The following is a 144,179-nucleotide window of genomic DNA, read 5'->3' on the forward strand; positions in this document are numbered from 1 at the left end:
CTTGATGTTGTAGAGCTGTTGTGTGTGTTGTTGTGGATGCTGGATGTTGTTTGATATTTTGTTTGTTGTAGAGCTGCTGCTGTGTGTTTTGGTTGATGCTTGATTGTACGCTGATTTGTTGTAGAGCTGCTGTGTGTGTTGTGGTGGGTGCTGGATTTTTTGTTACAATGGTGCTGTTGTGTGTGTTGTTGTAGATGCTGGATGTTGTTTGATATTTTGTTTGTTGTAGAGCTGCTGTGTGTGCTGGATTGTTTGTTTGTTTGTTGTTGAGCTGCTCTGTGTGTTGTGGTGGATGCTGGATTGTTTGTTTGTTTGTTGTAGGGCTGCTGTGTGTGTTGTAGTGGATGCTTGATTGTATGTTGTAGAGCTGCTGTGTGTGTTGTGGTGGATGCTGGATTGCTTGTTTGTTTGTTTGTCTGTTGTAGAGCTGCTGTGTGTGTTGTGGTTGATGCTGCTGGATCAAGTCCAGTCTAAAGCTCTGGATTTTGTTTGTAACGCTGAGGCTCGGCAGGTCCTGAACAAAGTGAAACATCTGGAGGAGAAACTGGTGAGAACCTTATCAGTTATTTGTGAATATATTATTTCTACTAATTTCTTTAAGCAGCTGAACTCAATATTTCAGATGTTACTTCATGGCCTGCTTTTCCTTCCTTTGATGCTCTCCTCTGTTTAAGGTGGACTGCAGCTCTGTGGCAACTCTCCCGGCTCCTGTACGTTTACCCTGCATCAAAGTACATAAGGCCACATGGACAAAGACTTCTGTGAGTCATTAAAGCAACAGTTCAGTAATTAAAGCAATGTCTGTGGAGTTTTGATTCATGAGGAAGAAATCACATTCACTCTTTCACTTTATTTATTAAAGATGCAATAAGCAATTTCGCCAGGGCACCAGTCTGTTATTGTATTTCAGGCATCAGGGGTCGCACATCCTAAATTCTATTGAACAATATTTAAGGCTAATTTATATCCCGTGGCCAAGCAGATGAACTACAACAACACAGACAGATGCTCTGTCCCTGAACTCACTTGAGATAATGTTGTTGAAAAAATAAGTGGTTAATCCTGTGGTTTTTTTTCATATTTTACAGTCATTTCTAAATAGTTAGAACATGAAATTGGAATTTATAATAGAAATACAATATAATAATAAGTGCAAGACTGAAACACGTAATGGACCATTTATCCCTCAGACAGGACTGCATTAAAATCAGCACATGCTTCTGTGATGAGTGTCATCACATGGGATAGTGGGCATTTTGACTGTAGTTGTTTGTGGTGTTGTTATTGTTGACTAAAGTGCAGCCAATAGATTTTCAGGTTGACCCTAATGTTTTAAAGTGCTTTATAAGTGAAGAAGAAAAAACACATACACCTACACGTGTGTGTGTGTGTGTGTGTGTGTGGCAGAATGCTGATCGTGTAGCTGAGATGCTGCAGTCGTTGGGTTCTCTGCTGAAGAATATGAGGAGCATGCAGACTCTGGTTCAGTCGAAGTGTGGAGAAAACCTTCTGGAGCGTTTAGAGCACAGCATCAATAACTACATCCACATACTAAGACAACTAGACAAGCAGGTAACACACATACACACCCACCCACACACACACACACACACACACACACAAAGTCTTCACAAAAGCCTTCTGTTCCAAACATGTTGCAAAGTTTTTACAATTTGGAAGTTCAAGTCTAGGTATGATAATGTATAAAACACACCTTAAAGATGCCATATGCAGTTTTATCTGTGTGCCTGTGTATGTTATCGTTATTGTAGTTAATCTATTTAGCCAGCAGAGGTTCTCGAATCTTGACAAGAGCACTAGTGCATTAATTAAGATGACCTCCAGTGGCCAAGCAGGAGAACCACAACAACACAGATGGGTTTCTCAGGTGCAGAACTCACTTGTATTGATGCCGTTGCTAAAATATCTTTTAAATCATGTTGTTCCAAAGACAGCAGACACCTTTGAGCTTAATCTGTCTCACTTTTTGTCATGGTGCTTATGGCTCGGTTACGGCACTGGCAAGTTCTGTGTGCACCGGATCTGGGACAAATATTATGAGCTGAGCTTGACTTGTGTTACTTCAGGTATTGTTTTGACCAGCCTTTTTTCCACAACAAATCTGACAACTGGCCAATATCAGATGGAGCTTTGGCTGAGGCGAGGCAGCAAAACTCACCTTCAATCAACACTGTTCAAGGCCATATGTGGGCCATAACAACTGCAGATGTGCCACATTTGGGCCAAGTATTCACTGCTGTCTGGGTTATATCGACGGTTTACTTGTTTTAAACCACATACTTCACCTTTAAACTAGACTTTTTGTCATGGTCTGGCAAAAAAAGATCCAGGAAGTCCAGGAAGGCTTTCTGAGCGAGGATGAGATGTGCCTCATTTGCCAATATCTTCCAAAGAATTTTTCTTATATTTTTTCCTTGAGGAAAGTCCTATTAAGTCTACATCAGATTCATCACATATTTTTAAACTACAGACTTGTTTGCAGCTGTATTCTTATAACAATGAATCACAAGTTTGATTAAACTACTGACTGATTAAACTACTGAATATTCTTTAGCCCCTAAATAAACCATCATGTATCTGGACACTAATAATTGGTACTCGTTAGTTAACTGATTACCTAAAAACTGATATGAACTAAGAAAATATCTGGGAATGTCAGAATCTTTGAAAAGACTTTTTAAAAGACTAAAGTCTGATACCCTCTCAGACTTCTTTTGCAAAGACTGCGGATCTTGCAGTGTCCCTATTTGCATGAGCTAAGACTATAAACATGGGATAATTGAGACCTAGTGTACTTTTTTGTTAAAGGTAAGACTTAAACCCCAAAAAAGTGACCTTCCATCCCTCAGACGGCACTGCATTTACCAGGTGTGCCACATAGAGTATTTCCAAAACCTTGCAGATAGCCCTCATACTGATTAAACTCAGCTATCTAGTTCACTCCTTCCTGATACTGGTGGTCAGTCTCACACCCACAGTATAATCTCAATAGAAAAGCAATGCTGTGTCAGAAATCACTCTTTATTCACTATTCCATACATTATTCACTATACATTGCACAGTGAGTGTATATGGGTTGTACACATCTTTTGTGGTGCACTGTGGAAATGTGTGAGTGCACTGAAAAGTCTGCACTGTTTTCGGACACGACTACAAACTAGCAGTAGTCTAAAATAATGCACTATATAATGAATAGGGTGCATCCTTTAACAAAGCACAAGGAAAGCGACCTCTATGTGCCATAAAGGGGTCTAAAGACCTCCAGCATTGTGCTGCAGAGCAGTGGACATGCATTCTCTGTTGAGGCTGTTTTAAGATGCATTCTGTTTCATCCAGAGCAGAACAGAGGAATATACAGTGAGCTGGAGTAAAGGCTGCACCTGAAGGGCATTTACTTTGTGCAAACAAAGGAAAAGTCCAGCCGAGGGGTCAATATATTCATACATCCCTCATAACGCTGACACCACAGCAGCCGTCAGATCAGATACAAGGTTTTACATAAGACATGCGGCCTGCTGTAAAACAGACATGAAAAATCAATACTGTAATACTTCATTGTATCCCCGCTTGCCTCACTTTGGAGACAGGAATCACACGTCTTTCACTTTTCCAACAAAGTTTCCGGCCTTCTCGGAATAATCTTGGATTGGTCCATTGGTCACATCCCCTGACACTGCCCGACCTTTGGCTTCCTTCCCAGGAAAGACGGAGATAAGAGGTGGTGTTTCTGGGATGGAAACGAGGCTTTGCTCCAAGGGACAGCACTGCCCTGCTCTCCTGATTAAATATACATGTTGGCTCTCACACTTCCAGCTAAATATGCACTCTGGAATGGGAAGAGTGCAGCGGCTTATTCTAGCTTGTTTAATCACATTTCAGCCTGTGACGCTCATCAAGAGTTTCCAATTATTCAAACACTTTTTGCTGACTCTGATCATATTCAATGACACAATGAGTGGCCACGAGGTTTGACTATACAGGCTTGCAAATTTTTTTAGATGTCCTTGATGATTACCATAACTTTTTCACAGGTGATATGTTTTATTCTTTTTTTCCCAGTATGTTAAATTCAGTAAATACTGTTTAAGAAATGCTGCTTATCTAATGTGGACCATTTTGCATGTTTGTATTTTTAAGTTTTTATTTATTTCCAACATTTCACAAATTTATTTCCCATGGTTTTAATAATTTTTGAAATTCATTCTATGTGTTTTTTTTATCCGGTTTCCTCCCACAGTCCAAAAACAGACATTGTTGGTTGGATTGGCTACTCAAAAGTGTCCATAGTTGTGAGTGTGTGAGTGAATGTGTGAGTGTGTGTTGCCCTGCAAAGGACTGACCCTGCCTCCAGGGTCATCATTGCACCCAATGATTACAGGTAGGCTCTGGACCCACCGTGACCCTGAATTGGATAAATGGTTACAGACAATGAATGAACGTATGATTTTCTATTTCTTGATGCATGTGGTTTATCTTAAGTTTAACATCCTCAGAAGTGTCTCTGAAAAACTAATAAATAATAAAACCTTAAGGCTGTTGATTAGAAGAAAAGAGGGATGATTGGTTTACAGTATATTTTAAGGTGTATATTTTTTCATACTAGACCCAGGAAACACTAACCCTAACCTGAACTTATTACAGCAATGCCTGTTTGTGTTTGCTCCAGCAGGGGGCGTCCGAGAGCTCTCCATCTCTGGTTTGTACTGGTCCAGACTCTCAGGATATGGGGTTTATTCTGAGACATTTCGGACGACTGATCTCTGGAAAACTGGAATGGCTGATTGCGGACATGGCTCAGGAGTGTTAGACCAGAGACTTCATAAAGGAGGGTAGACACGCCTCTGGTTAAAATATGAAGGGGAAAGCTCAGGTGTCGGTTTACAGAGCAAGGTCCCACGCTTCAAAATAAACAACCAGTCAGATCAAGTCAAGAGTCCTCTATCCATGGAGATACTCTAGGCACAAAAAGAAGACATCTTCTCCCCAAAATTATTTATATAAAAGTTTTTTCCTGTGATGTCAAATATACGGCACTGTCAGATCAAAACCTCCTATCTCCAAACTGTTGACTATAAGGATGTGTTCAGAATTGTCCACTTCATTTCAAATAAATCAAACCCTGGTGTGAATGCTCTGTTAGTGCAGCTCGTTAGAGTAATAACCTGGTGTGGTTTGTTTTGAGTGTGAACACAGTACGAACCAAATCTGAACCAAACTCAGGGTGTGACATCCCAAGAAGTGACAATAATTGCATGGTGAGGGAACAGTGTGTTAAAAACAGTGAGCTCAGGACAGACTCCTTACGTCTCTCTCTAAAGTGAAGCCATATTATAGTGGAAGATATTCCAGTAGAAGAATATCTAGCGCTGTTTTGACTCCTTTCATCTATTCTACTCTCTATTCATTTTATCAGCTCTCACCGTGTTTCTAGTTAGTAAAATGACTCCCAGGTAAACACACACAGACCTGATAAGTGCATTAAACACAGCTGACAATTGGCTCGCAAAATAAAAGTAATAAGCATGTCATATGTCACATTTTTCTTACTTAACTAGGTCTGAAATATATCAATGTTTCATTTTCTGGTTTGGACTGGACCAGGGGAACTGAATGACAAGTCTGAACACACCCTTAAAAAGAAGTGGGAAAAAAAATCTTAAAGGTGGAGTGAGTTATTTATTTTAGAAGCATTGTTTCTCTCATGTTTTTAATAGTCTTTGAATTGTTTAAAACAGTTGATTTCTGTGGAGCCACAGGACTGTAAACACCTCATCAAATCATTTCATGTGGATCCAATAATCAAATGATTGCACATGATGTCTACATGGCTTCTATACACACACTGCTGAATGATAGCAAACTAGCTGCACTAGAATGACAGAGAACTTTCCACCGCTCCCTTTAAGAGCTCACACTACTGAACAGAGAGAGAAATGAAAGAAGCTGAGAATGACACAGCATTACTTTCTTCCAAGATCTCTATCTCTCTCGCACGCTCTCTTTCTGGGATTCTACAAGCAGTAGTCTGGCAATATTTGGAAAGCTGTTTGAATATTAAATAGTTTTCGTCTGACTATCTTTAATTAAATACTGGATATCTACAACAGAGTTTTGACTAGTAACAATTATGAACTAGCCAGAATGACCATTTAAGATATGTGCATTTACTAGTAAGAACAGTAATTTAAGATATCTACTTATATTTTGAGCCTAAATGTCTTTTAAGATATCTCTAACAATTTCAGCAAAGTTGTCATATGGTGAGTCATGTATCCTGAATTAGTATTACAGAGATCTCAAATTCGAATTTGACTAGTCAAAATTACATTTTCAGATATCTGAATCGTAGTCATTGTGTGCATTAGTCACCCAATGTGCTGCCAAAGTTGCTAGGTGTGTTCATTTTAACTGATTCTGGGCTTTTTTTCTGTATGTCTATTACAAATATTAGTTGCAGGTTGCGTTTTCCCTCCTACCTTTCCCCACTTCCATAAAAACTAATCGTAATAACACCAGCCAATGCTCCATCAATGAGAAATGTTCATAAGTTTATTTACATGTTAAGGACTGGGGGAAATACAGGACAATCTACAACGCTTCTTATTCGGATTTTCTGTTCCACCTTAAATGGTGCAGTAATTGCATTCTAGTGAAAATTCAATTTTCACTAATGACAAATGAAAGCTTACTAAGACTTAAATTCTTACCAGTAAAATAGCGTTTTTACTAGTAACAATTGAATCTTCACATGTGCAAACTGAATTCTTGATATCAAGAAAACAATTACTAAAAGCGAAAAGCGCTTGCCACTAGTCACAATTCCAATTAAAGATATCTGAAATATATATTTAAAGATATCTGAAACTAAATTTTAGATATCTGAAATTAAATTCTATATATCTTGAGTGAAAGTAATGACTAGTCAAAACTAAGTTAGAGATATACAAAATTTTTTTTTTTGACTAGTCAGAATTCCTTTTAAGACATCTTCAAATAAATTACAGATATGTTGAGCTAATAATAATTTTGTTTTTCTGATATCTTAGATGATAATTCTGACTAGTTAGAATGTGATTGTAGATATATTAAATTATTTTGAGTAGTCAAAACGTACATGAATTACATAGCACATTTTTGCACCATGTAAAAGAAGTTTTTGTTTTTTCGCCTAGTAAAAACATAATTAGAGATATCTTAATTTAGAGTTGTGTCTAGTCGTAAATGAATTGCAGATATCTGTAATGTAAATCCAGTCGCATGGTTTAATGTTAAAACGTCGTTCCATAGGCAGTACGTCTCCATGAGGGCGAGTGGCTTTAAAAAGGGCTGAAAAAAGTAGGTGGGGTTTTTTGTTTGGATATTTTAAAAGACTATTTCACACTCGCTACTAACTTATATACTCCATCTTTACATTTGGTGAGAAAGAGCAGGTGTTGTTTTTAATAATGATTAAACATGAAGAGCCACAAAGAGGGGCATACGAGGTTTGGTTTGTGTTTATGGGTATCTCTCATTTTAGAGAGACCCGAGCCTGGTCTTGTACAAGTGGGTATAACGGGCTTTGGTTGAACACAAACACGATTCAACCTTTCCATCTTCTTCTAGACGCGTTCCTCTTTAAGTTTCGCAGATGGGATTTTCCCCACCAGCCTGAAGCCACCTTAAAGAAAATGGTGAGGCCTCAGTCTGCTGAGACTTTAAAGTAATAAATAGAGACACAGCGCCATCTTCTGGAGGAAGGAGCTCAGACTGAGTCACAGATGAGTCATGGAGCAGCTCAGAGGAACAGCTGATTACACAGAGATGAGGCGACCATTTCGGGAGGAGTGTAAACAGAATGCCTGGGCTTTCAATTTCCGTTAAATAAATATTGTTGCATTAAAGGGGACATATCTTAATAAAAAAATCAGTGGGCTGTGATTTTATCATTTTAGCCAGCGGGGCTGAGCATTAGTGTATGTGTGTGTCTACCAGGTCCGCAGGTTTCAATCTGGAGACTTCTAATCTGAGTTTCAAACTCAAGCTAGTGAAGAGTTTGTGTACAGTAAATGATAGACAGGCACAAAGATTGATAAATGAGTTAAGGGAAATTTTTATAAAATGGAGAGCTTATAATGGAATGGAAAATTAGAATAAATAAGCTCTAAGATCTGAAGTCTCTTTTTCTTTCTCCAGAGTCAGTGCTGTGACATAATCAGAAATCAGCACCGCAGCACACACCATCACTCCACAGTCAGAGAAGGGGATAGGGAGCTAAATGTGAATAAGAAAAGCCAAGCTGTGGAAGAACAACATTCAGCTGCTTTTGAGCCATGGTGATTTGGACTGTTGTTATTGCTTTGGACACTAGGTGACGACAAAGTTTACAAATGAAACTATGTCCATCTACAATTAAAACATACGTAAAACAACTTGAATTTTTTTGTTTATTATAAATTACTGTTAGGGGGGGGAGAGAGAGAGAGAGAGAGAGAGAGAGAGAGAGAGAGAGAGAGAGAGAGAGAGAGAGAGAGAGAGTTAGAGAGCATCTGTTTAACCTCCCAGCAGATGTGGCAACCTACTAGTGGAGTGAATTCATACAATCACTGGTTTAAAACATAAACCCACAGCAGTGACACTGAAGTGGTGGTGGTGGTGTGTTAGTGTGTGTTGTGCTGGTACAAGTCGATCAGACACAGCAGGTGCTGCTGGAGTTTTTAAACCCGGTGTCCACTCACTGTCCACTCTGTTAGACACTCCTGCCTCGTTGGTCCACTTTGTAATGTAAAGTCAGAGACAGTAGTTCATCTATTGCTGTATAGTTTGTGTTGGTCATCCTCTAGTCCATCAGTGGACACAGGACACTATCAGCTGGATGTTTATGGTTGCTGGATTATTCTCAGTCCAGCAGTGACACAGAGAGGGTTTAAAACCTTGAGGTCTCAGTCTCAACTTGATTTGTACCGTTTCCAGGTCTTATCTTAGATTGTATAAGTTTGGTCATTGTTTTGGTTTTGATTTGATGTATCTCTGTCTGTCTTGACTTACATTCTGATCTATGGCCTCTTTTCCACTGCAGGGCCAAATGGTTCCTAAGGAGTTTCCATATGTTTCTGTGCGGTTACAAACCTTTTAGCCTAGTTAAGGTTTATATTTCATTGCTAAATCAGGAACAGAATGTGCATGGCCTCTTATTATTCTCATAAAAAGTATACGATTTACCAGTATAAATAATTGGAGAACTGTGAATTCATGTGGTCAAGGTGTGTTATAGCTACTATATTACACATTTTTTAAAATATAGGAATTGTTCTATTTACTCAACTCTAAAAATGTTGTGTTGCAGAATAACTTTTTAGCAGCAAAAGGCTTAAAGGCAATGTCTATGATTGTGGGGAAACACTTCTCTGATTTGTTTACGTTTAGAATTTCCACGTCTTTTAAGGTGGAACTGTGTGTTTAAGAAAAAAAACACTGTTGTACATTTTAACTCACTGTTTGAATTACCAGAGGAACTCATTTGTAACTCTGTTTAGTTTTGTAGCTTACATGCTGTTAGCAGAGAGAAAGAAAGCCTAGCATACCGGACTGAGCCATTTTGTTATTTTACCCTTTTACAAACACTGGGGTTTCGTAAACACATTATACCTGTTTCCAGTGCAAACCGATTGGAGAGCAGCAAATGGCGAGGAAACACCCTAAGAATTTTATAAAAAGTGTTTTTTGATTAAAGTCGCGAACGTTACATTTTAAGAGCCAATCATCCGATGCCTATCTCGTTTAAGCCCCTCCCACAAAACAGCCTTTCCTTAACATGCTGAGAAAACTAGGCTCAGCTCGGTTTATAAGTCTGTCTTTACTCAGACTTGGTTACTATCTTGACAACTACATTTTTATAAAAATGATCGTCTCATGCCGCATACAAATAGTGTTGGTTTTATCGGAAAAACTAATTTCCCACCAGGAGGCAGCACATGAACACGCTCTGAAGTCAGAACCTGAAGTTGGACACATCGAAATTTTCACTGCAGCTCGAACTGCCCGAGCCACAACATAAACACTTTTCAGCACGATGGAACAGTCCATCAAAAGTAAATTATCAAATCATTATGTATGTATATTTGTACTTAAGTCCATGTTTTGTTGCTATATTTATGTTCAAAAACACCAGTAGGAAGGCTAAAATCAGCATCCATGTTTTTTTAACCGCCAACAAAAAACACACGAACACGATCATGTCCAAAGGGTTGGACCACGGAGGAATCCACCACCAGACATTCACTTGAAAACAGCATCACTGCAGGTTTGTTTTGAGGAACTCTGTCATACGTGGATTGTGATTGGATGAGAGGCGTCTCTATTCCGATTTTACTTACTGTTTTACCAATGTTCAAAAATAATAAACCGTCACAGCAGTAACGCCTATTTGCCCCGCCCATGTCAATTGATAAATGGGCGTGGTCTATGTTCATCAGCGTTGGTACGTAATAGCAGCTAACGATTCAAGTCCCGCCCCCGCCTGATGCTGTGGTGTAGCGGTGTTGAGTCGCTGTAGTTTAGAGGCCATCTTTACAGCTCATGGGCCTTTAGCGGAGATCTGGAGACCCACGGAGTATTCAACAACATACCCACCGCAGAGTGCACCTTGAGCGGCCACGCCGTCCACAGTGCCCCGCTGACGGATCCGGAGGAACCGGAGGAGACTAGTGGAGAAGATGGACACTGTGGTGGTGAGTTAAAATAAAGAGAAACAAAGGTGTGTGTTAACTATGTAATCATTCACCATGAAGCTAAAGTTGACTTCTTACTCGAATTTTCCGTTCCACCTTAAATGCTGCAGCAGTTGTCGTTAACGTTAATGGAGAACTAGTTGTGTGGATCTGTTGCCTGTTTGTTGTTACTCTAAAGGTGAGCGTTTTAAGAACAGAGACACAACACAAAAATGTTATTTTGGGAGTAAAATAAGTCATAAAGCTGAAGTTGGTTTGTTGCTCACATTTTTGAGGAGTCGTAACATCGTTCCACCTTAAATCCTGCAGCAGTTAACATTAATTCTTAAGAAGTCATAACTCTATACCATCTTAAATCCTGCAGCAGTTAACGTTAATATTTGAAAGATTTTAACTCCGTTCTACCTCATTTCCTGCATCAGTTAACGTTAATTTGGAGAGATTTGCACTCCGTACCACCTTAAATGCTGCAGCAGTTAACATTATAACACAGCCGAAGTTGTGTTGATTTGTTGGATTGTTATATTCGTTCAAGCTGTTTTTGTACAAAGATTCAACAGTTAAAGCTGATTTTGATAATGAAAGTCTCAAAGTATAATTTAATCTGAGACACAAATGTCACACTAACATTCACTGCTGCACTATTTAAGGTGGAACGGATAATAGCGTGACAAACCCGGACTAAATATCCAAGTTTATTTTGGGATGGTTTTATTCAATTGTAACATATTTTATTATCAAATTTCTTTTTGTTGGTTTATATTTGTCACTAAAAATCTTGAAGATAACTAACACTCAAATGAACAGCTATTGTGAAAGTAGTATTTGTCTATATGCTGCAGTATTTAAAGGTGCACTAAACATTTTCACTGGAGCTCCTATGTGTTGTTGTACTTCAGGTACTTAGCCTCCAAAGGTCGCACATCCTGGCCAGTGCACACATGCATTGTGTTAAACAATCTAAAAGACTTTGCACAGAAGTTGATTCTTGTCACAGACTGGTTTTGCAAAGACAAGTGTTTTGCAGTGTCAGTCTATACACAAGTTAAAGCTGAAATGGATTTTCAATGTGTATGATTTAATTGGAAGGCCGCTAGCAATACTGAGCACCTCACGTTAAGCAGTTGAGATGATGGGAGCACAAAAAACCTTCTGCAGAACTAGCATGATTTAATTCAGATATTGGAGATAAATCAGCGTCAGTAAAAACGCTTGAGTTCTTTTGGTGCAAGGCTAGCATAAGTCAGAGAGACCTCCAGTGGTCAAGCAGGTGAACAACAAAAACACAGACACGAGGCTGGTTTTAATATTGAGTGCGGTTTTAATGTTGCTTAAATGTCAATTAAAATATTGGCATCTTTAAATTCTGGTTATGTTCTCTCGTTTAATGTGGATGTATCTTTCCTCCTCTACAGAGTTCTGGTTCTTAATAATAATGACAATAATAATGTGAAGCGGGGCAGAATCAGAACAGCTAATTTTATACCATGTTTTCTGGCTTAGGCAACACACAACATACTGACTGGGTGGTCTTGTTTCACCGTGTGAGTGTTGGTGGGCTACAGATCCCTACATCAATGTACACATGTACTGAATCAGTGAGGTTTTCATAAAATATTCCATTAACACTGGTGTTTACTTGATCATACAGACAGGCTTTTTGTAATTTTCTCTCCAATAGGGAAATACTATCCATTGTATAATGTCAAATGCTGAATTTTTCTGCCTTTTAAATCTTTTTAAATAAAAGAATCTTTTCTTAATATTAATCTTCAGCAGCGGTGGAGATGTAAAAGAAGCACTTAACCTGTTTGAGACCCAGAACACACCTTTATTCTTCTGAGCCGCTGCCTGTTGCCTCAGCCATGTAGATGTCTGACCTCCTGTGATGCTGAAGTGTATTACATCACTTGTGATGAGAGAACAGTGGCTTTTTCCTCCTTCGTTTATATTCAGCTTCGGATCAAAGTGCTGGAAATCAAATCTCTGTCTTTGCTGATGTTCCAAGATGGTGTAGTAGACTTGTAATTCTCCTTGATTCAGAACTTCTGGTCTCCAGGAAATTTCAGCGCTTCGGAAGGAAATATACTGAGCTTTTATTTGCAATGTAAACAACGTGATGGAGAATTTTTACAATTCTGGGGAAATGCAGTTCTCTCAGGTTGTTTACTTTCAGCAGCTCTGTGTTTTTAAGTTGAAACAGTGTGTTTGGGTTGGGGGGAGGGTTAGGGATGACTGTTTGTACGTGGCTGACATTGGAACTTGTTCATGTTTTTGTTCACTGTTAGAAATACCACAGAAACTCATTTGTATCTAGAGTTGTTTAGTTTTGTAGCACTTTTGGCAATGCATTTAGCTGTCTCCCGAGTTTGGAGGCATTTCCACATCAATTCCACATTTGATCTGAAAAATCAAAAAATGCCAATATTACCCACATATGGAGCAGCAATACAGAAATATTCTCATTTTGGTTCATGATTTTCAACTTTCTCCATTGGGGGAGAGAGAGAGTTAGCCAGCCCACCCCAGCAAATGTTGAGAAAAAATCTTCTAAATTAAAAAAAAAATTAATATTACAATTGTGAACGTCCCCTATTGAGTCAGATTTTTTTTTTTACTGTTTATGAATGTAACCAGACATCTCATGTCTATAATACGCATCATTTTATCACTTCTCGACCATTAGCAGCTATTTTTTTTTGAGAATCATGGTATAACTTTGAGGAGGATTTAGAGGAGGACCTCTGGTTTCATACACCACCTCTGTCAACAGCTCTGACTACGTTTCTCTTGACCCCGCATTCTGTCACTGTGTTTACTTCTAAATTGGTTCATTATACAAACCCTGGTGGAACTGAAAGCTGTAAAGCAAGTGTGATTGTCTGTGAATTAAAGAAGTGAAACTCTGTGCCACGTGAGGAATGTCTCAATTTGGTTTCTCCGGTCACTTTTTGGATAAGAAAGTGGAAGTTCAGTTTTCCTAGAACACTTGACAAACTTGATGAAAGTGTACTTCCTGTCAACACTAGGCTGTCCGGAGCAGATATGAATTCAGAGCAGTGAACAAAAACAGGAACTGAGGTTGTATGAGATCTTAGAGTGGCTGATGCCTTACAGCATTCCACTTGCTGCCTTAAACCAGAATACACTGAGCGTGAGCTTGTGTTGGTGTTGGAAAGAGAATAGATACATGGATCACTATTTTTCCTTTATAGATTCTATGTCACTATAGAAAAAGTCATAAGTTAGCATTACATTTATATTGATTTTATTTATTACTGGCACTTAAACACGGTATCATATCGGATACAGACATCATCGATTCCATAGGTGTGTTGGAAAAGGCCTGCTACTCACTATTCCCTTCATTTATTACACAGGGCTCATTTTGGGGCACACCCAATGAAGCAGATACTGATGCACATGTGCGGCACTAGATGCAGCTCAAATTTAAAGTTGGAGCAGACTGGGTATTTCACACTACATTGTCGATTTTTACCAAGACTGGAAATATATCACACACCCTACACGACTGGGGATAACACACTACATGACCCCAAACTCCCCAACCAAACATGAAGCAAAAATCAAGAACTTTGTGTAGATCCACAAAGAAAAAAAAAAATCATGTAAAAATGTCTTTGGGTAATGGATGGGAAAACATAGTCAGCACGGTCTCTACATGCTACAGCAAGAGCTGGAGCTTAGTGGAATAGGACTTGTTTGCGGCTGCGTTCCACCTTAAATCGTTCAGAAACAGCGCTAGCTGTAGCACGTGCCAGTGTTGCATCATTTAACGTAGAATGGAGAATTAGAATAAAAGTTGTAACAGCATGTTGTGTGGTGCACCGTGTTCTCTTACAGGTAATACATGTTATTTGGGGACATGTGCATCCAGCATATATTGTAGTTTTTCATAGATTTACCGGTTAATCTGTCCTCAATTGTAGAGCTCCACTGCACATGCCTGTGTTTAATTTCTGTTCTCATTGGCTGTTGAAGGGGTTCATTCAGCTTTGAGTTGGTGTAGAAAACATCAAACGTTTGATATGCTGCAACTAGTCAGAAATGCGATTTCGAGGCAAAAGTATTTAAAGTCGGGCTAAAGGTAGTGTAGTGTAACCCCAGCTTAAGGCATGCCAAAGAACACTGACTTCATTCAAGCAATCACAAAGAAGCACACTAACACAGGTCAGCAGCAGTCCTTAGAGTGCATTTCACAGTCGTGACAAATATCCTCATGACAGTGTAAAAAGCTGTTCAGTCAGGCTATACTATGTCTTCCTATTTGTACTTGTTACAGCATTATTTACTTTTGGAAATATTTATTTTTTTCACGGCTCTAAAACTTGACGGTTTTTTTAAGTGCAGTTAATAAAGAAGTAAATATTGTTAATTTAAGCTTATTATATCTTATTAGTGATAGAGAACACTGCTTTAACAAAAAATCTGTAAGCATAGCAATATAAATATCTATAGGCACCTATTTAGTAGTTAAGATAGATAGAGTTGGTAGCGGTACTCGGTATTGGCAGATACTTGAACAGGAAATATTGGTATCGGAAGGGAAAAAGTGTTATCACATCTGTGGTTGAGTAGACAATTAAAAAAAAAATAACTGAACACAACCTGACTTTGTAAATGGACTCCTCCTTGTGTACAACATCAGGAAACGTTAAACTCAAAGCGCAGGTTTTATTATGTTTTTGTTGGAGTGTTTTTAAATGTTTGTGTTGAAAATTGCCTTACTTCTCCAGGAGGTTTACAGGTCTAAAAATACACCACCTTGGTTTACTGTGACTAGAGAATATATAATTCAAGGAATCCACAGGGTAATTAAATCTTAATCAGGTTTGGTCCCTGTCATTGTGGGGGGGCAGCAGAAATAACCAGAGCTGAATTAACTCCCACTGAGTTGGAATGAAATCCAGCATCAGCTCAGCATGAGGAGCTGTGGCCTTAGTGTGTTTTTACTGAACAGTGTGGTTGTGGCACACAAATGAATGGGTTCTGTTTGTATTTTCTAATTTATGTTCAGAATAAGTTACTTTCTTAATTTCAGTCCAAAGCCAGAAATGATTCGCTGATGTGTTTTCATGTCAGGAAACATGGGATAAAGACAAAGATTAGGTTAAACGCAGCAATACAGACACAACGAGCATGGAGCAATAAGAGCAAAGAGTACAACCGGAGAAAACGAGAACGTAGAAGAAAGAGAACTGAGCGAAAAAAGCCTCACTACTGTGCACTTGGGTCGGAGTAAACGGCGAGCAGCTCCTTATCATTTAAAGCAGTGGTTCCCAGACTTTTTCTCCCATGCCTCTAAAGCCTAAAACCCGCACATTGGCTCTCACAAACTTGTCCGTCTTTTGCTAGTGCTTAAACGCGTGTAGCTCATTTGCATTGCCACGCCCCCCATTTTGGGAACCACTTATTTAAAGGAACAGAAAGTGAGTGTTCTGAACAGGGCTGTTTAGAAAGAGGGATGACTCTGTTGTTGGGCTTGTGGATTTTTGACCAAAGCAGATCACAGATGTTTCATTAAGAACCGGAACTGTGTTCCACTGTGGAGAAGAAGGTGGGAGGGGTGGGATGTGCCACCTTTAATTATGTAAAGAATACATAAATAAAGAGAGAACAGATACACCACAAAACATCGGAGTGGCAAGTTTTGGTATGTTCAACTTTGTTTTCTGGAGGTATAATTATTTATTATGTGTTTGTTGAGGTCTAAACTCTTTGGGGTTCTGTTGATTTCTTCCCCTCATCTCTCAGTACCTTCTCCACTTTGTGCTGACACTGAAGCGAAGCTTGCATCTTTAACTAACTGGAAAATGTGTTGAATCGGCGTGTTCGCAGAGCCACTGCCTGGCGGATTCTCTGCTCTCTGCTGTATCTATCGTAACACCCATCCTCGTGTGTGACCAGCGCTCTGTAATATCCACTTTGTCAGTGATGCATTGTATGTGACAGTCTGTAGGAGTGTGTGCGGGTGGAGGTCATCAACTCACTAAGAACATCTTCCAACATTCATTTTTTTTAATTATCATCTCTCTTAGTGGCCCTCCTGCCTAGGTCCATCATCTTCCACACTGAAGGAATTCCCAGTCTTAGCTCGAGTCTAAACCTGCCCTCTTCACTGTTCCCTGCATTGGAAAATCTAGATCACTATATAGTGCACTATCATAGGGAGTAGTGTTAATGAAGGATGTGACTGATTTGGGATGTTAACTTGTACAGTTTTGTTCATCCCTGTGCCACAGTAGATTATCGCTTCAGAGAAGTTGTGTGAGTATTGTGTTCACTAGTGTAAGCATTATGTCCACTGCTTATTGCTGTCTGCACTGAATATATTTTTATTTAGAGATGTCACAAGAACCGATGCATCTGTACCAAGTCAATACCAATATTCTGAAAACAATACGGGTGTTCTTTCCTGTGGTACTGGATGTCCCGAAGGCTTCACAGATCTCCCAGACCACACGTGATCACCATAATAAACCTACATGCTAATAAGCTGAGAAAAATGCTGCATAATGAAGCCTGAAAAGTCCAGAAATGACTCGCCCACAAAGCATTCCAGCACTTACCTTAGACTGTCCCCTTCAAAATGAGACCAAATTTGAGTCTTTCTGTCAAACCCTTCATTAGTTATCCACATGTTTGTGGAAATAAAGGTTTAGAGAAAGTAGAAAAAAAAATCTAAAAGCAATTAAAATATTATCCCCATGACGTGTTCCAACAACACGTCAATCAAGTCTAGACCAATCAGGGGCCAAGTTATGGTGAAGTGCAACCAAGTAGAAGGGACAAACACACCCATAGTTCAGCAGGGTGCATTCGGTTTCAGCACCTGATGAACCCACACAGTGCGAGAGATGACACAGTGTTATTTGGCAGCCACAAGCTCAACAAACAATAATCAAGGCAATAAATGTTTTCAAAGCTTAGATTTCCTTCACTTGCCTTTCTCCCACTGAGACAATTTAAATACAGGTGGGGTTTGAGGGAGATTGCCTTGCTCAACAGCCAATCAGGGTGAAGTGCCCACCTTCCAACGTCTGGCAGAGTACTGAGTTAGAAACAGCAGTAAACATAATAAACAGGAATGACATGCAATAGTTTCATTGGTTTATTTTTTTGTTGTGGAATCGATTTGTATTGAGAATTGTGGAATTTTAGTGGTATTGGTCCAGACATTTTTGGTATTGTGACATTTCTGTTCTTATGTACATCTTTACAAAATGGAGCTTCAGTATCGTGCACTGTGTTGAGACTGGGCCACAGTTCTGATCGCAGCTTCTGACTCAAATGAATGAGAATTTATGAAATTGTTGCTATCCTGACCAGAAATAAAGAAAAAGAAGTTGCAAACAAATCATTTGCACTTTGTGCATTTTTCTGCTGAACGCCACTGCTCTGGAGGAGTCAAATATGGATGTGTCTGCTATTAAATTTCACCATTGTTATACACCAACAGCACTTTAGACTTTAAAATTGTAGACAAGAGCTGTGTGGGGGATTTTCAGGTGGTGTCCAGTCCACAATATCAATGCTGTTCAGTAAGTTCTGGATGTGGATATAATCTCCTAACCCTGCATGTAATTTTATAGCTTTTCTAGATGGTGACATTTTCAGAGTGATATAAAGAAAACATCGGCTCATTTCCAGCATTAATTTTGTTGAATCTCTGTGAAAACCAAACCATTCTGAGTAACACAAGTGTGTTGAGGAAACTTGAGCCTGGCGTTGTGTGAGACGGTGAACTCCAGGACATTAGTCTTCACCCTACAGCCCTAACTCAGCCCCAAGCAGTTTTTCTCTTTTTCTGGAAAGAGAAAATTATTATTTTTACAGTAAATTTGAAATGTATATATTTGTTCATGTGTTTTCCTTCATACCTAAACTGAGAGCTTATTGAACACCCATCGTATATTTTTAGTCATTGTAATTCTGAGGATAGAGTGATTTATTTGAGGGAAGCGGTGTAGGTTTTGAAGCTTCAAAGTCCAGTTCACTTTTGTCCATGAAATCCAGCTCTGACCTGGAAAATGCAGATGGTGCAATTGCAGAATAATGACACAACTCGCGGCATCATGTTTCCTGACGTACAATGTATTTGTTGTTTGTTTAATTTCATCAGACCTTTAGGAAAACAAAATATTGTGTTATTTGCCAAAGTACGTATTTTTACAGCAGCACTGATACTAATACAACCAGGCCCATGTGGACCTCTCTGCTGCTTTATTTTATGTTTATCCCTTTTTTTATTTCAGGTTTGGGCTTTTGGTGTGTGTGAGAGACGGGCTGAATCGAGGATTCTGATTGGCTTCTATAGGTTTTATGTGTTTCTCTGCTGCTGCTGAAGAGGACCTCTGTGCAGGTGAGGAGCAGATTATTGATTTGTGTGGGTGTGTGTGGTTCCCTAGAAATTATTTTAATGTGGATGGGAGTCATCATCCAGTCGTTGCAACTTGACTCACAGCACAGTACAGCATTTTTGTTATTGGAACCAGCAGCAGAACATGACATGACTGTCAAAATCTTCTAATCTCTTAATTTAAAGATTATAATAAATGAATTAACTGCAGCATGGTGGTGCAGCAGGTAGTGTCACAGTCACACAGCTCCAGGATTCAAGTCCTGCTCCGGGTGACTGTATGTGAGGAATATGGTTGTTCTCCTCATGTCTCCGTGGGTTTCCTCCGGGTGCTCCGGCTTCCACCCAATGTCCAAAAACACACATTGGTAGGTGGATTGGCGACTCAAAAACGTGTCCATAGGTGTGTGAGTGTGTGTTGCCCTGTGAAAGGCTGGCACCCCCTCCAGGGTGTGTTCCAGCATTGCACCCAGAGATTCCAGGTAGGCTCTGGACACACAGCCACCCTGAACTGGGTAAGCGTTTACAGACAATGAATGAATGAAATCAATTAACTGGTGTCTGTGGGCGAATGAACAGAACGATCTGTGAGAAGTGGAGGCTGTCAGTCACTTAATTGCTTAATGTAGCACCACCTTCTTATGATATGCTAATAATGTTTTAATGTTTTAAAAGTAATGTTTTAAAAATTGACTCCTCAGGAAAAGAATATGTACCAATATTTGCACAAGGAAACTGCAATTAGACCCTGGAGAGAAAAAGATGGGGAAAAATGATTTTATATGGGGAATATGGTGCATACTGCCACCAGAGATGCTAAAGCTGTTCTGAGCCCACTTTTGAGGAACAGTATGCTGTCCATTTGTGATGGGCGATATCCCCATTATCCATACCGTCATACAGTCGTCAAAATATTATGTATATGCTATTACTGTGGACTGGAGGTGAGGACAGGGGGTGTGCGTTGTCAGCCTGCATGAGCCTCATATCTATGAGTGTGGGTGGAGTGAAAGGTTTTGGTCGCTGTGCAGTTCATTGTGTTTCTGAAAGGGCAAATTTAAGAAAAGTCAAGATGGTTATACACTGTTTGAAGCACAGCTGGCCACACAGGCACTTGTTGTTTAGCAAAGCACAGCAGATGATTTCTTTTTTATTTTTTATTTATTTTTATTTTATTTTAGTAAAGTGAGGCTCAAACGCACATTTAGAGATAAAGTCTCATTTCTATGTGCACAAAGTCGAGTGAAGGGACTTCTGAGTATTTTTTCTGTTTTCAGCTTCATTCCTCTCTTTTAACCCAAACTCAGCACTAAACTCACAACTCTTAAATGCGCATGAATGGAAATTGGTCTTGTAATGAGACACACACAACGCAAATTTGACAAATCACACCCAGCCAAACAGAGGTGCTAGAGCTGTTCTGACCTCACTTTTGAGAGTCAGTGTGCTGACCATGTTTTCTGTATTCATTGAGTTTGACTAACTGTCGCAGTGGTGAGGAGCGCCCCCTGGGTTCACTGAGCATGTCACTGAGGCCTGATGTCTCACTATTTCTTCTGCAGGTTCACACTGCACTCGGCAGAGTGGAGCTTCCTGACCCATGGAGAATTACTTTCAGGCTGAGGCCTTTAACCTGGACAAGGTGCTGGACGAATTCGAGCAGAATGAAGGTGCGTGACCTCTGTTATTTAATTACAATAAGGATTTACCAGCCTGGCTTAGCCTCCGTACACCAGAGCAAGGGGTGCATGGATGAGGAAATGTAGTGGCTGCATTGTCACACACTGCGCTGCAAATTCAGATGTTGTTCGAATGCACTTTTGTAAATGAATATCTGTTTCACAAAGAAAGCAGTTAAGGATTTACAGGGCTGGCTTATACTTTTTAGATTTTATGAGCCATTTTAAAGAGTTTTAAAGCTTACATGTTTTGCTCTACAGTTTATCTGAGGTCTAGATATCACCCCAGGTGACGAGTGAATTCGAGCAGAATAAAAACACACTGGTACCGTCCTCTAAATCTGAGCTGAACAGATGGGAGGCTGCGTTATGTTTAGCTTGGTAAAAGCGAGTCTGCTGCAGCCTGCAGTCTAAACGGGGCTAATTGAATTAGCATTTCCCACAGGACTCCTGACTCTGTCTGTTTTTCTTGGAGATTTTAATTGGTGTCATACAGCCAAGTCCATGCGATTTTTACCAGGATAAGGTTAATTTGTATTTGTGCACATTACAGAGTGCGTTGTTTTTATTATATGGTTTTGTGACTTTTTAGATAGTGACCTTATTATTTACACAAGCATCAGCTTGTTGTGATATGAAGGTTGCATGCAGCTGTGTTATAGACTTACTGTGTATCAGCAGGGTGCAATGACTTTAACATAGTACTTAATGCTATAAAGAAGAGTGGAAGGCTAATCCTACACACACACATACTCACACACTAAAGATATACACACTCCAGCTCTTGGCATTTCTATTGAAAACTGGAATGAAAGAGTGCCTTCTTTGACATTGATCTTTGAAGATTAATAAGGGTGAACTGAAACTGTAGAACAGCTCAAAGAGAAGAGAGAAGGCTTTTGTCTCTCTCTGTCTGTCTGTTTATGGTATAAAAAAATGAGATTGTGCTTGTGTTGCCCTTTGTAAGTTACTGGGTAATTCCCACCCCCACATTTCAAAGCATTCATGTGTCAGCTTGAAAGACAGATCCCAAGGCGAGGACGTAAATTGGCCCACTTTTGGGGAAAAAAAAATTCCCAATCTGCTCTGACCCTGTTTCCTAATTTGTTCGCCACTTGTTTCATTCTTCTCAAAAGTCCTCCAGAGCATCTTATTCTTCTCCTTCTTCTAATTTTTCTTTTTGTTCTTCTTCCCTATTGTCCAGAGCACTTCTACTCCTCCTTCTTTTTCTCCTTCTTATGTCTACTTACTCTTTCTCCTTGTAAAAGTATAAATGTATGTATTTATACTTTTAATGTATGTATGTACAAATAAATGTATTTATTTATTTAACGTCTTTGTTTCCTTCTCATCATTGTCTCTTCTCTTTCTTTCTCTTCCCTTCTAATGACTTTCCTTCATTGTCATTGTCACTTACAGATGAGACGGACACCCCCACTCTTTCGGACGCTAAGTGGACCCAGATCCTGGCTCCACCAGCTCACCTCCTCTCCCTGAACCCTGCCTTGACCCATGCTGACCTCAGCCCGAGGGACAGCCCTATTAACTTCAAGCCTCTTTTGGAGGCTCCAAGCTCTGGCGACTCCTCTCTGTCGGAGGTTACCGTGCCAGATGTGAAACCAGAGGTTTGGAGTGAAGAACGTCCAGCGGACGTCCACAGTCCCCCTTTGCTTCAGCCCAACATTGGCAAACTGGTAAGTGCTGACGGTCAAGCTTTGGACTCTCCCACTTTCTATGGGAACGGTGGGCTGTCTGTTACGAATTGCAACGGAGTTACAGAGGTTTCTCAGCTCAGTGATGATCCAGATCTTCCTGCCACAGATGAACCCGGTCCTGTTGGATCGGGTCTTGGTTCCCTTAGGGATCAGAAGGATGCCCTCGTGGAAAGGGACTGCTCCTACCTCGATGCTCACTTCTCCTTTCCCGAGGAAGGACTTGGGCATCAGGGGCTGGTTTTGAAGAATGGTTCTTCACCATCTGAGATGGAAGCTTTAGAATCAGGCAAAAGAGAGGATGCTGGTGTCAAGGAATCCAGAAAAGAGGAATGTAATTTTGTGCTTCCGGAAGGTGGCAGTTCTGCAGAGACTTCTAGTGGCACTCAAGAACTTGTTGCTGACCAAGAGTGTCCGATAGGTGCCTTTCAGAATGGGCGCATGGACAAGACTGAAAGTGAGGAGGTTAACTGGGATGTGCATAAGGAAAGGGATGAAAGAAACCTTCCGGACGAGTCTTCTGTAGTTGAATCGTCAGAGAGCGAGAGGTCCCAGTCCAATGGTGTGATCGATGGACATGATGGAGTAAGATCTACCCAACTTTCAGCTCCTTCCAAAGAGGACTCTGTCACAGAAGAGAAGGAGATGGAAGAGAGCAAGCAGGAATGCTGCGAACCTGGACGAGGGTCTGAGATTAACGGAGGAGGAGGCGGCGGCAAACTCAACAACAGTCGCCATCAGCTCGTCAGTGTTCCCTATGGGGGCGCAAGGCCCAAGCAACCTGTTGGCCTCAAGCTGCAGATTCCTCGTCCTCTCTCGGGACAAGTCCAAAACGAACTGGGTTCCACTGGCAGGAACAAGAACCTGGAGGCGCAGTGCAGAGCTGGTAGTCTTGAATCTTCTTGTGGGAGTACAGACTCTGAGGCTGGGAGAATGAATGGAGAAAGTGTTGAGGGTTCCTCAGGCTTGCACATTTCATCAGAGAACCCTGACAATGACCTCCAGGCAGGACAGCAGGGGGCACTTTCAAGGAAACCCTACAGTTCCCTGGGGGAAGTGGCTCCTGTGTGGGTGCCAGACTCCCAAGCGCCCTTCTGCATGAAGTGTGAGGTCAAGTTCACCTTCACCAAGAGGAGGCACCACTGCCGAGCCTGCGGCAAGGTAAGAACATCTGGACTTTGATGTGCTTCACAATATTAACCCTTATTTTTCTGCACTGTTCAAATGAAACTTACTTGCTTTGCCATGAATTTAATTATACAATAATTGGCTGTAACATTAAAGCTGCCTCCTTGTTTCTAGACTCCTTGTCCTTCTATAACCATAGAGGAGCACTTTGTAGTTATAACATTAAACACTAGTCCTTCTGTTGCTCTGCATACTGTTAGTTCCCTCTCACTCTGTTCTTCAGTGCTCAGTACTCTCACAGAGCAGGTATGATTTGAGTGGTGTACCATCCCCAGCACCGCAGCGACACTGATGTAAGGGCTGCTAATGGATGTATACACATCTGTCATATTTATCTTTATTTCTGCTAATGTCTCTGCTTGTTTTAATTATCTATGAATAAATACTCTAATGATCTATGATTGATGCTGATCTGTCGGACCAAAAACAATACTGAACGTGAACATCCCGAACTAGCACAAAAACACAGCGGAGTGGTTGTAGGGTCTGTGTCAGAAGAGAAGTGTGATATCGCTCCGGGGGATTGAGTCTCTCTTTCTCCACTGTTCTCAGAAGTGTAAACCAGTCTTAATTAACTGTCAGCTTATTGATATTATTTTACATAGAATGTTTACAAACATTGTAACAACACTGTTAAGGAGAACTGGAAAGATTCAGCAGTTATGACCAATGATTCTTCTTCACTATTATACTGACATCTAGTGGCTTGGAGGTATTACATATTCAGTGTTAAGCATAAGCCATTACTAGGGTCTGTTCCTCTGAGTTAGATCTTACAGAACAGAAACGTGAAGATATTGAATAATCGCGTTCGTCCGTACTGTTTGCAGCTTTGCTTTGGTTTAAAAAAAAAAAAGGACTGACTGCTTCTTTTAAAGGATGTGTAGGTAATTGCTTTGTGGCTGAGGACGTCTGAAATTGTCGAAGGTCTTTGGGGAAAGGAAGGGCTGCTGATGATGCACTTTAAAATAGCTTCACTGCTGCTGGAAGCTGGCGGTAATTTCCCCTGGCGATAAACAAACGGCCGCTGGCCCTGTCAGGGACTCGGACAGAAACAATCGACGGGAGAGAAGTGAAAATGAAACTGAGACGAAGGTGTGGAGGGACCTCCACGGCATCTCTGTTAAAGGCCACATGTCTGTCTGGAGGAGGGGCGGATGTGTAAAATTATGACATGTTCTCCTTTGTTCTATCTTAGCGTTTGTGTGGTTTGTGATGGTGAGTAAGACCATGTCTGGGGTCTACTGTTTCACACTGGAGCAGTGTGGCTAACAAAAATTGCACACACGGCCTCATTCATGAAACGTGAGTAGAATGAATTTGCACGTAAATCATTCATAAATCACTTTTTTCGTAAATATCCAGATTCATTCATGTTCATAGGTCCAAAGAAATTTACACCTGCTCCTGAAAATGTGTAAAGTTAATAAAATGAATTAAAATACAACAGCTAAATTGGTAAACAATCAGTTAATGAATAATCAAACTAATACAGCCTGTTAAGAGCAATTTCCAGTAGCTAAAAAGCAATGGCTTGCTGAATTATTTTGTTACTCGTGTAGTCAGTTACTTCATGGGGATCACTGCAATATAAACGGGTTTTTGGTCTGTAACCTGTGCCAATAGCTGATGTTGTGCTGCTGCTGATTAACAGAAAGCTCTGCACAGAGAACTTTAACGTCTTTGGAGATGATACTGGTTTATTAGCTGAGCTCAGCTCACTACCAAGATCCATTCTTTTTTATTTGTGCAATATTTTAGAACCCCAAACCTGTGCATGGACTGTCCGCGTTTGGCTCATTGGACCCTGGAAGGTTTAAAGCATTCATTTTTAAGCCCTCATCCAAGCATCATCCCAGGAATTTTAAGCTATGTTATACTTGACACACTGTAACTGATACAAAATTATACAATCACAATATTTAAGTCTCGTGCGTTTACTCTGCGTGCTGTCATGCACCTCTGACGTTTTATAACATGCTTCATTGAAACATATTTAAAGCAACTCTTGCAAATCAGGAACAAATGCACAGGCATTTAACCCTCTGTCAGAGACTACAGAGAGGGTCAAATGGGCCAAAAGTCATAGAAGGAGCTTGTGTCAAAAATAAACACCTTTAGCTTCCTTGCAGATTCCCCCACCTTAAGCAGAATTGTGCAGGGTAACTTCAGTGGTCGTGCAGTAGTGTGCAAAAGTGTTAGACCTCTAAAATTATCATTATTTAAAATAATGTATCTTCTAAGTAAATGTTTTTACATTTATATAATAATTATAAATACAAAATAGGATATTCTTTTCTAAACTTGTGTTGTGAGCCAGTGTGAAAATATATTTCCAGATTTTCTTGTTTGTATGGATTTGTGAAATCAACAGCACACTTTATTTAGCATAATGAACTATAATAACCTCAAATAAAACTGCACTGCCACAAGCAGAGATGATAACACACAGAATATCACACTTACTTTAAAAATGTTTTTTGTTTTATTTCAGCGCACAATTTCGTACTGTTCAGATAACAGCTTCTCAAATTTTCTCAGCCTAAAAAAATTTGCACAGTACTATGTAATTTTTAGACAGCATAATCCTTCTAATGCCTTGCTATACTTTCCCATAAGTGAGCAAAAAATGTACATAGAATGAATCTAAAAAGAGCAGATTTGAATGCACTTCAATAACATTGATTTCCGCTCAGAACATTTGTTTTGTTTGTGACTTGTTGTAACTGTTCGTTACTGTAGAGATTTTAAGGCTTTTGTAGTGGCTTCTCATTCCGAGCGCTTTCTTATAAGGCTGTCATTTGAAATTCATGGGAGGGGATTATGGTAATAGCATGTTAATTGCAAAGTAACATGCACGTACACCCATTTTGTGAACATTTGGCATTCACTAATAGGGTTGCAAAGCGATGGAAAATTTTCAGATAAATATCCAGTAAATTACCAGTAACTTTCCTTGGGAACTTTAGCTTGAGAACTTTGGAAATATTCAGAAATGTAAACTTTCTGTGGAAATTTTGGGAACATTGGGAATTTATTGGAATTAATAGAAAATATTGGATAATTTAAAGGAAGTATATCATACACTCTCATCAATTTTTTTTGTCAACTGCAGACATGAAAGCATAACAATACAAATAATAACTGTGGGTTAATAATAGGTAACAGTTGATGCATAGTATTAATTCTTGGTTACAGAAACCAAGTAAACTGACCTGTTGCTAGCCTACTAGTCTGATTTACCAGATAGCAAGCATCTGTGAGATTACGCCTTGATTTAATACTTGTTTAAATATTTAAATGCTATTACTGTCAATAAAGGTAGTACTTGGATCCAAATATGAGTGTCAGGTTTCTAGAAATCAGCACATATGCTGTACATGTGATGGAGAAATGAACAATGCAGTTGGTGTTGTCTCAATAGCCTTTCTGTGTGCCATGTGCACGGGATTGAGGAGCAGCTTTGCTATTCAACTGTGTTGCTACTGTGTTTAAATATTTTAGCCAAGATGATGCTTCAGTATTTTTATTTGCAACTTTATGTAAGTTTCTCACCTTTAGCTTTGAATATTCCTGTTTTATTCCCGTTAATTCCCATGGTAAATTTCCCATTTTTGAAAATTCCCTGTTTACTAGTGTTCTACTAAAACAAATCTGGTGTTTACGCAGCTTTCATGAATCTGGTGGAAAATTTTTGGGAATGTCAATTTCTTCATATATTACGTGCAGTTTGCTTGTTTTTTTTACAAAGATTTCATGAATGTGGCCCCACTGCATGTAATCCCTGTAGAACAGTATTGAATGGGATGCTCTGGATCAGTTGATCCAGATGAGCCTAATGTCACCATTTCCAATGCCACCCATCAACCCTCTTAGCTTTGGAGAACTGTGTTTTCTGGAGTGATGGCGCTTCATTCAATGACTCTGGGATGTAGAACTAATTATCTGGCATTAGTACCTCAGTGATATTCTTGTAGTGGCCATCAAATCCTCACAGCAATGTTTCACATCTAGTCTAAAGCCTTCATAGAGGAGTAGAAACTGATGATTGCTCCTGATCATTAGTTTTAGAAGAGATTTGGGATGACTTGTTGGATACTGGTTTTATGATCTGTGTGTGTGTGCAGGTGTTCTGTGCTGCGTGTTGTAGTCTGAAGTCCAGGCTGATGTACATGGACAGGAAAGAGGCCCGGGTGTGTGTGACCTGTCACCACGCTCTGAATGGTGAGTGATTTCACAGGATTTTGTAAATGGCTGTTAGTGACTCAGTGGGGAGTGGAGATGTTGTGGGATTGCCCCTCTGTTTTTATGGGGGATGAATTGGGGTGGGTTTCTCCCTGCTTAGCCTACTTATATATATATATATATATATATATATATATATATATATATATATATATATATATATATATATATATATATATATATATATATATTTTATTTATTTTTTTTCATTTTTTTTTTTTTAACTCTTGCTCTTATGAGGAGGGACAGAGTCCTTACAGGACAGACTGTTTCTCTTTGTAATGGAGACTTGGGAGAATGGGAGATTTCCATTTGTTTGAAACTAGGGTCTTGTGTCTTTAACTGTGGAAAGACTCCAAATAAACTCCAAAGTGAAAGCCACAGTAACCTTTCAAAAAAATTATTTTACAGTAAAGCCCATAGCTTTTGGCTTAAAAGCTTCTCCTTTGTCTCTGTTTAGGAGATTTGGAGGACTATATAAAAGTAAAAAAATGATTTAGTTTTTTTGAACACATTGATTTATTTAATTAATTTATTTATTTATTTATTTATTTTGGGTGAAATAATTCTTTGTTATACTCTCCGGTGTAACTTTCCTGGTGCTGTATTCTTCTCCTCAGCTCAGTCATGGGAGAGTTTAGCTGCTGCCTCTAATCAGAGTCCGAACCCCAACAACCCAGCGGAGTACTGCTCCACTATCCCCCCGCTGCAGCAGGCCCAGGCTTCTGGGGCCCTGAGCTCTCCTCCTCCCACAGTCATGGTGCCTGTTGGAGTCCTCAAACAGCCTGGAAACGAAGGTAAAGCACTCACTACTTGGAGCCCTCTGGTTTACAACCACTTTAGTGAATAATATCCTAAAGTAATAATATCCTAAAATCCTTGGTCTGTCTCAACCCCTGCCCTAAGTAACTACTGAGTATCACAGTAGAAATGTTTGTTGTAGATTGGGCAGGGGAAACAAAATGACATAATAATGACAAATATTAGATATTTGAGTAAATGACAAATATCTACAGCAGATATCGAGGGTTAATAAATCACCCAATGCGAATGAAGACACTGGTTTCAGTCAGTGCTAGCAAGGGAGCAAGGAATCTAGTCATGCTAATATTATTAATGAGATAATGAGGATTCACTCAGGTGAGCAAAGCTATGGCACTATTAAAGAAGAAACTCTTTCAGAAGAGGATTTAACCAAAAGCTATATGCTACAGAAATAACTGATAGAGCTGAGAAAACGGAGCAGAGAATAGTTGAAGCTAAGCAGGGGCTCTTCCCCCAACCTGAAACTAGAGCAGAACATCCTAGACAGAACAAAAACTATACCTCTAGTCTGGTACTCACTCATTTTGTGTTTTTGACCTGATATCTGTTTTATTTTACTTTATTTTGAAGGGATAGATGTATCATGTTTTTGTTGTAGTCTTTGTGTGTGCTGTATTTTTCTGTCTGTGCTACATTTCTAAGGCTGGTGGCAGTGTCATTGTTCATGGTCTGTGTTTGTCTGCAGGTTCTCTTTCTCGTGAGCAGAGAAGGGTCTGGTTTGCAGACGGTATTTTACCAAACGGAGAGACTGCGGACTCCAAAGCACCAGCTCCAAACTCCAGCCAGTCACAGCCTCTCACTGTGTCCCAGTTCTCCAACAAATCTACAGCTGCCAGCACACACGAGGTGGGGTTAAACTGACCTAGACCACGTATTAAAAAAAAAAAAAAAAAATAAATAAATAAATAAAAACATTGGTACACAGCTGGGATTCACAATTGGTCTTTTTTTTTTAATTATTATTTTCAAAGTGTGTTCCTCTGGTGTGAAGAACAGTAATAAATAATGTTTTAAAATACATGCATTTAGTTAGTTATAGACATAAGGGCAACACAATCTGCTTCATCAGGATTGATTTATTACTGTCAAAGGTTCAGAAATATTTCTCAACCTGACTCATGTTTATTGGAGCAGAATATCTCCAAGACATGAATAAATTCATTTATAAAGTAGCACAGACCGGCCAGTTAGGAATGGCGTTCCCTTTGTTTTAATTACCTCTGTTGAGGGTGTGCGAGTCATTTCTAACAGGGACCAAGAAAACTCTTGACATAAATCACTCTGCTGAAGTGAAATTTACAGATGCAAAATAGTGATATGGACACTCAGGACTTTGTTCAGACTCACTTGTTTGTTAGCCCGAGTGACTGTGTAAAACCAGGCGTCAGCAATCATGGCCCACTTTATACGGAAATCAGAAACTCCACTATGTAACATATACTTCCCCCTCCCCCTTCATTTTGGGACAGTGCTGTAAATATGTATTACACTCTGCAACTCTAGGGGGAGCCCAGGAGCATAAATACCAAATCTTACCTAGTCTTGCTTTAACTTGGGTGACACAGCATGTTGTGCAAGTATTCTGACTGTTTTAAATGACAGAAAACCTCTCGCCATACTTATGATAAGCAGCATAGCATTGCTGGGACGTCTAGGAAGTGTTTGTTTTTGTGCAGTGTCACTGTGGTGTGGTAAATCAGTACTGCATTAAAAATAACAGTGATTAAAGTGCATTAACAGTAGGATATGTTTGCCAAGAAAAATAACTCACAGCACAGTCCATTTCAGTAAAATGCCACATTTCAGAACAGTTGTACTTTAGATTGTGCAAAGATTTCAGGTCTGTTTCCATAACTGATTTTTGCCCCTCTTGCCCCCTGTAGGCAGCCCATGCCCCTGCGGGTCCAGTGGGCAGCCCCGTTGGCTGCTCAGTCAGCCTGATCCCTGAGGACGGTCTTCCTCCCATTCTCATCTCCACTGGCGTCAAAGGAGGTACGGGAGGCCACATCTCAGGTGCTTGCTCATCCTCACCATTCAGCTTCTTCACTCTGGTTTATGCATGCCTGCGTGTGTCTGCGTTCATCTGCATTCGTCTGGGCGTTCGTATGCGTAAATGTGCTGAGGGGTGGGCAGTAGGACCATATCACTGTCACAAACTGTTGTATCATCGCTGTCTAAAGAAAAGCATGTCCAAAAAAGTAACTTTTCAGGAGAAGGTAAAACCTTCTTAAATTTTTCTGGAAGTCAATGTAAAAGGATTTTGGAGTATTTCCGTTAGTCCATTTTCTCACAATGTAAAGGATAGCTGTTGAACAGCGATAATATCACTCAAGTTTTTGAAATCACGTCTAAACTCTCACTCATTGTAACATGTATTTGTCTGCACATTTGTCTGAGAGTTTATCTACACACCAGTCTGCGATCTCGAAGTAAAAGTGGGGGGCAGTAGTTAATATTAAAATTGCAGATAATTTTAGTTACATTCTTTCCACACGCTTGAGTTATTTAAAGCCTTCGAGAAGTTGAGGGGGAAACCACCTTAAATTATACTTGAAAGTAGTGTTGTGTTTTGGTTTGAAATATTTTATTTATTTGTTTCACCCTAAAGAAATAAATGCTGTATTTCTCACAGTGCTTCTCCAGTTTTTTTTATATTTATGAACAGAATGATCAGATGTTTGCATAAAATATGCCAGATAACCACATCAGCACACACTTTCCAAAGCATCCTTCAAATTAAATTTTGTATTTAATTTGTAGTGAAAATTCCTTTGAATTTGGAAAACTGACCAGCCGTAAAGGTTTGTCTATTTTATCAGCTCAAAAGATCACTTTGTAGTGCAGTTTCTAAGTAGTTCTGTGTTGTACTGTATTAGCGGATCAGACACAGCAGGGCTGCTGGAGTTTTTAAACCATGTGTCCACCTAGATGTAAAGTCAGAGACTGTAGCCCATCTGTTGCTGCACAGGACACTGGACTATTTACAGTCTAGCAGTGACACTGAGGGGTTTAAAAACTCAAGCAGCATCTGCTGAGTCTGATCCAGTCGTACCAGCACAACACACACTAACACGCCACCACGTCAGTGTCATTTGGATGAAAGTGGCTAAAAAAAAAATATGCAGGAGCTTATCAAATGGACAGTTCATGTGGACACAAGGATGTCATTTTAATGTTTTGGCTGATCAGCCTATACCTGTATCTGTGTCATTTATCATTGTGTTTGTGCTTAAATATCAATCTCACTTTCTCAGGAGTGTCTCCATGCTAAAGTTCCTGATCTCTTTGGCTCAAGGAGAGATGATAGTGCGGGATGGTGTTAAAAGCAGTGTGTTTTGTATGTGTAGATTATGCAGTGGAGGAGAGACCATCAGAGATCCTGTTGCTGCAGCAGTTGGAGGAGGGGGGTCCAGACCCCCTGGTCTTTGTGCTGAACGCTAACCTGCTGGCGATGGTCAAACTGGTCAACTGTGAGTGCCTCTCTTTCTAATTTCTCTCTGGATCTTCATCGCTTTGTTGCGCAAACAGGTTTAAGTTGAAAACCTGACATTCATTCATTCATTCAAAGTAGTGGGAACATTTATCGTATTTTTTGAAGCACACGCCTTTAAAAATTTTAAAATCCGTTTGGTCTAAACATTGGCCCAAATTTCAGAGATCAGTGAGGCCTGGATCGGAGATCAGAGCATAGTTGGCTTCACTCTCTGGGTGGGTAGGATGGCCCTCCCCCTCAACAGTCTCTCTCAGATGTGAGCGGTGCGTTTTCTCCTCCTGTGTGTTAAACTGTTCAGGGGTGTTGCATTAGCCTCATTTAGAAAAGAGCTGGTGGGTTGCCCCCACTCTCCCAAGGCTAGAGGCACACTGTTAGATTCTGGGCTTTGCAGACAATTGATAATTTGGGGATAATAGGAGAAGTTTCAGCAGAAATGTTGGGATAAGCAACATTTTGGAGCTGCTGTTGATTTTGGGTTCTATTAGTTCAAAGTAGGGGCATAACTCCAAATTTACATTTTACAGCCCAGGTGTGTTTTGTTGATTTTTGTAGTGAATAATACGCTAACATCATCTACAATGATGAACAGATGCAAAAAGCCATGTGTCTTAATTTTTTTTTGGGCACAGACTAGAGATTAATTTATTTTGGGGTTAAAAAATAAAACAAAAACAAAGTATTATAACATGTTTCTTCATCTGCGTTAAAGTTAATTAATTGTGAATAGTTCTTATGTTAAAACTTTTAATGGGTTTAATTTAGGACATAAACTGCATTGAAATACAAATATTTTGTTTTAGAGTGGAAAAAAAAAAAAAAAAAAAAAAATATATATATATATATATATATATATATATATATATATATATATATATATATATTATTATTATTATTTTAAAATATAATATAATAATATTAAATATATTATTATTTTATATATATTATTATTATTATTATTTTTTTTTTTTAAAGATAATTTTATTGGAAATGATTTGATATAAATTACCATATATTCTGTGCCAACTTATGCTTCAAAAACTCCTTTAAATCAAAATGCTGCTACTTACACCACATCTACAATCTTTAAAACACTCTCAGCTTTAAGCATCTGCTGTTTTTAACTCCTCTATTCTTTGTCTCTCTCTTTTAAATTAACAGATGTGAACAGAAAGTGCTGGTATGTGGCGACTAAGGGCATGCATGCGGTGGGACAGGCCGAGCTGGTGGTCTTGCTGCAGTGTCTCCCAGATGAGAAGAGCGTCCCCAAAGACATCTTCACACACTTTGTGCAGCTCTATCAAGAGGCTCTCACAGGTAAAACACCTGTAAACCACAGTGGAGAGTGCAGACCATGTCAGATGTGTTCAGAAGCGTGTGGAGTGTTTTGCAACAGCTTTAAAAATGGCTCGGCCACTTGTTTAGAACCAGAACTGTGAAACTGGGTCTACCCGAACTGGTCATAGTGATATCAGTGTGTTTTCAGTGCTGTGGTGGTGTGTGTTTAGTAGGATCAAAGGCTGGAGTTAAAGGACAGTGGTGGTGAACACACACAACAAGCATGGAGAAATAAAAGCAATCAGTAAAATTGGAGAAAATGATAACAGAGAAAAAAGAGAACTGAGTGAAAATGGCAAAAAAAAAAAATAAAAAAAAACCCACAGATCTTCTGTTCCTCGCTCCTCACTGATGTGTACTCGGTTCGTGGTGAACAGTGAGCGGCTCATTATCATTTAAAAGAACAGGCGCTGAAAGCAGCCATGATGAACAGGGCTTTTCAAATGCGGGGAGAACCTTACTGTGGGATTTTGACCAAAGTATGTTTCCCGTGAGTAGTTAAATATTATAGTCTTTATAAAGAGTGCAGCATGTTCTGGTGCAGTATATATTTTTGAAACAATAATAGATTAACATGATTGTAAATGGAAGAAAAATTAATTAAAAATAAAAAAAACAAAGTACCCTCCCCATACAGTAAATAGAGCAGCATCTGTGTGTTAATAATCTCTCTCTCTCTCTCTCTCTCTCTCTGTAGGGAACGTGTTGAGTCACCTGGGTCACTCGTTCTTCACTCAGAGTTTTCTGGGGAGTAAAGAGCACGGAGGATTTCTCTACATCAGCCCCACATTCCAGTCTCTGCAGGACCTTCCTCTGCCCAACGCCCCGTACCTTTTCGGGGTCCTGCTGCAGAAGTGGGAGACGCCCTGGGCCAAAGTCTTCCCCCTGCGGCTGCTGCTGCGCCTTGGAGCTGAGTACAGATGTGAGTCTTGTTTTGATAATTGGGTGTGTAAATAATTTTTTAAAAGCAAAGATCTAAATTTACCAGTCAGTCTATGTACACATTCTTACCTATTGTCATGAGCTCTGAAAGAACGAGATTGTGGATATAAGCAGCCGAAATGATTTTCCTCTCTGTGATCGGGTGAGGAGTGCAGTGATTAGGGAGGAGCAAGGAGTCGAGTCACTGCTCCTTCACGTTGAGAGGAGCCAGTTGAGGTGGTTCAGGTGTCTAAGCCTTCTGGACACCTCCCACTGTAGGTATACCATGCATGTCCAACTGGATGGAGGTCCTTGGGTAGACGCTGGAGGGATTATATCTCCTGGCTGGCCTGGGAACGTCTGGGGATCCCCCAGGAGGAGCTGGTGGAAGTTGTGGAGGACAGAGATGCCTGGGCTTCTTGGGTTACACTGTTGCCACCCTGACCCTGAAATTAAGTGAAAAAAAAACGATGATAAATTCTAACAGTCTTCTGCTCTTTTGTCATTTTATGGTAACTGGTGCATAGTATTAAAAATGTCAATTGTGAGTTTATTAAAGTAAAAAATATTATTAAAGTATTAATATGCTAGGTTCTTGATGGCAAACCTCAAAATCATTATCTTTAAATCATCTATACCAAAATTCACACATACTTTTGGATACAATATTACCCCCAAGAACAGAACAAATCGCATCACATGCTTTTGCAGCACTCACGGATCTCATAAGAAATGCGGCGACTAATGAATTCTTCTCTTGCCGTTTTCGCTACTTTCCCCACTTTTTATTTTATTTTTGTTTGAATAAAATGATTCAAAACTGTCATAAAAGCGACATAAAATGACCATTTTTATATGTTTAAAATTTGAATTACAATTATACGCTACACAAAAATACTTTAAAACCTATTTGTACACTTAATAACAAACTGCAATTGACTTTAGATAATAATAAAATAGAAGCGGAGACATTTTTAATGCTCTATTTTCTGAGATTTCACTGCCACCTTCCCCTCCTCCTCCTCCTCCTCTTCTTCCTCTTCACTTGTTCTCAGATGCTCTTCTCTAAGCTGGAGCTAATCCCAGAGCATGTGAAGAGCTGAATATATTAACAAAGTGCCCCCTGCTGCGCTCCCTAAACTGTGAAATTAAAGCTCTGCTGCGATGACACAGTCCAAGGCTCTATCATGGTCCTGCTGCTCTGTTTGTTGGACAGAATGAGGTTTTCTAGCATGGACTACTTTTACTCGAGTGTTTTTTCACTGCATTTGCTGTTGGATTTATATTGGGAGACCCTGTGAAACACACAGATGTACATAAACACAAAACCGAGACATATAGCCTTGTGCAAATAACAAACATACAAGACCTGGGGGAGAATCCTACAAAGCACGATTTCAGATTCAACCAGATAATTTTATTTACTCATAATTGGATATGAGTAGTTCAGTAGGAATGTCCTGTTGCTCTTTCTCTTGGTTTAGCTTGAATTCTGGCTTAAGTTATGTGGTTAAATTTGTTCCAATGGTGTCACCAAACTCCTCATCAGATAAACAGCACTTAAAGTTCCATTCTTTCCTCAGATCTTTGAGTGCTGATAGCTCCCTCTTATGGAGAATCTGAAGCATACTTTAATTCATTTACTCATTCCTTTTTTCCTCTTTCTTTTTTTTCCCATCTTGAACTTTTCTTTATGTACTTGCTCATTGTCTCCTACCTTTTTTTACTGATCCTTTGAATGTTATTCATATGTAAATTTAAACTGTGTTGTTGTATTTGCAGTTTACCCCTGTCCTCTGTTCAGTGTCCGATTCAGAAAGCCTCTGTTTGGAGAAACTGGACACACTATCATTAACCTACTGGCGGTAAAGCAATTTATATATTTATATTTATCTCAAAAAATTACTTTTTTTTTCTTTTTAATATATCTGATTTGTACTCTGTATATATTTTATTGTTTGTTTTATAGACTCTATCATATGTCTGTTTCATTGAAGGAGTATTTATCAAAGCATTTCACTGCATAAACTTGGATTTGAAGACTTTAGATCTGTATCTCATAAAACCTGTATATAAGAGCATTTTATTTATATATATATATATATATATATATATATATATAATGTGTGTAATGTGTGTGTGCACTTGTCCTCATAGGATTTTCGGAATTATCAGTATACGCTGCCAGTGGTCCGAGGGCTGGTGGTGGATATGGAAGTGAGGAAAACCTGCATTAAAATTCCTAGCAATCGCTATAATGAGGTAAACACAAACTTTCTGGTCATTTTCACATGTCCATAGCCATGGCCACTTGGTACACCTTATTCACTCAATTCATATCTCATAAGATATTTCAGAGGAAATTTGATATAAGGTGTAACGTTCCTTTTAAACTATAACGAGCCCCTCACTGTTCAACCCGTTCCGAGTGCACAGCAGTGAGGAGCAACAGCTCTGGTTTTAGCCGTTTTTTCTCAGGTTCTCTTTCTTCTCTATCCTTGTTTTCTCTATTTTTAATGTGCCCTTATTTCTCTGCACTCGATGTTTGTTTTGTTGCATTTGACCTCGTCTTTGGGCTCTCACGTAGACTCAAGGCCAGCACTGTGATTGGACAGATTAAGACAGGGGGTGGGTCCTCTCTAAAATCTCTCCACTTGACGCAAGAAGCTGTGCAAAATCATTTTATGCCATGTTTTCAGACATGTTTTCAGTTGGGCGGCACACAGAAAACTGACTTGGGTGATCTTGTTTCACAGTGTGTGGGTTCATCTTTAATGTGGACATGTACTGAACAGGGGATTTATTTATTTATTTATTTTTAAATGTGGCCTTAAAATTCATTAACTCTTGATTAAAAATATTTGTGTGTGTGTTTATTCATTTCAGCTGATGAAGGCTATGAACAAGTCCAATGAACATGTGTTAGCAATGGGAGCATGTTTCAACGAGAGAGCCGACTCTCACCTCGTCTGTGTGCAGAACGATGATGGAAACTACCAAACACAGGCTATCAGCATTCACCACCAGCCTCGGAAAGGTGGGACACCAGCCTGGAGGCTTTAGAGCAGGGGTCCTTAAGCTTTTTGTGGCACCGTCAAATCTATTATTAAAAAAAAAAAAAACAATGAAAGAAAACTTTGGAATCCACTGTTGTATTTCTACAGGAGCAGTGAGTGTTATGTTTAGACTAATGGATTGGTCAGTAACTCACTATATCAGTGGTTCCTAAACTTTTTTCTGCAGTCCACCCCCAGTGTAGGTGAAAATACATTTGAGTCCCACCCTGAACTCTTACACACCCCTACACATCTTTTGCTTCCAACCTCCACTAGAATTTATTTTAAACATTGTAATTCAAAGAAAACTGAACAAAATATATTATTATTGAAATATTGTTAATTATTACTTTTATAGTGGAATTATTAGAAGAGACTTGTATTAATTTACATTACATCTGTTTTAATTTGCTATATCGGGTACACCCCCTACTTTGGGAACCACTGGACTATATCACGTTGCCTTATATTGAGGCTGTGATACATGATAAAAATGGAAATGGAAAGAAAGTTTTCACAAATAAAACACATTGTTCAAGGAAATCATCAGGCTTTGTTGTGATTAGCTTGTTAAGCTTTGTTTATTTTCATTTTCCAGTTACAGGAGCCTCGTTCTTTGTGTTCAGCGGTGCTCTGAAGACCTCGTCTGGATACTTAGCCAAGACCAGTATCGTTGAAGGTAGTGTTGAAACATAACGAGAGAATATAGGTCATCATTTCCCTCTGGAATATTCGCTAAACTAAGCATCATGTCCTATTAACTCCTTTTACCCAGGGCTCAGGATGAGTTATATTTATTTATTATTATACTGGTGTACAGAAATAGTTTTAGAGAGAGCTATAGAGGATTGCTGCTTTTTATAAACTAACCACTGAATACAGTGTAATTGTATTAATTAATTTAGGCCACCTATGTTCAGACGGCATGTTAAATGTGGCCTTCCCAAACGTTGTATTTGACAAATATAGTAAATAGAAACAGCATGCTGCACTTTGCAGAGGAATGCCATATATTTATAAGCCGCTTGTGTCCTGTAGAACATGTTAAAACAACTATAGATATTATTTTTACCACACAATTACAGCTTCAAAATCATTCTTATGCTCCACTGAGCACAATAGGACAATGCTGTAAAAGTGAATTCCACTCTGCAACTGTAGACTGTGCCCAGGAGCAATAATACCTAATCTAACCTAGTGATACTTTAATCTTATTTACAGTTCAAACATATTTTGTATGTTGTACTTCATTGAGAATATGTTTCATGCAGCTGATGTGCTGTTGATGTGTCTCAGACGGCGTGATGGTGCAGATCACGGCAGAAACGATGGAGTCTTTGCGGCAGGCTCTCAGAGAGATGAAGGATTTCAGGATTGTTTGTGGAAAAGCGGATCAAGAGGAGAATCAGGAGCACGTCCACATCCAGTGGATAGAGGACGACTTAAACTTCAACAAGGGGTAAAACACCAGCACATTCAGCACCGGACACATCTGTGATATTAGCCCTAGGGCTGACCGCTTTGGGGAAAATATCTAACTGCTGTTTAGGATTTAAATTATTTTCTATAAATGAAAGGGCAGACCTGTGTTTATTACAAGACCAATTACAAGATATCTGGTTGTAATTCTGAGCACTGAGTGCAGAGCAGCAGGTGGTCTGTCAGTTTGTGGGTTGTGGCCATGTCCACAGCACAGTACCCACCTGCCTCCAATTGGTCTAACTCCGTATAAGAAGCTAAACGACTCCCGTTTAAAATCAGTAAAGACACATGTCTGGATAACACAGGCTAGAAATTAAACTGCAGCTGCTTGGATTTGAAAATCAGACTCAAACTGTGATTCCAATAGTAATCTTTAATCCCTAATCTGTCCCAATATTATAGCTTCCATTGTTGTTGTGTATTTTTTTTTTTTTTGTATTGTTATAATACACTAAATATTTGTTTTAGTTTATAAACCCTCTAACGCACAGAAGCCCTTCATGAATTTTACTGAGAGAATTTTTACTGAATCTCTTGTATATAACACCAAGAACCAATTTTCCCAGGATTCCTGCTGTTTACCGTTTAAATCAGGGGTGGGCAATTATTTTTTCCATGGGGCCACATGAGAAACAGAAAATATTGTGGAGGGCCGGCCAAAAGGCTGATCTCAATTCTGCATAATATTAACTGTACTTCTTTGTAAAAAGCAGTAAATAGCATTGTTTTGACAAGCTGGTAAGAGTATATGTTATAATTAAGCAATGAAAACATGAGGTTGCCTTCCAAAAAATGTAATTTATTCAAGCGAATTTCACAAAACAATGGGAAAGGCAATTAATCACTAAAACGGCATCATAAAAACACGCTAAACATGCCAATAAAAATAACCACAATACAATTAAAAATCACAAAGCTGGTCTTGGTTGCTGCATCCCTGGATGTGTGAAGCTTGGTAAAAAAGTCTTGCTGCTTTTGCAGTTTAGCTAGCAAAGCTTCCGATGTCCGCGCCCTTTCAGCATCAGTCACGTTCTTGTATTTCTCCCCGTGTTTCGTCTCGTAATGCCGACTCAAATTGTAGTCCTTAAACACGGCGATCTGCTCCCCGCAAACTAAACACACGGCTTTACCTCTCACTTCAGTAAATAAATACTTAGCAGTCCAATTTTTGTTGAAAACCCTGCATTCGGCATCTACCTTTCTTTTTTTAGCATGAGCAGACATTTCTGAGGGCTAAAGTCGTCTTGTGACTTGCTAGTGACAACGATCAAATCACGCCCATGCCTCAATATACGTTTTGCGTCATCATGTACGTAAATAAAAAACAACTTCAAAATAAAAGCAATGCAGCTTCAGTCGATGCATCAGGTAAAATAAGAAAATATGTTTATTTTGTAATTTCCAATTAACGTTACACGGGCCGGTCAGAGTCAATCAAAGGGCCGTATGCGGCCCGGGGGCCGTACAATGCCCAGGTTTGGTTTAAATTCTAGCTGTTGTAAATATGTGTTTACTCTTCTGATAATAAAATGTATTCATAGAATAGTTTACATGTTGGTAGCAGCTCAGATTTATATATATATAAAGTTTATAAAGTGTGTACTGTTGAGATTCTAACTTTTTATATCTGTGTTTCCAGAGTGATCAGCCCCATTGATGGAAAATCCATGGAGTCCATCACAAGCGTTAAAATCTTCCATGGCTCAGAGTACAAAGCGAATGGGAAAGTGATCCGCTGGACGGAGGTAACTCTCTCTTTTTGAGTCTTCTACAGATGCAGAGCAGTGTCATTCTATAAGTTAACAGTAGCAAACAATGTTTAAGTCCAACTCACAGCTATGAAAAATCAGATATCTGTGTACCTTAACCAATGAGTTATCATAAAACTAATGGACGTTTCCTCAATGATGGTGGCTGAGCTCAGTTTTGCCCACTATGTTTACTGCGTGTTTGTTTGCATAAGAGTGAACATCACAAATATTTTAGCTGCTTGCTTTGTTCTGTTCTCTGGTTTTCTTTGGTCTCTCTGTTTTGGAGCCGTTATGTGAATACGTTTAAATCACATAAAATAAATTAAAACACATGCTCTGCGCTCCATTAGTGGCTGTGTGGACAGAGGCAATGGTGGAAATGTGTGATTTGCTTTGCTTCTTTAAATACCAAGAATTGCTTCATTTTTGTCGTGTTTCTGCTGGTCCCTGAGCCTTTGCTGCTGTAAGTCTGATTTAATGGAAATGGCTCCCTGCTCATGTTTTAGGGCACTATTGAATGCCTCACCAGTGTCTGAATCCTAAAGTCTGATTCACAGTGCAGTCGTAATTTATAGTGAACTACATGAGCTGAATGTGGACCAGAATTCACTGCATGTTTTTATTGTTACTAAGCAACAGACAATGGAAATATCAGAATTAACTTGTTTCTCGTCTACTTAGTGAACTAATGGTGCTTTTTCACAGCATGGAACCTACTCGATTCAACTTTAGATACTTAATCTTGCAGTGCGCTGATTGGCCAGCAAGACCTGTCAGTAACCACGGAAAGCAGAGCCCCAGCAAAAACTCGCTGTTTATAAATATATATAGGTTACAGCAGCTTTCACATTTTTTTTAAAATCTGACTCACAATGGCAGCTCGTATCACTACCCAAAGGCGTTTTGAAGAAGTTCAAATGCTTCTTGGGTCAGTGGCCGATGAAAATCTCCAGCTAAAGCCGAACGTGCAACAAGGAAATCTGATCTGTGAGCACTGGGGTGCAGAACTGTTTAAAAAATCAAAACAAAAAACAAATACACAACGAATAAGCAGTGCTTTACTTTACCGCTGTCGTTGTTGTGGTTTACAAAGCTCTCGTTAGACAGGGTTTCACAACCTCACCGGCTCCATTTTTCAAGGAGGTGTGCTAGTGGAAAAGCAACCAGCTAAAATCAAGATGAGTCGAGCTGATCCCATGTCGTGGAAAAGCACCATCTAATAGTGCCTCACTCCATAGCAAACTACTGAGGCATGAGGGAGCCATTTCGGTCACAGCCATTTTTGTTGTGTGCAGGTGTTCTTCCTGCAGAGTGATGACCAATCGAGTGGGCTGAGCGACCCTGCGGATCACAGTCGTCTGACAGAGAATGTGGCGAGGGCTTTCTGCACAGCACTCTGTCCTCACCTCAAACTGCTGAAAGAGGACGGCATGGCCAAGCTCGGCCTCAGAGTGACACTGGACTCAGATCAGGTCAGGACTGACCAGGGCTTGCTTTCATACCTGAACTGGACAAGAACAGCTGTCAAATGCCGTTACTGAAAACTGTAATAGGGCGAATAGTTTTTGTTTTTGTTGATTTTAGGTGGGCTACCTGGTGGGCAGTAATGGTCAGCCGCTCCTTCCGCAGTACCTGAGTGATTTGGACAGTGCCCTGATCCCAGTGATCCACAGTGGAACCTGTCAGCTTAGCGAGGGGCCCGTCGTCATGGAGCTCATCTTCTATATCCTCGAGATCATCAGCTAGAGAAGAATGTCTCCTCCATCCCTACATCTGCTGCTCTTCTTTTACTCTCTCTCCCTGTACTTAATCCCTCCATCTGCTGCTCTTCTCTGCTCTCTACTTCATCCCTCCTTTTGCTGCTGTTTTTTACACTCTCTTCTTCTGTATTTCATCCATCTGCTGCTTGTCTTTTACTTCTTGTCTCTCCCCTTCATCCCTCTAACTGGAACTCTGCTTTTACCACCCCCCACATCCCTCCACTGCTCTTCTCTCGCTCTCATTTGCACTTCTAAGAGCCTGAAAGCTGTGCTGGGAGAATTAAAACCGAGCAGCAGTGTTTTTCCTCCAGATTTTGCACCTATGCACATCATCTCCTCCTCCTGTGCCAGGTGGAACAGTGTTCTCCTCCTTCACTGTTCTGTTCCTCTTCACTGTGGCAAACCCGAGGTCATGCTGAGTCAGAAACTGGAGCAGAAATTACTTCTCCATCTTTTCCAAAGCTTCACTGTAGCACACAACGGCTTTCAGGGCTCAAAGTGGTCGGCACAGTCAAGGGTCTTGGCCAGAGAGGAAACCTAGGGCTGCATGATATAGACAGGACTGCAGGGTGGGGTTTGTATCCATAAATGACTATTTAAAAAAAATAATAAAAAAAAAAGGGGTGGGGGTGGCGTGATGAATCATTAACCACACACATTAAATATATTACCTGCTTTGTTTTGTCATTTACGTTTGTTGGAGTATACCTTCATCAAAACACACACAGAGCTTCATCCTGGAGCCCCAGACATGACCGAATCTGTGAATGGGATGGAGATTTCAGGAGTATTTCCAGATTCCACCATAGTACTGTGTGTGAGCTGAAATCAAAATGATGGAGAGTGTTTGGCATTTCTAGAGACTTAAGGCACTTTTCCACTGCATGGTACCTACGCTGCAAATCTGGTTCCTGGAATTGGGTTCTTTTTTTTAGTCCCTACACTCTTATGGTTCCTAAGCGAGCCAAGTAAGGACTATACCGCGGCATGGAAACCTTACAGAGCGCTGAATGTCCACAGAAGGTTGTCAATCTATGCCATACATTGCAGATGTCCAGCACAAACTCTCCATCTTTAAAATCTCCACCTACAGCAGAGATCACGTTTTTATCAGACTGTACGCCATGGCTTTTTGTAGGGGTTCAAATGCTCATTGGATCGGTGGCTGACGAAATAATCCAGCAAGAGCTGGACGCTGCAACAAGAAAAAACAAACTCTACTGATCTGTCTGAACTGATGACGGAGCTGTGTTGTTCCAAACAATAACATGCCAATATACGATGAGTGAACAACTCTTAACTTTACCGCAGCCTTTGTTGTAGTTTCCAAAGCCTGCTGTTCCCCTTAGAGGGAGTTTTTTTGCGACAACACTGGATACATTTCAGGAGGGGGAGCTGTGCCAATAGAAAAGTGACCAGGGACCGAATGGCATGTTGAGCCGTGGTAAGCCGAGCCAAGTAGGTACCATGCAATGGAAAAGCACGATTAGAGTCATCTCCAGTGGTGGTGAATGTAAACAGACACCTAAATGTCTCCAAAACACTCCCAGCATTTTATTCACATTCCACCACCAGCAGTGACCTCCTAAAGAGTTTTAATAAGAAATTTACTAAGGATTTTATTTCATACACTGAAGATGCCAGTATTTCTGAGACAGATATTGCAGTGGATATATCATGCAGCCCTATAGAAGACAGTTCTGACGGTCCAGAGAAGGCCCCAGGGTGAAAGAATGAAACAACAGGGATTTCTTTCTGTGAGGATTTCCCTCAGGTTCAGGAGCAGCTGTGGGATCGGAGACGACAAATAAACTCCTGAGCTTCAGTCTCACCTTTTTTAGCTTTACAAATCACCAGATGCTTTATTTCCCAAGTGTGGAGAACACGGACCTTGTGTTTCTTTTTCTGTTTGTATGTTGTTTTTTTATTTGTTACTGAGGTAAAATGCTCCAAAGCTGAATTGCTGTAGCTTTTTTAAAAATGCAAACATCAGATTTGGACCTGGATATGGACCGCTTTCACCCATTCTGGGAGGAATGTGAAGCGCATGTACTCTTTATTTATGGAGTTGACGTTTGATTACTAAAGAAACACTGTTAAAGAGCCCCAAAAATACCCAGCTGATGGATACGTATAATATTTGATGGACATTTCTGCAGGATTTCAACCAGGAAACACCTGACAATGATTTCTGTCTGTTTAAGGCAGAGTCTGCTCGAGTGAAAATGGATTCAGAGTCAAAAAGGGTGAAAACAATCCAGTTATTTTCACAAATGCAAGATGAACTCAGTCTTTCTGACTCGTCTCAGCTGGAAAAATGTTCCCCAGAAATTCCTATTTTAAAAAATACAATCAAGAACCATCCATCTCCATCAGAGCAGCTCATGTCTGTACAATTCTCATCCAAAAAACAAAACATTAAATTCCCTTTCAGAACAGAGATTATGTAAAAATGAGAAACAGACTTCTAATTTGCGATGCAGTGCACTGGAAACTAAGCCATTTCAAAGAAGACATGAGGACAGCGTTGCGAAAACGGCTGAGAGCTTTCCAGACGAACTTGAACAAAACCTGGATAATCAGTCCATCAGAAGAAAGCTGTGGGTTTCTGATGTACACACCATGCCCTTTGTTAGCTACTCTGCTCCTTTCCAGTCTGGAGGGTAGAAATCAATTCCATGTCTTTCCCCTATGTCCATTATGATCCTCTGAAAACTAATGATCCTCAAAGTTTATTTTGTTTCGGGCACAAAGCCTCTTTACAGTCGCAGTCGCCCGGCTGTATTTCCCCAGACATGTTCACCTCATTTTGTACAAGGATTCACTGTGGTGCGGAATTTGCTTTGCTTTAATTTTGTTTTCCTGCAGCGATGTGGAGAAAACCTGTCACTGATGGAACATGAGCTGCACGATATTGACACTATATCAGTATTGCGACATGCAATTTTTAATAAAATAATATTTAAAAGAATAATTTATCAAAAAGTTTTCAAAAACCAAATTAGGTTAAGGTTTCTCATGCTGTGTTATGAGAATATTATTCCCCCAAGGGGCTATGTTACTATTCACGTGTGTGTTCACAGGCAGCAGATGGGGCCTCTGTGGTGTTAAGGATTTGACCAATGAAATGGACACTGCTGCTCTTCTCGTTTGTATTGGTTGAGAAGAGTGGAGTGAAAACACCCTCATCCGTAGTCTGGTTCAGTAGCTGAACACTTACTCACTCAAATTATAATTATAGAGGTGTGAAGGGTCTGTGTCAGGAGGATACCAACACCTGATTCCTTAAATGTCAGTATTGCAAATCAAATATATCAATATTGATTTATAAACGATATATCGTGCAGATCTAGTTCACTACACATTTAAATGGAATTCCTTTCTCTCACTGTGGATGTGTTTATAGAGCTGCCCTGTGGATTAACTCTTTCAAACCCTTTTAAACTTTCTTGTTTACTGAATCATAGAAGGGGGAAAATGGGGGGCATCAGGGGGAGCCCAATCCTGATATTAACCTGAACACACTAAAATAAATAAGCTGTAATCAGGTTTAAAGAATAAATTGAGAGTATTATGACACTGACAGCTCCGGTTTCTTCCGACGGTCCAAAAACGTGTTGGTAGGTGGATTGGCGACTCAAGTGTCTGTAGGTGTGTGAGTGTGTAAAAGTGTGTTGTCCTGTTAAGGACCAGGGTGTATTTCTACCTTGTGCCCAGTGATTCCAGGTAGGCTCTGGACCCACCTGAACTGGATAAGCGGTTACAGATAATGAATGAATGCATGAATGACACTGACAATCCAACTGCAATTAACATCCTGGCTCTGCCCACAAGTGTTTTAACTTAGCGACAGTTGTTAGGGCACCAGAAATGCTTTATAGTGTGCACTAATCCGAACACTAATCATAGACTTCTCATAAGCAGGCCCTGGGTTGGGTTATGTTTTATTGATATACACTACAGCCAAAAGTTTGTGGACACCTGCTCATCCAGCTATGGGTGTTACTCCTCTTGGATGCTGGAAAATTTTCTGTGAGAATCTGATGGCTATCAGCATTCATGAGAGCATTAATGAGGTCAGATGCGGATGTCGGCCGGTTTGGTTCTACACCCCGACTACAGCCCCGTCGCTCCAGAGAACAAATTTTCACTGCTCCAGTCCAGTGCTGGGGGTCTTTATATCCCTCTAGCCCATGCTTGGTGTTGGGCATGGTCCCCTAGGCTTGTTGACTCGTGTGCAGCTGCTCTAGAGCATCTCTTTTCATTTTATATTTTCTTTAGAGAAAAGTTTACAAGAAGTGCATATTAAATGTAGCGGCATTGACTCAATGAGTGAGGTGTCTACAAACTTTTGGACACAGATTTTGCTGCAATTTTTTTTTGTTAATTTCTGTAAAGAATCACTCGATGAGTCTTTTATACTCAAGTGTCATTTTAAAGCTGGACGCTGCAGAACGACGACTGATAGGAGCTCAACATTTCCATGAAAACTGACGTGAGGAAGTTTAAAAAACAATTATTATTATTATTATTATTATTTTTTTTTTGGATAAAATAATCTTCATGACCATGTCTGGATCTGAGGAAGTGCTGTTACATTCAAACCTGGGTTAAAAAGCCAAAAAAGTCACATGTGCAGGTTTTCTTTGTCAATAAATGCAGAATTTATCCAAAACCTGTAGAATATGTAAAATAAAAGCTTCTAAATAAATAAATAAAAAAAACACTGAAATGCAGCTTGTTTTTTATGTATTTTAAATATGTGAATATTTTACAAATTCTTTATAAAGAAGAATGTTAAGAGAAAAGTTCTCTGACTTTTTGGTATTTATTGAATGATACATTTCACATTTGTTCAAACTGCGACTGCAGCACAAATGAAAAACTTTGCAGAAAAAAAAAGTTCAAGTTATAAATGCTGTATATTTATATTATATATTTTACATAAATATTAAAAGATAAATCTCTCTAAACCTGGTCTAGCTTTCCTGCAAAGCATCAAATTTCAGGCCAAAAATGAACAAACAAAAAATTATTTTAAAAATAAATTCCAGATATTACAGAAAATACAGCATTTTTCAAACTCATCTCCATCTGCTTCTGTTAAATGGTCAATAAGCACAAAATAACCAGTGACCACAGGAGAACTTAAATCATTATAGTTGGTATCTATAATAAATGCTTCAGTCGCAGCAGATAGAGGTGGTGATGTAAAATGCTGGAATTTTCCTTTAAACTAAAACAGTTAAGAAATGGAAGAACCGCAGTGTAGTGAAATAAGGCGGATCCCTTAAAGTCAGAAACCAACTCCAGTCCAAGATCTGAATAGAATAGCTACAGATAGAGCATCAGAATAATGGTGAGAATTCGCAATCTGTTACTCTGCATCTTTTGTTACCATTTTCACCCCGTACTTCAATGCTTAGGACCCCCACAGAGCAGGTATGATGTGAGTGGTGGATCATACTCGGTGCTGCAGTGACACTGACGTGGTGGTGTGTTAGTGTGTGTTGTGCTGGTACGAGTGGATCAGACACAGCAATGGTGCTGAAGTTTTTAAACATCTTGGTGTCACTGCTGAATTCAGAATATTCCACCAATAAAAAACATTCAGCCAACAGTGTACTGTATCCACTGATGAAGGACTAGTTGATGAACAACACACACTGAGCAGCAATCGATGAGCTACTGTCTCTAAATTTACATCTATAAGGTGGACCAATGTGGAGGAGTGTCTAACAGAGTGGACAGTGAGTGGATAATGTGTATTTAAAAACTTCAGCATCACTGCTGTGTCTGATCCACTCGTGCAGGCACAACACACACTAACGCCACCACCACCACATCAGTGTACACAGTGCTCTTGTGTGGTCAGGAGTTGAGAGAGTGGACAATGAGTGAGTCTTTTTTGAGTTGTGGCTGATCTGTGTTTATTTTCTTGTTTTATAAATATTTATGAGATCAGTTGGAAATGAGATAAGTGCTTTTAAATAAAGTGTATTTATATGGCAATCATTTTTCTTGGCAACTAGGGATCTATTATATCTTCTATCTTAAAAAAGGACAATAAGTAGAGCAGTAATAATCATACACCATTCTCTAGTTTCCACAATCCAATACGTAAACAAGAGCCTTAAAGGAACACTCCCGTGTTTGGTCAACCTTGGCTCTCTATGGGTATTTTCAGTAGTGTACACTCAGTTTACACATTTAATATGAAATACACATTTATATGAGTGTTTTTTTGAACTTGGAAAACTCATTTAGCTGAGCAGAATTACTATAGTACGCACAGTTGTTTTACAAATTGGTTTTAAGGTAAAATTAAGTGTCTTTTTAAAATTAAGTGCAAGAACAGCAGCTGAGTGATGTGAATCTTTAAATGTGCAGTCAATCATTCCAGCTACTGATTCTTTATATTATGACATCACCATTATATTAACACCTAGTGGCCACAATTTGTCAGATAATCTGTATTTAAACATGGCTGCGCCCATTTTGGGGCATTGCTCTGTAAAGCATGAACAGATGTGCATCTCCATTTTTTCCACATTTTTTTTCTCCCCAGTTATTAACAGCTGCCAGTTCCCCCCTCAGTGAGTCTTCCCTGATCCAACTGCCCTAAGGTGGGTGGGGGGGAAGCATGTTCATGTGACATGAAAAATTGACCAACTTCTGCTTTGCCATCTGCTGCTAACGCAAAAATGGACAGCTTTACACACCAGAGGAGAACACACACCGCCCAGATCCATCACATCACCCGTCAGACCCCAGCACATCCCACCCACCCAGAGAGCAAGGCCAGTTGAGCTCTATGACTTGAGTTAAACAAACAAATAAAAATTAACCACTGTAATAAATATTGTTTGCTAACTGTTCAGTGGTTAAAATGACTAACTGCACCTTAAAGGGCCTGTTCCAATCAGAGAGGCAGAACCTGGCAGGCTATATGCAAAGCTAATGAAGCTTCTCCCACATTAGGTATGGCTTTAAATGATGAGAATGGAGCTGTTCCGGGAATTATAGGGTTAACCCGTGTCTATCCGTGCAGTGAATCATATTTTAAAGATACAATCAAGTGTTGCAGTGTCTTAAAAAAAAAAAGTTCTAGGATTCAATGCATAGATTCATCCGTTGTAAATATTATTCCTAATCCCAACGAAACGGCAGCAACCTGCTTTATGAGAGGAACAGGTTTAGTAGCGGAACAACAGCAAAAGTGATCACTTTGGTTTTAGTGCATAGGTGCGTCTCAGAGCAACAGGACAAACTACACTTACATGTTTACAAGCCTACACCGTAAAGCGTTCACCTCTTATCCAGTGAAAACATCGTAAATCCAGTTACTACAGCTAATGATTTTTGAGATTATTGTAGGTATAATACAGTCATATTTCTAAGCCACTGGACTTCTTGTAGGTGATTTTATCCAGAGAGAGTGAGTACTGGTATGTGCCACTCTGTGGTTGGGTGTAGCTGTGGGTGGAGGGTCATAAACCAATAACACTAGCCTTTTGTCTGAGTTGGAGGAAACCAGGTAACAGTCATATTTACTGCTCTGCCTTTGTAGGAGTAGATTTGTTTGCAATGTGGCAGCAGAAGTTAGAAACAGCAGAACTCTGAGAGCCATGCATCCAGTTTCCTATATTGTATTTTACACCAACAAATTTTGTAAATCTGGGTTAAAGCAGCTTTATTCCACTGGGAGCAAAGCAAAACCTCTGGAAACTGGTTGAATAATCTCATAAAATACTTTCAACAACCTGAAAATTTAGAGTTATCCACTATATTTAAGACGATTTCACTGGCTAAGATTTTCTATTTCCAGTGTAGGCCGTTGTTCGTACTTTCATACAGCAACAGTCACTCAAAGACACTGAAAATTAAGAAATCCCATTTAAATCAATAAGAACATGTACTGTGAGACCTTCCCCAAAAACCCAGGGTTTAACTCGAACCTTAAGTGAAATTTTCTCTGTGGGCTGTTAACCTTCAGTCCAAAATTCTCAGGGGTGTTTCACACAGCCAGATCACTTAAGCCCAAAGTGATGGAGGTTATCTGGCTAAACTTAAACCCAGCTCTGTGAGACAACCCGATAAGATAAAAGTCTCTGAAGATGTGAGTGAAACTCTGTGACTCTTCGTGTGCAGTAACATGAGATTTCTTCTGAAATCATTTCGTAACCTAGGCAACAGCAGCATGAGAAATAGCCAATCAGAGCAGACCAAGGATAGCCGGGCTGATGACCTCACTTCCTGGAGAGAGAAAGGATAACATTTGTGGAGACCATAACACATTCATGCCTTGGTTATGGTGAGAAGGAAATAGCTTATAGTTCACACCCTCACTCACTGTTAGGAACTGTACCACAAGGGGTGCTATTGTGCTTTGCCACTTAATCATCATCAACATCTTTTCCGCTAAACCCATTTCAGGGTTGCGGTTCAATGACACTTAATATGCTTTTTATTTAAACTGACCAAGACTAATGTCTGCATGCCTTAGCTTTAAAACTGAAGTGTAAATCACATGGAACTGAGGGGGTGTCCATCAGTCAATGTATGTGAACCAAAGAAAGTGTGCAACATTTACTGACAACTTACAGATGAATGAATGAATAAATGAATGAATTAAAAGAAGGACTTACTCTCTGTTTAACTTCAGTCCCAGTATCCATTAAAGAGCACCCTGAGGCAAAAATACAAAGTCAGAATACAGTCTGTCAGAAAACACCATGCACTCAGATACAACAGCCTGATTGGACGGGGGGATATATATATATATATATAAATATAGATTTTAAAAATGCACATATACTAAATAAAAATATACAGAGGTAATATTACTACGGTAAATGCTTCATTACACAAGTGTTATAACACTGACCTGTGATTGGTCCAGCACTAACCAGCGCTCTGTAACCGCCTGGACGTCCTGTCCACTCAGCGGCTCTCTCAGACGAACCTTAACCTCCAGACGACCACCACTGGGCTTCCGGCCATCCATCACCTTAGAAGCATACACACATGCACAGTAAATCCAACCTGTCCTAATGTCTTATTAAGTTTGAACATTGCAAAGCATTTTTTTATCATCTTCTTCCATTAATTCTTCCTCCATTTTCTTATTTTTATGTCTGATTGTGCTCTCTAACTGAGTTCCTGCAGTCTGAGATATTGACACTGTTCCAGTTCCTGACTGTTCGGTCTGATTGTGTGATGTGTCCATGTATGCTGCCTTTTGACCTGATTGTACAGTTTCCCCGTTGCAGTTGAACGTTTGCCAAACATTTCAACTGTGTTTTACAGCTTTGAAACAGCAGATGTGTGTGTCTTAGTGAAATAACAGTGTTCACCTCCACAATCTCCCTCACTTCACTCTCAGTCTCCAGTTTCTCCAATTTCAGGAGAGCAGTTCCTACAGGTTTATCACTCCTCAGAAAGCCACTGACATACACACACACACACACACACACACAAAGAGAGAAAGAGGAGAGTCATTCTTAAGAAAAAAGTATTTTAGTCTTATAAAACGTTTAGGTTAAAATAAACCTAAATAATTTTCTCACCCTTTATGGAAGATTTCCAGTTTAAGACCTTTAGACTGAACAACTCTCCTGAAGCCGCGGTGGTTACGGTTTATATTCAGTGTGAAGCTCTGGTTATACTCTGTATACACACACACACACAGTAAGCTCTAGCACTGGCTCTACTTTTAGAAGATTTGAGTTCAACCCGTACTGAAGTAACAGAATTAGTCATTATTATTCTCCTCCAAGCGTGTTAAACTGTGTTAAGTAATTGAACTGACAATTACACCCACCTGGACTATTGGTGTTTTTGATGACTGCAGTTTTGTGTTTCTGAGGCTGATCCTATGAGTGCATGAACAACAATGTTCAGAAACTTCACCGTAACATTATTCACAATAAATTCACCATAAAGCCCAACCGTAATGGGATACTCACAGAGCTGGGGTAGGGGAAATCAAACTTCACAAACGCGTCCAGATCATTAGAGGAGACACCTTCACAGGAGGAGGACAAAATTAGATACTGAACGATACCCAAAAAAAAGTTAATGGACACCTAATCCAATGTTAATCCAACATTTCTTCTGAAATAAAGGACAATAATCCAGAGTTTGTTCCCACTTCACCGCAGTAACAGCTTCTGCTCTTCTGGGAGGGGGTTTACACTATATTTTGGAACACTGCTGTGAAAATTTGATTACATTCAGCCACATAAACTTCAGTGAGTTTGGGTGCTGATGTTCGATGCTCCACAGCACAGTGATGGGGGCTTTATTCACATCAGACTTTCACGTGTCACACCTGATTCTTTAACAGAGCATCCTATTTTATTTCATGTTCTTCTATAAAAATTAAACACGTACTGAATTCCTACCGTTCTCAGAAGACGTTTTCCTCTCAAATTTTTAAAAAATTATTATTTTATTATTATTATTTTGCTGATTTACTGTTTTATTTGTGACTATAGCCTGCATTTACTTTACAGTGAACATCAGTAGTCATGTAGTTCTATTAAGAGTGAGTGTATAGATATTAAAGGTACCATGAGGAGCAGGAAGGTTCATCCCTCGTACAATAGTCACCACCATATCAGTGCTGCTGAGCTCCGGAAATATTCTACAAAACACATGCAGAACCAAAAGATTAAAATCAATCACTTAATTTTAGATATTTAGAGTTATAGAATGATCCTGAGTTATCCTGTGGTGTCTCTTAAAGCCTGGATACAAACTCTTATAACAAAGTCACCACAACTCAAAGAGAACATGATAAAACAAATAATGCTAATGTTGACAATATTTTGTTTCACAAAGTGATCTAACTTTTCTGTGTGTCTAACAGCAGAGATTTTGTAAAATGATGATATCCCATGACATCACAACGTTGGACAACTTCAGCGCTGATTGTGTTCAAATGCAGATTATTTCAGTGGGTGTAACAGACCTGACGGTGCGATAGGTTCTCTCCTCAAAGTGATGCTTTGGAGGCTCTAGTCCTCGGTTCTGAGACAGTTTCAGGATCTCCAGACTCTTCTTACACCTCTCAGCCATCTTCTCAAACCTGGAGCAAGGTATAATCATCATCATCATCATCATCTTCATTATTATTACTGATATTGACTTGAGATCTGTGGCAGTGATGTTTTCAAGCTTGTCACACCCTAGTGTGACACTAGGCATACAACTACACAAAATACATTCATTCATTCGTTGTCTGTAAACGCTGATCCAGTTCAGGGTCACGGTGGGTCCAGAGCCTACCCGGAATCTCTGGGTGCAATGCAGGAACACACCCTGGAGGGGGTGCCAGCCCTTCACAGGCCGTCACACACACACCTATGGACAATTTTTTTGAATCGCCAATCCACCTATTAATGTGTGTTTTTGGACCGTGGGAGGAAGCCAGAGCAACCGTTTAAAAAAAAAAAAAAAACTTTAATTCCTTGTACCTTAACATATATACATGTCCAAGTTTATTTACATGTGTGTGTGTGTGTGTGTGTGTGTATTCTTACTTGGTGGTCTCTGCGATGTTCCCTGTGTGAGTAAACTGCTTGGAGAAAGTCATACATTTCTGAAAAGAAAAGATCACAAATTAAAAAATAAAAAAAAGACTAGTGTTCCAATAAGATGTTGGGAGATTTGTATCTTGGAAATATCTCCCACATGTCCAAGTCTAAACCAAGAGGAGTTTTAGGGGTTTAACTAAACATAAAATTAGCAATAACCTCTACACAGGACACATTTACACAGTTAACGTCCAGCTGTCAATACAGAAACACGTCCTGACTGGAGCTTTACCTCATATTGCTCCTTGAGAATTTTATTGAGTTGAGTGTACACTTCCTCGGATTTCTCAGACATCTGAACCTCACTGTGATGAACCACAACAAAGTCCTCATCTTCCTCCCCAGGAGGAGACGGCACCTGAAACAAACACAGAGGTTTACTGTAAACTTCCAGGAACATTTTTATTCATCCCTCAAATCATGGGAGAAACAAGCATCAAGTCACTGCTCTGTTCTGACTCTCAGATCAAGGAACAAACTCCCGCAGGACTTTATGGACTTTGTCTCTGTCTTTCATTGTCCCTCACCTCGCTGTCCTCAAACGCAGACTAAAGACTCAGCAGTAAATAAGCAATTATAATAATGCTGCTCTTAGTGAAATATCTTGAACTGCTGCATTTCTTTTTCACTTTTACAGCGTGGTCCTGAAATCAAGTGAGAGGTAGCAGGGTCGGGTATCCTACCTTCCTCGCCAAGTTATAGTGCAGTTTCTGAAGTGCTGAGTCTGGAGTAGCAACGACAGGGGCTTTATTTTCACTATTACAGCTCATTGGAGCATCACAATGATTTTGAAGCTGTAATTTCGAGGTAAAAATACTACCTAATGTTGCTTTAAATGTAAATGCAAACATACAAGTGTATTCTATTGCAAAGTTTTAGTTTCATCAAAATGATTCAGTGTTGCAGTTAATAAATAGTTATAATTCGTATGCATTACAATGTAAATACAAGTATGTGTTGGGTCAAAATAAAGTTAACAATAAGGTGAAATAAAGATGTAGTGCTGTCAAAGGCTATTTTGGCTCAAATTTGGGATTTGTTAACACTGAATTGTTTTTGATGTCTTATCTAAGAAACTTTTTTTTTAATACAGAGACAAATATAAGCTTTTAAAATTCTACAGATATGAGATGAATCCTTCCTCTTCCACCCATATAAAACCAAGTGTATCAGGTGTTTCCTGACCTTGCTGATGTCTACAGCTTTCCCGCTCTTTGCAGCCTCGATCATGGGTTCAAAGCTCTTTGCTGTTCTGAGGAAAATCTTAGCTTGCTCCATGTCGTTCTTCTGTTTCGCTGCCAGTGCTGCCTTCATGTACTGCTTCTTACGACCCTCCAGAAACTCCAGCTGCTGCACAGCTACAACAGAAATATACAGAACACTCTTAACTTTCACTGAAGTTAAGTCACTGAATATTTTAGTATTTTTTTGCAAAAGAAAATTGTTTGTAGTTAAAGACCTCCATGTTGAAAGAACAAAGACACACAGTGGCACTGATGAGAAGCAATACCGTGTTGAAGCATTACATTTAAATAAATAAAATAAATATTTTATTGCAATTGGCACCCCCTTGTGGAGAGAGTTTTCAGACTGTTAAACAAGAGTGAGTACGTTCATCTATTAGTTTGTTCTACAATCCATTCTTTAGTTAGTTAGTTTTCTAGTACATTCATTAGTTTGTCTGACATATTCATTGATGTCCTAGGCTGTTTTATTTCTTTATATGTTTATTATTGTGTATTTGCTATTTTATTTACTAGTGAGTTTGTTAGTTCTTTTATTTGTTACAAGTCAGACCAATGAAGTATTTAATGTCTAAATACGCTCATTGGAATCTGTTTTGACCTGTAGCTGAGAGATTCTCTTTCTTTGCCGTTCTGTCTGGAGAAGGTGAAGGACTTCTCTTCGGATGCTGAACCGTTGGAAGTACCGCCATCGTTGGCTTCTTCTGGCTATCTGGATCTGGGGGCTTAGTCTAGAGATAAAAAAATTACACACATATTAAGAAAGTTTCTAAAACACCTTCTCTGCAAGCTCAGAGACCCTACCACCCCACAACACAAAATAAAATTAATTTCCCCCTTTCACACAGTCTACAAGGAGGGGCTGATAAAATACAGACATCCTTGGTCTCTTTCTTCTCCCCCTCCTCTTCCTCATCGTCATCCCCAGCATCGGCTTCATTCGAAGCTAGTTTATTGGCTGCTTCGAGGACAGCAGCCAATCCCTGCTCAGGAGCAGCAGCCTGCTGGCCTGGGATGGGAGGAAAACCTGTTTGGGAAAACAAACCAACATTTATTTAAAAAAGCACTGCAAATAAAATCATTACTATGATTTGATCCTTTATATACCCCATAATGATTTATTTTTTAATGCAGATTACACTTTATTTAATTTCCAGCCAAAACTGCCATTAAATATGCGAAAAGATTGAGGAGGATCTATAATGAGCTGAAATGGAGTACACAACGTAAACATGTTCTCATAAGTGTTTAATTGTTTTAGCTTAAAAATGACTCTGCAGTTTCTGCAGTTGTAAGCCACAAAAAGCAACGACAGAGGATCTATTCTACTTATGACAGCTCAGTGCTTCACAATGATTTGAAGCAGGACATGGAGCTCCTGCACAGCAGGTAGTGTAGCTGTCATACAGCTCCAGGGACTTGGAGGTTGTGTGTCTGTGAGGAGTTTGGTTTGGTTTCCCGCGGGTGGTCCGGTTTCCTCCCATGGTCCAAAAAAACACGTTGTTAGGTGGATTAGTGGCTTGAACGTGTCCATAGGTGTGAATGTGTAATGTGAAGGACTGGCGCCCCCTCCAGGGTGTGTTCCTGCCTTGCGCCCAATGATTCCGGGTAGGCTCTGGACCCACCACCACCCTCAATTGGATAAGCGGTTACAGGCAGTGAATGAATGAATAAACAAATGGTGATCTCCAACTTAAGCACAATACTGTAAGAGAAGATTTTATTATTAATATTGTAATTAATATAAGCTAACAGCTCCAACATTAAACTATGTATTTGTTTTTTTATATTTTTACAGATGGTCACTGACCTGGGGGCACAGGCAGTTCATCGTAGTTGACCGGCCGTCCAGCTTTATGAGATCGGATGGCACCCTGGTATTGCTGTAAACACAAGAAAGACAAACTGAATACACTCAGGATGCTCAGGTCATGATTAACAAAATTGTGTTACTCTCCCCCCCCCACATTGTCCTTCAGAGACACTACCACCCCCCAGATTTCACACACAATACACAACAGACCACTATATAATTATTGGTTATGTCTAAATCTGGATCTAGACACTTTGTTAACTGTCATAAAAAAACACATAAGAACTAAGGTGTACCTTGGCGATACGGTCATGCATTCGGGCCTTTCGCTCATCTCCGCTGGCCTTGGCCTGAACACAAGCTTCTTTGTATTTGGCAAATCTCTGCTCCAAAGCCTCCAGGACTGTTTTGGGCTGAACTGGACCAGACTGACTCACAGGAGCTTCAGGAACTACATGAGAATCGTTGGATAATATAGAAAAATTGGGTTATCATTATCGTAATAGCATCAGACAAAATCTCTGAAATTACAACTTTTCTTAGAATTTATTAAATTCAAAGGAAGTTACTATAAAAGGATTTTATACCAAATCATTCTCTCTGTTCATCATGACACTTCAACAAACTAGTTAGGTTATATAATATTTAATTTTGTACTAGCAAGCTGTCGCTTCTGTATGTACTGGCAAAATAGATTAAAGTGGTTTTCAGCATTGAAATTGCAGTGTTCTCCTTTGAAAACAACAGAAAAATAACTCCCACAAATCTCTGAACTGACCCTGTCCCTCAGATACTGCAGGGGGTACTTTTCCTGCAGGCGGTGATGGTGCCTCCTTCACTAAAGCAGCAGCTGCTTAAGAAAAACACACAGATTATTAGGTTCAGAACTGAACACATAAAGGCATATGAGAAACATGGTGGTTATGGGAATAACACTCAATCCCATTTTACCCCCCAAGTCCACTTCCCACTTAATCCTACACCCCATTTTTCCTAGGGGAGGGGTCTTAGTTCTTGTTGGGATAGAAGGGTGGGATGAAGAGTGAGGGCTACCTGGCCCTTCAAACTGAGTTTCACACTCCAAACGAAGGTTTATGACACCTTGTGAATCACTAGTGAGAAGCTGCACAGCAACCAAAAAACCCCACAGTCTGCATTTTCTTCTATGATCACCAGTGTATTATCTTAGTTTAATGTAGTTTCAGTGGATTATGATACCTCAGAACAAGAAGAAAGCAGCACTAGTAGTAGTTGATGCCTCTGTATTTTAATTTAAATTTACAGTTCCACCTTAAATTAAGAAACAATTACATTCTGGTGCTTGATGCTACAGCAATATTTAAGGTGGGTTGAACTGGAAGGGTCAACCAAACAAACAATAAGAATCTGAATCCAGCTCCATATCCCAGAAGAGGAGGAGAGAATGATAATTTATGATTGTGGAACTCTTTTGAAGGAGGCCCTAAAAGTAACTAAAATACAGCAGCTCCTCTGATATCACTGCAGACTGGCAAAGCTGCTACAGAGCACCGCTAGTCGCTTGGGAATAAAGCGCTGCTCTTTTTTGTGTTCTGATAATGTTATCAAGTTCTTGAATGATTTTCACATTGTGTAGGGGAAGATTTTAAACACTGCACCCTGTAACTTAGCTCCAAGAGGCAAGAGGACATTCGACAACAAGAAACATGGGTGAAATGTGCTGTAAGGTGATTCCCCTCAATAAGAAATTATGTTCTGCAGTGTAGTGTTTACCTGCTGATGGTGATGGAGGGAGGCTGTTTAAATCCACTCTCTGCCCCTTTTCCAGTGCCTCAATCACTGCATCAAAACCCTGAACAAGAGAAAAACAACAACACAAACACACTCTGTTTAAAACTCACATTCCTCACTTAATCTTATCAGGCCCTACACTGGGTTTGTGTCTCTGTGAGGAGGGATGGGGGAGGGGCTGACCACACTGTAGGACTGAGCTAATGAAAAGAGGTATCTCTGACCACATGATGGAGAGGATAATAGAGAGATGCTAAAGTGGTGTACTGTCCAAGCACAGTGCGTTTTTTGGTCTTCAGCTTTGTTTTTGTTTCACAAATTTGGGGACGGAAAAGCCACAGCGTCTTCAGGGCCAGTGCACGGGTTCGGGGTTCTGTCCTCACTGTAATCCAGAGAGACAGTGAGTTGTGATGGCAATAAAGTCTTCAGTCTGCTATTGCTTTTTAGCTCCAGTGGCTCGACCCCTTGTTCCAGCGGAACAATGTGGAGACAGATGCATTTCTAATCACAAAGGATTTCTCTGAGTGTTTTAAATGCAGGAATTAAGCCTTAGGAAAAATATTATAGTATTTTTTACTATAGTATAAAATAATATACGTTAGGAAAGAATACAATAATAGCAAGACTTCTGAAAAGAGATCTCCCCTTACATTAACTGTCAATTGATGTGGCCTAGTACCAAATGACTCTATGTCTGTTACCAGGTATAACAACAACTAAACACATTTTTTCCCCAAAAGCTATACATTCTATACCATATACATGGCTTTTCATATAAAATATGCCTCAATTCAAGTATACATTTTAAACACATTTCATATTAAAAGTCATATTTGGTTCTTCACAAAAAGTGAAAAACATTTTTAGAATAGTTTGTAATTAGTGCATTATAACAAAATGTAACAATTTTACATATACAAACCTATGAAATCTACATAATATTTTAAAAGGTAATGGTGCTGCAAGGTTAACTGTATTTTAGTTCAGTAAGGAGCATCCCTTCTTTTTTATAAATCCATAACTGTATTTAGGGATAGCTGTGGCCCAATGGTTAGAGTACCGGAAGGTTGCCGGTTCAATCTCTAGGACCAGCGGGAACATCCACAGCTGAAGTGCCCCTGAACCCACATCTACTCCCCGTGTGCCAGGGATGGCTACCCCTTGCTCTGGGTGTGTGTTCACAGCACTTAGTGCACTGAAGGGTTAAATGTGGAAGACACATTTCATTGTACATTGTACAATGACAAATAATTGCACATTATATTATTAATATTATTATGGATTTACATCTCTGTTAATAAACACAGACCTTTCTTTCAGATTTTCATGCTCTTTTACAAAAAAAAAAAAAGTAATGCAGATCTTACCTTGCTGGCCTTAATATGCAGTTTGGCCTTTTCTATATCTCCAGCTTGTTTGGCCTTTAGAGCTGCCATTCTGTACTCCCTCTGGCTCTCCAGCAGCATCTCCTTCGTTCTCTCTTTCTCCACCACCTCCTCTGGAGCTGTTCAACACAATGGAGCTTTTCAGCTGACGTCCTGAGGAATCTCTCACTCAAACTGCATTACAATAAGGGCATTTCGAAGATTCCCCTTTCCAGAGAAACATGCATTTTTAATCCTGTTACAGATGTAGGCCAACATTAGAAGTCTTGCCCAAGAGTCTGCTGGGTATAGTGAGATGTTCCAATGAGTGGGGATTCAAACCCTAATTTGCTATTATTTTTCTGCAGTCAACCCATCTGAGAAAGCTTTACACAAGATGTTGGGACATGTTGATAACAAAATGCTGGGTCGATTTATACACTGCCAACAGACTCTTAGCATTGGGCATGCTGAGCTTAGGCACACATGCAGATTTGTTGGGTTTAGCGACACTGAACTCAGAAACATTAACTTAAGGTTAATAAGTTTAAGTAAGAAACCTTAAAGCCCCTGGGAACCCATTCATTCATGTAACCACTTATCCAATTCAGGGCCATGGTGGGTCCAGAGCCTACCCGGAATCTCTGGGTGCAAGGCAGAAACACACCCTGGAGGGGGCGCCAGTCCTTCACAGGGCTACACATACACTCACATATACGGACATTTTTGAGTCACCAATCCACCTACCAATGTGTGTTTTTGTCTGTGGGAGGAAACCAGAGCGCCTGGAGGAAACCCACAGAGAGAACACACCACACTCCTCACAGACAATCACCCGGAGCGGGACTTGAACCCACAACCTCCAGGTCCCTGGAGCTGTGTGACTGCAACACTACCTGCTGCGCCACCTTCCCCCTGGGAAGTAATTTTGAAATTTTTGTTTTCTTGTATAATGCTAAACTTGGGAGTTCAGCAAAGTTTAAATAAAACCCATGAAACAGAAATATGATTAAAATCTCCTGAAAAATGACCAGTACTGCTCTCCTCTCGATGTAGAATGGGCAGTCCTGAAAATGGATAATGCTTGTGTCAGTATTAACCTGACCAATCACAAGGCTGCCATAGTCAAAGAGACTGGTGAGCTAAAGCTTAGGAGCTATCGTAGTGAGTGAGCTAGCTAGCTATGCAGCTATTTATCAAGCTATGGGGAGGGAGTGTTCTTCAAAAAAAAGCTTAGAATTAGCTGAATGCCCAATGAGTTTATAAAAGCTCATAAACTCATAGCAGTCCACCCAAGAAGACATCAAAACTGGAACACTATGACCTACCAAAACAGTAAGATCAGCTAACAATGAGCTAGGTGTGTATTTAAGTGTGTCGTTTTTTAATTCTGCTGGAGACACAAGAAACATACCAGTCCATCGCCAACCTTGAAGTTATTTGCTCCTGGAAATTCTGAATCATCTTAATAATAATAATAATAATAATTTATACTTTTTTTGTTTAAGTTTTTTTAAGATCTCAGACACTCACACTCATCAAGACATAGAAACATTAAAAGACAAACAGCAAACACAGAACACATAACAATACAGAACGAGCATGAATGGATTATGTCTGAGTACAGCAGCAGTTACACTCAGTCGGTCGTGTATATCAGCAGTGGATATATAGTAGCAGTGGAGATAGCTGCCACACTGGGCCAGCGTGTACAGCAGAGTAGCAACGAGGATAACAGCCACACTTGGTCGGCAGTGCAGCAGAGTAACAGCGGGGGAATGCACCAATTTGGAGACACGCTAGAAGGTTTGCCGTTCGTACAATTACGATAATAAAATAATCACACAAAACCACACCAAAGACACAAGACGTCCGTAGGATCATACATGAATAGCTGTATAATGCCAATTCTACCCACCTGTGCTATTTTATTGTGTATCTTGATAACCACAGTTCAGGGCAAATACCCAGAAAAAAAAAACACATGACTGCTCTGTATAGAGGCTGTGTGTTGCCATGGTAACAAACAACATTCTGTTCTCCAGTGATAGAGAGCTGTCAGTCAATGTACCATCATTAGTTTACTGGACCATGCCCACACCGTCCTCAGAGAGTTCTGAGGAAAGTATTATTGGTCATTTTTGAGGAGAGTTTTATGTTTTTTTTATTTAAACTTTGCTGAACGTTTCACATAACACCCAAGTTTACACATATTATACAAAATAAAATAAAATGTTCAAAGTTAGTTCCCAGGGCTTTAAGATGAAGCATTACCGACCTGCAACTGACTCTGGGGTGCCACTTTTTAGCTCTTCGTCCGGTGATGCTGCACTTGATGGCTGTTCTTCAATGTTGGCCACAGGCTCCATAGACACTGATGCGGAAACGGTCTCCATGGAAACGGAAGCTGTCTCCATGGAAATGGAAGCCGTCTCCATGGAAACTGGAGAGGTTTCCAAGGCACTGTCAGACTCCACGTGCTGCTCAGGTGAGTCCAGTTCAGGTGTTTTACCGGCAGCAGGAGCTCCACTAGCCACAGGAGGAGGAATCTCAGCCTCGTTTATCTTCCCTCCTTTCCGCACAGATGACAACATTCCCTGCAGAGTCTACAGGATGGAGAGAGGGAGGGAGAAAGAGAGAGTGCAAATGAAATGATAATGAGCCACTAGTCACCCCAAACTGAGCACACAGCAGTGAGGAGCTAGGAGCAGAAGCTCTGGTTTTTAGTCGTTTCTGCTCTATTTCTCTGCACTCTTTGTGTTTGTTTTGTTGCATTTAACCTCGTCTTTGCGCTCTCACATAAACGCTGGTCCAACGCTGTGATTGTACACACAGATGAGAGGCCAGGGCAATACTAAAGTCTCTGCGATTGACGTCAGAAGCAGATCAGAATCAGAACGGCTTGTATATTATTCTGTATTTTCTGACTTAGGCAGCACACAGAAAATTGACTGGGTGGTCTTGTTTTACAGTGTGTGGGTTGGTGGGCTCCAGAGCAAAACATTAATGTGAATATGCATTGAACAAAAGATTTCTTCATATTATTTCCCCTTTTAATATAAATTTTGGAATGGTAAATGTTTACAATCACTTACTTCAAACCTGTTTATCATTTTCTCATGAATAAAACACGTTACATAAACAAAGCCCTCACCTTCAGCCCTCTCTCGTATCTCCTGGCCTTACTGGACTCTCCTGATGCCTTTGTGTTGTTTATAGCTGCTTTGTACATTAGCACTCTCTCCTCCAGAGTGTGTTCAACACTACCCACTGCAGCACATACTTTCACTTCCTGTGAACACAAACATTCAGTGACATCATCACAACATGCAAATACACCTGTTTTACCTGATAAAATGTTAACAGCTAATATCTCTAAATCTCTAAACAATAACATTTTCCTGAGAACCCGTTTTGATGTCATTGCTCATGCCAATAATATTTCACAGATGAAGTCACAACACATATTTTGAAAAGTGATGGCCGGACAGTATGTTATGCTTGTCAGGGATGCGATGAGCATATATTTTACCTCCTGTGAAAATGGTTGTCAAGTCCAAGTTCTTAACTTCTTAGGACTTATTTATACATAAATAGACAAAAGACAATCTACATCCATAATTAAAGGGGAAAAAGAGTTACTTAAACTATTGTTCTAACACTAATAATAAGGGTACAGAGAAATTGGGACTCTTATGAAATAGACCCAAAAAAAAAGCTGCTGGTGTTTCTTAGAAAGGTGGACTGGGTTTGAAGCTCAGACCTCAGCATCACTGAATGTGTTTGGGGTTAAATTGGGCTACATTCACCTTTCTAATGTTCTGAATTTTTGTTCAGGTGGGATTTGGCAGACCTTGACGGTTCATATTCATAAATGTCAGTGCCTGAAATCTGTCTGTAATGTGAAAGAATCTGTCCCTGAAACTGCACATGCGGACTATGATATGTTTATGTGGCTCCATCCCAAATGAGATCCAAAGCCCTGTGTGGTGCAGGATGTAGGTCCTTAAATAATGACTTCTACACCCAAGCACTGTGCAATATTATAAAAATTTTTGATTTCAGTCACTTCAGCCTGGTAACGTGAAAGTATCCTTGGATCAAGAAAAGCAGAAAATTTAACACCAACATCTAATTTGGAGGTGTGGCTACAGATTTCAGTGAAAAACTAAACGCAAGTAACCTCAAGCTTTGATAAACGTGCAGTCAGCACTACTGAGTATTTACTTCTGCATGATTTTCTTTTATTGATAAAAATAAAGGTGTTTTCTGATCCAATTTGTCTGTTTCAGTTTGTTCCAAAACCTCAGGAACAGAAGTACAGAATCCTGATCCTGAAACGACCATGACATGTTGTCAGAGTAAACATTCGCTGCAGTGAAAACCGAGCAGGAAGCCTTTATAAGACATTGAACTTTAGCTCCAGTAATGCCCTCATGGCAGATGTGAACGTGGTATTTTTTATAAGGCTAGGTCTTTGGAGAATGCTTGCATCTTTTCTCTTGCTTCATAACTGTAACTTCTACCAGGAAAAAGGGGGCAGGGATCGATGTGGTGAAACGTGAAGAATGACACAGTCCCTGTATTTCAAGTTTGACAGCAAAGTGATAGATGATAAATATTTGGAGCTTCTGTTAAATTATGCAAAGTTAGATTGGGCTATTGGTTTTTACTAGAACATTTTAAGAAAATATTCTAGCATGCTAATAATCTTAGACAGGTGTGGGAAACCAAACTCCATATAGAGATAGAAGATATGCTAGAGGTTTGGAGAAATGCAAATTCCATTATTATTTGTAATAAAGCAAAAGCTATTCAGTTTCAGATTTAACACAGAGCGTATATATCTCCAAGTTGTCTCCAAGCAAAATTTAAAGAAGGCCAATTAACAACCTTTGGTTATCATGGACTACAAAGAAGATTAAAAACCAGCGGGGCATCACCATATCAACAACCCTGGAATCACCTGGAATACCATGGCAACAACGTATTAATCATCTGGAATTATACAGCAACGATTTTTGCATTACCATAACACCCTTGGAATGACCTGCAATACCATGGCAACCATCTTGGCAACACCCTTAGAACAACCTGGAATACCGTATCAACCACCTGAAATACCATAGCAACTTGTTACAAACACTATAGTAACCACCTATAGTACCATAGTAACATGCTTAGGCACACCCCTGCCGTGGTGCCTTGTGTGTTTTACCTGCTTCGCTGGGGCAGGTGAGTGTGTTTCTTCATTGCTTGGTGAGGTTTGAATTTCTGCCCCTGAATCCTCTGCTTCCTCGTCACCCACCACTTCCTGCAGCTCAGCCTCAAAATAAACAAAACATGTTTACGGATTAAAACAAAGATATCTGACATGAACACATATTTTTGCATCTTAATTCAAAGTGACTTCTGATATTTCCGAATATTTTAGTACAAATCATTTTTAGAGATATTTTTCAAAACCATGCATCTAACACAGTATCAATGCAAACAGAGAAATACAGAAAATAGATTCACATTCTTTAAAAATATATATAAATCCATCTATAAAATTGATTAATTGATTGAAGCAATATTGTAGAGAATTTAAGATTACCAAGAGATCTTCATCATCCTCCAAGTTGTCATCATCATAGTCATCATCGATGTCTTTCATGCATGCCTCCGTCATCTTTTCAATATCCTCCATCGGTAATGGGGCTATACAATCAAATATGAGGAATAAACTTATTTACATAAAAAGGGACATATTCTCCCACTTCTCCACAAGAGAACACAGTTCTGGGTTTTAATGAAAAACCTGTGACCTGCTGAAACTGTGTACCCTACAATAAGCATCCTAACGGCTTATTTCTTCCATATTCTTCCCATCCTCATTTATTCAAATGTCTTGAGCCGAATCCTCTTTACCTTTAGCTCCTTTCTTCCCTTTAGCTGCAGGCTTCTTCCCGACAATGGCGGCAAACTCAGCTTCTAAATCTGGATCATTCACATCAGGGTTCATATCCATCATTTCATCTGGGTTAAAATCGAGGAACAACCCCATCTGTAGCCATAGAAAGATTGAGGTAATTATTTTGATTGTGCAATGGATTCAAATTGGCAAATAAAGCCAAAGCTTTTGTACAATATGTATTTGAATATGTAGAGACACCCCTCATAGTTCAGAAAAAGAAGAAACAACACCTTTATCAATCCCTTTAGGGAAATTACTTCACTAAATTTGACCCATCCGTGGTAGTGAACACACAAACACACACTAGTGAGCACAAACGTCTTCTCAAGCACTAGGGGCTGTACACACACACACACACACACACACACACACACACACACACACACACACACACACACACACACACACACACACACACACACACACACACACACACACACACACACACACACACACACACACACACACACACACACACACAACCAGGGCAGGTGGCTCCAATTTGGGGGTTAGGTACCTTGCTCAAGGGCACATCAGCTGTGAAAACCTTGCCGGTCCCAGGAATTGAACCAGCGACCCTCTGGCCTCAAGCTCACTTCTCTAAAATCACTAAAATCGCCATGCCCAAAAGAAAATGCCAGATAGTGTAGCATAAAGCCCTGCAGCACGGGACCATGGAGCAGTGGAACTGTGTTCTCTGGAGAGATGGAGCTCCATCCAGTTCCTCTGGGATGAGTTGGAATGGTGTTTGTGATCCAGAACTTATTGTCAGCATCAGCACCTGACCCTCACTGATATTTATATGCATTACTGCATTTATTCAGATTAATGCTACAAACGTATGATGTCATTATTGCCTGATTTTGAAAGTGACACATATCTGTTTTGGAACATTACTGTGGCTTTGATTTCAGGAGTTTTCAAAGGACTCTCTCCATTAAGAGTGAGAGGAATCTGGATATTTATGAATGGAAATAACTACCAGTAAACCTTCCTAGAAGGGCTCTGGTGCCCCACACCTGTTTTGCAGCAGCAGCTCCTTGGCCTTTGGGCCTCGGCGCCTGTTTATTCTTCCTCCCAAACATGGCACACCGTGTTCCACTTTTACTGGATTGAAGGGGTTCGGGAAAAGAAAATCAGCTGCAAGAAAAAGAAGGGAATACATACAGAGCACAGGTCGAACTTTAAAGACAAATGTGAGTGAGCAATAAAAAGCTTTTAAATATCCAGCATTTCCTAGTATTCTCTTTATTTCACATATGTCTCCTGGACAGATAGGATATGTAATCAGCACGATAATTAAAGGCTTGAACCTGTTGAAATCTGAGGGGGGCGCTGCTGTGGTGGAACTGAACCCATTAACGTGTTTTTGACACCCAGACGTCAACTGTGTTCAATAGGAAAGGAGCTGAGAGGCATTCTTATTGGACATCCTCAGCTTTGAGCTTAAGTTAACAGGTTAAACTGGGGTCCTAATTGTCCTGTATTATTTCATAATTTCATAACAACTTCTGTTTTTTGACATACTACTCTGTCGCTTCTTCTTTTGCTTGTGCAGTTGGACTTTCTTACATCTAACCCCCTTAAAACATCTCCTGTTTAATGAGTAACTTGTATTTAACAGTTCGGACTTAAAATTACAGGTAAAAGTAATCTATCCTCCTGCAATGTTTGAGACAACAAATACAGCTGTTCCTATATTACTTTGTGGTGGTGGTAATATCCCAAATAACCTCTCAATTCATAATATTATATTCAGAATTGGAGAAACCTCTTCGTGTTATTAATATGTTTAGGAAAATGACTAAATGCTGTCACTCACCTGTAAAGGGAACGAGGTCATGCAGATAAAGGTAAGAAAAGAAAGGTGTTGGTAGGTTTTAAGAAGCCATTATCCTGAATATAACATTAAATATTTTATTAAATAATAATTTCTAAAACGGCTGGAAGAAGATTAAAATGTACCCTTAAACTGACACAAAACAACACTGGACTAACTCCAATTCGGGAGACAATCCAGCGCATTAAACTGCTTTAAACTACAAAAATCTATAAACTCCACACTTTAGAGGGTTACAGAATTTCGGAACTGGATCTAAACCGAATTTTAAGCAGCGAAAACCTGGCTTTTATTCATTTTAACCTGAGTTTCGTTCTTACTTTTATTCCAGATTTCTGCTCAGTCTCCTCCCAACACCCCTCCAGCCGCAAACAACACACGGCACTGCATTGCTTTTCACATTAAAAGTCTCATAAAATACACAGCTCATTGACTAAACTAATATTGTTTTATTATAGCAGCACAAAACACACCAGAATAGGACACTACAGTAAACAACACAAAACACACTGAAACAATGGCAAAAATAAAAAATAGAGTGGCAATGCTTTAACAGGACAAGGTGGTTATTATAACAAAATAATTAGACTGAAAATGATACACAGCACAATAAAGTACTAATGCAAATCAGTAAAATAATATTTAAAATAATTATTTGAATAATAGTTGGTTGGGGGGGGGCTTCTTATAAACTGTTAATTATTTGTACCGTGTCAATATGTCATGTGTCACATGGTATTACGCTTTCTTTTCTGATTTTAAAGTATAATTAATTAAATAAATTAAAGTTATAAATATCTGGATTGTTAATAGTTAGAATTTTAATGTGTTATTGTATATCTACATTAATTATCTTTTACTGTAATAATAATAATAATAATAATAATAATAATAAAATTAGCTTAATTAGTTTGGATACATTTTCAACAAAATAATTAAACAATCAAATTATTTTAACTGTTTAACAGCATAACAGCATTTTGGCATTAAATTTTACAAATTTCCTCTGCTCATTTTGAGTAATTACTCCCTGAAATCTTCTAGATTTAGTTATGTAGCCCAAGGTGTAAACAGTATAGTACAGTTTTAAACTAAATGTAGCAGTTTGTCATTATTTAATGAAATTTAAAGTAAAAAAGAAACATTACTACGTGACGTTATTTGAAAGAAATCCAATCTATTTGTTATAATTTCGTTTAGCTTTGATTTTCTAAACCGATAAGAAACCAGTTTTAAATTTGCCCCAAATTACACTCCAAAACAACAAGAATTGTATTATTTTCTATTTTACATAAAAGTCCCTTTATGGCTAAATTTTAACCGTGACCACTAGAGGATGCCAAACTCCGCTGGTAAAGAAAGGTCGGCGCCGGCGTCATTGCTCTAAAGCTCTGACTCTTCCAATCAGATTCGGGAATTATGTGTGGTTGTCATAGAAACTGGAAAAATAAGTATTTGAATTGACCAATGAGGGTGGCCGGTTCAGGCATTTAAAATGTGAGAGGGCTGTGGAGCTAAGTTTATACTGGACCGTTGAAGAGAGATATCTGAACGAGAGCTGATTTTAACCGATTATAAACTGATTTTAGAGTAAAGCGGAGAGAAATAAACCGGTTTTATTAACGTCTGCTGTTGAACTGAGGTCACTGTGCTTAATCTAAGCGAGGGTCGGAGTTTCGGGTAAGTTATTTAGCGCTACAGTGGAAATTTTTTTTTCAGGTTTTAAAAAGTACTTTTCAGGCGCCTGGGTATGAGAGATTTTGGCAGTTAAGTAAGCTCGGGGCTGTTTGGAGGATTATTTGACTTAGAAATACTGCTGTAACTTCTAACCAGAGAGAGCGAAAGTTTTCTATATTGGTTGTAAATTTGAATTAACACAGGCGTTTAAGACATAGCTTAAGTGAGAGTTTAAGGTGGATTTGCAGTTAAGTAACTGCTATATGAAGAAAAATCCGCAAAGTCTATGTAGATTCTTTTTGCTTAAAAGACAAAGATAGTATAGTGTAACGTAAATATGGCAAAATAGTTGTAATATAGGTTAGCTAATGTTTTTACTTTCTTGTGTATTCTGATGTTTTATCGCTCAAAACCACATTTAATGCTAAGAGTTTGATTAATATATTTAGGTTTTATACTGTTGCAGCAGGGTGCCTTGCTAAGATTCTGCATATAAAGTGTTTCAGCTTGAGTTGTTTTTGAATGAGGTGCAATCCAGGGCGTCCAGTCAGCACAGAACACATTGTATCTCATCTTTAGAAGGCCTCCTTAATTCTAAGGGACAACTGAAGATTGGAGGATAGTTTCTGAGGCATAAAATCACAAAACTCAGAACTAAATATAAGGAAAATACGAGATCAAAACTGGATAATGGTGGAGTTTATTTGTTTTAGCACATGGGGCGTTAATGAATCAACTTGCGTATAGTGGTTTATATGATTGTTTATTCCTTTTCTTCTTTCAGCTTACCATGTCACATTTTGGGTTTGAGAGTGACATCCACAGTGTCCTGAAGCTGGACATGCCCATAACCAACGCTCCGATGGCTAGATGGCAGAGGAAGGCCAGCATTTCAACTTCAACATCCTCAGGATCTCTGTCTCCAAACAAGAGCAACAATCGCTCCCTGAGCATATCCAAAACCCCCAGCAAAACTCCAGGTACAGAGGATTTATGAAATGCTTTTAAAAATGTTTACACAAAAAGCAATTTTTATTTAGTTTCTTTTTTTCATCGCTAAGATGGCCTGTAATTTGGGCATTGTCACTGAAAAGTGTCAATCACATTTTTAACCTCAGCTGGGAGGAACAGTTAAAAGCAGCTGGTCTGAACATCTTGACCCAAAGTAGAGTGGGCATAAGGCTGAGCTGTGCCATATAGGTTGATAAATATTTAATGTCTTTTAAAACAACCGTAGGTAGCATTTTTATCTTAAATGCATCATCAGTCTTACCTACTGTTGCTTTAAATGTTAAGAATGTTTAGTGTTTATGCCCTGTACTGAATTTTTTATTTTTTCCTGTGTTCTTTGACTTTTTAAACAGGAAAAAATGGTAAGACCCAGAACACTCCCTCGAAGGCAGGAGGAGATCGCTTCATTCCAGTGAGAAATGCTAAACAGATGGACGTAGCAAGTTTTCTTCTCTCTAAAGAGAATGAGCCTGCTGAGGAGAACACCTCAGAGCCTTCAGTAAGATCTTCACTAGAGCTAACACTTTATAAACCTTCTGTTCAGATATCAGAACTGTCAGTGATGCATATATTTTTCCTATAACCACAGCAAGCCAATCAGAAGGCTTGGTCAGTGACACTAAATGGATACGATCTGGAGGAGGCAAAGATCCTGCATTTAGGAGGAAAGCCACTCAACGCTCCTGAGGGTGAGATCAGCTTTGTTGTTTTTCTATTAGGTAAATTTGGGCCTGGTACCTGGAATCAGCTTTAGTAACTGTGAGCAGAGTAGGGGCTAGACCTGTGACATGCAAGCCTTAGTCATCACACTACATGATGTAACCGAGTGTTTGAGTTCCATAAAATAAATGGGTCCCCTCACCTCCCACAGGTTACCAGAACAACCTTAAAGTGCTCTACAGCCAAGTCTCCACACCCGTTTCTGTCAAGAGCCGCTACATTTCCTCCGTTCCAGAGAGGATTCTGGACGCTCCGGCGCTCAGGAATGATTTCTGTAAGTTGGCAATAACTAATATTATAATTTATTAACAATACTATATCAGGTTTATGCTGATTCTCAGCTTTTTGTTGCAGACCTGAACCTGATGGACTGGGGAAGGGAGAACATGCTCGCTGTGGCGCTCTCAGGAAACGTTTACGTGTGGGATGCTGTTCAGGGAGATATTCTTCTGCTGAAGCAGATGGAGGATGAAAATGGTTACATTAGCTCCCTCTCCTGGAGCAAAGACGGAAGCTTCCTGGCCATCGGAACAAGCGACTGCATAGTAGAGGTAGCTAACCTGCACGTTCTGCCCTTTATTCTTGATTCTTATTTTGATAGAGCAAGCATGCTCACGCACTCATTTAAACCAAGCAATCCATCAATTTCTCCACTGACCCATGTTGTGTGATGGTCCCTAACACTTAAGCAAAAGAGAATGTTAGGGAAAAAATGATCAAATAATGGCTTAGTTTTTGCCTTCTTTCTAGCTGTGGGACGTTGTTAGTCAGAAGCGTTTGCGACGTATGGAAGGACACAGAGCCAGAGTTGGCTGCTTGAGCTGGAATGATCACATACTGTCTAGGTAAATGCAGTCCACCTCACTCTAAAGATGTCTGAAAGCACACTTTAATACATGGCTACACGTGTGCATAAAGTTGTACGCTAGAGGGCAGTCGTCCACAAAGTACAGAAAAACAGACATCTGCTCCTCTGTAGTGTTGAATTTGCTTCTGATTTTAATGCTGTCACAGGTGTTTAACATCACGCTAAGGGTGAATCCCATTTAATTTTATCCCAACCTCTTATGATTCTCAACCTAGCCCCCCCCCCCCCCCCCCCCCCCTAAATAAATCCAGACAGCTTCAGCCCTAAGCAAAACAGTGGTAGGGCTTAATTTGTTTGGAGTTTTCCTGGTGTTGCTCATTAAAATGTTGCTCAGGGACTTGCATACAGGTAATTTACAGAAGAATTTGAAAATGTAATGTGAATGTAGAACTGTCATTGTTCAACATAAAACAAAATACATCTTTTGCATTTAACCCATCTGTGGCAGTGAATACACTAGTGCCCTAGGGGCTGTGAACACACCAAGTGATGGGAAGCCATCCTGCCGCCTGGCGAGCAGTTGTCGGTTCAGTTGCATTTGCTCAAGTGCATCTGAGCCATGGATTTAGGGGAGGAGGGCTATGCTCTTCACAACAGCTTTCACTTCTAAACCCTATTAACCATTTGGGCCACGGCTGCCCAGTCAATTTAATATTATGTCTCTGCTGTGACAGTGGTTGCCGGTCAGGTCTGATCCACCACCATGACGTCAGAGTTGCTGACCATCATGTGAGCACTCTGAGGGGACACGCTCAGGAGGTGTGTGGACTCACCTGGTCTCCAGACGGACGCTTCCTGGCCAGCGGTGGAAATGATAACACTGTCAACGTCTGGTCAGGTGTTCAGGGAGCAAGCAATCCAGTGCACAGGTTTGCTGAACACGAAGGAGCAGTAAAGGTGAGGGCATGTTTATTGCAAGAATGAAATGGATCTCCGTGTGGTGCATTTCCTTACTGAGTAACAAGCCAGTTTTGTCCGAGTGGGCTGAAAAGCTCTGAACGTCCCTTTGTGGAGCAGGTTCTGAATTTAAGGCAGTGAGTGATACAAGTCAGATCTATGGTGGTTTTCATTCCACAATCCTAATGGAAATCTAAATGACTTTCATGTGTTGGAACTAGTTCCAACTAGTGGTGTTTTATAGGCCAAATATAGGAAGGTTTAATCATTCTTGGCCTTCAAGGATAAAGTCATATTTAGTGACTGCGTCACAGGAGGGCTGTTGTGCTTTTTCTATTTTTTAGATTAATTTAAATATTAATATAAATTAAGTACCAACAATATAGTTTATATAATGTAAGGTTGCAAAATGTCAGCTATTGGTGTGTAGCAGTTTGGCTATTTTCGTGATGTATGTATTGAAACCTTTGCTCTGTCCAGGCCTTGGCCTGGTGTCAATGGCAGTCCAATATTCTTGCGTCTGGAGGAGGAATGAGTGACCGACACATTCGCATCTGGAACGTCAACAGTGGCTCGTGCATCAGCGCCTGGGACACGCAATCTCAGGTCGGGGTCAAACCAACACACCTGAGATAGAAACATGAGCATGCTACAAATCTGAAACCCACTAATATTTACTTAATCTTTTAGATCTCATCACTGGTGTTTGCACCAAACCACAAAGAGCTGGTGTCAGGTCATGGCTTCTCTCATGACAAGATATTCATCTGGAAATATCCCTCTCTTACCAAAGTCGGTGAACTCGCAGGTAAGAGTTTTGAGGCCTGAAATGCTTTGTTTTTTTTTAAAGGATTAGAGTAAATTTGATGGCTTCAGATTTCCGCTAAAGCCAGGAATACACTGCAGATTCAGCCCATTTTGCAACCAGTTTGTTCATCACAGATTAATCTATAGGTTCAGACCTAATTTCAGCTTTGTTAGCAGTGGGGATTTAACTGCCCAAGCTGAATGGAGAGCTCTCTAATCGATAAACGTCATGTTCAAGAGCAGTGGCTAGATATGCAATTTCAGTTGTCATCCAGGCTTTAGATTTCTGAAATGAGTGTCTGCTTAGTCTGCCCTCTGAATGTCTGACACTTCCAGTGCGTTAAGTTAGCTCCACCATCAGGATTCTGCCTGTTGAATTTTGATTAGCTCTGTGCCACTGCCATGTCAGGCCAAAATGGCAGGCTTGATTGATTCTTTTGCATGTCATTCAAATTTATTTCCTAAAGTAGTGGTGAAAAGAACCAGACTAAGGCATGGTTCCTTAGTTCAAGACCTATTTAGTGTCTGGAGTTGCTGCTTTTGCTTTGTAGCTCAGCATTAGTTACAATGCTACATTAACTTCCAGTACTTGTTGACTACAGTAGCTCCAGTTTTAAAATTAAAGGTATCAGACATCAGCCACTTTGATTTACTAAAGGACATTTCAAGCATAACCCTCAATTGTGTGTTTTTTATTTTATTTATTTTTTTTTCCCTCCCAGGTCATGAAGGGAGGATCTTGAACTTGGCCTTGAGTCCTGATTGTACCACACTGGCATCCATCAGCTCAGACGAATCTATCCGTCTCTGGAAGAGTTTTGAAAAGGATCCAACCAAAAAACCCAAACCCAGCAGCAGTCTCATTCAGCAGCACATCAGATAAAACCGTTTTAATGCACCTTTGTCAGTGATTAATTTATGCAAAGTAATGTGTTTTGTAAATCTGAAATAAAGTTAAGTTTAGACTCCTTTAACACGGTCTCAGAACTCAGCCCTGCTTTTTGTGAGAGCAGCTAAAGGAGCAGTGTTTTCTCCATTGATACACTTTAGGAAAAAGCTCATACTGGCACGTAGTGTCTGAGCTCAATGCACGTTTATTTTAAACATTGCTGCCTCCATGTGGGGAACCTGTTCTGTGGAGCATATTTTGGTTCTTTCAGGGACTTTAATTTTATCAATGTAAAAATGTAAAATGTGTTTCAGAACTAAAGTTGTTTCAATTTTATTTTTTCCCCCTTTCCCTGGGATGTAGTGGGTTGTTTGCTGTCCACATGTGGTCAATTTAAATTAAAGATTGTGAATTATTTCTAATAAATTCATAATGTTTTTAAAACCCAACTGTACCATATTTTACATAATTAAAATAACATAATTTTACAGACAAGTGAAATGTAATGTTTTGCTGAGATTTAGTTGATTTGGGAGGGTTCTGTGTCATTCTTTGTATTAAATGTTTATGTAATGAATAAAGTAGATATTAACATTTGTCTTGGGGAGGTCCTGTCTATTACAATAAATTATAAAAAAAAAAAAAAAACCTTTAACAAAACAGGGTCATTGAGGGTCCTCCTAGTACTCCTAAGCCAATCACAGCACGGTGGTGCAGCAGGTAGTGTTGCAGTTACACAGCTCCAGAGGTTGTGGGTTCAAGTCCTGCTCTGGGTGAGTGTGAGGAGCATGGTGTGTTCTGCCCATGTCTGTGTGGGTTTCCTCCCATATTGGTAGGGTGACTCAAGTGTTGTGAATGTGTGTTGCCTTATGAAGGACTGGCGCCCCCTCCAGGGTATATTGCCACATTGCACCCAATGATTCCAGGTAGGCCCTGGACCCACCGTAACCCTAAACTGGATAAGCGGTTACAATGAATGAATGTCACTGAATATTTAACACCTTATTTTATCTGCTTAAACCTGCTGCATAGTCAAGATTATGGGTTACATTTGTGTGTAGCCTTCTCCATGTTTGTGTACTCTCTGGGCAGCACCCAGTGATGTCACTCAAATCTTTAAACGATTTCCTGGGTAGTGTACTCCGGTGCATCCCCTGCTGGAAGATGCTTCGGGGATTTTAAGTATCATAATGCATCAAGACGGTGTCTCTATTTCTTTCCAGGTCATGGAGAAGAGGATTAGAAGGAAAATGCAATAATTTTTAGGGTTTCTGGAAGCATCTCTGGAATCAGATCACCACACACTCACCCAGTCTCTCACACACCTGTGAAGTGTTTCATACAATTTTGTCCACAAATGCCAAGTGTTGCCCTGGTCAGAGTCTGATGCTGGGGGTGTTTCAGTTGTTCTACAAAGTAGAATATAGGAGTTATCTGGATGTAAATCCCAATTTAAGGACTGGCCAATCCCTCAGCTCTTTTCCTATTGGACATACTCTTTTTTTTTTTTTTTTTGGACTGAAATAAATTCAAAGGCCCAGACAATTCCTATAAAAGTGATACTGCAACAGCTTCACAACAAACGCTTTTTAAACAGGCATCGCCTTCATGTTTAACATAAAAAATTTATTTAAGTTACACATACATTAAAAAAACATGTCATCAAATCAATCCCACCTAAATAACTTTGAACACTATTTATTTACAGTCGTATTTAATTCTCTCTGTGAGGAAATATACACCGTTTTCAAGCCATCAGGAGCGTCATCTTTAAGCTGTGAGTGGAGGTCTGATAACAGACAGGCTTTTACTGTAATACATTAATAATCTTTAGCAAGTAAAATCCACTTAAATCTTGTCAGTGTGTCTGATATTTCTGATTCTGAGAGATTTGGAAGAATGTTATAGAGTTATTTCACCTAATTTCAGATGTTTTGTGCTCGTTTAAGTTCCTTTGAACCAGTGTAAAAAGTCTTATTCCCTAAAATGGGGGAATAATAAATTTGCCAAACGTATTAGACACTTCCACTGCATAACATCACTTTAAACAAGTAAAACTCTTCACAAACAGGTGAATAACTTTAGAACATTCTTACAGCATTCTCAGCACCAGGAATATCAGAGATGAAGTACATATTTAAGACATTTTCACTTCAGAACAGATCATTTTTACAGCGCACCAAGCCATGCTCCAGAACAACTTCAGTGAAATCAGCAGAAATCTTCTCATCATGTGTTGTGCTCCCCAGTCAGACTGTCGGAAAACCAGAGCGTCAATAAATACAAAGATAAAGAAGTGATCGCCGCATGGTGTGTGCCTTCGTCATCTCCCGTGCAATCACACAACAAACTGCGAATAATGATCTCTGAGCAGGTTTAAAAAAAAAATCTTAAATCAAGTGGATATCTCTCTTTCTTCATCCTAAGATGATTCTGATATTATTCACCTCTTTCTGGACATTTTATTAGTTTAATGTCATTTTATCCAGAGAAAGACTCATCTACCAGTTGTAGTCCCCAAATGAACCAGTTTATGGTCAATATAGTGGGTAAAAGACACTTTGACTGCATAAAATGACACATAAGCACAAGATACGCATCCAGAAATAGGTGAATACTCTTATAATATTCTTACAACACTCTCATAATGAGAAATATCAGATTTCGCTGCAAAAACAAAGATCTGATCAAGTGACATGTCCACATCAATAAGGAACAGGATGTTCTGCTTGTGAACGTGTGACTGAGTCTTCTGAGTGCTTTTTTTTTTCTTTTTCTTTTTTTTTCTTTTAACGTTTTTTAAATGGTCCCAAGTCTTATTCAGACCTCCTTCACTTTCCCATTCTGAGCAAATCCATTGCTGTAGTGGACAGAGCCATTTTCCAGGGATTTCCCGTTGGCTACGACCACCACCTCTCCGTTAGTGAAGCCGTTCTGCTTGGGTTTCTCCTCGTTTGAGACTGGGAGCCTCTTCCCCTTCACGTAAGCCTGGATCCAGAAGTTGGAGAAGAGCACGAAGAAGAACATGCCGTAGATCCAGATCAAGTGGATGAAGATGGGCACCTGGTAGTCGCACTTCTCCATGAAATAATACTGAGAGATGTGGACGGACACCACAATGAACTGAGTCTGTGGACAGAGGCCAATAAGAGACACACAAATTAATTAAGGCTCAGATTCATTTTTCTGACACAGTGGTGGTGAATGGAACTAGACGTCATAAAAAATATATTATTCTGAACTTTTAAAATAAAATTTCTCTGCAGTTTTAAATCCCAGTGTTCACGTGGGTTTCCTCCCACGGTCCAAAAACACACGTTGGTAGGTGGATTGGAGACTCAGAAGTGTCCGTAGGTGTGAGTGAATATGAGTGTGTGTGTTGCCCTGTGAAGGACTGTCACCCCCTCCAGGGTGTGTTTGTGCCTTGCGCCCAGTGATTCCGGGTAGGCTCCAAACCCACCACAATCCTGAATTGGAGAAGCGGTTTCAGATAATGAGTGAATGAATGATGTTTTTAATAAGACAATTAAAACAGTTAAGAGCCGACACTTTTTCCATCATCAACATCACCACTTTTTAAGCTCTTTAGACAGTGGGGAGGGAGAAAAATGCTGGGTTTGTGTTGTAGGTGTGGAGATGCTTGGTTCTATTCACCAACATTATGTGCCTGCTCCCCCAGATTCTCTTATCCATTTTTCTCAATAAGAAAATAAATGCAACATCAGCCTCATGCACACATTTTATGAAGACTGAAAAATAATATATGCTGTCAATTTATCAATTATGATATAATTTGATATCTCCATGTCTACTCTGTCTATTGACATTAATGCAAACCTGCCCTGGCATCTAAAGCCTGCACTTTTCACAGAAGTTGAGAGCCATAAAGGCACAACTGTGTAGCTTTGTAGCTCCAGTGACAAATTAAGGGAGAACATGTGTTGTATCTGATTGGCTTTCAACCGTGAGGTAACTGTGACGAAATGGCTTTAATGTTTTATGGGTTGTTTTCTTTTTTGTCTTTTTTAGAGAGCTATTGTTGTAAAGAAACAGGTACTGACCAGTTGGATTGCCGTCATGTATTTCTTCCACCAGAGAAACTTCTGGAAGCGAGGTCCGGCCGCTGAGAGGCCGTAGTATGTGTACATGATCACATGAACCGTTGCATTCACCATCGCATGGAAAGAACCCATTCCTCCCTCTGCAATACACAAATAAGAGAGAGAGAGAGACCCCATTAACATTAAACACATTAAAGAAACAGAGCCGTTATTTGAAGCTATTCCTTCAAACTAGGGCCATGTTTATATGTAACAGACCAAGACAAAGTTCTGTTGAAATAAAGTGTTCATATTGGGAGATCACAAGGAAACTATGCAGTGATCGTCAGAGAACAAACTTTGTCTTTATTGGTTCATGAGAAATTTTAGTTGCGATTGTCAGATACAATTTTTTTTTCATTTGAAGAAAACTGAAAAAAAACTTGAATTTCATTTTAAAATAACAAGAAAACATTTACTTTGAGATTTTGGGAGAAATCATGAGAAAACTGCTTTAGTTTTTATCCTGAGATCTTGACGTTATTTTCAGAGGAACAGAATTAGCCCAAGGCTATGGAGGGTTTTTTGTGACAATATTATATAATTAAATGAATAAAGAAATAATTAATTTAAAAGGAGAATTAATTCATTAAATAATTTACATTTGAAATAAAAGCTTAAATAATTGTATGTGATTTATTTAGAAATATATATTTTTTAATTGCATTATACAAACCATTTAATTAACTATTTATATATTTATTTTATGCACCCTGCACCATGAAATAATTAAATCTGTCAACATAACCCATCATTCGTCAGTGGGCGGGCCTAACTCCAATCTGGACAGATTGATTGGCTAGATTGATCACGTACGTTAGATTCATATTTCCTGCCTGGAGTTAGTGCTAGCTATAGGTAGGCAATGATCCTAGCGTTAGCCAACAGCATAATGAAACATTTAATTAACTCTGTTTTTAATTCATTATTTATTTATTCATTTAATTATATAATATTGTCACAAAAAACCCTCCATACAAGGCTGCTCTAGACGTTGTATGAATCAGACAAAACACATTTGATTTTCTGCTGCAGTGTCACTTTATTATTGACATATTCAACGCTATATAATACAGGGTTACATCGTCCTCTCTTTTCCTCCGTCCACTCTCAGGTCCAGTAAGTGATGACCGAACAGTGTGTGTGTGTGTGTGTGTGAGAGAGAATCTCGTCCTCTGCTCTGGTGACAGCATAATGCATTTGTTATGGTTTAATGGGGACAGACAGTTTTAATGCAAAGGAAATGACACCGATTTAGCAAAACTCAACTTCAAGTTCATTTGAAAGAGATAAGTCTGTAGGTCAGGTCACTGAGTGTTTGAGTGACTGGGTGAGTGTTTGAAACAATCCACAGGTGTGAGTGACAGGGTGAGCATGATAATGAGTGAGGGAGGACTTACCTGGAGTGAGAGTGATGCCCCACCACCACGACCAGGGCATGAAGGAGTGATGAAAAATGTGCAGAAACGTCACCTGGCTGTGCTTCTTTCTCAAAACGAAAAACACCTAGGGGGACATAACAATAAACAGTAAGCTGGTAACAACGGCATGGCTCTCTCCTATTTGGTTTATGTTATAACAACAACAACAACACAAACAGCAACCTTACACTCAGCAAATTAGCTCTATACAACTAGTATACACAAGAAGAGAAAAAAAAAAGTCCCCCACATTAATTTGTCTCTCTCTTATTGGCCTTTGTCCACAGACTCATTGTGGTGTCTTCTAAAGTCCACATCTAGAGTAGATGTATTTTTGGGGCTTTTAAATAGTTGTATCTTTTTTACAGTACAGTTATTCCCTCCACAGGCCGACTTTCCCTATCACATTATGGATACTCTGTCAGCATAAGAATTCATTCATTCATAGTCAGTAACTGCTTATCCATCAGCATAAGAAATTAAAAGGAAATAATTTTGGTTTTGCAGAAGCCACAGACAAAATGTTTTACAACTTCAGAAATGCACTTATATACAGTATACAGAAAAAAATACTGTAAAATATCAGAATATTTTATCTTTAACAGCCATAATATGTACACAAAGTCATTTAAAGGTAAAAATGAAGCAAGTTATGCAGATTTCCAGAAAGTGAAGGAGCTGTGCTCCTATCCCACACAATGTGGAAATGTTAACAGTATGAAGTGTATATTCTTATAAAATAAATAAATAAATAAACAGAGAACAAAAGATTCTTACAGTGTCCAGAAGTTCAATGTATTTTGAAAAGTAGAACATGTATGCCGCCCTGACCATCTGCAGAAACAAAAACATGCAGCATTACTACATTTCATGACAATCACTTCCATGCCATGATGCATGTGATTAGATGATGCACCAACCAATCATCATCCATCACTAAACCCACTGTCTCCACCCATTTCTCCACCAGTGAGAGACAGAAGTCAGCTCTAGAGGGCACTGCTGGTTCCCACTGTGCACATGCTCTGTACTCCATTAACAGAAGAGTTTGTGTGGACCAATCTGTATCGGTTATAGTTTAGAAACTGACAGAGGTTACAGGAGTCAGCAAATGATGGTTCCTACATATACATTCATGGCATTTATCCCGAGTGAATTACAAATATTCTCACTCATCTACTATGAAAATGTCCTAATCTTGTTTGTATCAACTGGAATTCAAAAGATACCTCAAATCCAGATGCTGCCAAGTACAAAAGTCACTATGGGTACTCAGACACTCAATGCTCACATACTACAGTCTGTCTGAATGTCAAAAAAAGTAAGACATGGGTTCAATCATAAGCCTTTAATAAGCATATGATCAGAGCTGATTTAAGTACTCTTGAAAGAAATGGGTCTTCAGCCTCTGTTTGATGACAGCAAGTGACTACTGTTCAGACACACAGGAGTTCACTCCGCCACTTAGGAGCGAGGACAGAAAATAAAAAGCCTGGATGCCTCTCTTCTGTTCTGTGCATCCTGAAATATGTTGGGTCAAACCATGTCAAACCAAGACTGGGTTTTGACCATAGCCATTATATACAGAGGGACAGGTCTATTTTGGCCTTTGTAGGTAGGCATCAGGGTTTTGATTCTGAAGAGAACACTACCTAAAACTGGGAGCTTGTGTCTGATTGGTGCCGCTGGATATTGTGGGAGGAGTCATCTGTGGACGGTTCCTAAATTGGGAGCTTGTGTCTGACAACTTGTGGAAACGGGGCTGGAGGTTTGCTTGTTCCATCCCCATGACCAGTAGGAGGATTGGGGTGGTGGGAGTGAAGGAACATCACTGTCTCCTCCCTCAACATCCACGGATGAGGGGCCTTGAAAGTGGCACCAAACCCTCAACTGCTCCTGGTGTTTGTTCACTGCCTCTAGTGCACTGGTGTGTGCCTGTTCACTGCCACATTTCGTTACACAATGACCAGTAATTGTACATTTATGATTGGCTGTAGATGTTTCTCTTCTGCAGATCCTCTCATGACTGCAGGGCTTGTATGTTCCCCCCAAAAAAAGGTGTTGATGTGGGAAAATATTTGAGAACCCCTGCTAGAAACAGACAATAACAATAGCAGAACACAGACACTGCTTACTCTGAGAGCTTGTGGGTTGCTGGATGGGTCAATGAGGTCACATCTCCAGGTATATGTTGTTCCCCAACCAGACATCAGAAACTGAAGAACAGAGGGAGAAACACAGGCAACATTAAAGCTGACGTCAATTCAAATTTCACTAAACCATCCTTTTTCAAGACATTTTCAAAAGTTTAGACAACATGTACGATGAGACACAATGTGCATCATCAATGTGGAAAAGTATTAAACTAAAAGAGACACTCAGGAGCAGCTGCACAAGAGGTTAAAAGAACACCATGCTCAATGCTAAGCACAGCCTAGAAAGGTATAAAGACCCCAGCATTGGGCTGTGGAGCAGTGGAACTGTGTTTTCTGGGATGAGTTGGAGTGGTGTTTGTGATCCACATCTAATTCTCCAAAACGAGCACCTGACCTCACTGGGGCTTACGAGGCTGAATGCCATCAAATCATCACAGAAAAGCACTTATATCTAGTATAACATTTTCCCAAAATAGTAGAGACTGTCACAGCATCTCCTGATTAATGCCCCTCCAATTCAGGACATTTTGTCTGAAAATATTAAATTATTATTATATCATTATTAGGATTTGTTTAGTCTGTATTATCTGATAAAACCTGAGCATTAAACAAAGCACTGAATATTACCAAAAGCAGTAGAATAACTCACCTCATAAACGATGTAGGCATTAAAGAACACCATGCAGAAGTTGTAAATGACCATAATGGAGTGGAGGTTGTACGGTTTCCGACTGGCCATATACCGAGGCCCAACATACAGCACTAAAACCACGTAACCAATCAGAATCAGCGTCATCTGGATCGGACTCTGCATTAACGGGTATCCCCGAACCCTGTGGTCTGAAAAAACACACAAACACTCCTTCAATACATTCACCGACCACTTCATTAGGAAAAGCTTCACTTGTGGCCACTTCCTTAGAAACACTTTTGCCTTCAACAATCACCATTTTCAAAATTTACCAGCCATTTTACTGGAAAAATATTAAGTTGTTCTATTTTTAAAACAAACATTATTTATACACTGATAGTGTGTCTACTCAGGCCACTTTATTGTAAACATTTGTGCCCTCATACTCTGGCCTTTTCTTCTAGAGTCTGGCTTTATCTACCAATATATTTATAATCCTATACTCTGGACACATTATTAGAAACAGTCTAATTTTTTAACAGTCTATTTTTTTTTTTTTTATACAGTGGCCACTTTCAGCCTTTGACCACTGACTGGCCCCTTTATCGGAAACACCCTGTCCATAATTTGGCCACTTTACTAGAAACAGTGCATTCTGTACTCAACATATCCTCGCTGTGAAAAAAAAACCTTCTTAACTTTCAGCAGAAGTCAATATAAAATGACTTTATTCCAAGTAACTTTGAAGCATTTCTATTGGTCGATTCATTGTGAAATTTTCACACAGTTTGAAGGACAGCTGCTTTGTTCAAATGGCGTAGTAAACTAAACATCCACAAACATGGAGTTACATGTTCACAGCGACAATATGTTCACATAACATTTTTTGAAAATACCTTTACATTTATACATCTACTCAATTGTAGACAATTTTCTTCCATTCATTGTCCAGTTTTTGTTTTAAATACTAATATGGAACTCCAGTGTAACCTCAGTGGTGATGTAAGTAACAAGGGCAGTGGACATGATCTTGAAAATAACTGAACAGTCACATAAACTGACCTAGTTTATGAGAAAGTGTCTTGTAAGCGGTGTTCATGATACAGAGGGAGGGACTGTGACAGTGCACTCACCTGTTCTTTTGATGAGATAGTCATAAAACTCAATGATGTTGGATATAACCTCCCCCATCCTTCCTTCTTTCAGTTCAGACGGCCAATAAACCTGCAGAAGAGCAGATGGACATGTGTTAGAGCTGCGTGTATAGTGAACAGATTATAGCTGCTTAGTGGCTGATGTGGATTTATTTTATCGGGGACACAGCAGCATGTCTGAGTAAACACTGACAGTGAAACATTAAAGTAAACAGGAAACACCTGGCCAGGTGCAGAGGATAATACTGAAAAGCTAGAGAGAGAGAGAGAGAGAGAGAGATAAAACACTCAAGCTAATGCAAAACTTAAAAACTTTATGGTTATTTTCATTTCTAGAGAAACTTAATAATGAGAATTGTGCACAGTGGTGGTGAATGGAACAAGATATTTGCCTCTAAATGCATCTCACAGAAAGTGATTATACTCAGTCATCAAATGGATTCTCACTATTCTTTATCATCATCATCTTTATCTGTGTTATAGATATTAATACACCTGGTTCCATTCACCAAAACTGGAAAGAAATTCTACAAATCAACCACAACACGCTTACAGGTTCTGGTCATAAAATTAGAATATCATGAAAAAGTTGATAAATTTCAGCAATTCCATTCAAAAAGTGAAACTTGTATATTATACTCATTCATTACACACAGACTGATATATTTCAAGTGTTCTTTGTATTTGATGATTATAACTGACAACTAATTAAAATTAATTCATTCATTCATTTTCTGTAACCGCTTATCCAGTTCAGGGTCGCGGTGGGTCCAGAGCCTACCTGGAATCATTGGGCACAAGGTAGGAATACACCCTGGAGGGGGCGCCAGTCCTTCACAGGGCAACACACACACACACACATTATGCCAAATTCAGTATCTCCGAAAACTGAACATTGTGAAAAGGTTCAATATTGAAGACACCTGGTGCCACACTGTAATCGGCTAAATAACTCAGAACACATGCAAAGGCTTTAAATGGTCTCTCAGTCTAGTTCTGTAGGTTACACAATCATGGGGAAGACTGCTGAATGGACAGTTGTCCAAAAGACGACCATTGACACTGTACACAAGCAGGGAAAGACACAAAAGTCATTGCAAAAGAGGCTGGCTGTTCACAGAGCTGTGTCCAAGCACATTAATAGAGAGGTGAAGGGAAGGAAAAGATGTGGTAGAAAAAAAAGTGTAAAAGCAATAGGGATAACCTCACCCTGGAGAGGATTGTGAAACAAAACCCATTCAAAAATGTGGGGGAGATTCACAAAGACTGGACTGCAACTGGAGTTGGTGCTTCAAGAACCCCCACACACAGACGTATCCAAAACATGTCTTTCAGCTGTCGCATTCCTTGTCTCCAGCCACTCTTGAACAAGAGACAGTGTCAGAAGCATCTCACCTGGGCTAAAGACAAAAAGGACTGGACTGCTGCTAAGTGGTCCAAAGTTATGTTTTCTGATGAAAGTCAATTTTGCATTTCCTTTGGTAATCAAGGTCCCAGAGTCTGGAGGAAGAGAGAAGCACAGAATCCATGTTGCTTGAGGTCCAGTGTAAAGTTTCCACAGTCAGTGATGGTTTGGGGTGCCATGTCATCTGCTGGTGTTGGTCCACTGTGTTTTCTGAGGTCCAAGGTCAAAGCAGCTGTCTACCAGGATGTTTTAGAGCACTTCATGCTTCCTGCTGCTGACCAACTTTATGGAGATGCAGATTTCATTTTCCAACAGAACTTGGCACATTGGCACACAGTGACAAAGCTACCAGTACCTGGTTTAAGGACCATGGTATCCCTGTTCTTAATTGGCCAGCAAACTCACCTCACCTTAACCCCGTAGAAAATCTACTGGGTATTGTGAAGAGGAAGATGCAATACACCAGACTCAACAATGCAGAAGAGCTGAAGGCCACTATCAGAGCAACCTGGGCTCTCATAACACCTGGGCAGTGCCACAGATTGATCGACTCCATGCCACGCCCCATTGCTGCACTAATTCAGGCAAAAGGAGCCCCAACTAAGTATTGAGTGCTGTACATGTTCACACTTTTAATTTGGCCAGCATTTCTAAAAATACTTTTTTGTATTGGTCTTAAGTAATATTCTAATTATCTGAGATACTGAATTTGGGATTTTCATTAGTTGTCAGTTATAATCATCAAATTAAAAGAAATAAACACTTGAAATATATCAGTCTGTGTGTAATGAATGAGTATATAAGTTTCACATTTTGAATGGAATTAATAAATCAACTAAAATAAATAAACTTTTTCATGATATTCTAATTTTATGACCAGCACCTGTATATCTAGAGCACCTGTATATCTAGCTTTCAAAGCAGTAAAAGAGGAGCACACTCCTGATTAATGCCCTTGAGTTCAGGACCTTTAGCTCCAGGCTCAGACCCAAGGCTTTAAGAGCCAGGTTTAGATTCAGGGCTTTAAACTCCAAGTTCAGACCCAGAAATTTCTCTCTGGGTTTTAACTTTAACTTTAAGTGGTAAAGGGATGGTTTTTAAATACAGGGATTAAGCCTTGTCTTGGATACTGAAGTTACTCAGTGATGCTGAAAGCCTTGTGTGTCTTGAGTGCTTAGTCACAGGGCGTGAGGCCATCCCAAAACCACGTGTGAGGACTCAGCTTATCCATTAAAACATGTTAAACAGGACACCCTGCTGCTGACAAAACCACATAGCACTGCCACTACATCATACCATGTGGGTCAGAGGTGAGCAGAGGGGGGGAAAATCAAAATTACACGAGACAGAAATGTGACCCTCAACTCCACACACATCATTTTAACACATTTTTAGGCCTTTAGATGGTTGTTCAAAATCACAGTCCTGGTTTTTAGGGTGTCAAATGTGCTTCAAGGAAGCATGTCCATTTAGTGTGGTGATAGATCAGTGGTGCCCTGACCTACACACTTCAAAATAATGGTGCCCATATACAAAAAGGTACTTCTATGGTTTGGCTCCAGAATAACCATCTCAGGCCACCCTCATAAACTTTGAAGTGAAGTAAATGTAAATCACTGCCAATAAACGTAACCCTGAAGCTGATACCATCAGATTATATCCTAAATTTAAACCATTAATTTAAACCCTGGGCTTAAATACAGAGGCTGGGTTCTCTCCTTTCAGTGGGAAAAAAATATCACTATTTAAAATGCTGTGTAGACCATGACTAAACCCAAAGCCTTAAATTGTGAGTCTAGACAGAAGTTTAAACCCTGAGCATAAATCTAGAGATTAAACCTAGGTTTTAGACCATGAAATTGAATCATGACTAAGAGCAAAGCCAGTCAGACTGGTGAGGTGAAATGTGTAGAAGTATCACAAAGAGAGAGAGAGAGGATGGTAGAGATGATAGAAAAACTACAGATTAAAGCTCAGATAAGCAGTAGAACAACAAAGGAAAAACAGAAAGAAATACAGCTTTAGCTTTAGATTTTCGACCTTAAACTCTCGTAAGGTGGCAGAGCTCTAAAAGCCTGCTTTAACAAGTGCCTGAAAAGCTCACACATAAACACTGACACCGGAAAACAGACAAATAAAAGAATGTCACATTTCTCAGAAGCTTTTTCACCTGTTGCGTTGATCCTCAGGCCCAGAGCTGGTTCCTTCACTGTCTGAGCCCCTCCAGCTTCTAAAACTCTCTCAAAATATCCAAAACTGTCTTCCAAAAGGAGTGGATGGCCCACCCCAGGCTAAAGGGAGATAAACTCTATGATCTGGGCTTTGTCCAGTCTCTCACTGCTGTGTGAATCCCTCCTAAATGTCCAATCCTAATGCAGAGCTGCTGCAGTGTGCAGTGACAGGCCAGAGACTGCCTGACTTTTCTTATTCACACTTTAAACTTGAACACTAGAGAATGAGCTTCAGTTAGTATTGAGACTACACCCACCAGTTTCTGACCACACCCTGCTTTTTAGCCTCCTTGACACGCCCACTCAGGCTCTTCCTATTGGCTCCTGTGTCAGTTGGCTCCGCCCACAGGCCTCAGGAGCATGGCTGGGGTGGTAGTATTATTCTGTAGAAGTGGGAGAGAGAGACAGTGGACTGAAAGAGCTCATTGTTGGGCTCCAGCGGTCAGTTGAGGAGAGGACAAGCGAGAGAGAGACAGACACACACACACAGGGCAAACATGAGAAACAGTGATAAAAACCACAAATAACTAAACAGAAAACAGAGAAAGGGAAATAATAAAATTCAAACTCGAGATAAAATAAAGCTACAAGTTTTTTAAATTCCTCTTATTGACATCTACTGGACACAAAACTCAATCATAGTCAGTCATGGACTCAATGCTAGAGTATTGAGTTTAGCACAGAAAGGTCACATGAATGGTGCCCTGGACCTGCAGGAAATAGGGGGCAGGGGGAATGAAGGAACAGCACTACTCCTCCATCCATGGCTGAAGTGCCCTTGAGCAAGACCCCAACTGCAACTCATATGTGTGTGTGTGCAGAGTCTAAATTTGATTGTACTGTATTATGACAAAAGCATATTTTATTTTAAATCTAAATAATATAATTTTGTGTTTGTAATGGATTTTACATGCTTTTTTTCTTTTTTTATTCACATTTTTTCTGCACCTCCAGGTAACTATGTGTTCTTTGTTATTGCTAAAATTAAAAAATTCTAACAATTTAAAAAACGTTTTTTTTACAATGTTATCCACTGATGATAAACATCAGACAGAACGAGAATTCAATTTTATGCTAGAAAAATCTCATTTGTAGTATCACTACGTCTGTGAGGAGTTGGTGTGTTCTCCCCGTGTCCGCGTGCGTTTCCTCTGGGTGCTCCGGTTTCCTCCCACAGTCCAAAAACACAGTCCTGCCTTGCGCCCAATGATTCCAGGTAGGCTCTGGACCCACCGCGACCCGGAACTGGATAAGGGTTACAGATAATGAATGAATGAATAAATGCAACTATAAAATATTTCATAGATATATTTTTACTACATCACATTTTATATTTGTATGTATATATTTATGTTTACACCAGGCAGTTTGCTGAATGTATTAGTGTGATGTATAGTTGTGCATTGCTCTGAGGCAGAAGGCGGTTGCGCTGTGCTGAATGGGAGTGAAACCAGCTGCTGATCTCACCTGAATGAACCTGTCTTTGTTCTCATGTTTCTGAATGGCATCTGGAAGCCGAGAGGGAGAGGTGAACACTTTTAGCTCGAGCTAATGAAACACACCAGAGCGGAAATGCTGACTCTCGATCAGTTTTACTTTTATGGCCAGAGGTGCGTAGCTGTGTTTACTCAGATATGTGTAAATGACAACATCAGACTCTAGTGGACTTGTGTGTTTAAAAATCCACTAGAATCTGAAGAATTCACCAAAACAAGATTTACTTCCTGTGCTGTTGTATTTTTTTTGGGAAATTCCCGTTCCACCTTAAATGGAGCTATTAAAAATACACCATTTAAGATGGATTGCAAAATGAAAATATGAGGCACGGTAATGCAGTATGACTATTTTTCATGGAGTTTACTTCTGCTAAATAATTCATTTTAATTACACTAAATTCTATTTTATTTGTATTTGTGCTTTTTAAGAACAGCATTTTCACAAATAAAATTTAAACCACAAATCTAACACCTAGCTCTCCCAAAGCAAGAGGAACCACCTAGGAACTGTTCTATGGCGTCAAAATAGGTTCTAAATTTCTGAGAACCAAAAAACAGAATCCATAACCAATAAATGTAATTTTGTAATTGAGAAAACTGTGATTAATATTCAGAGTTATAAAAACAGGTTTGTAAACCCAACATTTCTGTATGTAATCGTTTATTTTGACTTTAATGTTCTTGAAGAATACGTCTTCGTTTTCATTCCGCCTTTTCTCGGTTGCATTTCTCTCAGTCTCACTTTCGCCTCCAGAAGTTTCTCGCTTTTAACTTGTGACGGAGGTTGGGATCTAGACAGTCATTGGCTGCTTAAGTTAAGCCCCGCCCACCCAGCTGATTCTGCACACCCGGCTGCGTCAGCGAGAGCGCGGCAATCTTACCCTGATTGGAAAAAGACCGACCGGCAAACACTGGTAAACTATATCAAATATTTATTAACGATATATTCTGTTTACAAAACTGTTTTTATAACTCTCAATATTAATGACAGTTTTCTCAATTACAAAATGACATTTATTGGTTATGGATTCTGTTTTTTGGTTCTCAGAACTTTAGAACCTATTTTGGCGCCATACTGTTCACACCTGGTGTTAAAATGTGTCATGGGGGATCAGATCATAAGAGGCCAGCAAATGTGAACACAGTAAAATACATCTCAAAGATCACACGTATCAACTTCAGAGAAGGTCTAGAACAAAACAGACCACATCACATTTGTAATGTGAATGATAATGTGTTCTCGACAGCAAAGAAAAACTTCCTGTAACAATCAAAACCATGTAATTTACAAAATATTATCACAAGTGTTTACTCAAACCATATTAAAACTGCCTAGTGTAAACGGTTGTATTATTTGGCAGTCTTTTGTGATCAGTTCATCCATAACACGTGTGAACAGGACCAGAGAGGGACCAAGATTTATACTGCCCAAATTAACTAGAGAAAATATGTATTACATTGAAATACAATTTCTTTCTCTTGAGACTGTTGAAAGAATACGATTACAAGACAATTTTACTTTTTTTAGAGAAATAGTTTTGTTTCTTTGCTAGAGAAATTTACTTTGCTTTTTGGAAGTTAGCTGGCAGTGATATAAGGCACTTTTACTGGATACATTATTTTAAAAAATGAAAAAAGTACATCTTATAATATTTCACAGTAATCTCATAATGAGAAATATTTGTTATATTGACCAGATTTGAGATGTTTTCACATTGTGCAGTGTGTTTCTGTTCTGTGTTCATTATTTCTGAGCAGTATGAATAATTCTACTGGAATATGGATCTAAGGCCCGACTGAAGAAGGTGTAAACCTGAGCCCAGGTCAGTGAAAAGATGTGAGGATGCCTGATTATACCCCTCCCTGTCAGTTTCACTGGATTCCAGCTGTACTGGTCAGACACGTTTCTCAGGTGAGCTGTAGACAAGGTGTGGCCTCCTCTAGGAGGAAAGGCCTCGAGTCTCGCACTTGTCCAGCCGGGAGGGGCAGGAGACTCAGAGAAGCATTGGAGGAATTCAGAGACGCTGGGAGGAGGAGGAAGGGGGAATGGGAAAACATTCACACACACACACACACACACACACACACACACACACACACAGCCTCAGGGATACAGAAGGTGAAGTGCATTCCTATGGGAAATACAATGCAACAAGTGTTTAACATAAAATAATATGCTAGGATCAGCCACAATATTAAAACCACAGACATGTGACCTGGATAAAACTGATGTTGGTCAGAGGAAGGACAAGAGGGGAGCGAAGACAGGGTCAGGCAGAGTCTCACAGATTGAGGAAGGAGAGAATGTGAGTCTATCTGGTCCAATATTATCAGAAGTAGTACTGCAGCACACAATGCTGTAAGAGTTAACACAGCTCTGATAGAACCTGTTCAGAACATACATTGCTGAAAAAGTTAACGCCGCTCTGATAGAACCGGGTCAGAACACACACTGCTGAAAGAGTTAAAACTGCTCTGATAGAACTAGGTCAGAACACAGACTGCTGAAATAGTTAACGCCGCTCTGATAGAACCGGGTCAGAACACACACTGCTGAAAGAGTTAACGCTACTGTGATAGAACCGGGTCAGAACACACACTGCTGAAAGAGTTAACACAGCTCTGATAGAACCTGTTCAGAACACACACTGCTGAAAGAGTTAACACTGCTCTGATAGAACTGGGTCAGAACACACACTGCTGAAAGAGTTAAAACTGCTCTGATAGAACTGGGTCAGAACACAGACTGCTGAAACAGTTAACGCCGCTCTGATAGAACTGGGTCAGAACACAGACTGATGATAGAGTTAATGCTGCTCTGATAGAACCGGGTTAGAGCACACACTGCTGAAAACGTTAACGCTGCTCTGACAGAACTGGGTCAGAACACACAGGTCAGCACAACGTTGCTAGTGTGTTACTGGTTCCTGCTATGGTTTATTTATTTATTTATTTATTTATTTATTTAATTTGAGTGGATTGCTGTGTATTTAATTTTTTTTGCTATTTCAAAATAATGAGGTATTTCTAGAAGCCTGTGTTCACCACTTAAAAAGATTTACTATCTCATCATAATTATGAATTATTATCGCATATTTAATATCCCATATCTATGCCTGGCTATCTCATAATACTCAGATATTAAATCATAACTTTAAGAAAATATTTCCATCATGAATGATTAATTGATAATTTTGAGAACTTCATGCTCTTAAATTAAACATTATTATGACATAATAAATCATAAGTATGACATTATCTCATGATTACGGGATAATAAGCTACAATTAAAGATGCTTTCTTATTATTTTGACTACATTTGACTATATTTTTCCATATTTACCATACCTGTTTTATATTATATATATATATATATATATATATATATATACCTGAAATATGTACTGATATTTAACAATGTAAGAAGTTATTACTTTATAGTGAGCCATTGGTTGGAAATTATTTAAAGTAGTTATTTTGAGATTGTATGTGATTAGGTTGCGATCCTACTGGCAGAAACAGAGTGAGAATTTAAGCTGTTGTGTTTGTATGAGAGGTGTGCTTCACACACAGACCGCTCAATTTGTGACAGCATGTCTTTATTCATACGCGCTTGGGTTCTAGGTGTGGACAGATCAGGTTTCTGTTTTAGGATGAGATTATCTCTCTTCCATTGGAAATACCCCCCCTACACACACACACACGCGTGCGCCCACACACACACACACAGCCTTTGAATAGCTTTTATCACATCTGCATACCGAAGGCCACTAAGATAGGCCCAGCTTTTCTTGTGTGCGATATATGGGTTTCTGTGGTTGTGAAACGTGTTGCTGTTTGGATTTTAAAGTAGAGAAAAGGCTCTAAAATGTGGTCTTTTTCAGCTGGCCAGTGCTCACTTGTTTTAATATACCAAAATTGTATATAATTTGGCAAAAAAAAGGAAATCAGATCTGCTGTCCACAGATAATATGAGTGTGTGTGACTGGGTGATAGGGTGATGGTGTGTGTGTGTGTGTGTGTGTGAATGACTGGATGAGTGTGTGACAAGCAGATGGATAACTGCAGCCTTCCTAAGGCTCCACACCCCTGTGAAAGTTTAATTACAAAGCATAATTTAAAAACCCACAACAACATAATGTTTGTTTACCATTATGTAGTATTTAAAGATCTGACCTGGAACACCGTTCTCATCAGGCAACAAGGACAATAGAGTGTCTCTCCATTTCCGAACTGAATGGTGACCTGTGGTCGGACTATGAGTGTAAACACAGTGTGTTTATTATCAAGACGCTCAGTGGATGCATTATATTTGCAATTGAGAATGTGCTGATGGAGCCTGGCTCCATTGAACCTGATGCTGAACTCGACACATTGCCACACAGAGGTCTTGTGAATCTCTGTCAGCTCCTGGAGGCGGTTTCCATGGCAACCGCCCAGGCTATAGCAGCCCGGAAAAGAGAGCACTCTCTCCCACTCTTGCCCATTAAAATAAAATGGAAAATTGGGGAAAATCGAGTTTAAACGTCACAAGGACGGGAACCTGGAGCAGGGGGTCTATTCATTCTCTGCTGTAATGGGCAGAAAATAAGGAACAGCTGTTTTGCGTGTGTGTGTGTCCTAAATTGGGTCACGTAGTTTGTTTGCATTATTTACCCACTCCAGTGTGGTTACAATTATCCCTCAGTGTTACCCAGTGTGTGAGTAACTAGGGACTAGGGAGATACTCCTGAATTGTGGCTCTATACTGTGAACATTATTTTTATTTTCCTATTTCAGCAGGCAGGCTTCTGATTGGTGGTTTTGCATGTGCATCATTTATTCATTAATTAATTCATTCACTCATTCATTCATCCCTCTTCTGCATGTGTGCAATAACTGGGCAGGGCAATATACACTCAGCCAGTCACTCACACACTCAAAACTGTGAAGTTTTTCATACTCACCCAGTCACTCACACACTCACACCTGTGGACAGTGACACACACTCACCCAGTCACTCACACACTCACACCTGTGGACAGTGACACACACTCACCCAGTCACTCACACACTCACACCTGTGGACAGTGACACACACTCACCCAGTCACTCACACACTCACACCTGTGGACAGTGACACACACTCACCCAGTCACTCTCACACTCATACCTGTGGACAGTGACACACATTCACCCAGTCACTCACACACTCATACCTGTGGACAGTGACACACATTCACCCAGTCACTCACACACTCATACCTGTGGACAGTGACGCACACTCACCCAGTCACTCACTCACACACACCTGTGGAGAGTTTCACACATTCACCCAGTCACTCACACACTCATACCTGTGGACAGTGACACACATTCACCCAGTCACTCACACACTCATACCTGTGGACAGTGACACACATTCACCCAGTCACTCACACACTCATACCTGTGGACAGTCACGCACACTCACCCAGTCACTCACACACTCATACCTGTGGACAGTGACGCACACTCACCCAGTCACTCACACACTCATACCTGTGGAGAGTTTCACACACTCACCCAGTCACTCACACACTCACACATGTGGAGAGTTTCACACACTCACCCAGTCACTCACACCTGTGGACAGTGACACACACTCACCCAGTCACTCACACACTCACACCTGTGGACAGTGACACTCACTCACACACTCATACCTGTGGACAGTGACACATATTCACCCAGTCACTCACACACTCATACCTGTGGACAGTGACACACATTCACCCAGTCACTCACACACTCATACCTGTGGATAGTGACGCACACTCACCCAGTCACTCACTCACACACACCTGTGGAGAGTTTCACACACTCACCCAGTCACTCACACACTCACACATGTGGAGATTTTCACACACTCACCCAGTCACTTACACTTGTGGACAGTGACACACACTCACCAAGTCACTCACACCTGTGGACAGTGACACACACTCACCCAGTCACTCACACACTCATACCTGTGGAGAGTTTCACACACTCACCCAGTCACTCACACACTCACACATGTGGAGAGTTTCACACACTCACCCAGTCACTCACACCTGTGGACAGTGACACACACTCACCAAGTCACTCACACACTCACACCTGTGGACAGTGACATACACTCACCCTGTCACTTACACACTCACACCTGTGGACAGTGACATACACTCACCAAGTCACTCACACACTCACACCTGTGGACAGTGACATACACTCACCAAGTCACTCACACACTCACACCTGTGGACAGTGACATACACTCACCCTGTCACTCACACACTCACACCTGTGGACAGTGACATACACTCACCCAGTCACTTACACACTCAAACCTGTGAAGTGTTTCACACACTCACCCAGTCACTCACACACTCGCCTTTGGACAATTTCATATACTCCCACAGTCACTCACACATTTGAAGAGTGCCACACATTCACTCACACACACTTTGGGCAATTTCACATACTCACACACTTGCTACACCACACACACACATGCTGACAGGACTAAACTCTGGATTTCCTCAGAAGGGGGAAGTCTTTAATGATGACTGTGACTGCAGATGGAGTGGATGAGGACTGGTCTTGTGTAAACTACTGAATTGTTTGCTGAGAGCAGTGACTTGATGAGAAAGACACAACACTTGTGGGGTCAGGTTTAATGGCCTTAAACTGGCCTCAAGCTTGGGCCCTATTTGCATGAATGTCTTTCAGTGATTAAAGGTCTACTGTGTGTTGTTAGCCGGACAGATGCTGCGCTAACACACAATATCCCAATGTCTTGCACTTGTAGCCTTCGGATAAAAGGCTGCTGGAGCTGTGAAATGGATCCAGAGGCGTTTTCCTCGCCTCTGAGGTAATTGAGTTCACAGCTGATGGCTGTGTGTATGTGTGTGTGTGTGTGTGTGTGTGTGTGGACTTATCGCTCACAAGGGAACAAAGGCCAGCGAGTCTGGAGCGTATTAGCTTTAAATGGATGCCACAATTATCCTCCTCAGGTACAGCGGCTAATTACTGTCAGGGGGCTGTAATCTCATCAGTTCTGGCCTCGCCAACATTTCTACACTGCTAGAAGCACCTCTTATTAAGTGAAAACATCTACTATTTATCTTTGATGCTGTTGTTGGAACAATATAAGATTTCTTTAAAAAATATTTATACAAAATTCTGCTTGTTTTAACTGATAAAAAAAATCATCTTCTTTTCCACAGGGAGTCCAATTCAGTGGCAACAGTGCAAGCAAAAATCCCAGCCAACTCTGTCTCCCGCAACTTCCCCAGCTCCTCCTGAAGGATCCCCAGGCATTTCCAGGAGATATAATCCCACCAGTGTGTCCCGGGGACTCCTTCCAGTTGGCCGTGCCTGGTGTACCTCCAGTGGGAGTCGTCTAGTAGGCATTAAATGCCAAATCACCCCAACTGGCTCCTCTCGATGTGAAGGAGCAGCGGTTCTACTCCAGGCTCCTCCTGGATCACTGAGAGTGACCCCAACATCCTGCCTTAGAAAACTAAGTTTAGCCACTACACTGTCAGAGAAAAGGTTCTGTACACGTACATAATTGTCCACTAAAGGCACAAACAGTGTAAATGTACCTTTAAAGGTGCAGCAGTTGTGTTAAAGTCTAGTTGTGTTATTTAAAGGTACATTACATTTCTCAAGCATGAGAGTGGGATATTTGTAAGTTTTAAAGCTGTATAAAATAAATATAAAAGCAAAAAGAAAATTCCTGGAGATGAATTGGGGCGTATGAAATCATGTCAATTTAAAAAAGCTACAGTTAGTATAGAATAGGGTATAATTATGTTCTCTAAATAAAAGTAATAAATATGTACCCTTGAGAGTACCACAACAGTCACTGAGAGTGACTGATAATTTTGAGAGTATAAAATTATCTCATTATAAGTTAAGAAATATTTAAGATTATTTCACATAAGACTTTATCATATCTGGCACCAGTTTTAACCAGATCATCCCACACCATCCTAACGCTCCCTTACTGTGCTGTAATTGTGTGTATTGCGCTCCTCTTTGCTTCATAAACAGTCTCCACTCTTCTGTGGAGGATTTACAGACTGTAATTTACTGTGAGGTTTTGATGTGAGTGACTACTGACCCCTAGTGTCCCCTAGTGTCATCAGGAACCTGTTTTAACACGATCACCCCACTGTGGGGTACCCACTGTATGGAGCATAAACTAATTCAGTCTCTCTTATGAGTTGCACTTAGTAGGTAGCATAAAAATAAGAAATAATCACTTTTATAAATACAGTTGCTACTAACTGGTGGGGAAATTGATTGATTTCAGCTTTAAAGGAACACAAGGTAAGATTGGGTATTTTTGTTATTTTGAGTATTATTTACTTTTACAGCACTTTCCTGAAATTAAGATGGAGTGTGGGTTTCCTACCATCCTCTAAATATTACATGGTGCAGTTTCTGCAGTGCCAGAGCCAGAATACCAACACCAGAGGCTGTATTCTCCCAATTACAGCTCAGTGGAGCTTCACACTGATTTTGAAGCTGTAATTTTAAGGTCAAAATATTACCTATTGTACCTTTAAATCATGTTTTTCTTCTCCTGTTAATTTACCATGAAGTTATTCTCCCCAACAGTGAAGATATGTCATAATCTATATGTGTCTTGTTTATATTTTATAGGGTTGTGTATGTATCAGGGCTCGTACACATTCACACACCCGTGTTTCATTCATAAACTCGTCTGGTCTTCGGAGGAAATGTGTCACAGCGCTCGTGAACTTCAGCTGTTATCCAACTCTCCCTGGTGTTAATCCCACTCACCCCCGGCTCCCTCGTTGCCATAGAGATGCCATCCCCATAGCAACCGGGCCCTTTGTCTTGGGCCCTGACGACGGACCACTCGTCTCACATTCCCTTCCTCAGCTTTGGCTTCGGCGTCCAGAGGAACTGTGCAGTGGCCTTCACCACGAGACAAGAGAAAAACATCTTTAAACAACAGTCTGGATAAAGAAACCTTATTTAAAGGTGTAGTAAATAATTTTTCACGGCGACCCCGAAATGGAAAAGTGGAAAAGATGATGATGATGTGTAAATCATTTTTACCATCCACAATGTAGCACAATACATGGATGAGAGAATCTGCCCAGTGTGGTTAATGTGAACAACATTATTCAGTTTATAATAGTGAAAAAATTAAGTACATGCTTTAATGTACATGTTTGGCCAGTGAGATTTGGTTTTAAAGGTGCAATAAATAATTTCTACTACCACAAATGTGAGGCATAAAAGTGGGGGTTTATTTTTTTACCATTATTTTTATGAAGTACAAGAGACCATTTGCCTCAGAATAAACCAGTTCTTCACAGGGCGACACACACACACACTCACAGTCACCAATCCACCTACCAACGTGTGTTTTTGGACCATGGGAGGAAACCAGATCACCCGGAAGAAACCCACACAGACACGGGGAGAACACACCAAACTCCCCAAAGACAGTGGGAGCACAAACCCACAACCCCAGGGCCATGCAGCTGTGTGACAGCGACACTACCTGCAGCGCCACAGTGCTGCCCAATTCAGAATCAGTTGATTTCACCAGGTATGTTAGACACACAAGGAATTTGTTATGGTGAGTGCTCACATGGATCACATCTAATTACAAAACAAGCCAGACTGGTAAAGAGACTACTAAGCATCAAACTAAGGGAATCAGGAATATAGAAATTCTCCCACTCTTTTGTCATTGTATGGTAACTGTTGTGTCGTATTAAAACTCACAACTGTCATTTTATTCAACAAAATAAAACCTAAAAATGAAAAATGGCGAGTGGAGAATTTATTGGTCCCTGCATTCATCAGGAAAAAGAGCTGCAAAAGCATGTGATGGATTTGTTCTATTCTTGGGGATTATATTGTATCTGAAAGTATGCGTGAGTTTTGGTTTAGACGAATTAATTTATTCTCAATTTATGTTTTCAGTAAAATGACAATTGTGATTTTAATAATACACAACAGTTACCATAGAATGACAAAAGAGCAGGAGAATTTGATTTACAATTATACATTACACACATAAACGTTTTTAAGTCTAATAAATTGGTATAATGTACCTCTAACCTGCAGTAAACCTCTGCTCAGAGCATAAACAGTGAATGGAATGACTGCTAGTCTGTGTTAAATTTTAATCAGCTGAAGGCTCAAAGCTTCATAATGAGGAACAGTGGTGCGTCTGGTTCAGTTGCATCATTTCCTGCAGCTCTCTACACTCTTGGTCCTCCTGTGAATGTTGAATGGCAGTTTGAATCTTATCTTTATAATCTACAAGGGAAATACACCAATTTTATTATTAACCTCTTGATATTTGTTACATATTTGTTTATGCCCCCTCCGCTGAAGCGTCTTGGCGTCCTGGGTGGGATCCTCTCCTCAGGTCACTGTCTATGAGGAATGTGGTATGTTCTCCCTGTGTCTGTGTGGGTTTCCTCCGGGAGCTCTGCTTTCCTCCCACAGTCCAAACACATGCTGTGGAGTAACTGTGAAACTGTCCACAGTGACTGGGTGAATGTGGTGACTGGGTGAGTGTGTGAAACTCTCCACATGTGTGTGTGTGAGTGACAAAGTGAGGGTGTGGTGCTCTGTCCAGTGTGTACTACTGCCTTGTGGGCAATTATTCAAGGAAGTCTCTGAACCCACTACAACCCTGATTAAATAGTTATGGAATATTAATGAAGTAATGTATTTCTGCATTTTTTCAAGAGTTATCAGCCGTCTCTCGTCCCTCCTCCATCAGTGAGTCTTCCTCTGATCTCACACCATGCCCCCAGCCTCAGGAGGGTGGGGACAAACTGGTGCTTCCTCTGAAACACATAAAGCCAAACCACTGCTTATTGATGAAAAGCTGCTAACGCAACACTGACCAGCTTAAAAACTGAAGGAGAACACACACTGCCCTGATCAGTCACATCAGCTGACAGATGCCCATGCTAACCAGCACCATGAGCAGAGAGATGGAGGGCCATCCTACCCACCCAAAGTGCGAGGCCTGTGGTGCTCTCCAGGATGCTGAGGTATCACCAGGGATCGAACCAGTGATTTTGTTCTGACAGTGATGAAACAAGTGACATAAAACAGCATCATCTGTGTGTTTGTTTGCTGTGTGTTGGCAAGATTTGAAAACCTTCTCAGCAGAGATGCGGAACATAATGGAGTCGTTGTGTCTTTTTTCGCAGATGAGTTGTAGAAGTAACCGGATAGTCTTCAGCACTCCTCATCAGCGGGAGGGAATGAGAACCCGTGGAACAGCGTGTAATGTGAATAATTTAACAGCAAAGGAGAGACTTGTGTGTGTGTATGTGTGTGTGTGTGCATGTGTGTGTGCTGTTGCTGTATATTGGCTGATGGAGTCAAAACACTGAGGCGCAGTAATTAATGCACTGAAGCTGTCCCTTATTCGATTATTCACTCACAGCTTTCAATTATCTCAGTTTCTTAAAGAGTGGCTTAAAATAAAATATTGTAAAATTGGGTGAGTGCGTGAATCTGTCCACAGGTGTGAGTGTGTGAGTGACTGGGTGAAAGTGTGAAACTGTCCACAGGTGTAAGTGACTGTGTGAGTGACTGGGTGAATGTGTGAAACTGTCCACAGGTGTAAGTGTCTGTGTGAGTGACTGGGTGAATGTGTGAAACTGACCACAGGTGTAAGTGACTGGGTGAGTGTGTGAAACTGTCCCCAGGTGTGAGTGACTGGGTGAATGTGTGAAACTGTCCACAGGTGTGAATGTGTGAAACTGTCCACAGGTGTGAGTGTGTGAGTGACTGGGTGAGTGTGTGAAACTGTCCCCAGGTGTGAGTGACTGGGTGAGTGTGTGAAACTTTCCCCAAGTGTGAGTGAGTGGGTGAATGGGTGAAACTGTCCCCAGGTGTGAGTGTATGAAACTGCCCACAGGTGTGAGTGAGTGTGTGAATGTATGAAACTGTCCACAGGTGTGAGTGAGTGTGTGAGTGACTGGGTGAAAGGTGTAAGTGACTGGGTGAGTGTATGAAACTGCCCACAGGTGTGAGTGACTGGGTGAGTGTATGAAATTGTCCACAGGTGTGAGTGACTGGGTGAGTGTGTAAAACTGTCCCCAGGTGTAAGTGACTGGGTGAATGTGTGAAACTGTCCACAGGTGTGAATGTGTGAGTGACTGGGTGAGTATGTGAAACTGTCCACAGGTGTGATTGACTGGGTGAGTGTGTGAAACTGTCCACAGGTGTGAGTGAATGGGTGAGTGTGTGAAATAGTCCACAGGTATAAGTGACTGTGTGAGTGACTGGGTGAATGTGTGAAACTGTCCACAGGTGTGAGTGAGTGTGTGATTGACTGGGTGAGTGTGTGAAACTGTCCACAGGTGTGTGTGTCTGACTGACTGGATGAATGTGTGAAACTATCCACAGGTGTAAGTGAGTGTGTGATTGACTGGGTGAGTGTGTGAAATTGTAAAACCAATTTATTAATCTTATAATTATAACAAATTGAAGAAATATTAGAGACAATAATTAGATTTCAGATGATGCCACTCATTCCTGGGCTCCCCCTACAGTTGCAGAGTGTAAGTTATTCATAATGTCTTTAAATTAAGAGTTAGTGTATAAGTGTAAGTGTAGCTTCCTCCCCTCTTCCAAAAGTTACATAGAGTGTTTTCTGCAGTGCTGAGCCCAGAGTAGTCACGACAGAGTCTCTATTACAGCTCAGTGGAGCATAACAATGAGTTTGAAGTTGGAATTTTAATGTAAAATTGCTACCAAGCGTTGCTTTAAATAAATAGAATCGGAACGTGTTACCTCTGATCCTTCCCCATGTGTATGACCAGGGAGAACAGAGAATGGTCCATTAGAAGGGGTTACTGAAAGTGATTAGACATCATCAATCAAGCCTGAATTAGCCCTGGGAGTTTGAATCTGACTCAGGTAACCGGAGCTGAGTGATTAAAGATGGATGAAGATGAAGGAGAAAGTGGAGCAGTGGTGAGAGTTACTGTCAAAGCCCTGGTTCGTTTCCTCTGCATCTGTGGAGTGTGTGAGTATTGTCTTAGTGTGTGTGTGTGTGTGTGTGTGTGTTTGTGTGGGTGTGTGTGTGGAGTGGCCAGGTGGAGCATCCACCTGCTGAATGAACGCTGTGAGTATTGGGGAGTACCATGGGCTTCGGGTGGGCTCGGCCCTGCTGAGCATCGTGGCGGGCTGCATCATTATCGGTGTGTCCAAAGACTGCGATGCAGATGCTGTGGGGGGCATCTTCCTCGGGGCTGGGGGTCTGGGTGAGTAGCTACAATCTCTAAATGTGTTTATAAATTTGTTTATAATTTGTTTGTTTGGTGAGAGCGCGGATGCTCTGGAGCAGCTGCACATGAGCCTTAACACGTCCTGGCCTGAGGTTGTGGACCAGTGGAACAGTTTTCTCTGTAGTGGTGATTTGGGATTCAGAGCCTTCAGCATCAGTAGCTGACTCTGTTTCTGTGGTTGATTGCCTTCAAGTTATATTCCAAAACATTTAGTGTAAAGTCAACCGAGGAGGGTAGAGACAGTGAAAGAGGAGCACACTCACAATTAATGCCCTTCATTTCAGAAGAAATTTTGTATATGAAGTTGTGCACAAATTAGAGCCATTAGTGTTCTCCTCCAAGCATGTTGAGCATTCTGTTTCTATTTCTTTTTCTATTCTTGCACTCTCCTCTCTTTCTCTCTCTCTCTCTCTCTCTCTGTTCCTGTCTTTAATTTCTCTCTGTTCTGCCTCTTTCCTGTTTTTCTCTGGGCAGGAATACACTCTGGACAGAGCACCCCTCTCACACTCACCCAGTCACTCACACACTCACACCTGTGGATAGTTTCACACACTCACCCAGTCATCTTTTCACACACAGTGACCTGAGGAGAGGATTGGCCCCTGGCAGTGACACCCCCTACAGCGCCACCCAGTGGTTAGCAGGTTAATGAACTGAATGTAATGGTGAACTCAGTGGCCTCCAGTTTAATGGGAACTGTGCAAATCTGTTTTTTTTTTAACTGAAGTATTCCTTTAATTAATCTCACTTACATGAATTTACAGCCTTTAAATCAGTCATTCATTTCCCCAGTGACGCTCTCGTTCCTCAGGCGCTTGTGTTAATTAACAACATCCTGAGCTTCATATTTACAGCTGCAAACTCTGGGCTATTAAAACTGAACCCTTATCATTTATTTATATGAATTATTGTGCTTCAGCCTGGGCCAGGATTCAGAAACATTCACCCCGTGTTGCAGCCAATACGCTGCAGTGTGTAATTCTACAGCACACAGCTGATTTGCATATCATGAATATTTAACACTGCTCCTAATTTCTCCTCTCCGTCAATGCACTCACGTTGTTTTACATTTTTTTCACCCTGTTCCCCCCAGTGTGAACACCCTAAAGGCAAACATCAGCCCAGGACCATCCTGGGAATGTTTCACTCACACCATCAAGGTTGCCAAGTCCATCGGAAATCTCTGGCTCTCCAGAAACTCCCTTCATTACACACTCTGATTTATAATAATGAAGGGAGCATTCTTCAAAGAGAGAGTGAGAGAAGAGAATGAATTGGAGACAGAAAAGAAGGGGAAGCTGAGGAAGGGTAGAGATTAAGGAAGAGAAAGAACAGAGGGAGAAACAAGGAAAAACGAGAGAGAAAGAAATCTTGGAAGATGGATAAAATGAGATGGGGAAGAGGGAAAGAGAATGAGAGTGAAAAAGGCAAAACAGAAAGAACAGAGAGAGGAACAAGGAGAAACAAAACAGAAGCAGAGTGAAACAGAAGTGAGGATAGAAATGAACTGAAAGGAGAATGGAAAGAGCAAAATAGAGAAATGAGCAAAGAGAAATAGTGACAGAGGAAGAAAGGAAGAGAAATAGAAAGCGAGGGAAAGAATTAGAGGGAGAATAGGAGAGAGAGGAAAAGACAGAAAGAAAGGGTAGGAGAGAGAGAGAAATAAAGAAAAGTGAAAGGGAGCAGAGAGCGAATGCCCTGTGCCGAGGTGTAGCGGCTGGTTTGGCAGTTGGTGTTTGTTTGGTTTGAGGCTGAAGCTGTGTGCAGCAGTAAAGTCTGATTAAACTGAGCTGAGCTAGAGGAGGGTTTAATGTGTAATTTTATGTGTGATATTGGATATTTTCATGAGCATAGTGTCTCTTTAGCACCGTCTGAGGAGAGGGATGAAACACAATAAGGCTGCAGTCAATAAGATTAGCATCTCCCTAAAGCAGGGTGGGGACACTTTCCTACTGGTTATTTTTTTGTTTGGGGAAATTAATTTATACAGATCTGGCAACCCACCGGTTAATCTGTACATAATCCTCCCACACAAACAGGCATCAGAACACAGCCTCACTCTCCCCTCAGTTCCATCACCCAGTTACTCACACACACCTGTGGTCAGTATTACACACTCACCCCATCTCTCACACACACACATTTGTGGAGAGTTTCACACACTCAATCTAACACACCTGAGGACAGTTTCACACACTCACCTAGTCACTCACACACACACACCTGTGGACAGTTTCACACACTCACACACACACACACACACACACCTTTGGACAGTTTCACACACTCACACACACACACCTTTGGACAGTTTCACACACTCACCCAGTCACTCACACACACACACACACACACACCTTTGGACAGTTTCACACACTCACACACACACCTTTGGACAGTTTCACACACTCACCCAGTCACTCACACACACACACATCTGTGGCCAGTTTCACACACTCAGCCAGTCGCACACACACACACACACACACCTGTGGTCAGCATCTCACACTCACCCAGTCACTCACACACACACACACACACATCTGTGGCCAGTTTCACACACTCACCCAGTCACTCACACACATTTGTGGAGAGTTTCACACACTCACTCTAACATACCTGAGGACAGTTTCACACACTCACCCAGTCACTCACACACACACACCTGTGGACAGTTTCACACACTCAGCCAGTCGCACACACACACACACACACACACACACACACACACACACACACACACACACACACACCTGTGGTCAGCATCTCACACTTACCCAGTCACTCACACACTCACCCAGTTTCACACACTCACCCTGTTGCTCACACACACACCTGTGGATAGTTTCATACATTCGCCCAATCACTCACACACTCACACCTGTGGACACTTTCACACACTCACTCAGTCACTCACACACACACACACCTGTGGACAGTTTCATACACTCACCCAGTCACTCATACACACCTGTGGTCAGCATCTCACACTCACCCAGTCACTCACACACATTTGGACAGTTCCACACACTCCCACTCCAGTGTGTGTCTGGTGTTTGGTGTGTTTGCAGGGTCCAACCAAAAACATATATTTTTAAAACCATGATTTAACTTTTTATTTACTTCTCTTGGCTCTGTAGGTCTCCTCATCTCCGTCTACCCCTTCATCAGAGCATGGTTCAACTTCCATCATATCCTGCCCAACATCGGTGAGATCAGCATGCCTCTCATCACAGTGACACTTTGTCTTCTTTTATATTTTTAAGCAGCATATGGTTTGCATTGGCTACAGGGTCATAATTCGGTACTAAGTCGGCTAACAGCTCCATCGGAACAGAACAAGTCTGTGTATTCACCTCAGTCATGACAGAATATTTGAAGCCACTCAGAGGGAATGTTTATTTCTCCCAGGTTACACTATAAAGACATAATGATGATTCAGAAGAGACAAAAAGACATGAGACACAGGAGATATAAAAGACAAATTGGAGCACAGCTTGTGACATTACTGAAATTTACAGCTTAGATGTGATGTGAGCGATTACTGAGCCCTCAGTCTGGAGACATATTTGAGAGACAAGAGACTTATGCCAACATTTGACTTATGAGACATCTCTGATCTGATCTCATTATTGTTTGGAGAAACTACAGATATATTAAAGAGATCTGTTTTTGTTTTGAGGCCCCACCGTGACCATGAACTGGATATTTTTGGGGCCCCCCACCCTCTTCAGAATATAATTTCAGTCAGATTGCAGAATGTGGTAATCTTGTAAACTATCTGTAAAATACATGAATAAAAGCAGTGTAACACCTAGCGAATATGCCATGGGCAAATATAAAAAAACAAGCCAGCTTTAGTGTAACTTCAGCTACAAAAATGAATAAAACCATTGCTATTTCTGTATTGAGCCAATTTAATAGGAAACATATTATGAAAAAGTCACTTATTCAGAGCATGTTCACATTAATGTTGTGGTCTGAAACCCACCGTTATACCACTGTAATAAAAATTTTCGTACTTTAAACAACTTCCCACCTTCAAGATACATTATCAGAGACATTGCTGTGATGTCACTGAACATGTGAAGCATCTTCACATGACATATAACATGTATAATATCCACTGTCTGTTTTCTCTTCAGGAAATTTCCGTGTTCACCCTCTGGCCCCGGAGCAGCCCCCAGACACAATCAGAAGAGAAGGTGGGTGGGCTTTTCCTTTTAGCTCAGCCAGGTTTAAATTTGAATCAGTGTGTTCACTCACTCTCCACTCTGTGAGACACTCCTGCCTGGTTGGTCCACCTTGTAGATGTAGATGTAAGTCAGAGACAACAGCTCATCAGTCGCTGCACAATTTGTGTTGGTGGTCCTCTAATTCTTCATCAGTTGACGCAGGACACTGTCGGCTGGATGTTTTTCAGTTGGTGGACTATTCTGAAACCTGCAGTGACACTGAGGGGTTTTAAAACTCCAGCAGCACTGCTGTGTCTGATCCACTTGTACCAGCACAACACATACTAAAGCACCCCCACCCCCACCACGTCAGTGTAACTGCAGCGCTGAGAATGATCCATCTTCCAAATTATGCTTGCTCTGTGGGGGTCCAGAACATTGAAGAACAGAGCGAAAGGGGGCACAAAGTATACAGAGGAACATATAGACTGCAGTCTGTAATTGTAGAACTACAAAGGCTGTTTAGTGGACAGTGTCACTCATAGTGCATTTCCACCAAAAGAACTCTGGTTCTTGAACCGGTTTCATTCCTGATTTATGGAATCTTGTTTTTTTCCAGTGAACCGGCCCGCATTTCTACACGTTTAAAGGGGAACCAGGAATATTTCGTAGCCGTTTCACAATACATGTTAATGTCTGTACTTGTGTTCTCATGTTCTTGGGAAATGTCTTCAGTCTCAGCCCAAGTACTGTTCCATTTAAAAGTCCACATCTAGCCACATCTAGCCAATGCTATTAATTTTTTTCGTGCCACGGAGATGGTGACTCATCAAGTACACCGGCGTTCCAATTACATAATGACCACCGCGTCCTCAGCAGTTTGTACTCACGAGTCGAACTCGCCAAGTTTGTTCTACCAAGTACGGCAGTTCAAACTTGATGTACCTTGTACTGAGAAAAAGCCCTTGTCTGTACTTGTGTTCTCGTGTTCTTGGGAAACGTCATCAGCCTCAGCCCAAGTACTGTTCCATTCAAAAGTCCACATCTAGCCAAGTACTGTTCAAATACAAGGTTGTGTTTTTGCTCTGCCCATAATATTGAGGATGCACTGGGATGTGACTTCTGTAGACTTGCGAGAGTCAGATATCCCAAAATGCATTTGTACCAACCTCAGCGCTATTCATTTTTTTAATGCTACAGGAATGGTGACTCATCAAGTACGCTGGCTTTCCAATTACATAACGACTACAGTTTCCTCGGCAGTTTGTACTCGTTATTCAAACTCACCACATTCGACTCGCCGAGTTATTGAGAAAAGGACAACTGTTAGAGTCATGACAGGTTCAGTATTTATTCTTTGTTTACCATGGAGTCAGACCAGAGTGAGATATAATACTGTGTAAATGTTGCAGAGTTCAGAGCCATTCTGCTGAGATTGTGAACAGTGGAGAAACGTAACCAAGAGCCGCGGCTCTGACCAACGTACATGGTATCGTGCGTAACAGCACCAGAAACACACAAAACCGGAAACGGAACAGTTGGGAACAAACTTTTCAAGAAAGAGCTTAGAGGCTCAAAACAAGCATTAGAAATAAATAATTCTACTCTTCTTTGGTTCCAGTTGGGAAGAACATTTCTGGTTCGCAAACCAGTTTATGTTGGTGGAAATGCGCAAGACAGTTCCAAATTTTGTTTGCAAACTGGAACCTTTTCGGTTCCTCGTTGGTGGAAAAGTGCTCCACTTTACCAACATGTGTTTGGATTGTGGGAGGAAAGCAGAGCACCTGGAGGAAACCCACGCAGACACAGGGAGAACACACCACACACCTCACAGACAGTGACCTGAGGAGAAGATCCCACCTGGGACCCAGAGTGCAGCTGTGACGCCACCTGTAGCGCCACTCTGCTGCCCAACAAATTAATTAAAATTAATTAAGTATAACAGCCTGGTTCCGTTTATGTTCAGTAAACAGATGCTGTTAAACATGTTCTGTTCCACTTTCAGTGGAAAACTGGACTCTCTTCAAAAGAAACAGACCACTTTCCATGATTAACAGTTGGGTCCAGGAGACGTGGGCTGATTTCCTGAGCAATTAATCATCTAATATTATGCCACACTGTATATTTGCACATCAGATTTGTTTCTGAATGGTTTATGAATGGCAGAGCAATTATTAATTTCAGCTTTGGGAAGTTCATGAGGTTCACTTTCTGTTCTGTTTGACACAAGAACCTGCGAAGAAACCCTTCCAAGCTACTCCCATGAGGCACCAAATGAGGCACTCCATGGATACGCAGGATTTCTTTATGATGGAAATAAATGGAATTTATCATCAGCGCTGCTGGACAATATGGGAGACAAAAAATGGTTTCAAAAACAAATGTGAGGCGTACAAACATGTTTTTGTGTAGTGTATAATTGTAATACAAAATTTGAACAGTTGCATAGTATTAAAATTTTCCATTGATGTTTTATTAAAATACGTTTCCTAAAAATGAAATATTAATGTGCTATCTTCACAATCTCTAACACTGAAATACCCATCTTTGAATCATCTAAACCAATGGTTCTCAAAATTACACTCAAAGTACCACCTATGATTTTTACAACATAAACATGTATGCCCCTGGATCTTCCTCTGTTCCGGGGCAAAAGGCAAAATTTTGCTTGAATTTTTGCATGTTTTTGTTGCTTTTTATTTACTTGAAATGTGCATGCTTAACACAACATTATCTAAAATAATTACTAAAGAGAGAATACAATCAACTAGCCCTAAACTGAATGTTTTAAACACAATTATACATTTGTGAGAACATAAAATTTATGGGCAATAAGCGTTTTGAAATAAATAAAAAGGAGAAGAGGTCAATTTAATATCAGTTATGTGCTTTATATGGCAGGTGCTCTCAGCAGCTCTGCCATTGTAGCAGTAGGTGAAGGAGGTGGTTGTGTTAAACCTTGTTTTAGGACTGTAATGATGCAAAGAATGGCCATGTTTTCCTTCTATATATGGAGCTCATAACAAATGCAGTGACCAATAAATTCTTCACTCCACATTTCCACACCACTTTCCACAAAATTCATTCATTCATTCACTTATTGTCTGAAACTGCTTATCCAATTCAGGGTCGTGGTGAGTCCAGAACCTCCCCGGAATCACTGGGCACAAGGCAGGAACACACCCTGGAGGGGGCGCCAGTCCTTCGCAGGGTTGTTGAACAAATTGACAATTGTTATTTTTAACACTACACAACAGTTTCCATAAACTTACAAAAAATGTAATGTTTGAATTTTTAATTACCCACAATGCAGTTTGTCTTGTGTACATTTTACACCGAACCCTCTGATATGTGAGGTCACTAAGGGTAATCCTACATGTAGCCTATAAGGATTCTAACACGCCTGCACACTGAAATGATGTCACACAGAAGGTAAATCTAACAATAAACTCCCACTCTTTTATAAACCCTCAGCCGCTCTTTAACTGGAGCCTACCACTGACCAAACCCCTTGACTCCACATTGGTCAGAAGTTATAATACATGTAGAATAATGTACATAGATCAACACAGGTAATTATGACCACAAGATTAGACTGTTAAGAGTGCCCCCTTATGGAAAACCTTCCGACTGCTAAATGTGAGTTGGTTACAAGCCTATACATTTATAGACTCTTCATGGTCTCACTAATGTAATTTTAATTTTGTCTGATCCCTCACTTTTTCCAGAGTGCTCAAGTTCTCCGGAGTGGAGGTTTAAGGATTTGATGCCTCTCAATTCAGTGTCTCTAAAGTGAAGTGACTGGTCAAGAGACTCTGGTAATGAGGAGGTGGTCTGGGGTGGGGGCCTAATGAAGGAGCTTTTCTGTTTAATTAAAGGCATCACTCCTCCACTGTGGAAATTACTTTGAAGTGTGGTCATCTTGGCCCTCCCTCTCTCTCTCACTCTTTCTTTCTTTCTTTCTTTCTTTCTGTCTCTCTCTTTCTCTCTCTCTCTGTTTCTCTGTATTTCTCAGGGACCCAGGGCCAGTTGACTGTGGAGCGCTGTAAGAGTCGGATGGATACGTTTGTGGAGACTGCTGCAGCTACAGCGGAGGGGTCACAGGACGACGGGTACGAGCTCTCAGAGACAGTCAGATGGATCAGTTAGACTCTGTCTATCTGTCTCTCTGTTTATCTCCCCCCCCCCCATTTCTTTCACTCTCACCTTTCACCCTATTTCTTTAACTCTCCTCTTTGTCACTCTCTTCCTTTTGTTTTTCTTTGTTCCTTTCTCTCTCTCATCACTCATTCTGTTTCTCATGTTTCTTCTCTTTCTGTTTCACTTTTTCCTTCTCTTTCTCTCTATTCTCTCTTTCTCCTATCTCTATTTCTCCCTTCTCTCACTCCACCCCCTTTTTCTTTCTCTCCCATTGCTCCACCTCTCTGCACTATTTCTCTCGCACTCTCTATTCAGTTTCTCTCTTCTTTCTCTCTCCCTTCTCTCTCTATCTCTCTCTGCCACTCCCACCCTCAGTATCCCGGGGCCTGAGTGCAATGTGATTGTGATTTCTCTGAGAGATTGATTGAGATTTCAGACTCTTATTAAACTGGTGTTTTTATTTTCCTCTGGGAGAGAATCAGCCGCAGAGCTGTTACATCATGTGTTGTAACGTCTCAGAGCCGCTCACACAGAGCAGTGGAAAATAAACAGGGATTTATATTCACTCCTTTATTTATTCTTTCATTTAAAATTGAGGGAACATGCTTCTTCAGGAAGAGAGAAATAACCTGCACCAGCAAAGTCACATCCAATGAATTCACAGGAGCAGAGAAATATCTAAACACCAATTAACAACATCAAGCTTCAAAACATCAATCACCATTTCAAAAGAAACAAATCTTAAAGGTGCAATGAGCCATTCCGTCCACTGACACCTATTCATGCAAGAAACAGCTATTACACTGACAACTAGTGGGCATTAAATTTAAAAGATGGGAACTCGTTCTATGGAGCATAAATAGGTTCATTCAGGGACCACAAACAACTTGTTCTTAATCTCATGTAATGCCTGGTACACACTACTACTGTTTTCTCCTACTGATCATCGCAAAAGCTCTTGTTGATTGTAACCAGTGATCTTCCCAGATGATCCTGTAGTGTGTAGAGTCAATAATCCAGTCTTTACTCATCAGTAACTCCCCAGTGTTGTCAGGGGCATTGTGATTGTCAAGTAAAATTTATTTGTATAACACTTTTTACAACCTGATGGTGTCACAAAGCAGCTTTAAAGAAACTGAGAATTGATACAAAATTAGAATATCCACAGGTGGGTAGCCAAAAGCGACAGTGGCAGGAAAATCTCCTTTGAAGATGGAGGAAGAACCCCACGAGGAACCTTCCTCCTCTTGTCAAACAAATGATAAACAATAGAGTTTTAATTTAAAACAGCAGGTAGAAGCAGCGGTGGCGACTGTGAAGTCAGTGGAGGTCTTTAGTAAAGGTCTGTGCTGAACCAGTCCTATCAAATATCCAGGAGCAACTGTAGAGGGCAGAGCGTGGGTTATGGTTTCACTGCCATATGTCGGTTTTGTTTACATCTCTAGTGAGTGAGAAACTCCCACATGCGCTTGGGATGTAGTTCACAGGAGACTCCCGGGACTTCTAAGTACCAGAGTTGTCTGTTGGCCGGGAGCGATCTGAAAGTGGGTGATGTTTATTCAGGCCTCCATTGGAGTGTTTAACACAATTGCAGGAGAACTCTGACTGTCCAGCCCTGTCATGCCACTCAACAAATGCCTGGGCTGGTCAGCACCGTGCTTTAGTAATGGTTGGAGACGGGTGGACACAGGGCTGCCGGGACCACTAGGGCAAGCAGGCCTTTGAGCCAGCACTTTGAAAAGAACTGGGGTGACGCCGCAACATTGGTTCTGTTCAAGTGGGTCATTAGGAATAGAAAAAACTCTGCTCCAGAGCTGGTTTTAGCACTGACCTATAGGTGTAAAGATTTCAGTTTGGGGGCGAGCAATTCTAAAACTGCACAGCTGTAGCTTCAGTGAGAGGACTGCAGTTTCACACGCTAATCTCCATTCTGGTAAATGTGAAACACTAACTAATGTTTAATAATAATCATACACATGATTTTTACTGGCACCCACAACATTCCTGTAATCTTTGGCCATTTAAATCCTAACCCAATCCAATGAGGTTGCTGTGGCTGTTAATGATCCAATCAGCAACAAGCTACACCTAACACTGGCTTACTCACTGGGCTGAGCCCTTGTGTACCCAACTCAGCCACTGCATTGCTAGCTCTTCAGAGGGATCAGTAGAAGTAGGCACCTCCTTCTACAACTCCATCAGTGTTTCGCTGAAATAAGCCCACGACACCTCCGGGAACACTCGGGCATCACAGACCCACCCAACTCCAAGCTAGCTTTGCGGCCTTATCATCCTTCAACGACCTCCCTAGTGACAAAGGCTGTACCTAGCCCCACTGGCACCGTTAAAGCTTGCTCAGTGCCAACAGTTCCATCTGAACTTTATGCTCTATCTTATAATTAGTTAAACAAATGTATGTTAGAAGACACTATATTTGCCAAATGTTTGGTCTGGAGCATTTCTCACTGGTGCTATGTGAATGCTTGGTTTTTAATATAATTTTAAGGTAAATATAATTACTTTTTCAAACTTTCTCCTGAATTCAGTTACTGAGTAAACAGATAAGTTGTTCAGAATGGTTTGGTGTAAAATGGTTAATTGTGGAGAACATTGAACATTGGTGGTTATCACCACTGGAACCAGTGATCGTCATGTCTTTGACATGAATACAGCCATTTTATATACTGTCCAGTCCCACTAGTGTTTTTGAAGTTTTTCCTGTGTTTTAGGTTTGGAGAACTAGGAATTGCATTTCAAAATGAATCCATTTATAAATGCATCAAAATAATGTTTAAAATCACTGGTACCACAGGGACATTATTACAGATTTCAGTAGCATGGGCGGACATCCCACCCACCCTCTCTAGGACCCCCAGCCTCGAACGGTTGAGGCATAACCAGGGATTCACTGCGGATTGACCTGGGATTGGCCTGGTGATCTCCGGATGGTAGCAACTGCTGACCACCCAGATTCCAACATAGATACGGTCTCTACTCTTCTGGAAAGGCTTTACACTAGATGCAGCATCATTGCTCTGAGGGTTTAAGTAACAAGGGTTCAGTAACAAGAGCATATGTGTTATTGGGTGAATTTTCTGGGTTCTAGCTCATCTCAGTGGTTTTGGAGATCTATCACTTCAGACAACACAGCTCCACAGACCAGTACTTGTGCGCTTTACACTGCTCTGGCCCACGCCTGGTGTTGAGTACAGTGAATGAAGGATCATGTGCAGCTGCTCCAATGCATTTTCATGGATTTCTGTAGAGATTATTAACTCTACAAGTACACAGTGGCTGCAGTATGAAGAAGCTGAATTCAGTCATTATAAGAAGTGTCCAGCATTTGGACACAGAAAAGGCTCATTCTGATTGGCCGAGAGCTCAGTGAGTGCGTGATGCAGCTGCGGCTGCTGGACTCTGTTCAGTGAAGATGCTGAGGATGCGGTTGCCATGGAGATGCTCACTGCTTTCATTCATAGTGTCATTTATGATGCATGAAGAGCAGACTGAGACACTTCTGTTCTATACACACACACACACACACACATGCATGTGCATCCTTCAACACACACATGCATATTCTTTCTCCCTTTCTTTTTTTCTCCTTTACCTTTGTCTCTCTTCTCTCTTCCTTTTTGTTTGTTTCTTTTTTTCCTCTCCCACTCTTTCTTTATTATTTTCCCCATTTCTATGTATCTCTCTTTTCCATTTCTTTCCTATTCTCTCATTCCCTCTTTTCCTTTTTCTTTCCCTCTCCCCTTTTTTGCTTTCTTTCTTGTCTCTTATTTCTCTGTATCCAGTCTGTTTCTCTTTTATCTCCATTGCATTATATTCTTTCTTCTCTCTCTCTCTGTCTCTCTCTCTCTCTCTCTCTCTCTCTAATACAGTTTAAAGCACATTTGTAAACTGTATTCAGTATATAATACTGTGTTTATCTTGTTTGTTTTTAGACCTTCTTCTGATGTCCCTGATATTTTGGGTCGACGCAAACCCAAACCCTCAGAACCGGATCTTCCCTGAGTCCTGAACCTGAGCTCAGTCAGTTTGGAGACGCATGGATCCTGGAGACGAGACTCTGGAGATTTTATATATTTTACATCCTCTACAGAGAACACAATTCGGCATGGTTTAAAACAACTGTTTGTGCTGAATTGAACACACTGAAAACAAACGTGGCCTGAGCTAAACCAGGCAGGTTTTAGATATTTACTCCACAAACTCCGCATATGAATAGACACTGGAACTAAAAGCCATGGCCTCTTCTCTGTAGAGGGTGTGTTTCATTCTTTTCACTCAGAAAATCAACAGAAACATGTCCTTGTACCAGAGGTGCACAAACATCTGCGCAATAACACGTCTACATGGACCACACTATCCACTCTGTCAAACATTAGTGACTCGATTGCATTTGAGGATGTTTGAGCACATTTAAGGAGCGGCATACTCACAAACACAGTACCTGAATATGAATCAGGTGTGTGTGTTTGTGTGTACTGAATTATTCAGCATTGTGTTTGTTTACTGAGAGTTTTCAGCCTCTGTGTTTTGAGGCTTGAATTTTATGAGCATCCTCCTAAAGCTGCAGCAGAACTAACTATAAAAATCATGGTTTAATTTAACCTTTCAATTCTGATACTCTCACTCACCAATTTCTTTCTCCATGAATAAAAAACAAATAAACACATACTGAAACCTACTGAGAATGTGTCCAATTGTGTTTTTTTTTCTTTGAGAGAGGGGAGAGAAAATGAAGTTCTGTTATTGCTTCAGATCAGTACATCCACAGTTGTCTGTGTGCATCCTTCCCTTGTGAACGGCATTATGGGTCTGAAAGGAGGCAGAAATGGAGAGAAGATGAAGACCCACACTGAGAAAAGGACACAAAAGATTGAAAATCAAACAAAGAAGCCCCTGTTCTTTCTCAAAAATGTGTGTTTAAGGTGGAACGGTGTGTTTGAGTAAGAAGTGATTGTATCTTGTTGGTGGCCGAGGTTTAACTCGTCTGTAAGTTTTAATTCACTGTTTGAATTACCACAGAAAACTAATTTGTAAAACGAGCTGTTTAATTTTGTAGTACTTTCGGTCTGTGTTTACTTTAATGTGTTTAGCATTCTCCTGAATTCCATAATTACCCATCTTTGGAGCAGGAATAGTGTAACATTCTCATCTCTTTTCATGCTTCAAAGTTCAGAGCCTCTCCACCATCCAGACGCTATCCGTTGATGTTTCTCGTCCGTGGCTGAGAGAGAGAGAGAGAGACCGACCAATACGGACTGAGACCGTGGTGAGGAAACTGAATTTTATGAAGTCCATACTTCGACAGGTCAGACCAGTGGTTTTAATGTTGTCGCCAGTGTATGTTTATAAAATGAGTCAGTCGTACCCAGTCTATGGAATCACAGTTTAAAACAAAGAGCTGCTTTGTGAGTAATTACGGCTTAACCAATCATAGCTAAGAAACAGGGACTAAGCAGCCAATCACAGCAACGCTAAGCCCCGCCCATTCCCCCTCGCCGTATATATATCTCAGTCACGCTGACCCTCGCAGACTCTTCATCACTGAGGAGGTTCACAGTAAAAAGAACATAGATATTTAGCCACAGCGTCAGACAGAAATAATCACCTGTTTGCGGATCCAGAGCCTGAAGAACGAAGTGGAACCTTTCTCCATCTCTCTTTCATGCTCTCTGTCTTTTTTCTTTAATTTCCCACTGATGTGGGAGCCCTCATCTCAGAACATGTCTGGTGTGAGACTCAGTGTTTTACAGCTGTGGAGCATCAAGACCTCAGTCCACAACCTTCTGGACCTCCAGCATGGAACACGTCCACATACTGTCCTTTTTTAAGGTGAGACATTCATCTGCTCCTTAAAAATGATCCCATCTGATAAATGCCTGAAGGTTAGGGCTGTGTCGATGTGGGGATTGTGTGCTGATGCTGATACCCAATTTCTGGTATATTTTCATCTGTTTATTTACCAATACATTCAAGGAAAATTAGATGTGACAGATTACCATAAGCTAGATCTTGAATACAGTACGTCTAGATCTGTGACAGAAATCTGGGGAGAAATCAATTGCACATCTTAAGTCCATCTTTCAGACAAAAAAAGAAGGAATATTTATATTTCACATTAGAGTACATCTGTATTTCTAAATAAAGTATGATTGCACTTTATTTAGGAACCATGTTACACTGTGTCAGTAGAATATCTAGAATCCACAATGCAGAATATATAGAGAATATCTAGATCCCACACTACAGTATAGTTACAATATATTTAGAATGCACACTACTCTGTGTCTATAGAATATCTAGAATAAAGTATGCCTACATTTTATCTAGAAACCATACTACACTGCGAGTAGTATATATAGAACCCTTAATGCAGAATACATATAGATTATCTAGATCATATATTTAGAATGCACACTACTCTATACAATATCTAGAACCCACTAAACAGTATGTCTACAGATTATCTAGAACACACACTCTGTCGACAATATATCTACAATCCATACTAATCTGCCTGTAAAATATCTAGCAGTTTATTCGCAGTACATTTATAGCGTATCCAGAATCACACTTCATTATATTTACAGTGTATCTACAATCCAGTCCAGGCATTATCTATATCCCAGATCAAAGTCTGTAATCCAGAATACAATACACCTAGGTCTGAATATATCTAGAGTACCAACTACACTATTTTGAGATTTTAAATCACAGTATATCTAGTGTACACACCACGTATTTGTCTAGATTCTAGACTACAATATATATTCAGTTTTTAAAACTGAAATCTCAGTTTTTACTACTGATATTTCAGTATTCAGTACTGATACAGTTATCATATGATCATGCATTAGGAACAAATTGCTATATGTCTTTCACTGGAGCACATCACATGTAAGCTACATTATTGATGCCCCTGTGATCAATCAGTCAGGACTGAACTGTACAGATACATCTGCATCATTAATGATATGTATTATGATTGCTATTAATAATGACAAGTATTCCAGACTACAGTATATCTATAATTCAGACTGCAATAAGGAAAAAGAATATATGCGCTGTCCAATTAAAAACATGCATCGCCCATAATAGTAACTTTACAGGAGAAGGGGGAAAAAAAAACCCTTAAATTTCAGTAAAAGTCAATGTAAAAATTCATCATGACATTTTTTATGTCAAGTGTGAAGGACAGCCGCTGTGTTCAAATTATGTAGTAAACTAAAAATCCACAAAAATGGAGATACGTGTTTTTAATTGGACATCAACGATATATAGATATTTCGATTCATCTGGAGCTGATAAGATTTATTATGCAAGTTTTGGATTCATGCAGGTGAATAGTAGCAGTGATTCAGGAAGTGGTGTGCAGTTTGTTGATTTGTGTAGGGAGGCGCCGTAGGATATCAAGTGGTGCTGTCACACAGCTCAAGGGTCCTGAGGTTATGCGTCTGAGCCCTACTCCTGGCGACAGTCTGTGAGGAGCGTGTTCTTCCTATGTCTGCATAGGTTTCCTCCGGGTGCTCTGATTTCCTCCCCCTCCAGGGTCTGTTCCCACCTTGCTCCCACTGATTCCGGGTAGGCTCTGGACCCACTACGATCCTGAACTGGATAAGCAGTAACAGACAACGAACGAATGGTTATTTGCGTATTTGGTTGTTTGGTCATTTGTAGATTTGGTTGTTTAATTGTTCAGCATCTGCTAGGTCCCTACATTAGCCGTCATGACTAAGCCGTGACCTTGCTGCATGCTGCTTCTTACAAAACAGAGAGAAGTGTGTTCTCTGTGTCCAAATGCAGTCTTCAGACCAGTTCAGTCTCCTGCTTCTCTTTTCTCTGACTCAGGGAGATGGCACTGGAGCAGGAGATGGGCTGATCCAGAATTATTCACCTATCAGTGCCAGTCAGTACCAGTCAGTATGAATCAATACAAATCAAATTGAAACTCAGGCCAAATGAGGCTTTGTTGATTTTTCTGATGGAAAATAAATCTACAGTGAACACAGTTATATGCCATTTTTTTGCAAAATTGTAACAGTTTATATACACTGTATACTACATTCTGTTCATTAATCTGAAAAAAATCTGATTAATATACTGGGGGAACATACTTTATAAATAAACATACACTGTGCTGTAAAATGTGCACAGATTTGTATACTGATATGGTAATAAATGGTATGGTATGGTTTTACATAGTGTTGTGGCCTCAGAGAATTAACAAAAATATAATAAGCCATTTACCAAGAACAAATAATGGACATCTACAGAAATGTTCTTGAGAAGTGACCAAATTTGTGATGCTGCAGTGCATTGGACTTTCAGGTCATTCTGGTTGACAACTCACAATCCAGTGCATTCTTCTTATTTTGGGTAGATTGGGAACAATATCCGGTTATTCTAAAAAGTAAGAACACACAAGTACCCATAATGGGTAACTGCCGTAGTTATTTGACAAGGGGTCAAATAAACTTTTGTATAAAACTATGTAACTGAAATCAATCTAGGAATTACATTTTGAAAATGATTAAGCTTTATTTATGTGTATATTTTTTGCAAGTAGTCTTTCGGAAATGCCCTCTGCCTTTTCCCACAGGATTCAGCTCCTTGTTGTGTGTAGTCAGAGAACTTTTTTGAACCACAAAACATGTGATTGAACACATTTTTAAAAATGTCTCCAACTGTGGGGAAGTAACTGTAACAGCAAAAATAAGTCAATTTTACCCACCTATGGGGCAGGAATAGAGCAACATCCTTATCTTGGTTCATGCTTTTCAATATTTGGAGTCAGTCCATTGGCTAAAAACATCCAAAATGCAGTTTTTCTGCCATGAGCATAGAGAGAGATACAGACTAGCATGCTGGACTGAGACACTTTGTTATGGCCCATTTATAGACACTAGGGCTTTGTAAACACATTAGACCGGTTTCCAGTGCAAACTAACTGGAGAGCAGCAAATAGTGAAGAAATATCCTCAGAATTTAATAAAAAGTGTTTTTTGATTAAAATTGTGAACATAGTCTTTAAACTAGAAGCACATTTAACACTAGGTATTACATACAATTTCTAAAATGTATCTCATCTCTTGCAGGTTATCTCTTGGGACAACATGACAGTGCCCATTTCGTTTTGACTTCAGCTGTTCTCATGATGAGTTTGCGTCCTTGATTTTCTGTTGCCGTGACTCGATGGTGTGTAGCGAAAGAAGTTCGGGCACGTCTGTGCCTAAGAAGGAGCCTCAGAGTCGGAGGAAGAGGAAAACCCGCCCCCAGGGTCTTCCCTCACCAGCACTGTGCTGCGCCTGTGGCCTGTGCATCATGCTAGCAGGGATTAACATCACTCTGGTGGGTGCCTTTGCCTTTAGCACCCTAATGCCCTCTGGGAACCCTCCCATTATCATCGGACCCATCCTGCTGCTGGTGGCCTTCACTTTCTTTGGTGCTTGTTGTGTGTGTAGCCGTCTGCCGCCTCCCCAAGGCTCGCGCCGGTCCAAGGGGGGTGCTAGAGGCGGGGGTTTGGCGTTCATGGGCCGTGGAACTGGGCTCGGTAGCGGCACAGCAGCATTTGAGATCGAAACCAGTGAACACACCATGCAGGACACTACAGCTGTCCAACTGAGCCCCACAAACTCCCCAAGCATCTCTTCACATGGTTCCTGCCCGGGTCCGGAAGGTCCTGACGTAGCCGTTAATGCTAATGCTAACGCTAATGCTAATATGAACATCCCAGCTCCAGATTATAACACTCCTTCACGTTCTTGTAAACTCTTCACAATGGATGCTAATGGCCCTAATTCTGCATTAGCCACTTTCTCAGCCTCTGCTGAAGCTGAGGGAGCTGTGAGACTAACTCTGCCCTCGGATGTTGCTGCGAGCTAATGTGGGCACTGGTAGCAGTGTTAAAATAGCTTACAGAGTAACATATCTAGACCCTAGCCTAAACCAGGAATTATTCAGGCTAGGAGGCCTATCAAAAGCCTTTCTGTTACTTACAAGAGCCTGATACACTGAGTTTGGCTGGCATAGCAGATAACACAGAGCAAAGGTGGTTGATTTAGACATATTCTGCTTCAGTGCTAAACTAGCATGAATACTCGGGCTAGATTCCTAATGCTAGTTGCCTAGCAATCTTAGATCCTGGATAAGTGCGTGGTCTGCTAAGTACATTAGTGTAAATACAGCATTTTGCAAGGGAAGAAAGCCCATCATCAATTGTATTCAGAAACTCAGCTTTGGAGTAAGTCTCTAATATTTTAAAGAGGCTTTTTATGGAAGTCCCTTGCTCTGAAATCACAGAAGGAGGAGTCTGGAGAAGGTGAAATTTCCGCAGCCTGCTTCACATGTTCGCATTGTGCCACTGTTACTCAGATTATTCACAGTTATGGCGCTCTGGACACGGACCAAAATGAGTGAGAAATAGGCTGGAGAGCCTTGGAGTGCGTCACTGCCCAGCCTCAGAGCAGATTAGCAGCATCTGAGGAACACGGTTTGGATGTTTTTGCTCATAATCTTGTACAGTTTCACTTCAGCCATACCAGTATTTGTTGAAATTAATTGTCCTGTTATGAAATGTTCTTCAAAACTCAAAACAATTTGTCCAATTCATTTGGATATAATATTTGTCTATATCTCAGTACTGCAAAAAATATTGTCACATCAGCTGAAATCTTATATCTATTTAATACATGTAATATTCTTCATTATGCATTTTTGTAAGGACCTTAAAATTATTCAACCTGTTTCTAGAAAGATTTATTTGGGATGAAATGAATGGAAACATTCTTATTCCATGGGCAGATATTTTTGCTAGTTTCAGGCCTAATTTTTTGGAGTGGTTCTCTGCATAAAACCATTTACAACAAGTAAAAAACATAGAAATGGGTTAAATAATCTTTAATATTCTTGCCACAAATTCAGATTGAGGAATATTGCATATATATACCTGAATTACACTGAATAAGAGCTTATTTCCTGCAGTGAAATAAGCTGTGACACTGTGTAAAAAGCACTGCTGTTTTCTAAAGTGTGATCCTCATGAAGTTATTAAGCATCACAGTAGCTGAATAAGGGCAAAAAACCCTTGGAAATCCAATTTTCTTTCCAGTCTGTGCGATTATCTGCATGCATCTCTAAAACACTCATTAAATATCCATTATAAATGTATTACATAAGCTAAAGAGAGTACTGAGGCTGTGTTGACATTACAATCATAGTTAAATGGGTTTTCCTGTTTTGTAATAACTCCCAAATTGAGATTATTAAGGAGTTAATGACAAATGGAATCAAAAGAAGTCCTCGCTGTGTAGCGAACACTGCCAAATAAAGCCCTGATCGTGCTCCCTGATCGATAAGGACTGTAAAAGCATTACTCTGCTGACTCCTCAAGGCTTTGTTTACATAGTTTTTTACATTTTGGCCAATCCGAATTAATACATCCTCATTGATTAAGACTGAACTGTTTGTGTTGAGTCTTTGTCTCAAACCATTCCCTCCTCTTGACACCCTCATCTCTCAGTAATGTACTTCTGAGGTCAGGAACTACAGCTTATATCTTGCTGGAAATAAACATTTTGGAACTGGGAGAATCTGTTAATGATATTTTCACTTCTACAACGTATTCCTGCCTCCAGCCTCCACCTGGACGATGCTCTAGCAGCCGATCTGCTCCAATCCCCTCAAAACACACCAGTTTTTAGGTAGAGGGAGATGAGAGGGAGGGGCCAAGCTGGTTTATTGCATGATCAAGAGGACCAAGATTGACCACAGTGGCAGATTTAAGACATCAGGGTTACATCAAGCTCAACTGTCCCAGGAACTGGCTCCCGACGTCTTTACTGAACACCGTAAGAGGAGGTCTCCCATCTAATTACTGACCCAGAGCTGCTTAGATGCAGTGGATTGGTGTATTCTGAGGTTCAGGTGCTATGACAGTGGGACTAGGGATATACATTATATTGCCAAAAGTATTTGCTCATCTACCTTCGCATGCATATGAATTTGAGTGGCATCCCTCTTCTGTGAAGGCTTTCCACAAAGTTGAGGGGTTTGTTTATGGGAACTTTTGACCATTCTTCCAGAAGCCCATTTGTGAGGTCAGACACTGATGTTGGACGAGAAGGCCTGGCTCGAGTATCCACTCTAAGGCTACATTCACACAGCAAGTAAAAGTGGCCCAAATCTGATCTGTTTTGTCATATGTGATACAAATGTGTTGTTTGTATGGCTGTGTGAACAGCACAAATCGCATTGAATCTGGAATTTTTTAAATCAGTTTTGGGCCACTTTCATATGTGGTACTGAGATCCGATCTATATGCAATATAGAACGAAAAACCTGAAACTCCTTAATCCAGGTTCCTGTCTCTCATTTACGAGAAAATAAAACTTGTGGAGATTTTTATAGGGTTCATACAAGATAAGAGCTTATTTTTTAGTAGTTCTATATCAGTTTTAAATTGCTATTTCTGGTATGAAACTGTATAAATGTGGATTACTGAGCTGTTAAGCTCATTACAACAGCACTCGTCTGCTTCTCTTTGGAGACCTCTTGTTCCTGAGAGACGGGAAATTTGCACTTGGATAGAAAGAAACATCCATTCATGTTTTATATTCTACACAGTTTTTAATTAATACTCAGTTTTTAAGAGCTCATATGGAATAAAGAAAAGGGAGGTTTTGTGATACAGCGCTGCAGTAAAACACCAGTCTGGTCCCATTCCAACATTTCAAAACTGAAAGTGCTTTGTATGAAACAGATGGACATTTCCTTCTGGTCAGCACCTGAAGCATCGTACTTTGTGCATACGCGTCAGTTTAGGAGTGTGGATCTAAGCAGCCGTGCCCAACTCCTAGAAAGCATACTTTAACCCCCCTCCTAGAAAGCATACTCTAATCCCCCTCCACCAAATGTTACACTTGGCAAAATACAATCAGACATGTACCGTTCTCCTCGCAACTGGCAAACCCATACTCATCCATTGGATTGCCAGACGGAGAAGTGTGATTCGTCAAACCAGAGAATGCATTTCCACTGCTCTAGAGTCCAGTGCCGGCATGCCACCACTGAATCTGACTCTTTGCATTGCGCTTGGTGATGTAAGACTTGCAAACAGCTGTTCAGGCATGGAATCCCATTCCATGAAGTTTTATACACACTATTCTGGAGCTAATCTGAAGGCCACATGAACTTTGGAGGTCTGTAGCGGTTGACTCTGCAGAAAGTTGGCAACCTCTGTGCACTATGCACCTCAGCATCCACTGACCCAACTCTGTTACTTTGTGGCTGAGTTGCTGTCGTTCCCAATCACTTCCTCATAGTTATAATACCATTGAAATTTGAGTGTGTAATATGTAATAGTGCGGAAATTTCACGACACTGAGCTTCTGAGAGCGATCCATTTTTTCACAAATGATTGTAGAAGCAGTCTGTATGCCTAGGTGCTTGGTCATGGAAGTGAGTGGAACACCTGAATTCAATGATTAGGATGGGTGAGTCAATACTTTGGGCAATATAGTGTATTTGGAATTGAATGAATGTAATCAGATATAGTTTACATGGCTGCTATCCTTCTGTTAGAGCAGCACAGTGGTGCAAAAGGTATTGTTGATGTCACACAGCTCCTGGGACCTGGGGTTGTGGGTTCAAGTTCCACTCCGGGTGAATGACTGTGAGGAGTGTAGGGTCTCCTCAGGGTGCTCTGGTTTCCTGCCATGGTTTAAAAACCCATGTTGGTAGGTAGATTGGCGACTCAAGTGTTCATAGGTGTAAGTGTCACCCTGTGAAGGACTCGCAACCCCTCCAGGGTGTGTTCTTGCCTTGCACCCAGTGATTCCGGGTGGACTTCATACCCACCATGACCCTGAACTGGATAAGTGGTTACAGGCAATGAATGAACCAATTACATTCTTCTTTTTAAAATCTATTACGATTACATAAAAGCACTCACTGAACAATCTAAACTCGCCATCCATTCTGCTAACTGTATTAAAATTTGAAGCAGAAACTCCTGCCATGACGCCAATGCACAGTGCTCAGTTTCCAACTGAGAAAGTAATCAAATACAAGCGTAAATATGACTGTTATTCTTTTGTTTCTTATGGCAGTCTTATAGAAGTTTAATGCAAAGTGATCTCAGTTAAGATAGGGGTGTGCACATGAGCCATTAGCTATTTAGATTATGATCTTATTATCAAGATGAACATAAAAACAGCTGGAGGCAGACATGGTGACTGAGCTCTTATGTGTTTTACTCATTTCTGTTGTATTCTGTGTGTCAAAGTGTCCTCTTTCTGTGCTTTAAATCGATTTCCAAGTTTTGTTTTGTTTTTTATGAATTCTGTCCATCATCAAACATCTTCAACAACAAAGTAATCACAAACGCACACCATTGCATCCAGAAGATATTTCCCCTCAGCGCTCTGATATAAAGAAAGCTGAGCTTGTGAGGAAAGGCCACGGAGGAGAGATATCATCCTCTCATTAAAGCCATTATTCATCACATTCGGTGGCTAATGGAAAACAGCAGTAAATCAGCTCCGTTAGAGAAACCTCATAACTCAATTTGGTTACGTTCCCTAATAACTCTCTACTCATGGACCTCTCACAAACAATGGACCAAAAGAGAAGCTCCCATTTTATAACTAATGAAATTCCATTGGCTGCAATAAAGGGCTCATATCCTACATTTATTCACCTGTGGTCCACCTTGTAGATGTAATGATGTCAAAGACAGTAGCTCATCTGTCGCTGCACAGTTTGTGTTGGTTGTCCTCTAGTCCTTCATCAGTGGACACAGGATGCTGGATGTTTTTGTTGGTGGACTTTTCTCAGTCCAGCAATGACACTGAGGGGTTTAAGCTCCATCAGCACTGCTATGTTCGATCCACTCATACCAGCACAACACACACTAACACACCACCACGTCAGTGTCACTGCTGCAGTGAGAATGATCTATGACCCAAATAATACCAGCTCATAGAAGAACAGGGTGAAAGGGGGCTAACAAAGTATGCAGAGCAATAGATGGACTACAGTCTAACTGTTGAACTACAAGCTGATGAAATGGAAAAGTAGTTTAAAATCAGGGAGGCCTTAGAATAACACTACGTAAGATTTGGTATTTTTGCAACTGTATGTTTACAGTTCTCCCTATTACAACTCAGTGGTGACTCAAAATGCTTTTGAAGCTGAATAATTAAGATAAATATACTGCCTAGTGTTGCTTTAATGTTATATTAATTGTTAATTGTTAAACCTAGTGCTGGTGTTCTGAGGAGTTTATTTAGACCCATATTTGCTGGGCATTTGGGGCACATTTGGACATGAAATGGACTGTTGTCCATGGTTAAAAAATGACTGATATTTTCCTGTGTCTGGATGCTGTGGATATCCACTGCACAGTCCATCATATCAGTGTTTCTGCCTTAATGACTGTGATCTCAGGATCAAACGACTGAGGGCTACTCTAATGTCGGTCCACCACTGCGCCACGTCCTGTGGGGAGGGATCAGTGTGTTTGGATTGTTCACTTTTGTTTATTTCATGGCTTTTCTGGTTGTTTTTTAGTGCCACGTGCTTTTGATGATTTGAAGAATTCCACGCTGAAGGAATAATATGTTGAATTCAGTTGATTAAAAAATAAATAAAGTAGGATAGCTATGAAACACTCTTTGTTTAATTGTTTTAAACCTAATTTTATTAAGGCAGCTTCAGTCTTTTTAAGATGTCCACATCTTAATTGGCTGAGTGGGTGTGAGTGAAAGGGTGAGTGTGTGTTGGTGTGAGTGTGTGATGGACTGGTGAGGGGGTTTGTCCCTGACTTGTGCCCAGTGATCCTGAGTAGGCTTTGGACCCCCTGGAACCTGGATCAGGATGAATGCTAATAAATGAATGAACCTAACATGGCGATATGAGGTGGACTATATTTTATTTGTGTGAAAATGATGTAGATATCTGAACCCAGTAAATGCAGGGCAGTCTTTTCCAGTGCTGCTGAAATGTTAGGGTATAGTTTGCAGTTTCTGAAAGGAATATGGAATATGGAAATGTATGAAATGAAGAGTACATCAAAAGAGTCTCAGATGACCATAACTCATTAGTATATGCTCTGTTGGAATGAGTGAAATAACCCTAGATGTTTCCCTCTATACTGTTTTACTGAAATTGTTTGACTTGTTTAAGAGCTGTTGTAAAATGGAGCCCTTGCAACGAGGAATCACGTGTGCCACTGTGTGAACACCTGGAGCCTGAAATTATGTGGTTTAATGCCCTCTACTCAAAACGAAAATTATCTTCACTGGTGAGACTGGATGATCAAGGAGGGCTGCTGAGAATTGAAAATCGCTGGTACATGGTACTTTTCGTTGAAAGGGCTCACATCCTTTGCTTTTAAAGTTTTACTCATGTGTAAAAATGATGAAAATAGAATATGATTCAACACTGAATTAAAAGCGTGGCATGATGCTGAATATTAAAAGATGAAATGTGTTTTTATTTTGACCTGGGGGGAGAGGATACTCAGATTTCTTTCAGATGAAAAGCTGGGCCTTGACCTAGAAACTGCTGAAAAATAAAGAGCTAAACATTTACGAAGGTGTTTTGTATTAAGAGCAGTTCACCCACAGATTCCAGCTTAATACAAGATAAAGATGTGCAGGAACTACACTGTGTCCAAATGTGTGTAGACAGTCTTTATAATTAGTTACATCACTGGTACACAGGTGTTTAATCTGCAAAGTTTGTATAAGGGTAGAGATTAGAGCTGGGTGATATGGCCAAAAATGTTATCACGATACGTTTTTCTATATGATCGATTGCGATAATAATTGCAATATTAACATTTTGTCATACTGTGACAAAGGACACCTTTCTAAAAATGTGGACTGAATATATCTAATGTTCATTACTATGCAATATATACATTTATATATACATATGCACATAGTATGCACATTACTCAAATTCACAAGAAAAATTTCACTGGAACAATTACATGTTCTTACCACAAAAAAGTAATGATGAAAACATTCTTAGGACATTACCACCTCATACGTTTAAAGAAGAAGAAAGAGAAACAAAATAGATTTAGATTTTAAAATAATAAATAAATAAATAGGGCGGCACGGTGGTGCAGCAGCTAGTGTCGCAGTCACACAGCTCCAGGGACCTGAAGGTTGTGGGTTCGATTCCCGCTCCGGGTGACTGTCTGTGAGGAGTTGGTGTGTTCTCCCCGTGTCTGCGTGAGTTTCCTCCGGGTGCTCCGGTTTCCTCCCACAGTCCAAAAACACACGTTGCAGGTGGATTGGCGACTCAGAAGTGTCCGTAGGTGTGAGTGAATGTGTGTCTGTGCTGCCCTGTGAAGGACTGGCGCCCCCTCCAGGGTGTATTCCTGCCTTGCGCCCAATGATTAATACTCAGTAGAAGTTGGGGTGTGTGCTCTCTGAATCGTTCTTGGTGGAATTTGAATGAGGAACCAATTCTACAATGACTCCTGACTCTGGAGAGTTGGTCCACCATGACAGTTGACTCTCGCTGTAGCGCCCCTTGCAGCAACACTCAGAATGCAGCTCACGCTTCCGTTGCATTGTGAAAAGTGTCCCGGCTCTACTCGACTCGGCGCGGCACGGTTCTAAAACCTGGTCCCTGGTCGCCTTTCCATTGCCACAGTACCACATGAAACGTAGGCAGTGATGTTGCAAAAACACAGGCGCTACGTCATTTTCAGAGCGACATCAGTGGTAACCATTCACAAAGCCAAGTCTTGGGGAATAAGATCCCTGGGCTGAGAAGCAGGAACCGTGTTCTCTAAAGTGACAAAGCCCAATGTTTGGCATCCAGAATCATAATTGTTTCATGATTTCCTCTGAAAGTTATAAAAGGTGTGTTTCTACAGTGGATGAACTTTAAAGGAGATTTATTATAACTTCTTCCACAAGTTCAAAACTGCACAAGCCCCACAGCAGTGTTCTCCCCCTGTCTAAACGGCCTTCTTCCTTTAAAAGTGCCTGTTCCTTTAAATGATAATGAGCCACTCGCTGTTCACCACAATCCAAGCGCATAGCAGCGAGGAGTAGAAGCTCTGGATTTCAGCTGTTTTCCTTCAGTTCTCTTTCTTCTCCCTTCTCATTTTCTCAGTTTTTACTCAGTGCCCTTATTTCTCTGTGCTTGTTGGGTCTGTTTTGTTGCCTTTAACCTTGTCTTTGCACTCCCACATAAATGCAGGTCCAGGAGGGGGACTCAGGCGAGGGGGCGGGGCAGAATCAGAACGGCTCAATTTATCCCATGTTTTCTAACACAGAGATCTGACTAGGTGGTCTTGTTTCACAGTGTGTGGGTTGGTGGAGTCCAGATCTACACATTAATGTGAATATGCACCGAATAAGAGTTTGCACCGAGTTTTTCATAATATGCCCCCTTTAAAGTAGGTGACTACACTAAGTATAAGAGCTGGCCCCAAACTTTTTGACATATATCATGTTACATCCTCAGAGACAGAAGTTACCTCAGTCTTCATGCATTATGGATGTCACACACTTCAAGGTTGTGCATAACAAAGCAACATCTGTCCAGAATCAAAACGTCTCTTGGTGGAAAGGAAAACAGAAATCACTCACAAAAGAATCCTTCATCCTCTTCATCTTCACCACCAGGCAGCGCTATAAAAGGCCTGTTCAGATGTATGGGCCAGGTTTGATCTTGTATATTGTATAATTTAAAGGAGCAATCAGTAACCTTTATCACCACAAAGTAGTAAGAAAGATTTATAACAGAGATTACTTACTAATTATTATTTATTGCTATTACTTTTATTAGATTCTACTTGGTTGTCCCTGAATGAACCCCTGTATGCTCCACAGAGAGGGTACAGACTTTCTGACGCCTCCAGACCACTAGGTTTCAATATAATGGCTGGTGCATAAGTTAATATTGCTTTAGTCACATTAGTTATTGCTGGCTACTTTCTTTGAAAATATCTACTTTGTACTGCCACCTAGTGGCCACTTAATTAGAACCAGCAAACATTAACGTCAATGTAAAATGAGAATTGAGCGTGGTTCTGGGGCTGGTTCGTGTCAGGCTTTTTTGTACATTCCGCGCACTGTTTAGTTTATTATGTTTTATTTATTTACGTACTCCCATATTGTAATTTATTGTGCATAAATACATTACAAAATAAAAAAGACATACACTTGTATTAACCAATAACATCAGTTTTTCAGCATCCTATGAAATTATGATAAATAAAACCATGTCTCATCCACATCACTAACACCAAGAAAAGCTGGTTGCTCTCTCTCTCTCTCTCTCTCTCTCTCTCTCTCTCTCTCTCTCTCTCTCTCTCTCTCTCTCTCTCTGTGGTTGGGGGTGGGGGGTTGTGTTAAATTTTAAAGCTGTGCAATGACAACAAAAACCTTTAATTTCAATATTTTTTGTTTCAACTTGAACTCCCTGACCACTTGATTAGAAACACCACCCTTTATAACGTCGTTAAACCTTATTTGCATGCTGCAGACACGCTATTACAATATTGTATATCAAATGATTATTCGGCCATACATTTATATATGTTTAGGGCTAATGTTTTCTATATGTATTGCATCTCTTGGCCACGAGAGGGCAGTAACTGCTCATTTTCAGCATAAACACCTCAGCCAGGGCTGCTGGGCAGTGTTTATTTATTGCAGCCATGTTGCTGTGAGGATTTGTTGGCAGCCAAGAGACAATAGTGAAATCAGCCGCTGATGTTGGGGATTAATTGTTGATTACACTCATCACTACGACTCATCTCAAAGGTGTTGCAGGGAACACAGTTCCCCTGCTCTTACTGGGTGTGTATGTGAATTTGTCCAGAGGTGTGAGTGTGTGACTGGGTCAGAGTGTGAAACTGTCCACAGGTTGTGAGTGTGTGAAAATGAACGAATGAGTGAATTCTATGAATACAGTTTTTTTCTTGTTCAGAACAGAACATTTGAGGTTGTATGTTACCAGTAATACACTCTTGTTTTATTGTTCTGTTGTGAGTAATGAAGAGTTAAGTACAATTAATAATACAAGTGTATTTCTTTTTTTATTTTGCCAGTGGGGGAAGCATGTAAAATGTTTTGAGTTGTTTTTCTTGGACATTCTTTTTTTATCGCAGAGGAATTGTAATTTTTCTCAGAAATCTGAAATTCTGAGCAAAACCCTGGCCTTCCTCTGAGAACTCTCCACTCCTGAACCCAAACATACCACAAAATCAACAAAACAGAGGCCTAAAAATAAAACAGATATCACTGTGTCCAGAATGAAATGTGATCAAACATGAGGTTCCTGACTGCCCACCACTAAACATGACTGAACTTTTACAGAAAACACTAATTTTCTAACATTGTAAACGAGCTAAAATACAATTAATTTAATGTGCGTTGAATCAAAGTGCACATGTACGTTGTGGCAGCATCTTGTCTGTGATTTTTCTTTTTTTCCATTAATTTGAATGCTTTTTGTTTTTCATTGAATCTTTAGTTTCTAGTTTCACAGTTTATAAAGCTTTGAGAAAGTTTTTAAACTTTAATAAGGCATTCAACACTTTGTAATTAAATGCTTACGACATAAACATAATGACGAAGAGTGGGCTTGGTGTGAAATGCTTCTTGATAATTGATAGTGGTGGTGAATAGACATCTGTCTCTAAATGCTCCACACATAAAGATATGTCTATATTGTGAACTCATCTACACTACATATACAACCATGGAAATGTTTGCTGTGGTTAAAAGGTGGCTAAACCCTCATGTCTAAAAACATAAATGCTAATTTACATTCAAATAAAAATAATAAACCAAAATAAATAAACCAAAACTGCACTGCCATACAGCACTAAAACACCGTTATTCATTTCTCCTGATTTCCCTCTGTTGTTATTGAAGTGGTTAGCCAGTGGCTAGCGGTTTATATACTAATGCTAGCAGATAAGCTAGAGCTTATGTTTATGAAACCAAACAACATACAATATAGGCCATGTTTTACTTTAATTTATTTTTTCAAACTTTAGATAATAATCTCCTAACACAGATTATAGGCCTCTTTACAGGAGATTTGTAAGAAAAAGGCAAGCTCCAAAAACCATCAACCAACTTCGCTCTCTATCTCATCGTCAACAGAAGCTCCACCCACCTTCCTCCAATGAAAGTGAAGAGGCCACCTCCAGTAATCAGACAGATGGATATTTATTGGGTTATTGTGGCTACAGTGATAATGTCAGCAGTCCATGTTTTCAAAACAAGCTTGGACCCTGTGAGTCTGTAATGTCTCCCATTCCGGTACTTATCAGAAACAGAAAAAACAGGAAGTACAGAACAGATAGTGTAAATGTTTCCAACCTAAAGTATGTCCTTAGACATCAGTCAGATATGGAACCCAAGTCCTTTGCTTTAAAACTAGCTCTTCTTAATATTATGTCACTTACAAATAAATCATTTATAGTCAGTGAATTTATCACCTCGCACAATTTAGATTTTCTGCTTTTAACAGAAACCTGGCTAGAAAACAGCACCAATTCTGCTGTCCTTTTAGAATCCGCTCCCACAGACTACAATTTTAACAGTGAAGGTAGAGAAAACAGAAAAGGTGGTGGCATAGCCGCCCTGTTTAAAAATATATTTCAAAGAAGGCATGCAGCGTTTGGTATCTAAGCACTGTGCTAAAAGGTGCACATCAGATTTTAAAACTTACTATTTATAGACCACCCAAATTCTCTACATGTTTATTGATGAATTTACTGAGCTGCTAACAGTCATTGCAACTGACTTTGATTACTTTGTCATCTCAGGAGATTTTAATGTCCACATAGATAATGACTTGGACAAAACTACTAAGGAACTTTATGCTTTACTTGATGTATTTGGTCTGGCCCAGCATGTGAATGGACCTAACCCACAGACACGGGCACACACTGGACTTGGTCATTATCAAAGGGCTGAATATTTCATCTATAGCTGTGAAAGATTTAAGGATCTGCGACCACTTCTGTGTGAAGAAAAGATATTATACTGAGAACATGAAGGAGCTGTTTATGGAGGCTATGTCCAAAACACAGTGCAAAATATCTCATTCCACTGAAACTGCTCTTGTGAACTTTAACTCCAAAGCTCTGAATCTTCTTAACTGTTTGGCACTTCTGAAAACAAAAACTGTATCTGGTAAACTGAAAACATGGAGATGCAGCATGGGGGTGAAATCCATGAAAAACGAGCGCAGAAAGGCTGAGTGTAAATGGAGGCACACTGAACGTCACATTCACTTGGAAATTTACAAAGACAAACTCAATAAGTACAACTCGGAAGTTAGAAAGGCCAGACAAGAGTACTTCTCTGAGATCATCAGTAAAAGCTCTAACAATGCCAGCTCTGCTCAATATTCACAATATTTGAAAGGCTGATAAATCCACCACCAAGATAAATCCAGAACTGTGGAAAAATATAATGAATTTGCAGCTTTCTTCAGCAATAAAATTCTAAACATTCGGCAAGCGATCTTCAATATGTCTTTTGACAGTAGAGTTAATCTGAAATGTACCCTGTCTGAATTCACTGCTATTGATCAGAAAACTCTAGAGAAAACTGTCCAGCATCTAAAACCATCCACATGCAGACGGGTTGCCTTTTACTTTATGAAGGAAGTCTTCTGTTGCCTATCTGAGGACATACTGCAAATAGTAAATGGGTCTTTACGTCAGGGATCTTCCCTCAAGCAGTAAAAACTGCAGTAATTAATTTTATTCAGCTCAGCAAATATTTAAATGAACACTGTTATTATGATGACTTATGATGAAGTGAAGTGAACTATGTTGAAAGTGAACTATGATGAAATTATTTTATTGCTATCGGTAACTATGTATCAAAACGAACATCGTTGACCTGCGGGGTTCCACAAGGATCCATTCTTGGGCCTCTACTGTTTAACCTGTATGTGTTACCACTTGGATAAATCCTTAAAAATAATAAAATAGCCTCTCATAGTTATGCAGATGACACTCAGATTTATTTAGCTCTGTCACCAGGGGACTATAGTCCCATTGACACTCTCTAGAGAATTAGTAAATAACTGGATGAGGGACAGCTCCTTTCAAATAAACAAAGATAAGACAGAGGTGATTGTGTTTGGCAGCAAGGAGACATGAGGTCACTGCTCAGCTTAACAACAGAGCTCTGAAGCCTAAAGGCCAGGTCAGAAATTTTGGCGTAATCCTGGACTCAGATCTGAACTTTAATGGCCAAATATATTCAATAACAAAATCTGCCTTTTACCGCCTCAAGAACATATCAAAATTCAAAGGGTACGTGTCTAGCAGGCTGGACTACGGCAATGGTCTCCTTACTGGACTTTCCAAGTCCACAGTTAGGCAGCTGAAGCTTATCCAAAATGCAGCAGCTAGAACTCTTACCAGAACCAAGAGAACCGAGCACATCACTTCTGTCCTCAGGTCACTGCACTGGCTGCCAATTAAAGACAGGATTGATTTTAAAGTGCTTTTAATTATTTATAAATCAATAAACTGCCTCGGACCAAAATATATTTCATATCTGCTAGAAGTGTATGAACCCAGTAGGCCCCTCAGATCACTCTGGACTGGTCAGCTAGTGGTGCCCCGGGTCAGAAACACACAGGAGGAGGCAGCTTTCGGTCACTATTCTGTCTGCACCTGGAGCAGACACCAAGGAGACATCAGATTTGCCTCAAATGTTACTATCTTCAAATCTAGATTAAAGACCTTCCTACTCTCCTGTGCCTTTGAGTAGCGTTGCAATTAGATTGAATTAGAGATGTAGATATATTTATTTTATTTTTAGTACTATTTTCATAAGTCCTTTCTTTTATTACTCTGTTTTATTTCCTTTTATATTTTAATTGGTTTTAAATTCTACTTGAATAGCTTTTTAATGGTTTTTATTTACTTATTTATTTTTGGAATATATATTTGCTTTTAATTCTACTTTTCTCTTAATTGTTTTCACCTTCTTTTATTTTTTTTTAATTCTTCTACTGCAATTTTCCTTTATCGCTCTGTAAAGTACTTTGAACTGCCATTGTGTACGAAAGGTGCCCTATAAATAAACTTGCCTTGCCTTTAAGAAGTTAGACTAGGTGGAATCTTAATGTGGAATTGTATAGCTTCAAGCTTAAGAACAGAGGAGCAGGATGTTTTAACCAAAGTTGATGATGTTCCAATTAACTCTCTAGAGCCGTACATGTGTCCAGTTAGACCTACTGTTATTTTTGAATTTATTTTTAATTCAAATAAATGTCACAATATGTGAGAATGATTATGAATTAACAGGAATAAAGGAGAGTAACTCTAGAAAAATTTGAGTAAACTCTTAAAAAAAAAGAACAATGGTGAATTAAACAATGGTGAATAAACTCTAGGCTAATTCATATTTTAAAAGTACTTATAAACAGCATTTATACTCCACTATCCCCTGCATGTGTGTACTCTGCTACCGATGTCGATGTAGAAATAGCGCTCTGTTTGTCTAAGTTGGGAATAGAACCCTATAGTCTGCTGTGTGGAGGGCCGATTTTTATCAAAGTGCTGAGTGGAGAGGTAATTCATACAGACTGCTGAAATCTCATGTATGTAAACATTTCTCACTGATGTGAGCAGATACTCCGCTCTGTATCTGTGCTGATTTCATCAGTTTTTATCTGAAGTGTAAGTGTCTGTGTCACAGTGCTCTGTATTTGGAACATATCCCAGTTTCCCCTGAGACTTATCTGATTGGCTTTCACTCACATTATCTTTATCTCCTCTGATACAAAGACTACCTGAAGATCCAGATTCAGCTTTTCAGACTTACAACTTACTTCAATTAAAACTTAAAAAAAATTACAACTGAATATAATGCTAATTTGTCTCTGTTTACCAAAATCCAGCTTCCATTCTCTTCAGCAGACTCACTTTCAATTTCTCCACAGTTGAGTCTTCAAAATTGTTTGCAGGATCCATGTAACTCCCAAACGTATTTAGTGATGTTGAAGTCGGGGCTCTGGGGCGGTCAGTCCACTTTTTGGAGAAACAGCAGGGGCTTCTTTGATAGACTTTCTTCTTTTGTGTCTTTCCTTTTCTCAGTGTGAGTTTCTTCTTCTCTCCAGCTCCAAATCCTGGGTGTTTTTTTTTTCTTACAGTAGAAGGAAGGATTGACACAGACAGCTGTGGATGTATGCAGATCTGAAGTAAGAGTGGAGCTTAATGTTCTCCTCCCTCTCAAAGCTATAAAGGCATCTGTAAATCTAGAGAAATGCTGTTCTCTGGTTTGTTTACGTTCAGAAGCTCTGCGTCTTTAAGGGGGAATGGTGTGTTTGAGAAATAATGATGGTTGTTTAGGGTGACCAGATCTGAGATGGTGAAAAAGAGGACACGTTAGCTGAACCTATATGTGCTTTTAGGTCCTTTACACCTTTATTTGCTACACAAAACATGGGAATTTCTTTTTTAATTCATCTGAGAACTTACATTTACGTTTCAGCATAGCTGCTCCAGATGAGGGTAGGTACATGAGCTTTGCCTGACGTAAACATGGACTACTGACGTGCAGACTGACCAATTAAATGTTTACAGAGAAGGTTATCGACCAATAACGGTAGCTCTGCAGTCAGTCCGTGCAATCAGAAGATTTAGGCTACTTCACCACTCCCCCTTCTCACTCAAACGAAACAATCTGAGTAGGGGAGGGCGGGACTAGTTTGTGAACCAAACGCTTCTCGAAATTCTATGTAAGTTCTAGAAAAACTAAATCCCGGACGTTTGTGAAATTCCACAAGTTCATTTTTTTAAGTCTAAAAAAGAGGACATGTCCGGGTAAAAGAGGACGTCTGGTCACCCTAAGGTTGTTTGTACGTGGATGAAGTTAAGTTATGTTACAAATGTGTTTCCGTGTTTGAATTACCACAGAAACACATTTGTAACTCAAGCTGTTTAGTTTTGTAGCACTTTCAATAATGCTGTTAGCTGTCTCCTGAATTTGGAGACATTTCTACCTTAAGTCAAATCAAATCAAATTTATTTATATAGCGCTTTTCACAACTGATGTTGTCACAAAGCAGCTTCACAGAATTCCAGTAAGACAAGATTTGACATGAAATGTAAAGACAAATGTAAAACCCTCAAGTGAGCAAGCCAGGGGCGACAGTGGCAAGGAAAAACTCCCCCAGCTGAGGAAGAAACCTTGGGAGGAACCAAGGCTCACAAGGGGTGACCCATCCTCCTCTGGTCAATCTACTGGTGATGATAGTTAGTAGTCCATGTGATCTGAAACAGCAAAAATAAGTAAATATTACCCACCTTTGGAGCAGGAATGGAGCAATATCCTCATCCCAGTTCGTGCTTTTCAGTGTTAGGTGTTCTCGTTGTTCTTTAACAAACTCCAGATGCCTTTTCAGAGGGAGAAAGCCTAGCATATTGGACTTTGTTTTTTTAGCCATTTGCAGACAGAGAAGCTTCATAAACACATTAGACTGGTTTCCAACACAAACTGACTGGGGGGCAGCAAATGCTGAGGAAACATCTTCTGAATTTTATAAAAAGTGTTTATTGATTATAATAGTAAATGTCACCTTTATGTGCTGTTTATTTGAGGAGCACAGCTGTTGAGTGACGACACCAGAGTTTCACTTTCTTTAAACATTTAAGCAATTTTTGGCTCTTATTCTTTCATTTCTTATTTATTTATTTATTTATTTATTTATTTGATGTTCTCCTGCTTGTGGAGATTATCCTGCATCTCATCTCTGAAACATTTCCTGAGAAATTAATATGCACATGGAAACAATATGGTTTGTTCAACCAGGAAAGTAGCCTAGATCCTCTTTCTATAGTTAGACACCCGATGAAGAAGAACAACACAGGCTACGTCAGACCCATTGCTCCCGAGCTCTCACCTGTTCAAGGCTCAGGGCCAACAGATAAACACAGATTTACTCCGGAGTAATGAGGCGTGTGTTATAAATGTGTGCAACTCGTGCCAGGCTTATGAACAGCATCTCATTGCTTTTGCTAATGATTTACTGAACACGGGGAGCAGGGATGCGAGAAAACGACAATTAACTCCTCACATACCGCGCATGGGTCAACGGTCAAAGGCCTGCTGTAACTCACTGGAGTTCGAAATTAAAGCTGGTTTGAGCCATCTCTGCTCTGCCAACTTTATATCAGTTGTAATTAGCATTAGCCTGTGTTTAATAAATTCACTCTTTGTCCAGATGTGTGTATGTCACCCTTTATAACTAGTGAATGCAGCTGTGTTAATGTTCGTCCAATGTACTCTCACAGCCTAAGATCATCATTCCCAGTGCCAAGTGTGGACTAGAGGGATATAAAGTGAAAAGAGGGTTATCAAATCTTAACAGCAGTGTTTCAGTACAGAGTGTGAAGTCTTATTTGATTTGATGTCACTGGGTCACATAAACAAACAGGGAGGTCAGGTAATGATTTTGGATGATTGGTTTTGATTATAACCATCACTCCAACTTGTCCCACAAGTACAGGACGGAGCTCCATCACCCCAGAGAACACAGTTCACATACTCCTATATGTGTGTGTGTGTGTGTGTGTGTGAGAGAGAGAGAGAGAGAGAGAGAGAGAGAGAGAGAGAGAGAGAGAATCAGAATCATAATGATGTGAATCTCTTGTCTCAAATCCCTTCTTGAATGACCCAAACCTGTGAGATCCGCTCTGATCTGGACAGAGAGAGAGAGAGAGAAAAAGAGAGAGTGTGAGTGAGAGAGAGAGAGAGTAATCAAGCAGAAGAGATTAAAGAGAAGACAAGCTCCTGGAGATCTATACAAGCAGACAGCTCTTACATAACCATGGCCCATTTCAGAGACAGGGAGAGTGAGCAAGTAAAACAATGCAATGGGATGCAAAGAGTGAAAGGCAGTGGAAAAATAAGTGAGTGTGAAGGAGACAGAAAAGTGATTGAGAGAAAGAGATAGAGAACATGAGATAGGGAGATATGTATTCTGTCTGCGTGATGTACTCCAGTAGTAATGTTCCTCAGTGCAGATATTCTTTCGTCAGAAATATCGTAAGCAGAAGAAAACAGCTGCAAAACAAAGATCAAAGTTCTCTTTACCCTGACAACTCAAATAAATCTCTGCATCAAACCTACACCAGTTTACCAGAACATTAAAACCCCAGAAAGCCATGAAAAGCATTGACACTTTGACCACAAGATGGGGGAGATGTATCTTCCTACTGTTTAGTCCCTGGTATGGGTTGGATTTCCATTCCGAATTGTAGTATGCTCTCACTGAAATCTTTCTACAGCCACTGATTCAAGGAGTATTTGAATTCTTCAAACGGTCGCACTGTAATATTACGAGCTGCAGTTGTGGATCGTATAAAAACTAATGTGATCTCTGCTGTGGCTGTAGATTTTACAGATGGCGAGTTTGTGCTGGATGTCTGCACTGTGTGGCGTAGAGTGAAGACGTTGATGTTTACACGTCACTGATTAGTCCCTACTTAACTCCCTCGTAACCACAATAGAACAGGGTCTAAGAACATGCTTCACTGTCTGTGGGATGGAAACCAAGTCCAATCCATAGCAGCCCCACATCCACTTCATATCTTACAGGACTTAAAGGATCTGCTGGTAATGACTTGTTGCCAGAGACTACAGAACAACTTCGGAGGTCTCAAGTCCATGCCTCAGCGGGTCAGAGCTGTTCTGAATTCACGAATGGGGATCCACATCATATTAAATTATAAAATGTCCTTCCAGGAGAAGGAAACGTTGTTAATGTGTATTTGTTTTTGTTTTTGTTTTTTAAAGAACATGTAGTTTATAAACTTTAACACAGTGTAAAGACCAGTTGTTTTTTAAAAAAAGATTTTAATAATGTCCAAAAATAACAAACAAACAAAAAGTGAGAAGGGTTTGCGCAACACTATAAACTACATTTATGTTTGGCTTGTTTTTATGCTAATGTCTGCAGGGTTTCTATATAAAATTCACAGTGAGTTTCTCTAAACTCAGTAGAATACAAATTACCACAAAACAAAACATCACGCTGACCTCTAACCTCTCTCAAGCTTATAGTGACCACAGAGTTACACAAATGACCGGCTGTTGCGTAATCACCCTTTCTCTCTCTTCTATATGAAGCAGGGGTGCTCACTGGCTTGTAAACTATACTTGTAGGGACTCACCCATGCAAAATGATACCATTTTGATTGCAAACACACACACACACACATACACACACACGTCTTTCTTTAGGATATGGAGACTGTATTACTGATTTATTGCACTAGATCACCTTAAATCATCCTCATGAAACTCATGTCAGGTGATAGATAATGAGATATTGTCAATGATTGATAAGTAATCAAATCATGTTGATTCTACAAAAGCAAGGGAAAGAGGACTGAAAAAGAACTAGAGAAGGTAATTTAAAGTAAAGTAACATGATAAACAGTCCTAAATAACATGTACATGCTGTATTTTCCCTTTTAATGTTAAATATAATGTCTATAATATTACAGAGCTTTAGTAAGTTTGTGGATTTCTGATATTGCAGTACAATGTAAGGAAATTTCCCAGGATTTTCCATACATTTTATTAACCATATCTGAATGGTTTAGATGAAATTAAATAAAATGTTCTGGGCATGTTTAGCTGAATCTCAGTGTGTCCCTAATTTAAAATGGAAAAGCAGCTCATTTTTAATATGCACAGAATGAGGAATCAGCATTAAATACGTGGGAGCCCATCCTGGTAGGCTACTTTTATGGAGAACGTATGATTGTCTGCTCACTTATAGCAGTCTGATGTTTCTCCAGCAGGGGGCTTAATAAACACAGGTGTATTTATTTATTTATGTATGTATGTATGTATGTATGTATGTGAAATTTCTAAAGAGAACACACAAACCCCAGCAGGATATAATGAAATTACATGTCTAAAATAATCAAAAGTGCAGAATTAATCAAATGTAAATATTATACATTATTTATTATTTATTTATTTAAGAGATAATAAGATACATTTTTGCAGTTTTATATATTTAAAAAAATATTTTAGAATATTATCCTCATATGGACAAGTTAAAGGTGTCAAAATATGAAAGGAATTTTAAGTCTATTGGCTGTGTGTAACCTATGGAGATATTGGGGGCTCTTTCATATCAATAGGATGTTCCTGTATTTAACTGATCGATGCTCTTTGGCTGGAGCTGTGCTAATGGGTTTTCCGGGATTGATCACTCCTTGTCTTTTTAAAGTTTGAGCTCAATCGATGAGGAGCTTAAGCCTGAAACAGATCCAATGGCTCTGTATCTACATGTCTGGCTCAGAACTCAATCATAAACACAAAGTCCATGTTTATAGACTTTAATTGTGTGTTTGTTTTTGGACCACTCTTGTTTGTTTACCATTTCAGAGAGTGAAATGCTCATAACTCTACCCAGTATTCCTATTTACAGGCACGTTTTACAACCCCAATTCCAATGAAGTTGGGATTGTATGTAAAACATATATAAAAACAGAATATGATGATTTACAAATCATTTCAACCCATATTCAATTGAATAAACTACAAAAAAAAGTTATTTAATGTTCAAACACTTTCTTTAAACTTTTTTGCAAATATTCACTGATTTTAAATTTGAGGCCTGCAACACGTTTCAAAAAAGGTGGGACAGGGGCAAGTTCACCACTGTGTTACATCACCTTTCCTTTTAACAACACTCAGTAAGCATTTGGGAACTGAGGACACTAATTGTTGAAGCTTTGTAGGTGGAATTTTTTCCCATTCTTGCTTGATGTACAACTTCAGTCCAGGATCTCCTTTGTTGTATTTTGTGCTTCATAATGCGCCACACATTTTCAATGGGAGACAGGTCTGGACTGCAGGCAGGCCAGTCTAGTACCTGCAATCTTTTACTACGAAGCCACGCTGTTGTAACACATGCAGAATTTGGCTTGGCATTGTCTTGCTGAAATAAGCAGGGACGTCCCTGAAAAAGACGTTGCTTGGATGGCAGCATATGTTGCTCCAAAACCTGTATGTACCTTTCAACATTAATAGTGCCTTCACAGATGTGCAAGTTACCCATGCCATGGGCACTAACACACCTCCATACCCTCCGAGATGGTTAGAGAATGATGCTGGTTTTTAATGCAGTGGCGCCTGAGGGATCGGAGGTCACTTGCATTAAATGTTGGTTTTCGGTCTTGCTGCTTACTTGCAGAAATTTCTTCAGATTCTTTGAATTGTTTGATGATATTATTGACTATAGATAATGAAATCCTTAAATTCCTTGCAATTGTACGTTGAGAAATGTTGTTCTTAAACTGTTGGACTGGTTGCTCATGTAGTTGTTCACAAAGTGGTGAACCTTGCCCCATCCTTGCTTGTGAATGACTAAGCCCTTCGAGGATGCTCCCTTTAAACCCAATCATGAAACTTGCCTGTGTCCAATTAACCTGTTCACCTGTGGAATGTTCCAAACATGCTTTTTGAGCGTTCCCCAACTCTCCCAGTCTTATGTTGCCCCAGTCCCAGCTCTTTTGGAACGTGTTGCAGGCCTCAAATTCAAAATGAGTGAATATTTGCCAAAAAAACATACATTATATCTGATTGAACATTAAATATCTTGTCTTGTGTGTACAGGGTCTGTGTGGGGTGTGGGTACAGGAGCTGATAATGGGACCCAGATGGGCTGCCTGTGTCAGATAAAGGTGGGCAGCCTTGTAACACACTGTACATGGCTATTAATAGTTGTCTGAATTTAGGCTAAATGTGTGATTACAGGTGGGCTGCTCCTAGCTGCCTTACGTTTAATCCTGGAGGGCATCCTGATGTGGGGACAACATTTAACCTTAATTAATAATAGCATGTCCAAACATTTGTGTGAGTTTTAGTTTAGACAAATTAAAGATGGGGATTTCGATGTTAGCGATTGTAAATATGGCATATGATTAGTTGAATAAAATGACAATAGTCAATTTTAATTACAAAACAGTTACCATAAAATGACAAACGAGTGGGTGAACGTTTGAATTACAATTATATCTTACACAAAACCACCTCAAACCTTAATTGTAGACCTAATACATTTTAAGGTGGATGATTTAGGTAAGGGGAGGTCTCCTAATGACTGTAAGTTAATGTAATGTCCTTACGATGCATGGAAACAAACACGTGTGTGTGTGTGTGTGTGTGTGTGTGTATGATAGAGAGAGAGAGAGAGAAAGAGAGAGAGCAGTAAACAAGCTGCGCTTCTCCTCTCCGCCGCCAGGGGGAGTCACGGTCTTCGCTAAAACGGTACAGTGACACATTTAAGGTCTTCAGAACAGACTGCATCAAACCGGTTCAACTCTGTTCTCCACATCCATCTCCAACCAGTGCAGGCGAGCAGAAAACACACCGCACTGCAGGGTTTATCCTCCGTCTGATGACCACGCTTTACTGGGACGACCCTGTCTTACTCTGAGTGAAAATGACAAGACATGTTTCTGTAGTTCCTGTGACCCATTTCACACAAGTTGACTCCAGATGCTTCCGAAATAAAAGAAAAGGAATTTAAAAGATACGCTTTCCAATATTTATGATCAAATTTAAAGTTACATAACAAGAAATAATCCAGCAAATAGGGAATCAGATAAAGGAAATGATAATGTAAAGAGGTAATGACAGGTGTAAATCACTCCCAGTCACTGTGTGCTGGCTAATATACGACCTGAGCAGTTGGTGTTCTTATCCAGGTGTGTTGAGCTTTAATGATGAAGTTTGAAAAGAAGCATGTCTGATTGTAAGAAAATGAGAAAACTTGTTCAAACCGGTTTATACTTCTGCGTAAATCCATGGAAATGGGATCATTAGTAAGTGTAACACACACAGGCTCACAGTCTCACGGTTGACACGACATGAGTCTC

The 144,179-nt window shown here is 40.1% G+C and overlaps 6 protein-coding genes across 12 annotated transcripts; 4 read left to right on the forward strand and 2 right to left on the reverse strand.

Moving 5' to 3' along the window:
- The first annotated feature begins 10,501 nt into the window (after positions 1 to 10,501).
- Positions 10,502 to 47,273, forward strand: LOC136675529 (zinc finger FYVE domain-containing protein 9-like). 3 transcript variants are annotated; one of them, XM_066652098.1, is made up of 19 exons: positions 10,502 to 10,756; positions 19,007 to 19,113; positions 20,673 to 20,780; positions 22,209 to 23,662; positions 27,817 to 27,913; positions 28,555 to 28,731; positions 29,445 to 29,605; positions 30,643 to 30,772; positions 32,107 to 32,229; positions 33,411 to 33,566; positions 34,285 to 34,509; positions 36,291 to 36,373; positions 36,666 to 36,770; positions 37,395 to 37,545; positions 38,163 to 38,243; positions 38,861 to 39,023; positions 40,686 to 40,791; positions 42,093 to 42,269; positions 42,382 to 47,273. In XM_066652098.1, exons 3-19 carry the CDS (start codon positions 20,711 to 20,713, stop codon positions 42,541 to 42,543), a joined length of 3,621 nt encoding a protein of 1,206 aa, XP_066508195.1. In that variant the 5' UTR covers positions 10,502 to 10,756; positions 19,007 to 19,113; positions 20,673 to 20,710; the 3' UTR covers positions 42,544 to 47,273. The 3 variants fall into 3 exon arrangements, with proteins under 3 accessions (XP_066508195.1, XP_066508197.1, XP_066508196.1); XM_066652100.1 differs by having other exon boundaries at positions 30,643 to 30,751; XM_066652099.1 differs by having other exon boundaries at positions 10,502 to 10,730.
- Positions 47,274 to 47,385: 112 nt separating this feature from the next.
- On the reverse strand, positions 47,386 to 68,528 carry LOC136675638 (coiled-coil and C2 domain-containing protein 1B-like). 3 transcript variants are annotated; one of them, XM_066652298.1, is made up of 26 exons: positions 68,468 to 68,528; positions 67,327 to 67,447; positions 66,262 to 66,397; positions 65,948 to 66,051; positions 65,567 to 65,674; positions 63,503 to 63,640; positions 62,627 to 62,954; positions 60,352 to 60,488; positions 58,967 to 59,045; positions 57,993 to 58,067; positions 57,511 to 57,665; positions 57,212 to 57,284; positions 56,280 to 56,428; positions 56,003 to 56,132; positions 55,343 to 55,515; positions 54,390 to 54,515; positions 54,104 to 54,162; positions 53,533 to 53,649; positions 53,132 to 53,205; positions 52,526 to 52,584; positions 52,381 to 52,432; positions 52,127 to 52,226; positions 51,914 to 52,004; positions 51,445 to 51,567; positions 51,206 to 51,246; positions 47,386 to 50,813 (listed from the first exon to the last, which is right to left on the reverse strand). In XM_066652298.1, exons 2-25 carry the CDS (start codon positions 67,390 to 67,392, stop codon positions 51,235 to 51,237), a joined length of 2,664 nt encoding a protein of 887 aa, XP_066508395.1. In that variant the 5' UTR covers positions 67,393 to 67,447; positions 68,468 to 68,528; the 3' UTR covers positions 47,386 to 50,813; positions 51,206 to 51,234. The 3 variants fall into 3 exon arrangements, with proteins under 3 accessions (XP_066508395.1, XP_066508396.1, XP_066508393.1); XM_066652299.1 differs by lacking the exon at positions 68,468 to 68,528 and adding an exon at positions 68,130 to 68,456 and having other exon boundaries at positions 57,993 to 58,064; XM_066652296.1 differs by lacking the exon at positions 68,468 to 68,528 and adding an exon at positions 68,130 to 68,456.
- Positions 68,529 to 69,656: 1,128 nt separating this feature from the next.
- LOC136675738 (cell division cycle protein 20 homolog) lies at positions 69,657 to 75,565 on the forward strand. Its single transcript, XM_066652471.1, has 11 exons — positions 69,657 to 69,827; positions 70,609 to 70,804; positions 71,189 to 71,334; positions 71,425 to 71,524; positions 71,707 to 71,829; positions 71,910 to 72,106; positions 72,306 to 72,400; positions 73,098 to 73,320; positions 73,801 to 73,926; positions 74,011 to 74,128; positions 74,850 to 75,565. The coding sequence occupies exons 2-11, from the start codon at positions 70,615 to 70,617 to the stop codon at positions 75,008 to 75,010; spliced, it is 1,479 nt and encodes a 492-aa protein (XP_066508568.1). The 5' UTR covers positions 69,657 to 69,827; positions 70,609 to 70,614; the 3' UTR covers positions 75,011 to 75,565.
- A 1,033-nt stretch (positions 75,566 to 76,598) lies between these two features.
- LOC136675530 (very long chain fatty acid elongase 1-like) lies at positions 76,599 to 88,345 on the reverse strand. Its single transcript, XM_066652101.1, has 8 exons — positions 88,054 to 88,345; positions 84,458 to 84,548; positions 83,343 to 83,533; positions 82,673 to 82,753; positions 81,315 to 81,371; positions 80,517 to 80,622; positions 79,078 to 79,217; positions 76,599 to 78,145 (listed from the first exon to the last, which is right to left on the reverse strand). The coding sequence occupies exons 2-8, from the start codon at positions 84,513 to 84,515 to the stop codon at positions 77,837 to 77,839; spliced, it is 942 nt and encodes a 313-aa protein (XP_066508198.1). The 5' UTR covers positions 84,516 to 84,548; positions 88,054 to 88,345; the 3' UTR covers positions 76,599 to 77,836.
- A 2,107-nt stretch (positions 88,346 to 90,452) lies between these two features.
- LOC136675960 (kinocilin-like) lies at positions 90,453 to 115,825 on the forward strand. Of its 3 annotated transcripts, XR_010796233.1 has the most exons (6): positions 90,453 to 90,524; positions 91,369 to 91,433; positions 96,840 to 97,167; positions 98,287 to 98,631; positions 106,070 to 106,138; positions 107,075 to 107,128. XR_010796233.1 is itself a non-coding variant. In XM_066652788.1 (5 exons), the coding sequence occupies exons 1-5, from the start codon at positions 102,758 to 102,760 to the stop codon at positions 115,262 to 115,264; spliced, it is 444 nt and encodes a 147-aa protein (XP_066508885.1). In that variant the 3' UTR covers positions 115,265 to 115,825. The 3 variants fall into 3 exon arrangements, 1 of the variants encoding a protein (XP_066508885.1); XM_066652788.1 differs by lacking the exons at positions 90,453 to 90,524; positions 91,369 to 91,433; positions 96,840 to 97,167; positions 98,287 to 98,631 and adding exons at positions 102,758 to 102,905; positions 111,120 to 111,216; positions 115,195 to 115,825 and having other exon boundaries at positions 107,075 to 107,134; XR_010796234.1 differs by lacking the exons at positions 90,453 to 90,524; positions 106,070 to 106,138; positions 107,075 to 107,128 and having other exon boundaries at positions 91,401 to 91,522; positions 98,287 to 99,300.
- A 1,035-nt stretch (positions 115,826 to 116,860) lies between these two features.
- LOC136675336 (transmembrane protein 275-like) lies at positions 116,861 to 121,382 on the forward strand. Its single transcript, XM_066651823.1, has 2 exons — positions 116,861 to 117,091; positions 120,355 to 121,382. Exon 2 carries the CDS (start codon positions 120,452 to 120,454, stop codon positions 121,139 to 121,141), a length of 690 nt encoding a protein of 229 aa, XP_066507920.1. The 5' UTR covers positions 116,861 to 117,091; positions 120,355 to 120,451; the 3' UTR covers positions 121,142 to 121,382.
- Positions 121,383 to 144,179: the final 22,797 nt, after the last annotated feature.

The sequence above is a fragment of the Hoplias malabaricus genome, chromosome X1 (genome assembly GCF_029633855.1).
Source record: "Hoplias malabaricus isolate fHopMal1 chromosome X1, fHopMal1.hap1, whole genome shotgun sequence".
Classification (NCBI taxonomy): Eukaryota; Metazoa; Chordata; class Actinopteri; order Characiformes; family Erythrinidae; genus Hoplias; species Hoplias malabaricus.

Bases quoted from the DNA above. Each gene is read 5' to 3' on its own strand.
- LOC136675336 (XM_066651823.1), top strand. From the start codon at position 120,452: ATGGTGTGTAGCGAAAGAAGTTCGGGCACGTCTGTGCCTAAGAAGGAG.
- LOC136675530 (XM_066652101.1), bottom strand. From the start codon at position 84,515: ATGGGGGAGGTTATATCCAACATCATTGAGTTTTATGACTATCTCATC. The intron at 83,534-84,457 runs GTGAGTGCACTG...GTGTTTTTTCAG, and splicing joins CTATCTCATCAAAAGAACAG to ACCACAGGGTTCGGGGATAC. The intron at 78,146-79,077 runs GTCAGTACCTGT...CTCTGTCCACAG, and splicing joins ACATGACGGCAATCCAACTG to ACTCAGTTCATTGTGGTGTC.
- LOC136675738 (XM_066652471.1), top strand. From the start codon at position 70,615: ATGTCACATTTTGGGTTTGAGAGTGACATCCACAGTGTCCTGAAGCTG. The intron at 72,401-73,097 runs GTAAATGCAGTC...CTGCTGTGACAG, and splicing joins AATGATCACATACTGTCTAG to TGGTTGCCGGTCAGGTCTGA. The intron at 73,321-73,800 runs GTGAGGGCATGT...TGCTCTGTCCAG, and splicing joins AACACGAAGGAGCAGTAAAG to GCCTTGGCCTGGTGTCAATG.
- LOC136675960 (XM_066652788.1), top strand. From the start codon at position 102,758: ATGAACGCTGTGAGTATTGGGGAGTACCATGGGCTTCGGGTGGGCTCG. The intron at 106,139-107,074 runs GTGAGATCAGCA...TTTTCTCTTCAG, and splicing joins TCATATCCTGCCCAACATCG to GAAATTTCCGTGTTCACCCT. The intron at 111,217-115,194 runs GTACGAGCTCTC...GTTTGTTTTTAG, and splicing joins GAGGGGTCACAGGACGACGG to ACCTTCTTCTGATGTCCCTG.
- LOC136675529 (XM_066652098.1), top strand. From the start codon at position 20,711: ATGGAGAATTACTTTCAGGCTGAGGCCTTTAACCTGGACAAGGTGCTG. The intron at 20,781-22,208 runs GTGCGTGACCTC...TGTCACTTACAG, and splicing joins CGAATTCGAGCAGAATGAAG to ATGAGACGGACACCCCCACT. The intron at 23,663-27,816 runs GTAAGAACATCT...GTGTGTGTGCAG, and splicing joins ACTGCCGAGCCTGCGGCAAG to GTGTTCTGTGCTGCGTGTTG.
- LOC136675638 (XM_066652298.1), bottom strand. From the start codon at position 67,392: ATGTTTGGGAGGAAGAATAAACAGGCGCCGAGGCCCAAAGGCCAAGGA. The intron at 66,052-66,261 runs GTAAAGAGGATT...TTGATTGTATAG, and splicing joins AGGGAAGAAAGGAGCTAAAG to CCCCATTACCGATGGAGGAT. The intron at 63,641-65,566 runs GTAAAACACACA...TTGTGTTCACAG, and splicing joins CACCTGCCCCAGCGAAGCAG to GAAGTGAAAGTATGTGCTGC.